Here is a 144,179-nt window from a genome sequence, read left to right as displayed (position 1 = left end):
TCTTGGCCAGCCAATTCCCTTTCATTTTGCAACTACTTGTTAAAGCTTTTCTACTTCATCACCACCAAAATTACTTCCTCAGTGGAACTTACAGAAATAAAAATCCTGAACGTAACCGCCTTTTCATCAAACCACACGAGACTGTTAAAATAATTGCAAAAGCCCAAAGTTTCCAACAAGACAGACAGCAACACATAGACCCTGTGGGTCTGAGCAGTGCAGTTCTCACAACCACTCTAGTTTTACAAGCATTTGGGCAAAGCTGTGTACAACATTCCCACTGTAATGTTCCAACAGACCCACGTCCTCTTTCCACACACACACTACAAAGCCCATGTCTGGCTTGGCATATGCTGATGTGCAGAACCCTCAGCACCACCAGAGAATGCTGAACTGGGCCCAAGATGTATAAAAAACTGTATTACCCTCTAGGTAACATGAATTCCTGGGGATTTAGAGTAGGGCAAAGTAATAAAAACCGAGGACAGTTCTACCAGGATGGACATGCAGCCATTGCCCAAGACTGAAGGTCTGGCCACCCCTGGAGCTGGCAAGCAGCAGGTTAGTTCTTAGAGCACACAGCAGCATGGCCCTGTGACGTGGCCAGACCCACCAGACTCAGATAAGTCCAAACAAACTGATTGCCTGGGACCTGCAGCAGGAAATCAGCACAAGGTTTTGCTCTTGAGCATAAGAGTTTTCCAACCATCTTTCTGCACTACAGTGGCACAATGCAAAGATTGGAAAGGAATTTTCTTAAAAGTCTCTGTGAAGGGCTCTCAAGCTATAATGGATTCTACTAACAGTCCTCTGAGGCTGCTGAATGTCACTTTATACTGCTTCAGAGGTGCAAAGCACCTTATCTGGACCAAAAGCATGGCCTTCAGGTCTCCAGAGATAAAAGGCCAGAGCACTAAACCATTCTGTCTTGCCAGCCACAATAAGGAGTCATTTAATTTAGCCAAACTAATTTAAAATAGAGATTGATAAAGAACAGGACCAGATTACTTAATAACAAAAATGAAACTATTCCTCTGGGTTGGATGACACTCCAACATTCTTGCAAGACAGACAAATGGTAAAATGTTTAATAGAATTTACAACATTTCATTCAGATAAAAGAGGATGCTCAATTTATGGGAGATGTTTGGCTCAGAGCAGCAATAAAAGTCAGGTCAATAAGTGATTTTTTTTCCTGACTTGGAAAAAATATTCTGACTAAACAAAGAATCACCATAAACCACAAACAGGCAGAGAAAGGAATCCCCTGATAGCAAGGGCCCCACTGAAAAAATAGCAAAAGGTGGCTTTCTTTTAGCTAGCTAGAAATTGTCAAAGCAAAGCAAATCATTTATGTGGTGTCTGTAAATAAAATATTGTCTAGGAAAATAAGAACACTCTGTTGGAAATAAGTCACAAAGTCATTCCCTGGGGGGAAAAAAAGAAAAGCTGGTCTTGTTAATTAAAATACTTAACAAGGTCATCTGTGAGCACACAAGCCTTATTTGATTAAATGAAATGCTCCAAACTTAAGAAAATCCTGAAGGAAATAATAGCAAAGAAAGTGATTTTTAGGGCAGTGTTAAGAGCTTGTTGCAGAGTAGCCGTGGAAATCTCTCTGTCTAATGGGGGAAAATGGAGGTGCAGAGGATTTTAGTACAGAACTCAGCACTCTGGAGCATGCTCATCTTTTCTACTTCTCAAACACACTCTAACAAGGCACTGAAAACGCCTGAGTGAACTGTAGTTAACACTTCAGTAAATATGGAAAAAAAACTTCTGCAAACTGCAGTGGCTGCAAACAGAGCCCCAAGTCCCTGAGATTCTGTGGAATGGTTTGCTCTTTATCCTGCAAGCAGCAGAATTATATTTAGGTCCCACACTCTGGGACTGAATGTACCCAGAGTGAGAAATGGTCCTCTGGCTTGGAGAGGTCTAATGATCCAAACTAGAGCTAGAAGGGAAAGAGCTGTGTGAAAGATAGGATTTGCCCTATTTTACAACTGAAAACCATGGCACAGACAGATGAAATGAGCTGCCCACGGTCACATGTACTCTGTGATGAAGTCAGAAATGAAATCTGAGTCTCTTCAGTTCCATGTCAGTGCTTTTACCTTAGACTATCATTTCACTGTTAAAAAACACAAACGAATCAAGCCCTGCCCTATCCCAGCAGTGAGCTAAATCATCCTGTTCACGTGACAGGCAAACTGACAGAAAGGAGAATTATAGGCAAGGAAATCTGTCAGAGGCTCACTTGTTTTGAAAGGCAGGTCACTAATTTAGGTGCTTAACTCAGGAACCCACTCAGAAACTCTTAATCCCAGAACTCACTCTCAGCTCACTCTTAATATTGCAGAGCTTTGCACTGCTGCTCTGCAGCCCCACTGTATATCTTTTAATTACACCATCACTCTCTGCAGACATTCCCCTGGTTCCTAGGGTGGAACTGCTTGAAACTTATGTAGTAAATACCCAGTGCCAAGCAGTAACCCTATTCCATTTGAGCTGGGAGCTGAACAGCCAAGTAAGAACATGACTCAAGGCTCCTCCAAATAAAGAGAAAGAGAACAAGGAGATGGAGGAAAACCACAAAGGGAAACTTTCTGGTTCAACTGTACCAAACACCAACTTATTTATGAAACAGGTTGTTTGCAAAGATTTCATGCCAAGTGCTGGCAGGCAGCTACCATGGATTAGAGTCAGGCTGCAAGTGCAGCTATAATGAAGATGGGGAATGGGCCAAACAAGCATTGAGCTGGCTGGGAAGTTACTGCTTCTCCTTCTGCCTGGAACACATACTAAATTCTCCTGAAATGCACGTGTGTGGAGGCATGAGTCCAAACTCCTGTGTTCTTCCTCCCTGAGGTCATAACCACGCCAGACGCCACATCCTTGGAATTACTGCATTTGTCAAAAACATTCTTACAGACAAAAAAATGTCAGTTAAGTTTTTGGGCTTGGATTTTTTTCAGCACCACGGAGTGAACAATGAGAATAACAAGGCCAAACACAGTGATGTGGACAGGCTGTTGCCTGGCTGTAATCTCAGCATGAGAGAAGCCTCCCTGGCTCTCTGGGAACCACCCTGAGGTTTGTTTGCATCAGCCTTGTAATTTTGTACACATGCCCCAAGCCCTGCAGTTCTCAAGAAATAGCCACTGATAATTGCTGATTTAGGCTCGTAGACTTGGAGTAGCAGGTTCAGTAGGCAAAGAAGATTCACTGTATGCTTCCTGCTTAGGGTATTATTATCTTTAAGAAATAAAAATAAAAGGAGGACATGATTGGATTACAATCAGTCACCATGCATATCATTCTCTATTTGTTTTGCCTCATGCTGTTTTCTAGGACTTTGCAGCATATGAACAGTCCCTCAATGTCATTAGGGTAAGCTGTGGCAGAAACTGAATGCTTAAAGTGTTGCATTTCAACTCGAATTGCAGTTTGGCAGGTGAAATATGGAGATTCCTAAAGAAAACATTTAGCAGAACTGGGGCTCTAAATACCAACTGCCATCCAAGGTAAAGACAATGTAAAGTCTGCCAGTTACAGGTGAGACAAAAGGAGTTTTATGAAAAGTCTGAATTCACACAGGCTGGTCTGAGGATGATGGTTGGGGGCAGGTATATTTTAGTAATGCCATTAAATACATTCCCCAAAGCAACACATCAGAATAAAGTAACAATCTGCACACAGGTACCACCTCTCTTTGTCTAAACATGTCAGAAGTCAAAAAAGAATATTAATTTTGCTGTAATCAGGATCCCAGAGATGACACAGTGAAGCTGTGGCTTGCAGGTGTGTTTTCTGAAGAGAAACAGCAGCAAAGCTTTAAATACAATGACTCCATTTACTCTTAATCCCCTTGCATTCACAAAATGAGCCTAAGTCTGCCAAAAGTGTGAAGATGCCCCATGTAGCCTAAATTTGGACCTGAAGCAAGCAGGATGTTGCTACTCATTACAGCCACCACCCCTGCAAACTTTCCAACTCACTGATTATATTTGTAGCTCTGGGAACAAGAAAGGGACAAACAACAATAGGCAGCTTGGCTGGAGAAAAATTACCAGCGATAAAAGACGACAGGTGATCACTCTAATGGTCCAAGCTGTCCTGGCCACTGCTTCTATCCCATTGTTCAAAGCTCCAGGAAGATTTTTTAAGGAGGAAAGGAAGCTGTAACACCAAGTCCTTGAAAGGTCAAGATGAGCCAATGGAAGGTATTTGGCAAAATAACCAGAAAGAAAGGAAAATAAAAATATCTAGGTGGGGAAAAGTGAGAGCCATTTTCACTCAAACATCCATTTTCCACCTAACACCACTGGAATCTGGTGATGTAAAATCACTGATTTCTTAGAAGTCCACAGCTTGAGTGCCCCATTAAATACAGCAGTGGTTCCGTGCATGGTCAGTGACATTTCTCCACAGTCACCCAGAGCTGAGGTGTCAGGCAGTTCAGGTGCTGCTTTTCCCTCTTACAGGCACCGTGCACGGGTCAAACCTGAGTCAGGTAAGAGACACTTCCCAAAAGCTGAAAAGAAAGAAACACTTCTACACACTTGACACCTAAATAACCTCAGGGTCAAGCAATCCATCTCATCTGGATTCAAGGACACTGGTTTAGAATGAAGCTTTCTACAGTGCTCATATTCTATTTATAAAGAAAGGAGCTTGTGAAGTCAGCTTTGTGTGAGATATAAGTTAAGAGTTGAATACAAAATCGAAACTATTCATTTTTTTACTTTCTTTTTTGTGCAAGGCTATCAAAGCATCTCCTCTTCAACACCAAAAATGTGATTCATTTTGGCATATGTCAGTATAGATTCAGAAATTAATATTTAAGCATAAAAGTTAAACACTACAACCTAAATCACAAATTCAAAGTGAGTTTAAATCATTAGTTCAATTAAAACTATTTCATTTGAATAATCATTCTGATATTGTCCTAATAAGAAGTGGTAGAACTGATCTGACACTTTTTTTCATTTTCAAACTACAGGGAGCATTGATATTTCAGCTTTTTATTTCAGATGGGAATTTTGTTCTGAAACAGAGGTTCCAATAAAAGAGAAGCTCTTACTCCTGAGTAGACTGGCTTCCCTTTTCCTTGGGTGAGGGAAATGGCACAATTACTGTGTTTGTTCTCCTTTCCCAGAGACCATCTCTGACACCAGGGACACCGTATTTCACAGCCACCCTCAGGACTTCACCCTGACACAGTGAGAACCCTGAGCTCACTCAATTAGCACAGCCTTGTGAAAAACTACTCATTAAACATCACAAGATAAATATGGGCAGCTGAATTTTGCAAAGAGTTCTCACCCATCCTCTGGCATGGAACAGGCTAGAAATACCAATAATGTAAGAACAGACACTGAGAATGAGGTTACATTTGTATATAAATGTGCCATTCTTGCCTTTAAGATGCCCACTGCAAATACAGAACTCAAAGCTATGTAGGTCGTTGGTGTTTTTCTGGGAAGTTGACTCACTCTGGTGTCAAAATTTCCAGAAAAGACCTTGACTCTACCTCAGTAAATTGCCACTGTGTGTGAAGACATACATTCCATCAATTCCACAAGAAGGTAATTTCTTTAAAGAACATACTGAAAGACCAATTTAAATTATGAAACATTTCCTGTTAGTTACAACCCATTGAAAACATGTATCAGGTTGAGGTTTTTTCTGGAGATTATTTATTTAGTCAATAATTTGATGGCTGGATTTTCACTACCATCCATTGTGTCGTATATTCCTTTGTGATAAGCTTGCAATAGGTTATTTACAGTCAGAAAAGAACTCTAAGCCCTGAAATTTCAGAAAGCTTGATCCTTTAATCCAGCTGACTTCTCAATGTTGGAAAGTTCTCTTTAGCAGATGGACTCTGATAAAACTCTCATGGATTTGATTTATTCCTTCCTGCAGGGGAAAAGGTCACCCAAGCAAGACCCTCCACTTTGTCCTCAAGACACACAGAGGAGAAAAGGAGGCTCTGTTATAGCAGGGAATGCAATGCTAAACCCCAGAGTAGGAGATTTCCTTATAAAACACATGACCAATCACTCTTCTTACCCTGCCACTGCCACACAAAACCAATAATAAGTTGTTGAGTAGTGCTATCTATTTCACAGTTCCACATGTAAAATGAATCACCATGCAGGCAGGTATTTGGCATAGAGCAGCCTGACATTTGAGGAGCCAGTTTCTAAAGAGAAGCCAGAAAATCAACCTCCAGAGGGAAACATGTTTTTAAAATTGAAAACAAACCTTGGTCAGCATTTGTGCCTATACTACATTAACAGTAAGACTGTGCCTGTGTAGAGAACTGCCTACAAGTGCTGCAGTTTAATCATCTCATAAAAACCACAGGTCAAAACACGCCTGGTTAAGTCAAGTGGGGCAAACCAGCCAATATCCTTCACCCATTTCCTTTGGTCAGTGCCGGATACAAACGAGCAGCAAGAGCTATAACATGCACATGCCACTTCCTTCCTCCCAGGTTTCACTGTCATCCCCCCCGACCACATGAAAAGCCACCACATTGTGTACATACATCATTTCAGACCTATCTTTGGAAATAATAAACTAGAACTCAGTTGATCAGTTTGTTCCTCACAAACACCATAATTAGGCTAAGACATATTTCCTGGCTCTGACAGATGAAGTGCATGGCATGTCTGAAAGCAATAGCTACAAAACAATCATGGCCACGGTCTGCAAAAAGTACCTCAGAGGAAAATGACATTGACAGCTACCAAATAAAATGATACAGGCTTAATTTGTCTCTCAGCTGGAAACATTTAGGGAGAAGTGAGTGGATTTTTAACTAGAGTCTCCATTTTTGGTGAACAGAAAGGGAGAAATGGGAATTTAACACTAATTCATGAAGACAACATACCAAAAGCTACTGGTGCTACTGGTGTGACACGGGAACAAAAACAAACAAACAAAACTAACAGAAAGAAACAATCCCTCCCCCTAGGTAATATACTAAGACTGTGGTAGGTTTGAAATTCCCTTATAGGATTTACAAAATAAAATCCTTTCGAGAAAATTTGCCCACTGCATTCTGCATTTCCAGAATGGAATGTCTCTTTGTTCATATGGGTTTGGAATGCAGAGAGAATTTCTTCAGTATCTTGAGATTATGAAAATGAAAGGGTCAGTGTATAAGTTTTGTGGAATAATTAAGAGAAGCTTGCTAGGTGTGTTTGTTATATTGGAAATATGCACTGCCCAGCTGTCCCTACCTTTCAAGGCAGGGACGTGTCTCAGGGTAAATGCTGATTGCTCTACAGGAAAATGTACATATTAATGTGTGTTGAGACAAGAGCTTAAATGGATTATGGACTTCAGGACAACAGTCTCATATTGACTTCTCTGTAACACAAATCCCTGCTTCTCTCCCTGACAGATTTATCCTCTGGTGTTCACAGGACTGGTCCTGCTTTCTCGTGACTAGAGTTAGTAAGTCAATACACTGATCTGTTTGAAAAAATTAAGTAGCATAAGCAGGAATAATTTGGAAAGAAAAAATTCATCTTCCAAAACAACGACAGTGCTCCAGCAACCATGTGAGATGTGAATGACAAAGGGCAAAACCTTCCAAAGAACACCTGTGCCTGCACGAGCTGTCACTCTGCAGAACACCCACTCATCCTTTTTATTTAAGAAGCTCAGAGAAATTATTGGTTATTGATGTATCAAGACCATTTTCATTATATTCAAAAATCAAGCAAAAATCAGGCCTAAAACACCAATCCTTCCAGACTGCAGGCTGCCATTCTCACTCTCTGGCTTCCAAAGATATTTACTCTCAGCTAAATATTAAATTATTGGTATTTCAATACAAAGCCAAGCCGCAACACATAATGCTACAAGCAGTGAGCTGAAAGCCTTTTCTCTGCTCCTGAAAGATTAGAAAGTGTTGTTGCATGCCATTTCAAGCCATTTCCCAGAAAACAGGTTGTGATGTTGTCCATCAGATCCATTCTCTTCCACAATTTTTTCCTTTCATACAACTGCTAAATCTCCTGGTGTGCTTTTTGGCAGTACTTTTTGTTTTGTTTTGCTTTGCTTTAAAAAACACATTCCATTTGTCATCTGGAGGTTACACTTTGCTGAGAGGGTAGACTTGTACAACTTTCACAGGCATCAGAGCATTGGCCTTAGCTCCCCTGAAAGCCTCAACAAATGAGACAAGCCCCAGGTACTTTCAAGGAGACGTGGTTTTAAACAATTAAAATCTACATTCACAAAAGTATTTAAGTATGTGCTAGAATTATTAAAAGCACCTTGCCTCCTATTTGAAGTTTAGTGTCTTCATGGCCATTTCTTGTTATTCAAGCCCTGCACATCCTTGAGGCAATTCCCCCGAGGAGTGGGAATCACCCTGCTGCCACACACAGCTGTGCTAGAGGGAGGGGAATTATCCAGCCAGGATAATTTTCCTTCTAGGAAAATTGCCCCTCGTCACCTGGAGGAGTGATTTCAGGTGGATACAGTCCCAGAGCAAGGTGCTCAGCAGAGTGAAACACTCACAGCCTCGTGCCTGAGGCCAGCAGCACATGCAGAGTATCACACCAGCTGTGGGGACCATCCCTAGAGATGAAATGGCCCAGCTCCGTCTCTAGGGATGATTCAGGGCTGGGCAACAACTACAGTTGTGAGACACTGACCAGTAATAAATATGTCAGTAAAGAAGCATTTGCAATAACAAAAATGAGACAAGGACACAAGCAGTCTCAACGTGGGAAGGCAGAGAGTTCAGCAATCTGACAGAAAAATATAGACGTTGCTTCCTTCTCTTGGTAGGAAAATAATATTCTTTTTAAGTATGCCTCAGAATTGCTGCTTTAAAATCCTCAAATAACCATAGCTGAAGTGTTCCTCTTCAAAGATCTGACATTGAGCAAGGCAAAATTGTTCTCGCTCAGGTTACGAGAAAAGAAAAAAAATAAAAGAAATATTTTAAAAAGAGAGAGATAAATTACCAAAAGAGAGAGTTAGCTTCTCAGATGAGAAACAAATCTATCCCAAAAACCCATTTATACCAGAGAGTGGGAAAGCTAAGCACAGCATGAAACAGCCCCAGAGGAAAACCCTCCCTCACCTTGCAACCTGCACACAGTACAGATAGAAACACAACCGTGGAATACATTGAGATACTTGTTTTGGCCATTAAGAAAAACCTTATTGACAATTTTTTTAGACAGTCTACAGACATAAGGAGAGCTCACAATGCTGGCTGTCTTCATAATACTCACAAACTTTATTATATATAAACATTTTACCAAAATCAGGGAGAAAAAACCCAGCAGAGCCAGGCAGTAACTCACAAGAGAGAGGCAGTAGTAGTACGTCAGCAGTGCCAGAGTCCCAAGCATAGCCCACCTGACTGGCATCTAAGCAGTGCACTTGGGCAGTGCCAAACAGGCCTGGATTTAGGATTTATGCAGGTCTAGAAGGAATGTGAGGGGAAAGGAAAGTGCAAGGAACTCTCCCAAACCACTCATACCCTGCATAAGATTGAACGCAAATCATCAACCTTCAGCTTTAGGGAAAAGCCACCAAACTTATGCTGCTTCCATCTTTCATGTGCTCACATCACAGAGACACATTTACAAAACCAAGTTTGTAAATTAGCCAGAAGCATCCTTCTCGTCCTCTTAAGGCTGGGCCACAGAAGGGCAGTTTGATCTCAGCACACCACTGATGATTGCAGTGCTTCCAACAGAGGCCAAGTCTGACCAGGTGATCCCATCAGGGGACTGACACTCCTGCTATGCCCATATTCACCTCAAATCACATTAAGTTGACTTCAGGACCAATGATTTGCACTTTCAGAGCCTGGAAAATTATACATACATTCTGAATTCTTAGAAATTCCCCCTTGCAATCTGAAGGCACAATAGACCGTGCTTGTTCACATAAGCAAACCCTTACTTACACAGCTTCCCTGAAGGAATAAAGAGAGTTCTACGACAGAAGAAGACAGGCCCAAGACTTAGATCATGCACAGCACCAGCTGAGACAGCTTTTAATTTCTCAATTGTCACAAGAGTGAAAAGAAACATCCCTTTCACACAGACAAGAAGCAGAAGGTTACAAACTGTTCTGTTATACAGCTCCAATCAACACGCATCAGATGTGTGAAGCAGAGTGGCACTTCTCATAACAATTAGCCCAATGGTGATTGCAAATACTGAGATTGCCAGAAACAGGAACAATAGTGAGTCAGAGCTGCCTCTGCTGTGCATTGGCAGCTGCTCTCCCCGTGCAAACCCACTGAACTTTTAGCTGTGGGTGACAGTCACTCTTTCCTCCTTCATGGCCTTTACCTACCCAGGGCTTGCATTGCTGGCTTGTCACATACATGGACCACCAGGCTCTGCTGTAACATAGGAAGGATACCCAGGTATGTGATGCTACCTGGATCCACCACAGTGCAAGTCTGAATCCCACCAGAGTGCATATAATAATGTAAGAGCTGTTTGTAAGTGGGATGTGACAGCCACAGGACAGACAAAGGAAACACACCATGAATTAAATCCTGCCACTGTTCCCAGGGTTGGCACTGAATACATGATGCAATGGGGATAAGAATAACCCTTCAGGCCTCTTAATTCCTCTCCCAGGCTTCTGCCTGCTAAAGAGGAAAATTCTCTCCTGAAAGGAGATTACACTAGGAGGAAGATCTCCTCTGCTCTCTTCCTTTGGCCCTTGAACACCAGTGGGACAGAAAGGAAGGCTGAGGCACAAATCAAGTAACCTTTGATCTGTTATTTCACTCCATTTTATAGGTTTCTCTTGTTGTACAGTTACATTTCAGTTCTCTAAATTGATGAATAGCCTCATACTAAAGCCTGGATTTGCAGAAGCACTGAGTGACCACAACTTGGGTCAGTTATTTGAAAACAATACTTTTGACAGCCTTGTCAAAATATTGTAGCCCAGTTCCAAATTTCATTAATGAGCTAGGTCTGCAGGATCTTTTGCCTTGCACTCTGCTTCAAACAAAATTCCACTTTTTCTTCCTACCCTCTCCATGAGAAAGGTTCCTTACCGAAAAGAGGTTTGAAAATCAAGACTTCACACCAAGTCCTGAACTTGAATCTGCAAGTGAACCTGGAGATATTTGACCCCAGACACTTTGCAGAATGCTCTAAAAGCAGTTACCTGGAAACAGGTGGTGTTGCCAAGAGTGCTAATTTTCATTCTTTCTATCCTTCAGACTCAACATAAAATTTTTCGTTTCTTTCCCCTCCTTCCACTTTGCCACATTAACAGAGCCCTGGGGGACTGGCTGAGGCCACCAGCATGTACCGAGTGTCAGACCAAGGTCAGCATTTCAAAACCAGATGGGCATTTAGTGCAACCACAGGTTCAAAGCAGCCAGTGTGGCTTGCTAGCTGGTACAACATGTTTTACACCATTTCTCTAAGCATCCAGACACCAGGGAGTGCTCAATGCTGGGAATCCGATTCACTGAGACACTGCTGCTGATTTGAGAGAAAGGAACAATGACAACCTTGTGAGATTTTGTTTCTTTGTCTTCTGTTTATGTGCTTTCCAGAAAGGGAAGAGCCTTGCATTCTCAGACAGCACAAGGCTAATGACTGCTACTGTCTTGCATTATTCAACAGGAAGCACACAATTAGATTCTTATGTTCAATTTGGTGTTCACATTAGCATCAGGTTATCATAAAATATAATTATGTGAAGTTGTAAATATGTGCTCATCTTTTCTTTGCTGAAAACCAAGGGCAACGCTTGCATTTCCAAAGAAAGGTCACAGCTCTCTAAGCAAGCACAGCAAAACTTCTGTTTGGGCAAGTTCCCAGGACATGCTCCTGTGTGGAGGGAAGCTGAAAAATTACCTGTACCACCTGAAACAAAAGGAGTGCAAAAGGCTTCCTTTGGGCATTGAGGAACAGCAGAGCAGCACACAGTGCAAAAGCTCTGTAACCATTCAGGTATTGTCCTGCAAGGGAGTGTGAGGACAAGATGAAGAAGGAACCTTTGCCCTTTACAGACCACACTGGGCCAGAGACAGGCACCCAGTGCCTTGTCACCCAGCTCCTCTCAGTGAGCCTTGTCAGCTCACAGCAGAGTTCAGGCTGTCCACCTGTGAAATGGGTGACACAGTGACACTGCCCCTGTTTGAAAACACGGTGAGTCTGACTGTGGCAGAGGAGAGCGAGGTCTCAGCAGCTCATCACAGGTCTGTGTGTCACGGTTCTGTCCAGCAGCCTCCCTGCTCTCACCTCTCCCTCGGGCTGCATCACCTGTGTGCATCCTCCGGGGTGATACAGCAGCATCTACCTCCCTCTCGTGGCGCACTCAGAGAGCATCCCAGCGGCACGCCTGACTGGACAGCCTGGTCCTCTTGAGCCTCATGCCCTGCCAAAGGCTACCTGATCATACCAGCACGGCTAGAAACTGGGAAAACTCCAAAAGCCTGTGCTTGCAAGAGTACAGTTCTCTCTGGCTCGCAGTCTGTGTGGCGTGGTGCCCCGGAGAAGGGCTGTGGAGGGGCAGATGGAGCTGTGCCAGGCAGTGACAGTGTTTTAACACAGCACAGGCCTCTGCTAATGGCTTCCTGTAGGTCTAATTCATTAAAATAATTTGACATCCAGGGCCTTTATTATGGGGCTCCTATCCCAGAATAAATGAAAGAGAACTTCAGATTGAAAGAGTAGAACTTCAGGAAGCAAGCCTCTCCACAGGGAAATCCCACCAAGGTCCAACAAGAGACCTTAATGATTTTCTCAGAGCACTCAGGCAGTGACCATGGACCCAGCCATCAGTGCAGAGGGAATTGCTCATCATTCCAGGCTTCATATCAGGACACCCTGCAAAGCCTGCAGGAAGCTGCTGATTGCTATGAAACCATTGGGACTTCTGTCAACTTGCAGCAAAGCTTTCTGTTTATCGAGCGCAGAAAGAAGACAGGGAAAGAGAAGACTGGAGATGTGTAATGTCCTCCAATGCCATTGCTAGGAAATAACGAATAATAATAATAATAATAATAATAATAATAAACAATAAAATAGCAATTAAAATAATAATTTTTAAATTACCTCTATTTTTTCCATACCTGGGCAGTTATTTATAAGGAGATCCAGAAATTAAATCAGTCTAAGGATTTCCCAATTAAAGGCTTCAGGAAAGAAAGTTTCAGAAATAAGTTTTCTCTTTCAGCGAGCAAATGACCACTGTTACAGAGAAAACATCATCCCACACCCAGGAGAATCCCATTACACCTGTCCTTGCTTTCTTTCATTTACAGAAACTCTTGTAACATGAAGGCACACATGTTCCCAGAGGCTTGTGGTTTTCATGTAGGTGATGTCTCTCAAAGAAACAAAGAGATCTTCTCCAAAAGACACCCAAAATAAAATAAGAGAGGAACATATATTATATTGTAAATACATTTTCTTTTAGGCACACAACAACAAAAGACCTCCCAGAAGAGATCTGCATTTCATCTACTCTACCAGCCAACTCTTTAAATGCAAGAACACAATTCCATATCTGGGAACAAACCACTTCCATTTTTTATTTGATAACTTCCTTCTGCCTTTAACCAGGATGGAAATTAAGCACAGGAGTAATTACAGTCACACACAATTGCTTTCATAATTACTAACATGTAGGCAGAGGAACCAATCCGTTGTTTATTAAAATCAAAGCAAAGAAGTCTGTGTTCATTTCAGCGAAATCAGAACCAGTTCAGGTGTCATGTTTGGACAGCAAGTCTCAAAACTACAAAAGAAAAAAACCTGTTACTTATTTTTTGTCAGTTCTCAAATTATCTCCAAAATTAGGCTATGGACAACAAATCAGAATGGATACTCTGCTGAGTTTCCACTTTAAATGCTTCTACAGAAGAGGCTGAAATCTTCTCTCTAATACATTCACCACAGATAGAAGAGTCACTGGTGTTTGGGGGTGCATGGAGCTCTGAGACCTAGAAAATCTTAGCTCAGGGATCCAGTAGATCCTAGGGAGGGTCTTGAGGCTTGTTAGCAATTTATTAACTTGCTATCACACACCAGGAATAAAAAGGAAAGAAGTCTGAAATAGAAACAGATTCAGAAAACCTCTGCTCACCCCCATGATGTGGAGATGTGGGTGAACAAGCCCAGCCAGTAAAGGGGTGTAAGCAAGGCACCTCCCTCTCCATACCCATCATTTTCACTGCATGTTCCCACCCGTGTGCCACTCTGCCGGTTCCATGTGTCAGAGCTTGTGAGCACCTGCTCAGGACAGGCTCCCTCTCCCAAGAATGACTGGTAAAGCTCCTGAAGGCCCTCTCCCATCACCAGCCAGGCTACTAAAGCCACACCCAACCAGGGCATTTAAGCGCTTTTCACCTGCATAGCAATAGCAGGGACCCACCGAGATGCATCTCCTGCTTTCCATCATTCTGAGGATAAAAGCTTTGTGGGAATGATGTCTTAGCAAAACCTAGTACAAAATCCTGCCCCTAATGAGGCAATGGGAGTTTTGCCATCAGCCTGCACTGGAGAACTGCCAGGATCTCATTTTCACTGCCTGACTCCAAGCACACTGAAATCAGTGGGAGCCCTCCTGCCTATTCCAGTGTGTACAACCTGGAGTCCCTAACAATTTGCTTTGCATTAAATGCCTGGTAGTGGCATGTTTGAGTTCACCTCTGAACAGCACACAATAAATTGCAGAACTCCTTCTAGCAAATTTCTCCAAGGCTACTTAAAGAATGTTCTCTGATTTTCTTTATTGTTGTAAATTTCAGAAGAGAGCCTAATAAACACTGTATTTAAAATTCATATTTGCTCTTCACTCTGGGAAACACTGACAAACAATAACAGTTCTTCAACATCTTTGCTGAAGAAAAATGAGACCAATTTTTTCTGTTTTCACTCGGGTCATTGAAATACATTAAACTGATTTTATTGGTTGAGTCAAATTCTTGAAAGAGCTTATTAGAGTGTTTTCAAAATTTCTCAGGATTGGAATATTTAATATAGTGCAAATATCCTTTTTTGTGACTTGTACTACTCTTTGCTGCCTTCAGTGTAAGTTTACTAATCATTTTATAACTCAGACACTGGGCATTTGTAGATTCTGCAAGCTTAATGCACCAAAATCCTGATTCAGAAAATCTCTAAGTAAACATTTTCAAGGAAACTCTTATGTTAAACTATAGATTTGAAGAGTTCTCATAGATAAGAACATTCTTTTCTTACTTAGCTCTTTATGAGATGAAATCTTTCTCTAGATATCAAAGAGTCTTCTGAGAAAACTACAGTAAATGCCCATTTTTCACCTCACAGCGTTGGTTTTGGGGTGAAAACTGAACAAAGTTGAGATAATAGTTAGGCAAAAACCTGTTGACACCTATAGTGTTGCCTAGAGAAGCACTAACAGGAAGAAACCCCAGTGGTATTTTAAGCAGTTCTATGATTAAATATGCAAAGCAGACATTCTCATCAATTCAGTAATGAACGGCAAAACGGATGATAAGAGAGCACAGACACCAGCCTATTTTTCTATTACTCCAGCTTTTCTTTTTAAACAGATAGGACAGACCAACTGATTAAAATCCCTTTAATTTCCTCTTCTTTTAATGTCAATTAAACTTCTCTAACATGAAGGGAACATAGGGAAAGGCACAAAGCAACAATGCAATACTAATTACCTAGCAAGGGAACAAGATGATAATGATTAACCATGAAATTTTTTATCTAGAATAAAAGGATTTTGAATGAAGGAGAATTTTCATTGGCCTCTGTGTGTATAGCTTATTGATACAGACTGAAGGAGCCCTGCCCCAGCCGCCCGGGGTGCAGAGATGCTGTTGTGGCACTGTTGCACAAATCTAGCTTTTTACAAAACAGAATTCCTATTTTCTGGTTGGTTGTGCGTTTGATCTGCATAATCACCCCACAGCTATGCAAAGCTCCGTGCTCTGAGCAGCTGACAGAAACATTTAATCCAAGGTCAGTGATTTCCTTTAATTATTTTAATTTTTTTTTTTCCAATCAGCCATACACTCTGCATGGTTCTCTGCCCTCCCTGCTGGAACTGATATATTTCCCCAGCTCACTTAAAACAAAATCTAAATACTCCAGTGCAGCCCTGGCCAAATACTCCTCAGTAAGCAACCCAAACTGTCCAAAGGTGCTCAGAAGGAGATGTGCATAGAAAGGAAGATGATTTTACCCAAACTCTTTTCCCATGGTTATCCTTCCTGCCTTGTCTACCAGCACTGCCCCTTTACAGCCCCTACAGCTGCTGCAGAGGAACGAGGGCCAGGCTGCTCCAGGCTGTGGAGCTTAGGAACAGAAAGAGGAACCCTCTAGGGTTTCCCTCTAAAATGCTCCTGAATGGAGAGAAGCACTGGAGTGGCTGCTGTTCTAGAAGCTCTGCTTCTCAAACTCACAGAGGTCTCCCTTGAGAGCCATTCTCTTCCCAGAGCAGCCGGGAGCCTTCCCACAGCAAATGGAAAACATCTCATGCCACCTTCCCCGTTGCTGTGCTGTTGTACCCACTCTGTCCCTGCCAGGGCTCCTTCAGGGGAGGGGACAGCAGATGGGACCTAAAGGGAGGTAAATGTATTTTCCAGCTCTATTACCTCCCATTTGGGTTCCCATTTGGAGTCCCAAACAGAGCCAGAGATGGGTGCTGTGAGAAGCAGCTTCTCCCTTGTGCCCCACATAGAAATCAGCAGGGCCCCTGTGGAGGGGCACCGTGCTGGGACACACAGAAGGACAGAGTTTTCTCTCTTGGAGTTCATTCAAATCAGGATACACTTATTATTTCCTCAACAGGAAGCCCTTTCCAGTTATCATTACAATAATGAATGTCTCCAGGGATACAAAACTTCCTTTATAATAATTCATCCATGAAAAGGCAAGAAAAACACAGTAGAGAAAGCACTGAGCTCTTTTTTATTTTTGTTTCGGTCTCAGTGACTAGGAATTCATTTCATGTTTTAGGAGTCATTAGGAGCCTAAAGACTGTGGCAGCTTTTAAAAAATTGGCCAATTAAGACTGAGTTGCTGTGACGTTACTGGTGAGTAAAGGTGGCCCTGCATGAGAATGAGCAAGTGCCCTCACAGAGTGAACCATGCAGGAAGCACAACGAGACAAACCAAGGTGCCCCTTGCAGTCCCAGCTCGTGGGGCAGTGCCCTCAGGCTGTCCCAGTACCCCCACACTTCTCCAGCTGGCAGGATCCCAGCCCTGGATGTGTTTCAGCATTCACAGGGCAGCAAATGCAGGTTCAGCTAAGACAGGGAGCTGAGGTGGCCTGACACCATCTTCCTTCTTTCTCCCAAATCCAAAGCCAGAGTAAAAATAGCCACAGATATCATAAAACTCAAAATCTACTTAAATTTTCAGTGCTGCTACAAAGTCAGAGAGTTGACCAGCCAATAAACCTCCTGAGAGAAGCAAGCCAAGAGTCCAGGGAAACCCATGCTTCCAGATTATGGATTTTTGAAATGCCTTCAGAACCATTCCCCCACTCTGTCCTACAATAAACTCTAGATTTCTCAACTTGTGAGAGAAGATCCAGCCCTTTTTCAAAATCTAATTAACTGAGCCCATCTTCAATACATAACAAATACTCTCTCATTGCAACTCTTCTAACCCCACATTGCAGCACAGGCACTTTGAAGTGGGAACCCTGTGAAGAACTAAAGGAGCAGGATGTAAAATAGAATTATTTTATGTGAGGCAGTAGTTTCACATACACTTGAAGTTGGCTTATGCTAGGACAGGCACCAGAAGAGGCAGTCCTGCCCTCCCCTATGATTCCAGTTGTTTGTTCCCAGCTCCACTCCTTCATCCGTGCTGACAAGTATCTGTGTGGCCATGTGGGGAAGTGGATCAAGGCACTTATCTGAATGAAAACAATACAGTTCACCAAAGAGGGCAATTCTGCGATGGGAAAAAGTAGCCAGGGGCACAGGAAGGGTTGAACTGCTGGTCTTGGCAGTAACATCTGCTTATACTGACTCAAAGTGCGTGTGAAACTTCGCTCCTATCATTGAGACAATTAATGGCATCGTTACAGAAATGCTCTTGGGCAAAGCTCCTGCCCCTGACTGCTCCCCCAGAGAATCAGTGCAACACAGTTACTCCCTGACAGCAGCTCTCAAATAGGCAGGTTCCTAAGTGGTGCAAACCCTACAGTGAATTCAGGGCCAGAAAACGATGACAAGAAGGAAGGGACCATATCATAAGGATAATTCTTTAATGGGGCTCAGTAGAAAAGTGAACCAGAGACAGATGAGCCGAAGGCTGAAGGAGGCAGATGAGCTTTGTCCCTCTGTGGATATGTAGGTCTGGGTGCAATGCCTGCAGCTGGATGGGCAGTAAAGCTCCTCCTGTGTCACAAGAGCGTGAATTTTTGTGGTGGTTACAGCCTCTGTGCTCAGCCTGTTTGGGAGCCCATGTGCTCCAGTGAGACTCTTCCACAGCAGTGAACCTGGGGTCTGTGCAAATGAAAGATCCACTTCCAGCCAAGGCCTGGGCAGAGCTAACGAGGCTTTGATACCACAGTTGGATCCACGCACACATGTTCCATCCACGCCCAGAGGTCTGTTATGCACAAAACCAGTTGGACTTCCACCACAGGCAGCCACTACAAGAGCTTGGGCTACGTCCAAATGGCCATCAGGAATCTCTGTGGGTGTGTGCTACAGAAAAAGAGTTTCTTGTCTTAATTGATGTATTAAGGTTCATTTCTCAAACAGGACAGACCAGGCAGGAACCAAAATACCGAGTTTTGCAATGCCAGTAGAGAGGAGAATGCCCACTGCTAAAAACAACCTGTACAGAACTGGACCAAGGAGACAGGGCAAGGAGGGAAACTTGGTTTTTGCTGATTTGTCATCGTTTTCTCTTGTTTAGCAAAACCAACATTAAGTGTTGTACAGGTACCATCCCTTCCCTTCAAATTTCAAATTCACATATTTCCAGAAGTCATGGTTCAGATTTCAGAACATGACTACGTCAAACTGAAACAATTTAGAAAATAACTTTATCTGAACCCATGCACCTTGGATGTGAAGACTAATTTTCAAAGGAATGAAACCACAGGTCAGAGCTTTCTGGGACTTTATGCAGCTCAAACAAACACAAGGCAGTGGTAGAAAAAATATAGAGGGGGGAAGAAAATTCCTTGAGCACAATGTTCAAGTCTTAGGAGCATCAATGGTGTGATTATGCCTATAAATAATATAACTGGATTTCTTTAATGCTACTTCTGACCTGTCTGTAATCAAAGCAAAACACTTGAACTCGTTTGCAGGTTAGTTACTTTAGAAAACTCAGAACATATAATTACAAATATATTTAACAGCAAAATGGGCAGAGTGAACAGCTTAGTTAATTCAGCTTCATTTACCTTTCAATTCATTCTAAAAAAAAAGTTGTTGATTGCTGGTTTTCATTTTAGCTATTAAGACTTTTACTGTAAAGCATATAAAAAATTCTTTGATACATATGTAAATATACCCAGACATTTAGCTAGTATATTCTTATAATATTCAAATTAATAGTAAAGATTATAAGAAAAGAAAGATAACTTAGTGTCTGGTAACCTTATGCTTCATTTTTGACAACATTAAACCAGTGATAATTCATATTGCTTCTAATCTACCTGGCTATTTTGTATATTATCAGAGACCTTACAATAAGCCTAAGGAAAGGGAAGCAAAAACATGACCTGAATACACCCTGCATTCAAAAATGCAGACAAACAACTGGAAACTCACAGGTATTTTTCTGAAGGAACCAACAAAATAAAACCCAGTTGTGCAAAGCACAACGCTGTTTATATTTAAAAAATAAAATTAAATTTTAAAAAAACACCTAGAAAAATCAGCCCTCTTTTGAGGAGACTGGCTACAGCTTGCAGCTTGATACTCAACATTTTATTTTGCCATTATTTCTTAGACTAAGAGATTAAATTGCCTATTTTGAGGATCAAGACAATAAGAATTCTAGTAAAGACAGAGATTTTCTCTGACCCAAATCCCAGACAGTAACAATGACAAATGGACACTTTTGAATGTCTCTGAGCAAGCAGCTTTATTCACGTTCCTCATTTAGAAGTCTCCACATCATCAAAGCCATTCACTGCTCCTGGCATTAATTGACACCTGTCTCAACAGAGAAGATGAAGATTGAAGAGGTCCAGCACTGACCAGTCCTCACTGTCCTTTTGAGCTGACTTTACTGTTTCAGAGCCAAGGCACTGACAGTATCACCAGCACCATTCCTGCTGTTCCACATTCTGTGCTTAAATAAAGAAGAATATAGTTATTCAGCTTGGCCCTCGTCATACAGAGAAGAGAAGGGGGAGGAGGAAATGCAAGAGAGAATGAGCTTTTTTAAATCATGTGACTCCTGAAATCTTGGTAATTAAACTTATTTCCCCAAGTCAAGTCTGTTTTGCCTGTGACAGCAATTGTTGAGTGATCTCTCCCTGTCCTTATCTAGATCCACGAGCTTTTTTTTTTATTTTTCCTCTCCCCTGTTCACCTGAGGAGGGGAGTGACAGAGCAGCTTTGTTGGGCAACTGCTGTCCAGCCAGGGTCAACCCACCACTCCAGGTGAGGAGTTAACTTTGGAATCCAGCGGGATACCTAATGAGCTACTGGCTCCCTGGGAGACCAGAACAGCAATGGGGGGAAAAATAAAAAAAATCAGGAGCCTCAGAGAAACCAGGACAAACCAGGAGAGAAAAGCCAAAAAAAAAAAAATCACACGGAACTCTGAAATCATCTCTCCCACACAAAAAGAACTATTTCCCATGGACACCTTGTAACAACTTTAATACAGTTGGAGATTATTGGCACCACAGTAATAACACTCTACCTACAGCTGCTATCCTTCATTCCCAATGACCTAAAGCAGCTTCATTTATTACAGAATTTTCACAGAAATAAGAATAGATCCAAGCCTGCTGCAATCAATGGAAATACTTCCGAGAGCACAAGAGGGTTGTGAATCAGGCTCATATTTCACAGCAAGCACAGGCCTTTGCTTTATCAGATTCACGAACACCCTTTCTGACTGACTTATAAAACAGATCTCCAGAGCAAACTGGAATTCTCCTAAATTAAAAGACAATGAAAACTCAGCAAATGAAAAGAAGCAGTTCTGTTCCAGAGTGCCCCTGAGGAAGGGAGATCACCAGCCCAGGATACATCCCTGGCTCTGCCCTGTACCCCCAGGGAGTTGTGCAGGACACAGCTCTCACACCCTGGCTGCTGCCCTGGGCTGGCTGGGAGCCACAGGGAGCTTGGCACAGGAGGGACACGACCACGTTCACCTGCAGCCTCATGGAATCTTTTAGGTTGGAAAATACCTCGAAGATCTTTGAGTTCAGCCATTAACCCAGCACCCACTGTCCCAAAGTGCCACCTCCACACATCTTTGGAACACTGCCAGGGATGGTGATTCCACCACTTCCCTGGGCAGCCTGCTTCAATGCCTGACCACCCTAATACTGATCTGGAGTAAAAGGCCTGGTGCCAGGGCTTCCCTGAGCTGTGCAAACACAGCCTCTGAGGTGAGAATTCATGTTAAATGGTTAAAATGTGTATAACAATGGGAAGAATCACTTACCAAATTCTGGAATGAGGGCTGAATGCTTACAGATGTAAAAATATTTCCCTCAGAATTTATACTTACAGGATAACCACAGATTGGTTTCTTTCATATCCCACTGCCACATCAAATGTTCTTCACTACAGAGTAACTTCCTGCTTTGTGTACAATTCAGGAGAAAAAAAAAAAAAAACACAAAAACCCCAACAAAATCAGCAGACTCCTTTTGGTACATTGTAGACACAAACCTGTCCTTGGGAAACAGCAATTCTCATCCTTCTGAAGTTTGTACAACTGTAGTTATTTTCACGGGTTTTCTCTATCATATGGATTTATTTATGGTTTTTTACAACATTAAAACATACCAGCCTTCCAACACAAGAAACACAAGAATGAACAAGAATGAACTCTTGTTTCCAAAGAAAGGAGGTTTCCAAAATCAGCACCCCAGCTGTCATTCTGGATGCTTTTTTGTTTCATAATTACAGGGTAAAAATATTTCTCCTGGACTTAAATGACCTGTTTTCAAGCTCTCCAGTAGGTAGAACCAAAGAACATAGTCTCTTATTAGTATGCAGACCTGTCCAATGCTTTTAAGAGAAAGATCCCTCTCATAAATTGAATTACAGCAAAAAAGTTTACCCAAAACAAACACATGGTATATTTTAGCTATCAACATCCTAGTACTTATCTAAGAAAAACAATCCTTTACAACATCAGTAAAGAGCTCAATGCCTCACTATGCAATGATCTTATTTCCTTCCATTCAATAAAATCAACATAGGATTCTGCGTGCAAGAACAATGCAAGGTGAGGAAGCATTTGAGCTCCAAACTTCTATGTTGGGACAGTGATCCTCCACTTTGCTGGGAGTAATTTTGTGTTCAGCTGTGTTTTCATTCTCAGTACTCAAAAACTGTCATGGCACTTTCTTACACACTCCATACTCATGGATATAAGACATGGGTAGAGTCATTGCCTTCTCCAAAGTGCAGATAAAGCTAAAGAAAAATTACTGTGATCTACAGGGAGTCTTTCCACAGCCTCAGTGCCAAAGCTGGCTAGTAACTATTATCCACAGACTCTTCCACAGGAGTGTATTTTTAACTTTCCCTCATAGGTTGCATTACAAAAGGAGTATTTCTTTGCTTATGTCAGTGATAAGCAAATCCCAGCCTGATGGTACTCACTGAGTGAGAAGAGTCCCAGCTTTTGTGGGGCTGACACAATATTGCTGAACGATTTTGGGCCACTTTGAAGAGGAGCCAGTTGGGGCTGACTTAAATGTATGTAGAAAACAAAACAAAACTTAGCAGTTGAGGACTGATGGCATCTGTAGCCCACCAAGGACTTTTAGATCTCTTTGGTTTATACACATCACCATTTTTGTAAAATAGTCTTCAGAGTTTTAAAGAGCAAATGAGCCTTTTACAGCAGACTGAAAAGTCTTTGTGGATTCTGGAATCTGAATGGATGGTGAAGAGCAAGGAGCTAGATGGAAACAGCGAGGAGGTGGAGAAACTAAGGAATGTAACCCTTTCTGCCCTCTAGAAACACATCCTATCACACACAGCTCTTCCTAGCTCCCTGCTGCTCTGTGCATTGTCTTCCTCCAAGACTGGCAGCCTCAAACCACCTGGGAGCAGACACATGGCTTGTCCAGAGAAGTTCCCATCCCCATTCACAAGGATTCCCCCAACACAGACAAAGGGTCACGTTGAACATTCATCCACATCAGTGAAACTCCACTGATTTCAGGTGATTGGAGAAATTTGCTCATACAGCAACTTCACACCCAAGATCAAGGCAACTATAAACAGACTGCCTGGGTATCCTGATTAATGGTAGGTACCATCTGATCTTAATCAAGAGTGAATCTTTAGGTCCATGTCAGGTTTACCTCCTTCCCTGGGTTTGACATATGCACCATATGGTTCTTTTTCCAGCTGGGAAACCTGCTCTACAAACTGATAGCAGTTCCCCCAGGTGAAATACTGTGTTCACAATTCCATGATGTAACACAGCTAAATTACTTACATGATCAAACACTGAATATGGAGAAAGCTCCCCATTTATTTTCAGGTATGCATGACCTATTTTATCAATTTCACATTACCTTTTTCAGCAGGCATTTGAACCTGTTAACTTGCTCACCAATGTCCATAAACAGAAGAAGAAACTTCCCTGTTCTCTTTCTTTCTAAATACTAAAACACAGGTAAACAAGCTCAGAATTGAATTTAGCCTTTTGCATTGCAAAGTTCTCATTGCTGATTAGATGGAAACAGGTTTATTAATCATCCCTGGCATTTTTCTTGCTGCATACAGGGACTAATCTCTATCCACTGACTTTACAGTACCGAAATCAAATGGCTAAAGTTAGATTTCTACTTAAATCACTCCTCCTCTCACCTACCAAATAAATCACATCTGTGTGAAGACATTATGTTTCTTTAGTAACTGAACTTACTTTAAAGAACAAATTATTTTCAAAGGGATCCAAATTGCTGAAGTAGCTGTCCAGTGATATAAAATGACACTACCATCCCAAACGTGTGTCCAGCCTGACATTTGGTTAGTGCTGCTCAGGGTTTGAAACTTGAAATGTTAACACAATTACTGAACTTAAAAAAGTTTACAAAATACCAAAACTCACGTACCATCCCCCTATTAAAAGAGTGCATTTCTGTATAGATATATATATATGAAAGAATGGACTCTTTAATATATTTCAGCATTGTGAATTCTACACATTGGAAGGAGAAATGGGAACATTGCTCCCACCCCTTCAAGTACAGTGAAAGGTTAAACCTTGGGGTGAATTTGTCAAACAGGCTGGAAGGGGTTAGAACTTGACTAGAACGTTCTTGACTATTATATAGATATTTGGAACACTTAAGGACATCCCATCTCAGGTGACACAGACAAATTATCTGTCCACCCCCCTCTGCTGTCTAGCATGGAAGCAGAGAGACTTCAGCCAGCATTTGCCAGCTGAACCGTGTTATTTTGCATTACTGAGGGGTTTTGTGTTCAAATGATAAACTGTGCTCAGTGACATTTTCTGTCACGATCTTTTGCACTAAACTGAGCTCTGAAGAAACCAGCTCAGCAGTACCATTTGGAAGAGGAAAGCTGTACAGAGAATGAAGACACAAATTGCAGCTGAAAAGCTTTTATCTGTAAGTACCTGTCTGCTGCTGAAAGCTGCAGAAAACTTGACCAAGAGCTGCTAGAACTCTCTCCCCAGCTGCCTCAAAAGAGGAGGAACCAGTGTTATAAACCACAGCATTATGGGGTGTGCAAACGAGGGAGAACTGAGAGAAAAGGAAAAATATTTACTTCTCCCTCTTGTACCAACTTCCTTCACTACCTGTAGCTTCATCTTTCAGTGGTATTCCTTAATTACACAGTAATGAAATACACTCAAAGCCAGTCAGAAATCTGCAGTGCAAACAGAGTGTGTCCAGCACACAGGGAGAAGGGGATTGGCTCAGCTCACACTATTCAAACACAAAAATAGGCATTTCCAAGAGCTCTACCACTGCTAGGCTGCAGCACAGCAAGGTTTTCGAGTTAAATCATTACATAATATGATGGTAATGAGTTTCTCAGCAATCATTATGTCTCTGTCAGATGGTAATAAAATGGAGTATTTGTCTCTGCTCTTGGTGAGCTCAGAGAATATGCAGATATGCCAGTCCTCATTATATCTTGATAGAAACAAAATCCATTAGCCCAGGTGCTATACATTTTAATGAGGGAGACATGTAGAAACAAACCCAGGTCAATTATAATAAAATGGTTAACACATTGCTGAAACTGATAGAAATCTAAATAGGTCCATATCAATGCACTCCTTCAGAGATGCCTGGTGTAGATCTACTCATGGTAGGAATGTACAATGGGCTTTCAGCTCAGTGACCCTACATAATTGGTAGGTAAGGAATGATGTTTCCCTGATAGGTGCTGCTCTTCAAGCGTGTATCAACATATCATGAAAAATTAATCCTTTGGGGAAAAATACTTTTAAACTCTTTTTTTTCTCTCACAGGCAAAAAGGAGACACTTATGAGAAAAAGACAAATCTTATTCTGTTGATCAGTTATAATGGAAACAGCTTGCAGCTTTATACACCCCATTGATCCTTACAGGTAAGGGTTGTAACTGAAATCACAGTTACCATTTTCAGGACTAGAGCAGTGATACCCAGACATTGATATCATCACTCTTTTCAACTCTACTACAAATAATTTAGCAAGTTGCCCTATTGGGCCCATGGTTTCAAACTACCTCACCACGCCAAGCTTACCCAGGGCTTGTCCTTCCCAAGCCAGGTTTGGAAAAGAGTGGAGGGTGGTTAGTTCAGTTAAACACAGGTGTGCTCACCCCAGGCAGGGAGGACACAGGACAAGAAGTTTCTAAACTGGCATCAGCCCATTCATGGCACCTGCCTTGCGGTCAGGAAGCCCAAATTTAAACTTTCAAGAAGACATTCAGGCTGCCCTCAGCAGACAGCACTGTCATTAGCATGAGGTTTGCCTGGCCATGCTGTCACAGCTCTGGCTTAGCCCTGCAATCTGCAGAGCTGGGAGGGTGAATTTCTGCAGGGTAAGCAATGGTGTGCCTGAGGTTTGCCTCCTGAGCAGCAATCAGAATGTGTTTTGTCCTGAAAAGACCATGTGAAGGGGTGAAATGATGCTTGATTTTTCTTTGTTTGTGAGTTACATCCTGAAAGGAAACACGAGCTCTGCTGAGAGACTGTTCCAAATGAACTCCAGATGAAATCTCCAACTGGCCCAAATTCCCACTGACTTCACTGGATGCTTTGAACAGGCACAAAGAAAGAGAGTCTGATAGCTCTAAGCTGGAAAACATATTCACATATGGCTACCCCATTTGTTCCTAACTCACTGAAAGCAACAGAATTGCTTGCATGTTATACATGTGTGCGAGCAATTTTCCAGATCACAGCCATAAAGCACTAGATAAAAATAGTTGTAGAGCCTCATAACTTTCAGTTGTCTGTAGTACATGATTCACATTTCTTTCCTCCAGTTATCCATTTATGTACTTCCTTTACCTGCTTTAATCCTTCTTTGCTTCTTTTTACCTAAAGAAAAGTTGCTTTAAATTTGTATTTTCAGTTCTTTTGCCTATTATGCTTAAGAGTCACAATGCTAAAAAAAAAAATTTGCTCTTTCCATTTAGACTACAAATCTATGCCTGATACCAAGTGACACCAGATTTATTTCTGTCATTTGTAGAGCATCAAAATATACCCCCTTTCCTAGCACATAGTGTGCCTCCAGGTTTCTCCAGGCACACTATGTACTATTCCCCTAAAGGATAATGATGGGAGAAAGAATTGCAATCAAGTTTACATGTTTCTTTGGAAATGGGTTTTTTAAAATTCAAATTCACATTAAATAATAATAGCTGTTAAAGTAATAAAAATTCTCTTTTGCACAAGGGAATTTGCTAAACAGGGGTTAAAAAGTCATTTTTCGAAGTGCCTACAAATAGTTTCAGGGAAGCATGTTTGTTTTCTGACATACAAGGATTCTTGTTTTCTCACACTGCAATCTTACAGCTGCTTTTTTGAAAGTCTGTCTTTATCTCAGAAGATCTGTGTGCTCACAGCTCAGTGTGGGACCAACTTGAAGAAACCCAAAGCTTCTCCACGCTGGCTGTGCAGTCAAACAGAGCAGTGGGCCATGGGAGTCCTGTCCAGAACAGGGCACATCTCTCAACCCTTTCCATCATTCCAAGAGCTCTGCTTGCAATCAAAGCCCAGGTGTCCCCCAGACTGTGGGGAGGTCTAATCCCAATCACAGAAACCAACTCGTTGACCAGGAACTTGTCATGTAACATCTCTGACCCAAATTCTTCTTGCTTTCAGGTGCTACAGAGGGACAACATGGCTCAAGTCATTAAATCTCAGTTGTGTTGGACATGAACATGTTGCCTTTTGGGTGCCCATCTACCAACCATCGTATGTCAACAGAAAATTGTGAGAATCACAACATGCATTAAACAAATTCCTCTCTGTCCTCTGAAATACCAACCTTCGTTGCTCAGTTGCAGTTACAGCAGTAACAATATTCTTTCTGTGTCTCTGTCTTTAAACCTCCTAAAATTGCCAGGAAAAGACAAAAGGAGGTTTTTTGCATCTGTTGAACAGGTAGCCAGATTTTTGGCATAATATAAACAAGAGAAGTATTATAGTGAAGGACTTCATGTTCTCTGCAGCAGAGAGAGCTGTAGGTGAGAAAAAAGTTTGCTTCTTATATATCCTGTCAAATTAACAGCAGATAAACTGTGGATGGGCTACTACCTATTAATATTGGTTTGCAATTTAAAATGAGATCTGGGGCTTTGAATGGCACTGACTGAGCCTAGATCATGTCATTACATAATACCTGGCAGCCTTTGTGAAACGGGGTCTGTAGGGACAACCCTCGTGCAGAACTGATAAATTTCTAGCATGATATACTCAATATCATGCTAGATATACTCAATGCTTTATTTACAGATATACTCAATGCTTTATTTTCTCCAGTCAACCCATATATAAATTACAAGGGCTTTTTGTCTTTTTCACTATTATTATTTATTTTAAAAGAGCTTATTTTGAAGTTATCAAGAATCCATACACACTTATTCACCAGTGTAATTGCCTGGAAACTTTTCAGCCTTTCTGGTGTGACATTTCTCACCTTGAAAGGGACATTTGCATTGAGAGCTGAAAACAATTTTAAAACTCAAGGCTGAGAACACCTAGGATTGCTATTACTCATCTTTACCAAGCACTGACAGTTTTAAACCTCCTGAGCACTGAGATAGCTCTGCAATTTCCTGGGGGAGTCAACTATTGTGCGACACCATTGTTTTCCTGTGATAGCACCTTCAAATCATTAGTCCACAGAATTCCATACATATCTGTAAACAGGTATGATTTATAGCTTGTAGGATGGAAAATCAGACTTAAAATATTACATTAAAAAAAGCTGCACTAAAAAGCCCCTCTGGATTTCTGAGGAAAATGCCTCATCGTTTTACTGTTTACATTGGGACAGCTCAGATGAATAAAAACCCCATTGCAGTGGGCAGCATGTAAATAAAGAAAATGACAGTTCTTTCACAAGAAGTTTAAGCTCTACAGTTAAAAATATCTGAGACATCACAAGGGATTGATAATTCAAAAAAATCAAAATATAATTAATTGTGGTCTTAAAACTGGATCCACAACATTTTCTTTTTTCTCTCTAAAGAAAAATAAATAGGAATAATAGGCTCTTGGACATTTCAGGTAAAAGGATATTACAAACAAATTACAATTTAAATAAGCATCCAATAGCCACCAAGGCTGGATCCGAATTTTGTAAAAGTGAAACAGGTTTAGGATGCAAAACTGAGAGAGAGAGAAACCAGACTTTGATACTGGACAATGAAATTTGTTTTAAGGGGCCCAGCGGACCTTCTAATAAAATGGACTAGAACAAATCAAGAATGAATTTGAGATTTCTGGACTGTACCATTGTAATCAATAAGAGGTAACTAAAACCCAAAAGTTCTCAAGGAGCCACACTGCAAACACAAAACGGAGATGCCAAGAGGTGTTCCTGAAGGACAAACTAAACTCAACCCTCCCTAAATCCTGCCAATATTTACTTAGGAGATGTTCAAAGGCCTGCCCCGTTTAGATCTCAATGAATTTAACTAGATTATTATAATCCATAATACTTAAACTCCCCGTCACTTTTAGGCCATCAGCTCTATCCCTGGAGCTGTCACAGCTCCATCCCTGCACGGCCTCCAGCGGGAGGCAGCTCTGGCAGAGAGCCCTGGGCAGTGTTTCCATTGTAATTAACAGCCAGGACTAAGCAGCTCAGAATGAAACATCACAACTTTCCTCATTTCTTTCATTTTTATACGAACCCCACCAATACCTCCATGTAGTGTGGGAACACAACTAAGTGAATGCTGCTTTGTTTACTTAGTGCTGCACTCAGGATGTGCAAGGATTCAGCATTTTCTGGATGAACCTCTCCAAATCCTGTCTTTGTTAAATGCATCTCTGTCCAAAAATCTCTCTTTTTTAACCTCATGCAAATTCATACTCTCAAAATAATTCACTACCTGTAATCGCAGTGATCTGCTCCCCCATCACTGTAGAAGGGTCACAATTATTTTAATTGGGTAGCCCCAAAGCATAAGGCTCCTTTAAACACCAGCTGCAGATCAGCTGAAAGTGTAGGTCAACACTAGCACAGTAAGAAAGACCAACCATTCTGTTTGTTTGCCATTTAAAAAATAAGTATAAGGCTTGGTATTAATTTGACATGAAATGGAATGCTTGTGAAATTGAGAACATCCCAACAGCAACCCATCAAAAAAGTTGCAATCAACTGTGTCTGGTTGAACTGGAAAAAAAAATTAAAAATTGATTTTTACTCTTTTTAAACTTTGAAAATAAAATTTTCAATATAAAATGCATTGAATTTTTCAAAAATCAAAATTAATTTGAAAATAGTTTTAAAAAGAACAACTATTATATTGTTTTCTGAAAGAAAAATTTCTGAAAACAAAACTCTTCTGGGAGAATACTTATCATACCCGAGAGAAGGGTGACAAGAAACTGAGCCTTGGTGTGTTCTGCCCTTACCCTTACAGTGCCCTTACCCACAGATCAGTTTGTCTAAGTAACAGGGAGACAGTGCATTTATAGGGCTTAATCTGTCAAACCTCCATCAGTCTTTTTCCTATTTAGCCTACATGACGCAGCAGAATAAAAAATATTCCCCTCTGCTGCAGTAATCAAAGTGATTGTGTTTCAGATCAAAAACATTTATTTACTGCGTGGATTAAAGGATTAAATTGCATGGGAATACTCTGCCCAACATTTTGTGCTCGTGCTGGAGTCCAGCTGCCCTTAATCTCCATATCATTGACACAGGGTATTGATAAAATGGTTTTCCCATTATGGCTTGTTTGTTTGTGATGTATATAGAATTAAAGTAACAAAAATAAGATTTCTGGGTCATTTTCCCCAATGAGGTGAGCTCCTGAGCCAGCTTTACTGGCATCCCTTGCCCCTTCTGTGCCCACCCCACAGAGCTCTGGCTGTGCAGAGCACCCACAGGGCCACATGGCACGGCCACCTTCACCCTGAGAGCACTGTGGGCAAATTCCCCTTTTGTTTGGCCATCCACGGTGAGCTCTGCCCTTTGCCAGGCTGCACGAGGCTGGCAGATCATCCAGCCACAGCATCCCATCGCTTCTGAGTCTGGAGGTGGCACAGGGACCTCGCCCTTGGGGTGGAACAGAGGGCTCCAATTCACAGACACCAAGATGGTTCAGCCCAGGGAAAAATGAGGAAACAGCCAAAATCACTGCTGAAAGTGCAAAAAGCCAATGGCAAACACACTATGCCGTAACAAAATCTAAAACAGCTCCTTACCTAGGCCAGAGTCTCTAGTCCAAGGTACACTGCTTGTAATCTCTACAAAAGACACACCCCTGGCCCCACTAAAGCTCTGTTGTGCTTTCTGTACCTCCACTCCAAAGCAGGCTAAATATTTGAAATGTACCCAAAAAAAGGAAAATATTTGAGCTATCCATTCATAGGCAGGAAGAATTAATTTTATTTCAATTATTGGCAGACTAGAAAAGAAACTGTGTTGTTTGATGACAAGAATCTACCACATGACTCTTGCTCTTCTTTCATAAACAGGAACAGTTCACAACTAAAAAAATCCATGACTGACCTTGGTGTCAGCAGCCAGTTCCAAAAGATGAAGCACTTTTCCCCTCAGGCCTATTGTTGCAGGCTCTCTGCAAATTCAGGCAGGCATCACTGCATTGGGTTATATCTATGACACAGGGAGAGGTGCCCTAAGAAAATATAGATAAAATCCCTTCCCTTTTTTCCCCTCTAAAAAGAGGAGGTACCATCCACATATCCCAATAAGTTTCCAGTTCTCTGCAGCTTTGCTTCAAGAATTGTTGACTTGGTAAGCAAATATGGAGAGCTAATTTAGTGTTATTGCCTAATGATCACAAAAGAGGAAAATAAATTAAGAAGTGTCACTCTTTTACTGATCTTTTTCTATTTTACAGGGCACATGTTGGTGTGTTGCTACTGTTGTTTAAGATTATGAAGCCTTTAAGGTTTATTTTGTATCTTCAGGCTTGTGCTGTTTTGTGATTAAATGCATAGAAGCAAGTGGAATAATAATTACGTAATTTATGTTCATACACTTCCTCCCACTGGCAGGTTGCTTCTTGACTGAAATTGTATTATTTGATGCATGAACAGCTACCTATTAAAGATGGCAGGGACAGATACTGCAAATCCCTAAGAGCAATCATGAAAAAATATTTCAGCTACACCAGTGATGTCAGGTCCATTTGCACATTTTTATCACTGATTCATGTTCTGTAATCTACTGCTTCAGCTGAGAGCATTTATCCCTGCTACTTCTGAATAACATTAAAAGCATACAGAGAGGTGAATCACACAGCTCTAAGTGTGCAGTTCTTAACCATTGATTCAGGCAAAATAGGAATATAATTGTTAACCAAATTTGCAAATACAGAGAGGAAAAATTTGCAGCAAAGTTATTGTTTTCTTCTGCTCCAGGAAAAGTACAGTACCTCAAAAGTGCCAAACACAGATAAATTAAATGGGGAGAATTCTGCTCAAGATAAAAGGGGTAACAATTTTTTTTCTGTGTGTATCCAGCTCCTGAGTGATGAAACTAATCACAGCTGGAGAGCAACACATTTACACAGCAGGGACACTCAAAGACATGGTCCTGCACTGGGCCTCTCGTTGTGCCAAGCTCTGTTCAAGCTTTTCCTTCAAGGAAATGCAAAAGAGTAGCAGGGAAATCAGGCAGAGACAAGAGTGAAGCAACTTGACCAACATGACAGAGTCATTGAGAAACAGAAAACAGATCTTGGCATTTTCCAGCCTGTGCCATGGCTGGCAGATGGCAGAGTTTCTCTCACTTCCTCAGATGCAGGAACTGTAAACTAATTTTCAATCCATTCAGCTGCATTCCTTCAAGAATGAACTGCAGCCAGTGGACAATCCCAATTCTGCATCTGTATCTAGGTCTGTGTAAATAACAGTGAGGTTTTTAGGTTGTGGTCTGACAAAGATATTCTGTTCTTTAGAAAGTTCAAGACTGTTCTTTGACTGAACAACATTTGAAAGTAAGAGAAACACTGAGAAGCTAAAGGCAGTATTTTTCATTGCAAAGGAAATACATCCGTGTTTTGTCTTGTTGTAATCTGGAATGAAGGATTATGCCATTAATTCTGTGTATGTTGCTCTTAACAAAACCCCTGGAATCTGTGGTTCTCTTCTTTTACAAAGACAGGACTAAAAACTGGTGAAAATCCTCCTCTCAAGCATAGCTTATCATGCTGCAATAAATACCAAGAGCTACACAAGCACAGCCTAACCCAGTATCCAGTCTTATTCAGAAACAGCCTGAAAAGTTACAAAATGTTTTCTTAAAAAAAAAAACTATCAAGAAGTAAAGGTTTAGACACTAAATTGAGTTACATTGACATTAAATCAGCCCCCCCTAAAGAATAACTTTTGTGTCAATCTATGAACTTATCTCACAAAAAAAAAAAAACATGTGTGGGGTTAAAAACACAGTGACCAAAGCTGAGTTCTCCTTCTAGGTGGATTTGCAGCAGAGTCCTACAAAGGAAGCTGAGCACCCTTGGATATAACCATTACAGCAAAGTACCTTCAGAACTTCATTCAGGTCACAGAAAAGAACTGATGAATCCCATAGTACACATAATTCCTAAAAATTACACGTAAATGAAAGCTAAAGTGAGCTAAGTATCTTTCCCTGCATGACTGACAGCCTGTTTGAGAGCTGAACACAGAATTCATGTCTGTACTGAGCCATCCCACAGCTCTACAGCATCACATCTGTCACAAAAGGAGTAAAACAAGCATTTTGGCACTTTCAGTAGTTACCTCATTCACAACACACCAGCTCAGTGAAACAGCCAAAGCAGAGACAAGCAAGCCATAATTTCACCTCAAACTAGTGCTTATTTTCTTACAAGACTGTGAAAGGCTCAGGAAGTTTGAGTCTTTCTTTTCCCCAAATCACCAGGTCAAAACCAGGTAGTAGGTGGTCAGAGGAAGGGTCCCCACTGTTCCAGTTCCTCAGTGTCTCTGTTTAATAAATCTTCATTTTTAGACCCATTTCCAGAATACAAAAGAGTCCCAACATTTTCACCAATGGTTTATAGGCCACAGCAAAAAATCACTATTTTCTCTCCAGAAGTTCCCAAAGGCTAAAGAAAGGACAACACATCTCACACAGGGTGCATCCAGCTCCACATCTGGAAACCAGCTACAACCTGCAGGGCAAATTCATCTGCCCCACCTCAGTTTTCACTGTCATTGTGCCATCTCCTGTGTGTCAGTGCATGTCCATTTTGTCTCTGCTAGCTGTTGCCAGGCATATAGAGTGAAAGGAGAAGAGGGCAAAGGGGCTATGGGAGATCACAGAATTTTGGACACTGTCCCAGAAAAGTTTCTCTAAATTCTTTTAGTCCCAACAAAATTGAGTTTGGACCACCCAGACTGCAGTAACTAAACAAGAAAGGCAAGAAAATTGTTTTAAGTGGGAGACACTTCCTTTCACTCACAGACTACAAAGCCACTATGCTTTACAACACACACACACACACATCCTAAGTATCAAAAATATCGAATCCTTTTCCCCCACACATTTACTTCATGCCAGAGAGCTTGCACCACACACAGAGTTAGACAAGAAACCCTGAAGTCTCAATCCCCACTCCTGCACAGAACCTCACAAAGATGGGGAGTAGTTCCTTCACATGCTCAAGCTAAAAAGTAAATGATAGCATAGTTTACTGCCCGAGATGCTAAAAAACAGACTTTACAATAATGCATGCAGTTAGTTTACAGAATTTTAATTTGACATCTTTCTCTACTTGATAATTGCTATTTTTTTTTATATTACAGAAACGAACAGGAGCAGCTGTTCCAGAAAGAAACAACATTTCAGTGACACCACCACACCTCAGTTAAAAGTTCAGTGCCACTTCGTATTGCTTCAAGGGATGGGAAAGCAATACTGCCCCACCCTAAAGTGGTATGTGAATTGCTACTGATGAGAACCCTTGCTGAATAAGCAAAATAAGTTCTTTAATGCCAATTTTCTCACAAGCAGCAGCAAAGAGCAGAGAGAGACAGCAATTAATGTGTTAGTATCAAGAGAAACAAAGAGCCTTCCAAAGTCTGTCCTTTCCCAGCTATCAGGCTGAGAAAGCTTCTTTAATGTAGCTGGTGCTGTAACAGCTCACAGGGACTGCACTGAGGGTAAGCAATGGATGATTGATTAAAGTACAATCCTGACAGCATCTTAGAGCTTGGATAAATGTCCTTTCCCCCCAAAAATAAAATCAGGCTGCAGACAGCAGGTAAAGCCTGGTACTAGGGTGTGGAGCACATGAATTTAACAAGCCAAAGCTAATAGCACCTCCAAATATACCAAATATCTACAGCATGTACAGCACAAGAATCAGGCGGACTGGAAACGGGCTTTTACCAGTGCTTTGTTAGGACAGCTGATTTTGGGGCAGTTAAGAGTTTTCTTCCAAGAAATCCAACCAGTCTGGATTAAATGGCAAGATAACTGTTCATACAAAGCTCTAATGAGGTTTGCATTGCTGAACACAACGAGAAATGAATGGCTTCTGCCCAGACCACACTGCCAAAACAGGGGGTACAGAAGTGCCCACACCAGCTAGTGCTTCTCCCTTGGAAGCTCAAACCCAGCCAACTTTGCCACCTCATTTCTTACAAGCAGCATGATATAATCCTCCAGGGCTAGACAAGGTCAGGATGGGTTTTATAGCTCACTCAAGAAGGATTTTCCAAGAGTATATTAACCACATGTAGTGCTCCAGTGGAGCCAGAGGGAAAAGCATCACCAAAGGACAAAAACACCCCAAACACGACCAACAAACAAAAATGCATTTTGTAACACCAAAACATCCCTTAACAAGTTTTCGTGACAATGTCCTGAGTCCTGGCTGTGCCAGACCTAGCCATCAGAGAAAGCTGAAAACATCTGCCAGGCTGCTCATGGTCCTGAGCAGAACAGTCTGGGCTGGAGGATTCCACTCGATTTGTTGGCAATTAACAGAAAACTCAGTCCTTGAGGTGAAACAAACAGAGAAATAAACAGAGAAACAAACCTTAGGGCAGCCTCTTTGTTCCCGTTTCACCAGGCTCAGCTTCGCCTCTGCCACTTCTCCTGATTCCTTGCCTCAAATTCACTGGTTTTGCAGTGGACTCCACGCAGTCGCTCCCCTTGGAGAAGGGGCAGCACATAATGGTGCCCATCAGCCATCCTTTCCCTCTTTCCCTTCTCCTCCACAGGTCTGCTCTCCTCCAGGCTCGCAGGGATCACCCCGTGGGTTCCCTCACAGCTGCTGCTCCCCCTCAGGCACAGGTGGGATGGGTTCCAGGTGCTCCTGGGGCAGCTGATTGTCGCCAGCTGGAACCATTGAGCCCACAGGTCCTGCAGCCCACACCTGCAGTTTACACCTGCTACAATCTATGTGGTGTTTTCTGGGGGGGAATTGACAGAAAGAAAAAGATTTCTCAGAGTAAAGCATTGGATTATAACAGAGGAGGGAGGAATTTGAAGACAGACAGGGAGCACAACGTGGCTGATACAGGACCAGCACTGCCTCGGCTCTGTGCTTGGAGCTCTCAAGGAAAGGCAATGCTCGTTTAGAGAAAAGGCCACAGTCAAGAGATTAAATTCTAAGTTAGCAATTTCGCAGACTTCCCCTTTTTTTGTCTGCATCTCAGCACCTTGAGCCCTGGTTTAGGAGGTCCCAGGTGAGGTGACACTGCCCTTTGGCTCACAGCTCATGCACACGGGGACACTGACAGAGGCAAGGGATGATGATGATACACCACCCACAAGACACCAGGTGTTTCACATGTGCTCTCTTGAACCTCTTAAATGTGAAATGCACCCACATGGAGCTGATTAAAAGCTCCTGTGAGTGTGAAATCTCTCTGAATAGGTTCCTACACCACAAAGGAACGTTTCATACATCGTATTTGAAACAGATCGGAGCCTTAAAAGCAACTTTATTAGACTGCCATTATGAAACAGAGCTTTCATTGTCTGCCACTGAAGTGCTTTGAGTCATCATCTTCCAGTAATAACTAATCCCTTGCTTGCTCTCTCTGTATCTGACAGTTCATGGACAGCCCAACTGCAGGAGAGGAAAGCAGCACACCACTTTCAGAGGGTGGACTCAAACACTCAACTACTGCTAAATGCTTTGGTTTCAGACTACAATTCACTTAAGCAAACCAATTCTGATAATCTACTTTGAGAGCAGACTGTAATAATAAAAAGTTAAATTGCAGCAGCATCGTCTAATAAAGACAGAGTCAAACATGATTACAAAAGTCAGGAAACAAAAAATACAGCGTAATTTGAGAAACCTGACTACTTATTCTCCATATAATATCCACAGCTTACATTTTTACCTACAATTTTCATGCCAAATTTACTTCTTAATTATTAGCATTTCTGGTGCCTTGAGTGACCTCCCAGAGAGCCCATTTCACACCAACACATGTACGTGTGCCAATGCCTACCAACATGTACATCTCTATTTTATACAGAATTATGGATGGCACAATTTTGGTGTCAAGGACTTGAGACTAGTTACTCTCACAAAGATCTGGTGAAATCTGTCCAGAACTCTACAGGGGTTAAAAAACAAACACAACAGGAGGAGTTTTCAGAATGGCATGATCCTCATGCACACAATTTCAGAGAGAATTTTAAACTTGGCCTCTCTTAATTCTCAAGTGTTTGATTTTACAGAGTAATGACATGGGCTTTTTTTGTGTAGTATCTAATCTGAGGGAAGAGACCTTGAAGGGAATACTTAAGAGTGAATTGACAATTAATGTAGCTCACTTTCAAGTATTTGCTCAGCAAGATGCATTCTGAGCGTGGATCTCAACTGATGAGACAGAGGGAACCTTTATCTATAGTCATAAAAAATTAAAGGCAGCTAAGATGGATGTCACATGTTCGTGAAGATAATCAGGAACTTCATACCCTGTACTTTGTCAAACCACTTTCCTGCTAATGGACAGCTGCTGCTGATACAAGAGACGTCAGATTTCCCCCAGGCTCTGAAGAATGCTCATGTATAACTAAAAGCTTTGAGATTTATCTCCTGGAGCTGGTGCTAAAACTCTGCGTTAAGACTGTGCAAGACTTCTCACAAATTGAGGTACATCCACAGCATATGCTCATGAAAGAAGAGAACCAGGTATTAACATTTGCACATTAACACCATCAGGGAGCTCACTAAAATATCTCTCTGCTCCCTCAAAACCCAAATCTTATTTTAGGACTGTATTTGAGATGATGCCACAAGCAAGAGAGATGTCACAAATCTAAAGACAACAAAGTTTGTCTCTTAACTTACATTCACGCTTTCCCATTAAGATTTCTATCATGGACAGAAAAGTGGCTGAATTATCTGAAGACTTCCTGTCAGAGAATGCTGTCATCTCTCAGACGTGCAAACGATTAAGAAATGCTCCTGCAACTCCTCTGTGCAGTGTGTGCTGTATTTCACAGCTGCAAACGTTACAATCTTCAAGAAAGGGAAGGCAACAATTCCCTTCAAGTCATGAAAGCACTGAGCTCAGTTGTGAATGACTGCAGACAGAGCGTGTTGTGACACATGCAGGAAGCGCTGTTTTATAAGAAGATTATTCTTGCCAACATGGTTTTGATAAGGAACAAGTCTTTGCCAAAAAAAAAAAAAAAAAGATATGTTTGTTTTCTAAATCCTTATGTAGTCCTTAGCACTCACTTATTTGAGCTTCCCCTTGTGCACAGGATACAAAAGGAGCACCAAGCATGGGAATGAAGGGCCATGCTTCATCCATCATACAACAAAGCAGAATCATACTTGTAGCATAATATTATAAATACTAGAAATAAATACCACAGAGAGTTTTACAAAATATTTATTTTGAAAAAAATCACTCTGTACAAATTTAACATTCTCAACACAGAAGTTTTATAAAAATGCTAACACAACAGAAAGACGAGTGAAACATTAAACTGCTCTTTTTCTTAAATTACAAAGGGACAGATTCATTCCAAAGAAGCTACTGTAATTCTAAACAGTAAAGAGACCTTGATAAGATTTTGTTTTTTCCCTATTACAGACAAATACAGGTATCAAAGGATGACTTTTCTCATCCTTTTATAAACTTCCCCCCCAAACACTGTTCACAACTAAACCAAATACTCTAAATGGTTTACACTTTCACTGTACATAGCTTGTGCTCCAGGAAAAGTCAGCACAATTTGACCATCATTTTCTCAGTGCCTAACAAAATCTCACCTGTATAACATTTGGTACAAAATTGTCTGTACAAACCAACATTGCTCATGAAAATTAGAAGCAAACTTAAAGGTTAAGAGCATTAATCTGTGCCTTCAATTTGGCATTGTGAAGAGAGAGTGATTAAGTAAAATTTCACTGAGTAAAACTCAGTAACTGGGATTACTGTATTTCTTTTTTTTAGTAATTACCATTGTATAAAAAGTTTATATACTGCAGGTTATTATTAGGAACAGCAGACCCTAAATCTAACAATGCTAGTTTCATAGTCTTCATCATAAAACTAGATTTTTCTGTATATTATTTTTCTCTCTTCATTTTAATCTATTTGCGAAAGCTGCTGTTGCATATCAACTGCTTAAACAGGAGGAGATGTCTCCTCATTAAACTAAAACCAGTAAAAACGCCATACTACTGTAAACACAACTAGAATGAAAACTGACAAAATGCAGTGTGGCAGGTAAGCCATCGTCTGGAAAGCTTTTTTCACATTTTCTTAACACAAAATATGGCTCACACCACAAACAACAGGACGAAATAAAAACAACCAGGAAAAAAAAAAAAAAACAAAAAACAAACCTAAACTATTGAATCTTTCAAGTCACAGCCAGGGGTGCCAGGCAGGGTCCATCCTGCAGAGGTTGTCCAGGCTGTTTGCAGCTGCCACCAGGGTGTTGACTTTGCTCTCCCCTCCCTCAAACTGGGCGAGGTTGTGGAGGCGCGTCATGATGGCAGTCACAGCTTTCTGAACCAGTGAAACCAGCTGCTGGCTGTCCATGTTTTCGGGCTGCCCAGCTGCTGACAGTGGAGAGGAGGTGTCCTCTTGGGTTTTTTTGTGCCATGCAATGATTTCATCCCGTAGCACAGTTTTTAGGATGCCATCAACCTATATAAAGAAGAAAAATTGGATTATTGCGCTTAATCCAAAGAACAATCAGGTTCTATCAGATTACAGGATTGTAACTAGATTTTAGCCAACAGCATTTTGACAGTATTGGTGCCACGTTGCAATTTTAAACTTTTCAAGGCAAGTGTGGCTTCCACCTATCTTTATTATTTCCTCCCAAGGTGTTTCTTTTCATAAGAAGTGTCCACTACAAAAACACAACACAATGACTCCTACAGAAATTAATAACATATATTAAGATATTGATACACAAATACAGTTGTGTATATTCTATTTTAATTACTCCACTAATTCTTGTTTTTTCCCACACACACAGAAGTCTTGGGCAAAGATTTGGAGGACTTTGAAATGCTGGAGGGGTTTTTTTGCAGTCATTACACTCTCAGGGAATATTATTTTCTGCTAAACAGGGAAAAAACACTGACTACAACATCCATACATATGTACCTAATATATATACATATATGTTATATAGGCCAGTTCTATCCTTGGATGTAAAAGAAATACCTGCAACAAATACTTCCCTATTTTTTCTCATCACTGAGCTGAATTATTGGTATTAATCTGTCAACTCCAACAGTCTCAAGCTTCTAAAGCAAGCTTTCACATGTCCAGTCTGAGTCAAATTAAACATTTACACATAACAAATAAAACATTTCCAAAAAATTTCCAACATTTCAGCCAGCCTTTTTGATGACCTCAGGGTAAAATTTTAAAACAGATACACATCATTCAGTTCCTACCTTCAGCAAAAAAGTGCTGTTTAGTTCATAACTTGTCAAATACAAGCCTGCAAATAATGGTGCAGAAGGTATACAAACCTTGAAGTTTGGCTGTGCAAAGCAGCGAGCTACTGCAATCATGGATGCAGTGAGGGGCCCAGACACCCCGATGGTGGTGAGAAATTCCGAGATGTTGGGGGTGAGCCGGAACGGAACCGGACGATTGGCATCCAAATCTCCGGTGGCATCGTTAATGTCAAAGCGAAAGTAGGCGACATTGAGCTTGCCAGTATCCTGGGTTTAAGAGAAAGATGCACAAAAGCAATTAAAGGAACTGATTTTCCTTCCTGGGACCAAAAGCAGTTGGATTTTTGTTTCTGTTAATGCTGAGTTCCAACAGTACCACAATAGCTTTTCACTCATTCACCCAAAAAGCTTTTGAGCACAGAAGTTATAAATAAAGGCATGTACAAAGTCAGGTAAGTATTTGTCTCAAAATGTTGTGTCCAAACCCATCACTAAATACAGGTGATGCCAAACTTAAGGAATAGATCCTTCTAGATCATGATCTGTACAGAGTCACGGCCAACAGACCTCTGGGACAACATTCAGTGTCCAAGGCTCACTGTGGTAAGCAGCTGAGCACTTAATAGAGGGATCAAAAAATCCTAATTGCTATACAGACTATAGCTCTCTGTGCGTTAAAATGACATTGAGACTTTAATAAATACTACCTTTGCTCTTTTAAGGTGGCAAACCTCATTTTATATGTTAGGTTAAAACAGAAAAATCGTGATTAATAGGAGTTGTAGTTTGATGCCAATGCTCAAAAGAGAATGGTATTTGAAAAGGGGTATAGCCCTGTAAGAAAATGAAGCCCTAAACGTTGCTGTTCTTAGATCTGTTTGATTTAATACAGAGGTATTTTGAAAGCAATATATCTAAAAGAAGACTAAAAAGAGAGACTTATCAGTCATTTACATTAAGAGTTCCAATATCTACGAAGGACTTCACAAAGTTCTAAGCTCTCCCCACAGAAGGCAGAGTTGATGTCCACGGGGACTGCAGTTTAAAGTACTCCCTACAGGAAGTGCAACCACACAGACATAAAAAGCCTACTGAAATGCACTGTTAATTATATATGTTGAACTTTAACTCATTTCAAAAGCACAGTCCAAATACCCATCTGACCCAAGACGACAGAACGAACAACCTGAAGCGTACCTGGGCAATCTGCAGCATCTCGGGGTTGAGCCTGTTCAAATGGAAGATGAATTCTGCGAAGCCAATTAGGGCTAACTGGATGGTGAACATCTTCCGGAAGGTCCAGTAATCCGTGGCGTTGGGGAAGGTGTGCAGAGCCCACTCCTTGAGCATGCTGCGAGGCACCATGTTACTCTGCACCTCCTTCAGGATGTCTCTGAGAACCTACACAGGAAAAAGGTTCGTTGGAAGAGGGTGTTTTTAATGCACTTCTTAGCAACAGACAGATAGACCTAAAGCAACTACCAATCTGCTTTTAATTGTTGTATCTCATTTTAGGAAAAGCATTAAAAAAAAAAGAAAAATCTATCAAAATATTTAATTGCTATAGCATGTACTAGCCTAATGAGTTAGAAAAAGAAATAAAGTTAGGATCCGATTATGTTACCCCAGAAAGCATGTTAGTCATGTTGACTTTAATTAAATGGTTGTTAAAGCTTCAAAAGCAAGAATTCTGCAAATAGAAACAAATGTTACATAGCACTTCCATTTTATTTCATAACAAAGAAAGTGAGACAATTGTTTAAATTATGTCTGTAATACATATTTATTGTGTATTTTCTAAAAGCTGTATTTGGAATGGGACTGGCATTTTATGTACAAATTTGCACTAACCTTAAGATAAAAAACATTAAAAAATCTTATATATCACAATTGGTTGTTTGGTGGAGCTTACAGAAAGAGGGGGCTTTGTTCTTTCTGAGTACTTCATTTATTAGGTGAGATTGCCCAACTGTTTGGCTTAGATGAAATGGATCCACTGGCAATTTTAAGAGAAACATTAGAAGAACATGGGAAGCCTGCCTCACATATCATGCTGTAATGGCTTATGTAAATTAGGAATCCTGCTTCCCATGCTGTCAATTAATTATTTTTAAAGCACTGTACAAGAGAGCAAATAAAAAAAAAAAAATCAATCAGCACCCTGCCTGTTCTCAGTCCCATTTACCCAAAACAACTTCCAGCAATATAAATACAGCTTTTTTTTAATAAAACTTTTCCAAGACAACCTAAACCACCAAAGAGACATAGAGCTCTCATTATGCAAAATCAAAATAAAACTGCAAAAAATCCAACCACCACCCGTGCACCAGGTACGTGTCTGACATGCAATGAGAGGTGAAGCGCCGAGGGGAACTGACATGGGGAATTTCAGCCCGGGATGGAATCCGGGGTGCTGAGGTACCTGGTGGCTGGCCTGCGTGCCCCGCGCCTGCACCGTGGCCAGCCGGTCGTAGTAGCGCGAGATGGGGTTGTCGTGCTCGATGCCCTTCTTGGCGCAGCGCTGTTTGTAGATCTCCACCAGCGACAGGGACGAGGGGTTGTCCTCCACCAGCCGCATCTGCGGGGACACGGCCACCACCCGGGGCACTGCGGAGGGCACGGGGGGCAGAGAGCAAAGGGAAACTGAGCGCTTCATGCAGAGCCCGAATGCTGACACAGCAGCCCTTAGAACACGACTGTCATACATGAAATCCCTAATTGTGTTTGGTCTTTGCATATTAAGTGCGCTAATTAATTAATTCTGAGTTAAATATTTTTAAATTGAATGTTAAAATTAACCCATGGGCCCAGGTACAAAAATCAAGTTCCATTATCAGTGTTTTCAATTGTTCAAGGTAGTTTATTAAAAGAGTTGCACTATTCCCAGTTAAAAATTCCCAGGTTATGTCCCCTTCTCAAACTTTAAACCACCTGTACACTATAAGAGTTATCTTTCCTATGTTTATTGTCTAATTTTACAAGTGTTTTAAGATGTGTTGGATGTATTTTAATATTTTTTAAGTGTTTTTACTTTGCACCCTAACTCAAAGCCCCAGTTTCTAACAGCCACCAGCTATTTTTAGCTCCTCAACCATTGCCCTGTAGGCAAGCTCCGCGGCAACCTGAATTTTAATGAGGGCATGTTACCACCCTTATCTCAACTGATACCACCCCTCTGACAACGAGGCGCCATTGGTGGGCTGAGATGATCTGTCAAAGGGAAAGCACCGATCACTTTAAACTGAAGGGGCGGGCTGTGGGCAGGTTGTGGGCGGGCTGGGGCGGAGCAAAGGCACTATAAAACAACACGACGCGGTTCAGAGAGCGAGTCCCCTGCAGACTAGCTGTGGGTGGGCATCAGTGCTGGGCATTAAAAGCCTTACTCCTATTAAGGAGCCTTTAATAACTTTTTTCCAACTTTTGGACCAGCCAAAAGTCAGCCCAGCACTGCAAGTCCTTTTTCTCTACCTGAGGTCCAGTGCTGTCTCAGCCAGAAGATCTCAGATCCCTGCACTCCTGGGGCATACCATCTACTGAGCCATAGGATCCCAAATTTTTAAATTTTTCTAATTTTTGTAATTTTTCAATTCTTCTGTTTTCAATAAATTATTTTAATTTTTAATTTAACTAAGAGTTGTCTCTTTCCTCACAATGGCCCCGATCATCAGCTGAAGTGCATCGAGAGAAAGTTTTCATTGCTGTGCTCATAACTAATTTGCAAGCTCGGTTAAAAAGGAATTACAGCAGGGTTTTTTTAATCTTAACAGAAACATCAATTGTATTTTCAAAAAAAAATGGAGCACTCATCATTCTTCCTATTTTTTTTACCTTTAGGCAACAGGGTAATACTTCGTTTTGAGGCAAAGCAGTTCATAATACCTGATTACAGGACTTTGGCATTACGTCAATAAAAATGATTCTGAAGAACAAAGATTAGCTCATCAGGGTATTTAAAGTGATTCAAAAAAACTGAAGGAAAAAATATGGTAGTTGAGGAATAGATGTTTAAATAAAATAGTGAAGACAGAGAAAAATATTCAATAATCAGAAAAATGAAGCCACTGGGCTTTTTCTTGATGAGCAGTAAAACATCAAAAACCTGACCTGCACTTTTATGCTGCTCAGTTAATTTATCATTCTACCAAGTCTTCTGTTCATCCCCACCTAGACAAATACACACAAGGTTTCTTCAATAGCTGGCTTTTCCAATGACACTGTTGTCACTTTATTTACCATTTGTTTTAACAAATCCTTTGGCTTGTACATTTTGGTCTTTTTGAAGTCAGAACTCAAATATGCATTTGTAGGCTCTACGTGCAACTTGTATCATACACCTACCTAAGCTCCTGACAGTAACTTCATGTCAAGAGATACTATAAGCCCAAGAAGGAGTGATAAAATCATACTTCTTTGAAGATCTCAGCACTTTTTAAAAAGACAACAGCAATGCAGCAGCTTTGTCTTAGTGTCTTGAATTAAAGTTTCCCTTCTCTGTTAATATATTTCCTGTTCACCCAACAGGGATTATTAGAACTGACCAATGCAATGTGCAGAACTCACTTATATGAGGTCAGTACATGATTCATTGACCTTCTGAAATGCAAAGTATTTATATATTAATATGAAGTAGTTATACAGCCGTAAGCTGGAACTTGCCAACAGCCTCAGTATCTGGAACACAAGAACTTGAAAGCATTTACAGTGGTATCTGAAACACAAAACCAAGCAAGTTGCCAGACTGATATTCTTTGTTTCTTTTTTCATTTCATGAAAGAAACATAATAATTTATACTTGACACATGAAAAAGGCAAGATACACAAGGAAAAAGAATTAACACTGTTCTCAGCCTTCTTTCACTGCTTCTGTTTTGAAAAAAAATTTTTTTATTATGTATTTTGGCAACTTATACACATAAATCCTATTGGAACTCTGTCTTTTCCCATCATTAAGACCAGACTAACATTACATTTGTTAATTCTGCAATGTTTAAGCATTGCCAGGCAGCAAAGCTAGAAGTAACCTTTTATAGGATCATAGAAGTATGTTCAACAGAAGTTCTCCATGTGATATCCAGATTATTTTATTTGACAAAAAGTAACCAGTCAGTAACTATTCCTGAAAGGATAATTCCTATCACTATGGATAACATTCAAAAATTACAAAGATACATTATTGTATCAGAGAATTCAGAAACTATATCTGAAATTCAGAAGAAAAAAATTCTTCTGTGTTACGTGGAAGACGTAAAAGAAATTCAATATTCATATATCGCAAGTTGGGGAGAAAAGGTTTGGTTCTGTCCCTCTTCAGTTGTCTTTAAATGTTTATTCTGAAGTACATGCACCCATTTCCACACCAACAGGCCCAGTGGGCATCTCTGCCTTAAATATTCACAAGTGCACTTGTATCATAAGCAATGCACATAAGCACTTCTACAAACACCCCAGATCCCATGCAATCAGCTGCACTTCTCCAGAGGGGTGCTACAGCTCCAGACAAGACTAATCACCCACACAGATGTGAATTTACCTTCTGAATATTCAAAAACCTCCAGCGATTGTAACCTTGGAGTGCAACTTACATTTAAAAACAACACAGATCTCTCTCTTTGCGGTACCTGTGAAAAACAAATGCCTTTTGGTGGTCTCCTTCCTCTTCTCCAGGCAGGGGTTGAGGAGGCGGAGGAGCTGCAGGACCCTCTCCTCGCGGCGCGACTCGGTCAGGCAGGCGTCGTTCATCACCAGGTACGGGTAGATCTTGCCGTTGTGCCCGCGGATGTACAGCCTGCGAGCCGCCGTGTTGTGCTTCTGCACGATCTCCACCCTCGGCATGAACCTGCCAGGATCATTTGATATTCATGACATGGATGAGGGTATTGAGTCTTTCATTAGTAAATTTGCAGATGAGACTAAGCTGGGAGCTTGTGCTGATCTAGTGGAAGGAAGGAGGGCTCTGCAGAGAGACTTGGATCAATTGGATGGATGGGCAGAGTCCAACAGGATGAAGTTTAATAAGTCCAAGTGCCGAGTTCTGCATTTTGGCCACAAAAATTCCCAACAACGTTACAGGCTGGGGACAGTGTGGCTGGACAGTGTCCGGGTGGAAAGGGACCTGGGGGTGCTGGTCGACAGCCGACTGAACATGAGCCAGCAGTGTGCCTTGGTGGCCAAGAAGGCCAATGGCACCTGGCCTACATTAGGAACTGTGTGGCCAGCAGGAGCAGGGAGGTCATTCTTCCCCTGTACTTGGCACTGGTAAGGTCACATCTTGAGTGCTGTGTCCAGTTCTGGGCCCCTCAGTTCAGGAAGGACATTGAGATGCTTGAGTGTGTCCAGAGGAGGGCAACAAGGTTGGTGAGGGGCTTGGAACACAAGCCCTGTGAGGAACCATTGAGGGAGCTGGGGTTGTTTAGCCTGGAGAAAAGGAGACTCAGAGGTGACCTTATCACTCTCTACAACTCCCTGAAGGGTGGTTGCAGCCCGGTGGGGGTTGGTCTCTTCCACCAGGCAGCAACTGACAGAACAAGAGGACACTGTCTCAAGCAGCGCCAAGGAAGGTATAGGTTGGATATTAGGAAAAAGTTTTTCACAGAAAGAATAATAAAGTACTGGAATGGTCTGCCCAGGGAGGTGGTAGAGTCACCATCTCTGGATGTGTTTAAAAACAGACTGGATGTGGCACTTGGTGGCATAGTCTAGTTGAGATGTTAGGACATGGGTTGGACTCGAAGATCTTGGAGGTCTCTTCCAACCTCATTATTCTGTGATTCTGTGATGAGACCTTTGTAACTGTTTTGAACAATAGGATCTCTATTGATTACAATGAAAGCACTAATCTCAGTTTATACCAACATACAAGAAAACCAAATATACTCTGGACAGTACAGTTGTTTAGTGATCTAATGTAAAATTATTGAAGGAGAATAAATTATAAATTTTAAAAAAGTCTTATATCAAAGTTTGACTCTATATATGTAACATACATATATAAAATACCCATCTGCTATAAAATATCCATCTACTTTTGCGGAGTGCATGGATGGAGAGGGCTTTAATTTTCTTCTCTGTTTTCACAATTACAGCTACCAAAAGGTATTTTTAGGTTACCTTGCTATCTTGATGTAGTAATGTGTTGGCTTTGGCATAAGGAATTCTCCAGGTATTTCTACTTCTGCAGTTTGAGCTGAAAAGTTACTTAGAAAGCGGCACTTTTCCTCTATGAGGAAGAACTTTGGAAGCTGTTTAGTTTTGGCCTCCAGAATTTTGATCCATTTCTTTAGTTTGGAGATAAGGTTGTGGAGTTTCATTGATCCTGGCACACTGAAGTCAAAATCTAAAAATAAGCCAAACAAAAACAAATCACCCAAGTCAATAGTGCAAACCAAACACAGACATCCCCACTAAGCTGAACTGCCTTTAAAAGACAGGCTCTGTTGAATATTTCTATTTTCTGTAATAGAAATCACTGCAATACTGAGCATTTTCTGGGCCACAACACCACCATCTTCCCAACATCGCTCTCACTACAGTTTCAGAACAAAGCAAATAAATAATAAATAAATAAACAATTAAGTGTCTTTGAATTTCCCAAAAGAGGGAAAATGAATAAACCACATGCATGAAATGATGGCTCAGCACTTCAGTGCCACAACAATGAAAGACTAAATACACTTGGGTAAGAAGACAAAGTGTTCTCTGTAAACCTCATTAAGTATGGCATCCCAAATTGTGCCAGTTAACCAAAAGACTTGAATTTTTAAACTCATCTCTACTTCCTGGAAGATGCCATTTTAAGTTCAACATGTCTCAAGTGAAAAAGCAACAGCAAAAAAACCCCAGAGAATATCAATTCAGTATTTCTGAAACTTACAGCTAGAGCAGAACAGAATCTTCAGTATTATTCAATACAACAAAAAACTAAGTCTTAAAAATGAGTTTAAACTTTCTTGCAGAACCTTTGTTTCAATATCTTATGTACACTCAGTATTTTCCTAAGCTGACAAAAATACCGAAAACCAAACAAACATGAGTGCTGCTCAGAAAACCTGACCACATAAATATGCTACAAGCATCTGCCTGCTAGTGTGCCAAGAGTGAATTAAGTATGTGCACATAGCAATTGCTGCATATAAAAGTTTTTTTCAAAACTCTGCTTGTCTCAAGGACTTACTCCTACAAACAAGCTTAGAACATTCATTTAGCCAGCAGAGTTCCTGCCATTCTATACATACACTCTTCTAAGTTCTTGTCTTTAGTCCAGGATGCTAATGGCAAAGAAAACAGTGCAGCCTAGGATTGCTTTCATTTTGCTGTTCTGTTACTTAAATAAATATCAGAGAACATGTAACCCAACATATTTCACTGTGTATCCACAACAAACTGATATGCTGAAAGCTTTCAGTGAAAGACCTAAGTTTACTAGCCTAAAACAGAGCAAAAAACCAGCACACACAAAATCCCTTCCACTTCTATAAGAGAAAAAGTCTATAATGAAAAATACAGTTTCATATTTATGGATGTAATATTCCCTTTTCTTTTTCTGCCTGCTGTGGGCAGTGCATCTATTGCAATATCACTGTAAAACATTCTTATTATAATCCCAAGCCTACCCTCTAGTGAGCAGTGGGAGTAAATCATTTCATCAAAGTGACAAAATTATTGCATCATTTATCTCCCAAATCTCTGAAGTGCAGGAAAGTACCCTCAAACTGCAACTAGTTTTTGTGCCAATGTGAATCAGCCAAGAGGTAAAAACACACATCAATATATTTTCCTAACAAAAAAAAGTCATTCAGTTCACCACAAGAGCAGCTCTAGTTTGTTGAATGCCTATTTAAGGATTCTTGTTGTTCTTTTGTTTCCCAGTGGCAGATGGGAAAAACAGAGAGTTCAATTAGTCTTTCTGCTCATGTCACAGAGAGCCCATCTGAGAAGAAAAATCACTTCAGCTGGAAGAAAGGGAAATTCAAGACCAAACATTATTTGTGTACAAAGTCTCTCTGCTTTGCAGACATCTTAATCTATATAAACAGTGGTTTTGTTTCAAAAATCCCACATTTCTTCAGTACTTAGCATTGGAGAACACCTCTCTCAAGCCAACACACACTGGTCTGAAGCACCTCACTACTTGCACCATCTGTTCCTAAACAGAATGGGAAGTTTTCCCCCTCGTCCTTAATGGAGATTTTTACTGAAGGCCATGGCACAGACTGCAGTGGAAGCAGTTTGCTCTGTCTCTGCTCAATGCTGCTGAAGTTTCTTGCCACTCTCAAGAGAAGGAGAAATGAGGCACAATCTTCTTCCCAGTGAGACCAACCTAAAAAAATCCTGATGGCTCTCAACACTCTTTGATTGAGGGCTGTACCATGACTTCTCAGGAAGCAACACCAAAAAACACACTGGAGGTACCAAAACTGGAGTACCAAACCCTCTGTTCCCCCCAGTCCCCTCGACCTACAGAACACTAACATGGCATTAACAAAGACCTCCAAATTAAGACTCCAGAACTATAGAAAAACACCATGGAAGAAAATAGTTGTAATCAATGAAAAGCATTAATGCTTTTTGAGCAAGCAACAGTTCATTTGAAGATTTTTGAGATATTCTGACCATAGGAAAAGCCTGATCCCATTAAAGGTTCACACCTCAAGGATGTCCAGCTAAAAAGCCAAGCTCATGTAAGGTATCCCTGAGGACTGAGTTGTAAGTTCAGCTGCACAAAGCAGGCCAATTCTTTATGCCCATGACACTGAAGAAGATCCAAGCATTCTCCAAAATTGAAGTGCTGTCCTGCTTTTGAAGTTATTATTCAAACATTTATATACTCTACTTCCCAAAACTTCTTTCTAATCGCACAAGAACTTCTGGAAAAAAACAACAAAGATGAAAAATCTCAGTGACAGGAGAGCAGAAATATGGAGCAGGACTTCTGGTTTATCTCTCAGCTCCAGAACACCAAGACTGAACAGACCAGACACCAAGGTCAAATATTATCCATCTCTTCATCAGGATTTCCTGCATAACATCCTGTTACCTAAAAATTACAAGGGAAGCAAAGAAAGAGCTAGCAAAGTATGCTATGTTCATTCTTGAGCAAAAAGGGGGAAAAAAAATCCTTAAAAAAGCTGAAAATGAGCAGAGCCGTTTCCCCTGCCCTCTCCCCCCAGTTCAGAGCCACATTTGGGTTTCAAGAGCTTCCTCCTGACTACAGAGCTACCATGTATAGTGAAGAATTCATTGTGCTGGGTGACAAAGTCTCAAGGAAATTACTGTGCCCTTCAAGGGTGTATTTTGGTCCATTCATATTCAGCTTGAGTGGAGAGATGGTTGCAGAAAGAAGCTGATCCAAACTGTAAACTATCATCTGCCCACAAAAGGACAATTGAGGCAGCTTTTCTGCTGCTTACACTGCTGAGAGAGCTCTCAAAGGGAGCATTTTTCAGCATTTTCTATTCTTTGATGTCAAAAGGTTTAGCAGAAAAGGAGAGAAAGAACAAAGAACAGATAGTCAAAGAATTGTGCATTTGAAGTTCCAGAAAAAAAATTCAAAGGAAAATTTGTTTTTATAATATAACATTAGGATGGGGTAAAGATGACCTATCACAGCTCCAACAGTCCACACTGCTGCAGAATTTAGAATTTAGAACATAAGATGGTGTGAGAGTCCCCAGTGGCTCCAAACAGAAATCAAAATACAACCCTGATGTTGATGGAAATGATTATGCAACCAAACCCTGTTGAAAGTGTCAATAAAACATAGCTGTCAACATTAATCTGGGAATAATTGACAAAAAGTTTACTCCAATGCAGCTCCTTAGCTTGGATACTTTTGAAATGAAAGGCAACCATTGTAATTATCTGTCCATCATCCAAATGCAACTAGTACTGAGAATGGGAAAAACAAACATGAACATTGTAGAGTGACAGAAGGACACATTAGGCACACTCTACAATTGGTTTCTCATCATGTTAAAATAGTCTTTGCAATCTTCAGTACAGTAATTACAATCCTATTCAGTTATTTACATACATTTTATTGTTATTGCAAAATCAATAAAAAACTTATTTTCATTTTAGGCATAATGAATTAAACTACAGAAATTATTAAGTATGCTGATTGGTTTAATTTCCTCTGTTTTCCCACTTTTAACTTGTAAATTTAAACACTGGATATAATAGATTAAAATAAAATCTAATCCAGCACTAAGCAAAATAATTACTGGTATCCTGCAAACATTCATATTTCATCATATTTGAAAAATAAAACATTAAATCTTCAAAAAAAAGTAATTACTGTTATTTAACTGAAGTTTACTAAGAAACACTTCGCATTCAACGACTTCACATGATTTTTATGACCAGGCCTATGTCATACTTCGGTTTATATGTTGTTCCATATAATTCTTTAATTAAGAGAGAAAATCTGAAAAGCTTAGCAGCCATTTATATATCACAAAGATATATAAAAATAGAATAATAAAAAATAAAAACAGTGTAAAAAACTGGAAATCATCTCCATTTTTTCACTAAAAAATTGGAACTGAAGTGTAATTAAACTTCCTTAAATGTTTCTCTAGAAATGTTTTGAAATATTACTTCAGATATTGCAGACTTGAGTCTGGTGGTGTATTTACTTCTCCTTTACACCTCAGAAACCCCAGATCTCTCTGATGCTCACAGGAAAGGAAGCAGGAAGAGATACTGTGACAGACCAAAAATAACTCAAATCCAACCAAAACTCAGCATATCAACAACGCTTAGAGCAATAAACAAGTGGCTAAACTACTGCTGCCATGTAATGACTATAAACAATTATTAAAAATTAAAACCAAGTCCAGACTTGTATTAAATGTAGAGTACTTCAGCTGGAAGGGATCTACAGCAACCACCCATCACACTGAGCCTGCTGCCTGCCAGGCAGCACCCCCAAGTACCTGCTCTCCCCATTTACACCTGTACCTGGCACTATTGTTCTGTTCTAGGTACAGAATCCTGCACTTGGACTGGTGAAATTTCATCCCATTAATCATTATCCAATGATTTTTTTCCCCCCCTGTATGCTCCTATTAAAGGCACACAAAGTGTTTCTACTTCCATTTCCCTCCCTAGTACACTTCATCCAGTAAAAATTTAATCATATGGTTCAGGACTTTCATTATCTGCTGTCATGCAACTGCTGTGCCTCAGAAAGGACATCATGCAATGCACGGTGTGCACAAGATACGTAGGTCATTTCTACAACTGAGTTACTTTCACAAGATTCCCATCAGTTCCCTTATTTTCACAATATTATCAGCAAAATGCTTGAAAAAACACCCCAAGTCTACTTGTCAAACACTCTCAGTTATTTATGCAACACTCAAAATTGTGGCAACCCAAAACACTGATGCCAATCAGTGTCACCTTCTGTCATATGTGAGCTGCGTGGCCTTAACACATTTCGCCAAACAAATCAAGCTTGTAAACAAGCTTTTCTTAGAATTTTAAATCAAGATCAGATACTTAAATATGTAACCACTGGTTAAGAGAAAATGAATGAAGCAAAAAGCTACTTCCCTTAAGTATCTTTTTTATTAGATCTGATTAAAGTTATTGATTCAATTTACCAGTGATGTAAATTTGGGTAATAGAATTTTTATAATCTAGTTATCCAAAACACTAAAGTAATCTTACTCATCAGAAGTAGGCTGTTTTGAGAGACTTCACATAAAACCATCAGTTCGGAGTTCTGGAGTGAAAATGTCATTAAATTCTGGCATCACAGAGACAGAGATCATTACTGTCCCTCACATACAGCAGGCAGTTCTGTGTAAATTGCAAAAATATTATAGTGAAGTAATCTAATTTATCTTTAAATACATATGTGATCAAACGAGAGTCTTCAATAATAAAAATACAATATATTTATTCTCCAGACTGATGTCTGTTTTCCACCTGAATTACATTTGTTACTCCACAAAAGACTGGAACAAAACTATTCCGGGTTTGCTGAATGACACAAAGGTGCTGTTTTTTAAAGTTTCTCTCAGGAAAGATATTGGAATTAAAAAGCAGAATGCCCTCACAGCTGAACTGGAGGAAAATTTTCTTGAGATTAAAAGCAACATTTAAAAAAAATTTTAAACATTTACCTGTTGTAAATTGCCCTTTTAACTTCTGGAACACGGGGTCTTGAGCTGTTGCCTGTGCTCTCCTAGCTAGAGACTCTGAGGCTGCACTAGAAAACATGGTGGACACATTAGAGACGTTCTCAAGACCCACTCCAAAGGTGCTGACCAACTTCTTGACAAAATTCAGTGTATGAGGAGTGATTTTGGCATCTGAAACGGCTCCGCTTTTCTCAAAGGCAACAGAGTAGCACTTTGCCAAGCCCTGCTGCAGCTGTCTAAGAACCTAAGGATGAAAAATAAAAAAAGCAAAATAGTCAGGAAGATTAGGCCTTCTGATTTGACACCAAATATTTATTCCCACACTGCATTTTATATAGCAAAATTATCCTCTCAGAAACATCTACTCAAAACTCTACTTTTAAAAGGCATCAGAGGGTTAATCAGAATAACAGCACTGAATTCCATCAGCATTGCAAACAAACTGAGTGGGGGAAATGCTGCATCACAAAGGACAACTTGCTCCTTTCAACAGCAGGTAACTTTAAGATTTCATGTTTTGAGATATATGAAAAAAAATGTGATATAAGGAAACCTTCAAATAAACACTCTGCTAGGGAGACAGAACAGAATAGTCCAACACTTTGAGAAGCAAATAACAGCAGAGTGGCAGGTCCATCTGCTCTCTGTTGTAATTCAAATTTCAGGTAACAATCACCACCTGTCACAGACCACCAGCTCACGAAGGAAACTGGTATCATTGAAACTCAGTGTAACAATATATATTTTCACTTAGTATGAGCAACAGCTTAAATGCTAGAGGCATTCATCACATTAACAGTTCTGCAAAGCCTCTGTACTGCTCCCAGAAATAACCAAGATCCTTAAACTCCAGTCAGAACAGTTACTTCTACAAATACATCAGTTTACTAATCAAAACAAACAGTTATGCTTTCATGTTTAAAATTAATTCTGGATAAATATTTTGCAGTTAAATTTCCCTTATATGATGCATACATATGAAGGTGTATTGAAGCCAAATACCTCTTCATGCCAATTCTCTCTGAACCAGACCATCTGATCCACAATGCCTTCCAGGGAGGACAGAAGTGTTGGATGCAATTCCCGCTGCATGTGCATAATTCTGCTGCATCTCCACATTGGGGCAGTGGCTCTGATGGGCCCAGGGTCTGAGGCAGAGTGGGACTGATTTCCAACTGAACTTGGCTGCTGTTGCCCTGAATCTGGAAAGTGAACATTATAAAGGAAGGAAGAATTACCTTTCACAAACTTGATACGCGCCCATGTGAAATAAAATAAATCATTCCAAGAATTGGCTTGAGATTTACATTAAGTATTAATTATGTATTACTTACTGAGTTTCAGAAAATTTTTTTTTAGAAAGAAAATTGGGGTGTTGTAGAGAAAACTCTGCACCAAATGCTGTTTAGTGGTACAGAGTTCCAACATTAAAGCAAAATAAACACTCCTCAAAACTACATAGGAGGTGTAGCTTTTACATTACCAACCTATGCTCTTGAAGTAACAGACATTGTTTCATAGAGGATCAAATAATCTGAATTATGGGTGGTTTTTTCCCTTCCATTTTGGGGAGACCTTTCACACATAACTAAAGAATAAATATGTTCATGCCAACAACAGACAAATTGTCACATTCTGTATCTTTTAGCACAAAACATCTCTAGCATGACAGCTGTATCAGACAGTGATCAGCAGAGTTTTGCTTTATCAGATGACCCCCACTAACTCACACAACCAACCCACCCACCCAGCAGTGGTTTTTGGCAGAACCTACAGGGAAATATTTTACTGTTGCTGGATAAGAATAAATTATTAAGGCATGTGGGCATCTCCTTCTGCAAAGGAGCACCCAAAGAAAAATAAAACATTATTTAATTAGTGCCCTTTCAAATTTTATACAGAAATTAAGTGAACTAATTCCCAAGTGGAAAGGGAAATTAAATAAACAATGCACTTTATAATAAAGAACACAGAGCTGAAATGAGAGTTCTTCAAGTAGCTCTCCCAGGATTTGCTGGAAATTATATGGGACAAAAGAACAACTAACTTCCGTGGAATCATTTGACACAACTATTCCAGATGTGATTTGTTCTTGGGAAGCCAGTTGTTGTGCAAGTTGCTGAATGCTTTCCCAAACATTTCTCAAAGCCAACATTGATTTTATCTGGTGTAAACTTAGATGCTCATTTTACTTGAAAATTAACCATAAGAAGTTATTATGGAGATATTATTTTTACCAGTGTGGCTCTTTGAAAACAAACTGAATGTTGCACAGTTCATGCTTCCATTGAAAATTAGACAAGAGAATCTTAAAAAACTGTGACACTCTCCTGTATTTATAAACCAAGAATTTTCTCCTTCTCCAAAAATTTATCAAGATAAACATCCAGTAAAGAACATGTGATTCTCAATAATTGACACGAGAATGAAAGAGATTAAACTCTTCTTGGTGAGTATTTAATACAAGAAAATCTGAGACAGCTCAAGCCATCTGCAGATTTAACTTGACAGAAACAAATCAATGCAAGCAAAGCTTATCAAGAATTTTCTTCCTTAGCCTCGCTAAGTGGGTTTTCTAAAGAATCTGTTTTCTCTGTAAAATCCAGAGGAACACAACATAACAATTAAGTTACAAAGAGCCCAAGCAATTCTATCAGGACCAAACTCACCGCTCTTGTAGCGCTCTCGCTGTTCTATCTTCAAGGTCAAATAGAGGGTCCTGATAGGGAAATAAACAGCTTGGGGATAGACTCTTCCCACCTATTTGGAGATACACATTTCTCAGTTAAGGAATACTGACTATAGATCACATCAACATGGACAGATTCTCTTGTAAATGAGTCTAATTCAGGAATAATCAGCTCTTTGTGTTAAATAAAAGCTCATGGAAATTAAAGATTCTTTGTGTAAGAAAAACCCGAAGAGGATGAATTGGTAGCTCCCTGCACACACTGCTAAGACATTACCTAATTAGAGCTTCCAGATCATATTGCCTAATAAACCTGAAAGTAGCATAATGTCAGAGCCCCAGCTGGGCCAGCTCAAAGATCTTACTCATGTGCATAATGGAAGAAAAACAGACATAATGACAGTGGTTAGTCTTTAAATTAGGCCACAATTCCCAGCAAGCCCCACAATACTTGATAAGAAAGCCCATTAGAGAGTAACTTTACTCCACCTAATTGTGGCACTTAATGTAAGGGGATACCAACTGCACCCAAAAATAAAAACAGGATTTTATGGCTTCCATTAAAAAAAAAACCCTAAAGAGATGTTAACATTCAGCAACCCATTTAAATCTGTAAATCTCAGTATCTATTAAAGGAAAGAAACCATGTGTCTACTACCTGCAATAGAGCACATCTTAAGACATCATTTGAGGCTTCTCCAGCCACAATTTTACTAAATCATAGATCCTTTCTCCATCCAAATGGATATGGTAAGTGGTAGAAATATTGCAATGGAACTGAACTGTTCAGTAATATGGTATTTATGGCACATCACTAACCTGACACACAAATGCTTCAGGCTGTAACTCAAAAGTTAATTGAAGAGAATTGCAGAGTTTTAAAATAGTAACACAGAAAATACGATGTTTTTTAATTTCATGTTTTTTCTATGTACCTGATGTTTAAAGGCAAGACAGACAGGAGTATCTGTGATATTTGTAAGTCGAAGCTCCAACTAGATTACAACTGCTGAGCAAGCACTCACTTCAAAAGACTTTATACAGATCTCAACAAATATAAAAGTGGCTACAATGTGTTGAAATGAGTTTATTTCTGTCAGAAGGCAGTCGAGCACACTGGTGTTGCCAGACAATACCAAGCTTTAGCTACTAAAGTTAACCATTCTTTATCCCTACTCCTATGTTACAAGTATTTTTAACTATGTATTTTGTGTGTTCTATAGCATTCACAAAAATATATTAAATAGAATTCCAGAAGGACAGCTATAGTGCCTCGTGCAAATAGGGATACAATTTCAGTGGATTAAATCTCAGCAAGTAAAATTCACTTTGAAATTTAAAATACCCTCCTTAAAGACAGAAGTTACCACTGTTTAACACATCAACAGTTGCAAACAATACCATTTTTAAAGCCTGGCGTTTTTGTAATTTGCTTTAAAAGATATTTGTGTCTCATCTTGCCAACAAAGATTACAGACAATAAAGAATTAGAGATTATCTTCTGTACCTGACTGATGAGGTTGAGGAGGAGTTTGCCCTCTGAGCCAACCAGGCACGTCAGCAGCTGTGGGATCCAGGCAAGCCACTGGATGGGTGGGACACCAATACAATACTTGTCCACTGCATCTGCCAAGGTGTTCTTATCATCATCAAAACTCAGCAGCCAAAGAACCTGGAAGAGAATTCCAAAAGAATCTCTCAGTGCTTAAATTTAAGACCCATCAATCATTACGATGCACAAAAGCAGAGATACTTTATTAATATGACTGTGGAGTCCTTATAAGTTTTAAAGCTGCCTCAGAGACCAGAACTTACATTCACTATGCCTGGCCAATGTTATTTTTTCCCTTAGAAATTATTAAGAATTTAAAATTTAAATGTAAGTGTACTCCTTGCTGTGAAACAAGACAGAAAAGAGCAAATGAAGATGACTGCATTCCAGAAATTCTTTGGGTTTTTGGCTAGGGGTGTAGATATAAATTTAGGCATTTTTATAGAACCTAAAATGTGCAACTGAGATAAATGAACATTGATGCAAGAATTTATTATTTCTTTGGGTATTCTAAATTATTTTAACTGTCCACCCCTAATGATACTTCTTTCTAGTTTAATTTATATGTAAATATATTAAGCATTGACTCAAATCATTAACTGGTATGCAACCAGACAGGGAGACCAATAAATTCAGAGTGCTACTGAGGCCACTTTTAATCTCAAAAAATATTTTCTGTGTTTGTTTCATGGTCAGAACAGATTGACTTCCTTGGTCTGCTATATTAATTTCCTTCATGAAAGAGATTAAATATCCTCAAACTGAGAAATGCATACTACAAATAGCTTTTTTAGCCAAAAGTTTGCTGAATTTCAGAGTAAAACAGAAAAGGATTATCTTGAATAAAATGCAATACTGAGGTAAAAATCAATATTATTTACCCATAGTAATGATAAACAGACCTCAAACTATGTTACTTTTTAAAGGAGCAAAGGATGCCCTTTTGCAATTATTTCACCCCATTATGTAGCAGAAATGCTGGATGTGATTTGTCCTCTTCCTCCTACAGAAAGGTTCCACATCTAAAGGAAACCCCAGACATCCCAATGAAGTAAAACATCCCAAGATGAGTTATGTGCAACCAGCCCAACCACACACAGCCTTTCCACCTAAATTAGAGCTTTCCATCAGTAACCCTCTCTCTAATTGCACAGATTCTTTTTCAGCCATCTAGACCTCACCTTTGCTAAGTATTTCCTTGATTTGCTCTCGTTCTGATGGCGACAGGCGTGCAGGTAGCAAGTGATGGCAGACACCCCCAGGTGCAGCTGCCGCTCCTTCACAAAGATATTCTCCAGGTAATCCCCCCACATGGCCCAGGCTTTCACCAGCACGTCGTGCATTTGCACAGCTGCAGAAAAAGCTTTGTTTGCTTCTTCAGACCTGCATGGTGACAAGTAAGAATATGAGTTTTATATAATTTAGTAACTACCTGTAGTGTAAGTCAGATTTCTGATAGGGCAAGCAATTACTTTCTTAATACTTAGTGATAGTTTTGCATTAGGTTCTCTAGTAAGGTCCCTTTTAACTGTTTTGTCGTTGCTTTCCTTAAAGTTCAGCACCTACAAAAGTAAATGCTTCATAATGGAAACAGTTTTGTAAGTGTTAAAAACCTCTCTTTTAAAAAAAGAAAAAAAAACTTCCAGTGCACCCCAGTGGGAACCCAAGCAGTGAAACTGGGAGAAAGATGATAACACCAGGGGAGTGGAAGCAAAATCATTTAAACATGCTGCTCTGCTGAGCAAAAACAAGGAGTAAAGCAACACTGGGAAGATGTTACACACGTTATCTTTCAGAGGACTGCATCTTGCTTAACTCCTTTTCCAGTGAAGTCATAAAAAATTTTACAATCAACAGTTTCTGGAAACAGTCAGTTCCTCATCCCCACAGCTGTAAAAGTTTATTTTTTCAACAGGAAAAGTGAAGGAATTTGAAGGTTAATCACACAGTTCTGGCTAACCAAAAGATTATTTGTTTGTTACTCCTGAGGTTTTCTCCACGTTTCCTCAAGTGTTACAAGTCCAAAATTTAGCCTGATTCATCCCAATATATATCCAGTCCTTGAATCTGTATTACTTCTTAGGTATACAAGTAAAGGATGAGAAAACTCACATAAGCATTACCAAAATGAAGAAACTTTTAAAGTAGTTCAAGACTCCCTATTAACAGAAAGAGCTTCACTTCTCCCTTGCAGAATAAGCATTGAAATAAACCATATGAAGGTAACATAGTGCTTGTTTGACTCATTTTTTGAGGTTACATGTAATGTATTTTTAACATAACAATATTAGCTTGGAGGATTATAATACTAAATTAAAATGACCAGCTACTGAGGCATAACTCTAAAAAGGAAAACAGCTTTGTCTGTCATGTATTAGTTTCTGTGCTGCATTGGTGTCCTTGCCTTCAGAAGCTTCCTGCACCCTGGATGAAGGTTTGAAGTCAACCAGCCCAGCAGCAGCCTGATGGATGACTTTGTATCACTACTTCCTCTTTATAAAAAAGGGACTTCTCTGTCCGTTTTCCTTCCTCCCACTCTACAATCCATCACTCTTGACACCCAAGATGATTTTTTTTTAAATGGTTTCTATAACCTTGCCCAGCCAATGGGCAGCACAGGAGGATGCAGGAGCAGAGGTGACCTCTAACTTCAGTTTCGCTGACACACAGGTAATCAATCAGCAGTCCCATTTTCAGGTTCAACACTGCCATTGGGCCTAACTGAAACCTTCCTAAATCCCTGACCTCAACTGCAGTGCTAAAAAATGCTTGTGTGGTTTTTGGTAAGATTAAGAAACTCAGTACACGTCAGAGCCATGTTTTAAACAGAAACCTTTATCCATTTTATCCTGAAGGAACAAATAGAGACAATTCTCTGCAAGAACTTTAAAAAATTTTAAAATATGGGGGAAGCACATTTTCTTCTCCTTACACCTCAACTACAATTAAGCCTGTGACCATATAAAAGCCCACTGTACTTTCCATCAAGGTAATTGCATTCTGCCTATTTAAAATTCTCTCTTGTATCCACAGAAGATATTCATCATTTCCTGACTTGAATTGCTATGTGAGGTTGCAGTGTACAGCTTAAAACCTGATGGATTTCCTTCCATAAGTGGCCACAATGCAGTGGTAAAGGAATTATTCCACCCATATGTAACACGTAGTAAAACTGCCATTAAATCCCATGCCCACTAAAAGCTGTTGAAATCTGAAGGGGTCCTTTTGGCATCACCAAACAAAATTTGACTGATGAGACATTTATTTATTGAATTAAAGAGAGATCTTCCTCAAAATCATAAAATACCTGTCAGGACAAAGGAAAACCATTACAGAAATAGTTGTGTGAGAGCAAGGCTTGCACCTGGGTGTTTAATTGCTGCAGTGCAAGATGACTCCAACACACCACATCAGTGTTTTCAGTTCAATTGTCTGAAATAAATGTTCCATTTCCACACTGCATCACACACCAGATTTGCCTAAGCTACACCACCACAGATTTCCCTGTGCCTTCACCAGCTGCAGCTATTAAAAAGACAGCCAAAGACAATGAAACAGAAATGAGAGGAACAGAGGTTAATTTTGTTTAAGTAGCTGTAAGCTTATGGACTGAACCTTTTCTCCTTGGTTTTGTATGTGATAATTATAAAGAACATAATTCAAGTAACCTCCTTTTGCCAACTACACAAGGACATCAGTTAGACATCAGTTTGTCCAAGTACTCACAGAAAAAGGGAAGGAAAAAAAATTATCGTGAACTGCAAAGCTTTGAACAAACTTATTCTCCCTACCTTATCTCATTCCTTGAAATATAAAACTTGGGAAAAAAATCAACTCATGCAAGGTTTGCTGTAACTACTTCTTTCCTAAAACACTTCCAATATATGACCAATCATTACATCTTCAAACTGCAAAGGAACTTTCATAGATACTTTTACTTTGTTACAGAATTGTGAGAAATTTTAGACTGGTATAAAGATACGGAACAGCTTTTCTGCTCAAATACTGTGTTGAATACTTCAGCTGCATTTTTCTCAGATGTGTGCTGGTGCCTCTTGCAGCCAGCATACTCACTTGTTAATCTGTGCCAAGAACATTCCCTTCAATGCATAAAACTCTGCAGTCATCTCCTTGGTGAAGTACTTCAGGTTGGTTGATTCAATAACTTCAAGACCCTGTTAAATAAGCCTTAGTGAGAAAAGTCTTTTAAAAGGGAAGGATTTATTAAATAAAAGTGCCATAAAACAACAGCTAAAATATTCTCTTGAAATTTAAATAGCGCAACTTTCTAGTATTTCATTTTCATTTTAAAAAATACAGACTGACAACAATTTTAAGTTTCCACTGGCTTGTGCAAACCAAATACTACAGACAGCATTTAGCAGGTTATTTTTCCACCTTGTTTATGTTGTAATATTATTTATATTGTTATATATTACAAGGTTTGTTTGCTGATCAACCACATGCCAGTGAGTTTTGCCTAAAATCACATTTTTACCCTATCAACACATACGATTTACTTCACCACTCATGAGTCAGACACTCAGAACTGACTTAGAGCTTCAGTTAGTCTTGCAGCACTGTTGTTTCTTCCCATCACCAATAATGCCATTTTCAAAGTCCCTTCCATATATCGATCTTGGAGGATTTCAAAAAACCTACTCCCACTTTACTTCTGGGTCAGCTAATTTTTAATATGTTCACAGTATCCAGTTCAAAGAGGACATTAACTGCTTTGGACTAAGAGCACAACTTAAAACAACACTCCCTGCCAAAGAAACTGAGCCTCTGTTCTGGATAGAGGCAGCTTGTTTAGATCAGTGTATCTGGTGGCCCCTGCAATCTCACGAGTTCCAACAACAGCTTCAGGGATAAAGCTGCCCTACCTGCATACACTCATTTTTGCCCATGACTCCAGCCAGCTGAAGGTAACACTTGACTTGCTGCCGAATCTTCTGGAAGCAGTCCACGATGGGCACGGTGGGGATGGTGTGGATGCGGCTCAGGATGTCCAGGGCCACGTTGACCAGCCCTTGCTTGCGAGCGATCTTTCCGTACTGGATAATGGCCGAAGCAGAGGCGTGAACTCCCAGCATGGCATTGTTGGAACTGGGATCATGCTGGGAACTGTTCTCATATGCAGTCACAATGGCTGGAAAGGGAATGTGAAGTGCTTGTCACGGTAAATGGCATTATACAGAGAGCAGCATCTTACACAGCAACACACATGATATGGATGACTTAAGATGATGAAATGCTTTAATGAAAATTGAATAAAGTCTAAAACTTGTCAAAATCAAGCCACTTATTTCAAACAATGTGTTGTTGGAAAATTCTGTGATGAGAGCATGCTGGATCAGGCAAACTTACCCTGGTAATGATGTTGTCTCCACATGAAAATGCTGCTCCAGTGGGATAAATCATCTGACACGATAGGTAACCTGTTCCTCCAAGTCTTTACAACAGTCTTCATATCGTGTAAGCTGTTGTTCCTCCCCAGATTAGTTGGTTGCAATCCTGCATTTATTTGGGCTGCTTCTTGAAGTTCAATTATTTGCTGTGCTGCCTAGAAGACATTAAACAATATAAATAAGGAACAAACAGAAGATGGCAGCAGTCTCGAACCCACTAAAGGCAAAAGACAGTTTGTTAAAACTTCAACCACCTGAAGAAAAGGCCCACAAACTTTAATGGAATTTAATTACCTGTAGTACAATAAAGCCAGTGTAGTATTCTCTAAGCTACCACTTGGCAGATAACAGTTGTATTCATTGTTAATCAACCAAATGAGATAACTATTTGAGAAAAAAAAGGCAGTCCAAATTTATAGAGTGAAATCTCTTGAAACAAAATAAATTAAAGTAATATTTTCCTACAGTCATCTCAGTATCAGCTCTCACAATAGCTTAACCTTCATCCTACACCCATTCATCACATAAATTTAATTTTCTCATGGGTATTTAATCACATACTATCTGATATTAAAAAAAAAGTAATTACTGCAGTGCAAATTGAAGGCTGCATTTGTACCTCTGTCAGTCACTGACTAATTCATCATTTCTTCATGAGGGATATATACATATTAGATTGTTTTAAAAGCTTGTTTTAATTGATATCTGAAAGTACTTAAATACTTTATTTAGCAATATTAATCTTCTCATGCTGCAGATGCTGCCATTCTTGGGCGGGGGGGAAACTTGAAATATGGGTGAAAACTTATCAGGAAGGAATTAAATTCATTGAGAAGCCATCTAAGGGTATTGTGTGAGCTCACACACTGTACCTATTTACTTGATAATTTCTTCTGAATATGGAGAAAACTTCCATATTCATTCACTTCATCTGATGCATCAATTTATACTATAAAAATTCAAAGGTATGAGCTGCTGTGTGAGCTCTACCAACAGGAACAATCATTTTATAGAGGTCCCTTCTCATACCGTGTAGATTAGTTATGAATCACACACACAGAGTGAAACTACTGATCTTAACAGAATCACAGAGGCCTCTGTATCAAAGAGAACTCAAAGCAAAGTCCTCTGCACTTCCACAGGCAGGGCTCAGTCACAGATCTCTGAGCAATGGCCCATCAAGAAATGATCCCTGTTATGACATCTCAGTTCAGGTGGCACTGAGATATTCCACAGTTTCTCCCCTGGAGATGAAAGGTTCCCTCCACAGGAACAAGAGCTAATCTTTGTCAGGTATATATTTATAAGACACCTAAACAGGGACAAAGTCAGCCTAAATGCCAGATGAATGGAATGTTTTGCCTAGATCCCACACTGCCAAGCCCAGCATGATCCTGCTCCAGCCCCACTTCCACACTGGCTCCAGCTGTACCACACAGATCAAAGGATACAAGATTCATTTTCAGGAAGCTTCTAAAAGCAACTCAAAGCCAAATCCTATTTTTTAAGATGGATTTAGGCACCTACTTCCATTTAATTATACTTGGAAATAACATCTACTCTCAAAAATTCTTCTCTTACAGTTGCAAAATGAATTATTTACGTAATTAAATCCAAGAGAAAACCAACAGGGTGTTGATATTTGATACTTGATTTTGATGTTTGATTTCAAAAGGAAACAGCAGTCCAGTTTTGTTATGGTAAAATGTGTGTGAAAGTTGCAGAGGACACAACCATTCATTTTTCACCATGTAATACATGCTACTTCGTTTCATGCAATAGTTAAACTTCATATTCCACATAACCAGAATTGTGCCAAGTGCTTCCCAGAAATATTTCAGGAGGTCTGAAAAAAAAAGTGGTTTCAATCTCTTACAAGCTCTTCCTGACAAGCACCAGGTACTTCAAAGAAATAGAAACACACACTCTGCAACTTTGAACAAAAAACTATCAGTACTATACACTGAAATATTTTACACTTGCAGCTACTAAAATTCTGAAACCTGCTACTGGAGAACAACTGGAAATAAGAGCTCTTTGGTTGTTACCTGGAGCAGGGGGGTGTGGACGTGGGACACGACGTGGGGCAGCCGCCGCCACTCGCGGATGGCCAGGCTGCTCGCCATCTCCACCAGGCGCTCGATGAAGTTCAGCTGCTGCTCCTCGGGGTGGCAGATGGCCAGGTACCCCCTGTACATGTTCACCTTCCAGGCCATCTCCTTTGGACAACTCAACTCCACCTGGTCATGGAATAGGAAAAACATCCAGTGAAGATCGTTCCTATGCAAACAGTTCATTTTTTTAAAGCGTTCTTAAACAAACAGCTTTAATGCTTTAAAGAGAATCTCATCTTCTAAATAGATCAGATTGAAGTATTAACGTTTATGTCACTAGAGGAGCTTCAGCTCTCCTGAAGTTACTGGTAAGGGCAGGCTAGGACATAAACTGCCAGATCAGCACAAGAGTAGAAGTGCCCAAGCTGCTGCTGGGGTATTTTTACACTGACAAGTGTAATGCAGCTCAAAGAGCTGAGCCAGCCCGAAGCAGCCCTGCCACAGGAGCAGGAAGCTCACAACAAACAACTCACCCTGTACAAAGCCAAAAGATGCTTCTCAGCAGGTAACAGACAGTGTCTGAAATGCTTCAGGGACTCCAGAACATGTAATGGCAACTTCTCACCCAAAAGGATCCTGTCCCTACCTGTCCCACGTTATGCAGCATTATACTTCCTGTCTACTCTAGGGCATTGCTAAATCTATGAAAATGAGCTGCTAATATTTTTGCAAGTAATCAATAACCAACCTTCTCATTTATGATAAGGTCATTTCTGAGCACAGGTGCAAAGTCAGGTCGTAGTGTTAAAATCATTTATAAAATAATTTTAAACCATTTCCTCAGAATTCTGGAACAGTAGAAATACGGCAACTAAACCCAGCAAAGCACTTGAATTGTGCAGCACCTGAATTCTGAGAGCAGTTTAGAGCAAACTTGCACTGAGCCAGTGCTCAGCAGCTGACACTGCACACCTTTAATCTACAACTTTTTCACTTCTTTTTCCTCCACTTTACATCAAGCCCTTTATGGTTTGATGTGCAACACAGAAATCCCTCTGCATTATCCTTGTTGATCGACTGTATGGTGACCATTACAACTGTTATTCCTGTTATCCTCAACTGACTTTTACACCTGAGCCAGCAAAGAGAACGTGCCAGGTAGCATCCTTACACTTACACAGTGAAAATAACCTCCTTCTTTATTATGTTATCTACTGGATCATTAAACACAATGGCAGTGTGAGCAAATGGAAATGAGTCTTGGGTCCTATCAAAGGCTACTTGCTGTTTTAATAGTTCAACTTTAATGGGCAGCAGATTATTAAAAATCTTTCACGAAGATTTATGAAAACTGATAGATATTTGCTATCCTTTCTGGCCTCTCTTGTGAATCAACCAAAAAACAGCCACATTCAAGAATATCAATAAAATTGGAGTAGTGAGTACAGCAGCATAGAATCAATTATTCTTTCAGATCCTAATATTTATGCAAACATGTCCTGACACTCTTACAAGAACCTGAGTAGAGTCACAAAGGCTCCATTTATGGCTTCAGCAGCATCTTCTCCTTAGTCATTTAGTAAATGTCTCATTACTGAAACTACCTCATTTAATACATTTAATATCAGCACTTACTCAGGGTTGTCACTTCCACTCAGCTTGCAATTGTACAAAACCAGAACCTGTCAGACATGATCTATTTCACTCTGCTCAAGCCCAAGGCTTATAATATACTGTACAATATAGTTCTTATTTTAGGCTTTAAAAGTTTCTCAAATAATTGTATTTCTATACTTAGCCTCTGAAGTTGCATACTTAAATAGGACACAAAATACTAAGCCTTATAGGAACAAAAGAAATTAATGGAAATGTAAACAGCACACGTAAGAGTTTTTGTTGCATATGCAGTCTGCTACTCAGAGATTTGGCTTCACATTGTATTTTAAATATGCACTTCACCCCTTTATTGCAAATTCTGGCATCTTTAGCAGAGTAATTCCAGTAACATCACACTGTATACAACACTGCAGGGAAAATGTGCAAGCTCCTTTCCACCTGTGATTTAATGCAGTATTCTCACCTTTTAGATATCAGTTTGACATCTGGTTAATGTTTCTATATTAACTCATCACAGATGAGCAACTCTACCTACCATGAAAAGAGGATGTATTTCCTTAAAATTAAAAAAAAAAACCAGAAAAAACAAACCAAAGAAAAACCAAACCAAAACACAAAAAAACCCCCATGTTTTCCATCTTCTATAGATTAGAGACACCATATACAAGGCTAAAAAACCATAAATTCCAGACAATCTACTGGCAACTCCAACAGAAGTCTGCCATTTGCCCCAAGAAGTCCATAGAGCCTGGCAGTTTATAGCAGCCTCAAGAACAATAACCACCAGCTTATTCTCATGGGATGGTTCTTAAAACAGTAAGGATGAAGATACCCAAGACAGGATGAGGAGAAACTAAACATGAGCACAAAAAGCCCTCACTCACCTGCACCAGAGCCTCCTTCATAGCAATCCAGTTTGAGACCCTCCATGCACACTTCAACACTAGGTAAGGATTTATGTGACCTTTGGACTGGCCATATTCTGTCAAAGGCTCCCACTGGTTCAACTCTTTTGAGCAACTAAGAAAATCAAAAGCAGTGTCAATTTGGTTAGGAAAAAAAAAAAAAGCCAAAATAAATAAAATTCAATAAAAGTGACAATAAATGTTGTGTATCAGAATATTATCTGCATATTTGTTTGTCTGCAAGCAGCTTTGCAGGCATTGAAGAAGTTTTATCCAGATGGGAAGACTATTTTCTTTTTTTAATTTATTTATTACCAGTTATAATACAGAAATCTGTGAACAGGGAAGAGCTGCATTTTGTGTCTCCCAGAACAACCATTTTAAATAGGAAAAACAAATTTTAGCTCTAGTCTTTTTCTACCAATAGCAAATTACATTTTTACAGCAATTCAGGCATATCACTGCTGAGGTTCTGTTAAGGGAATACAAAATAGCTGCTTTTATTCCCTTAAGTTTTCCCTGTATGTGAGCTGAGTCCTGAGGTAAGTTTATTCTCATAACTAATGCTTTAAACCAACAGCAGGGTATTTTGCTTCTATTTGCAGGGTGAAATACTTGTTCTACATCAGCTGTCAAGTCTCACCGAATCCAGTGGTCTTCCCAGAGCTGATACTCAGGAAAGATGGAAGGGGAGGCATTGCTCCGTTCGTGCTCTTTTTTAGCCTTCTCCATTGCTTTCTCATAAGTTTCTTGTGCCTAAAGAAAATTCAACATTCCATGTTTCCATCTGCTATATACACAATAACTCAATACTCTTTTCTTTTTAAAAACAAGTGATAAGAAAACCTTCATAATTAAAAAAAAAAAAAAAAAAAAAAAAAGGCAAGCCCTGAATATTAAAAAACTCATTCCTGAATATAGTCATTATTTGGCAGCCTGACAAATGTCATGAAAATCTGATGGGTGTGCACAAAAATTTCACCTTACCTCAGTATTACAAGGCCTCAAACTACTGCTGTAGACAGTAGGGAAGCCATGGCACTTTCCATTTTAGAAGACTGAAGCTAATATTCAGAGTTTTTTCTTGCTGACCAAAATATTCATGCTGACAGTAGAACTACTCAGACCATTTCTAAAATCAAGACTGTACCTGTTCAAAAAAGCCATGCTGTTCATAAGCAATGGCTGTTGCTGTCTCTGGGAATTTGCAGCGTTTCTGCCACAGCCCAGCCCACATATCCTCTTCTTGTAACAAGGAGTAGAGCTCAGCAAGGGAATCCAGGATTTCCTACAATGTTAAGAACACATATTTCTCCACAGTCAAGCTGTCCATATAAAGCACAGTAGGTAGGAAACCCCATGTTCTACACTGAGGCAAGCTGACAGAGACATGGAAATAGAGAAGTGCTTATAATTAAAACTCTCTTTAAAATTCTACAAGGCAAGCAATTAGTAACAACCAAGTACTGAGAACAATAACAATCCATGACAAAAAAAATCCTAAGGCTTGTAACACTGACTCTTGCCTGTCTTCCCTAACACACCAGACTGAATCACAGAAAACAAAATTTTTTCAACAAGGCAATTATACAACAGGACAAGAGGAAACAGCTTCAAGTTGCACCAGGGGAGGTTTAGATTTGATATTATGAAAAATGTCTTCACTGAAAAGCTCGTAAAGCACTGGAACAGGCTGCCCAGGGCAATGCTAGCACCACTGCCATTGGAGGTATTTAAAATACATGTGAATGTGACACTTGAGGTCATGGTTTAGTGCAGGACTTGTCAGTATTAGATTTCTCTCTTAGTATTTCATAAGGTATTTCAATAAATATAACAGTACCTGTTGAGGAGGAGTTATGCTTTCCTGCTCATAGAATTCTGTTGTCTGTTTAGGCTTAATCTGAAGACTCAGTCCTTTTTCAAAGGCTTGATGTTCCAGCATCAGTGTAGAACGAAACCAGAGGTTGTGAGTTTTACCCAAGTATTTCAGGACACAAGGTCTGATGGGAATGGGAGGAACACACTGTGACATTGCTTCCACAAAGCAGTTCAGGGCACTTGGCTGGCAATCTCGCTGCACCTGATGGCTACCACTGCACAAGAAAGGGCTTATTTCACCTGCTAGAGCCTAGAAGAAAAAACGTAATAGTTATCTGTCTATTCAGATTCTTCAATTAGAGAAATCAGATTTAAAATCTCTTTAGTACAGTGAACAACCATTCAATAAGTACATTTCTGTCTGTAAAATGAAAGGCCCTATTTCTTTCAAAAGAGGAATCGATACAGGTATACAGCATTCACCAGCCTAAGAATGGCAAATATCTCAAAGCAAGAGAACAAAGTCACCACACAAATACATTTTCCTGGAACAGCAGTCATTTACAAAGAGGAATCTGTGAGTGGGAGAGAGAGAGGTTCTCACATGTTGCTGTCTGTCAGACAAGATTTTCCAAAGTCGTGAAAAAAGCTGTATCCAAGTCTTCTCTGCCAAAGGTGTGGAAATATGACATAACTGAACAAAGGCACTCAGCAACGCTCCCGTCTGGAAACAAAGAGATGCATGGAAATAGGAAAATACAATTAATTCTGTGGCAAAAAGTTCAGTTATACAGTTGTTTAAGTAGTAATGCAAATGCCTTCTCAACAAAAATGTTTTCTTTAACAATATAGACTAGCAACAAGAAGTTAATCCTATTTTCATGCTGATCAAGACTCTGATTCACCACTGTAACCACCAAAAACAAAAGAAGGAAAAAGCAAAGACATTGATTATCTTGGTAATAGGAACAATCAGGTTAATTGGAGAGACCTGGTACTACTGTGAGAGTTGTTCAAACATAGCTCTCAGCTAAAATGATTTTCTTAGAAATTATTTAATCGTAAGATGCTGATACACATTTTTGACCCTATACCCTGTGTTTTTCATCACTAGTTTCTGAACTGAATTGTTAAAATACACTTACAGGTGAAGAGGGATGATATTTAATTTTGTAGAAAAGGGACACAGTAATAACTAGTGATGAAGTGAAGGCTTAAGAATTTTTTACCATAGGCAAAAACCTATTTTTTACCATAAGAAATTACGGATTGTAAGAGATGTCTACATAATAAAATTCAGCTAAAAAAATCAGAAGTGTGAGATAGAAGAAGAAAAAAAAAAAACCACCTCAGATCAATTTGAAGGCTTTAGGATTAAGGTGCTTTGTCACCAACAGCCTGCACCCACCTTTACTTCCCGAAGGGAGTCAAGGAATTTGTCGTGCCGGTTGGTCAGCATGTGCAGCTGGTTGCCAATGTCCTTCTCTGAAAGTTCCTTGGTTTTGGGAGTGCTGGTCTGATCTCCTGGAGCCAATTCAATGTCTATTTCAACATCCTACACAGAAGTAAACAGCTTAGTAAGTATATATAAAGTTTATATATAAGTATATATAAACATAGGTATCTTCTATGTACTTTTGCTTTTTTTCCACAATACGGAACACCCTCCTGATCAATTTCTTTCAGGTCTCCCTGTTTCTGCTACTTCTTCACGTTCAGACATATAATTGCTTAGAGTGCTGAAGTAAAGGCTAAATGAATGAATGAGACTTCTGAGAGACCCATGCATGCTTAAAACACAAGCAACACAATCTGCACACATCATCTTCATTATGCCTTCTCCAAAGTTATTCAGTGAGAAACTAGGAAGAGCTGAATTCCACCAAAGAGATTGCTTTTTCCACAGCATTTTCTGTCAGTTACCTCCTCTTTGGATTCGCTGTTCTCCCTCTCTCGAGGCTCTTGCTTGACGTGTGTCACCATGGCAAAGGCCGCCCTGTCGTGACTGTCAGCAAGGTTGATGACGTTGGTGATGGAGGGCAGCATGGCCCCCTGGCAGCTGGTGCCAATCGTGGTGTTCCTCTCACACACTGCCAACAGCAGCTACCACATGGAGAAGTAACAAGAGCTTTTGAACATACATTTTACTGCAGTACTTCAAAGAAATCGTCGCTATGGTTTAATACTTACAAACAAGGTAGAAGTTGCAATAGTAAGTTTAAGGCCTATTTATCACCTTTATTAATAGAATCTCCTACACCTAAAGTCTGTATTTTGTACTTTTCAACACATGTATTAAGTGCCCTAAATCTGCTAATAAATATAGACTGTTACCCTAAAAACGATGTTCACAGTCACCTTAAATTCATGCTTTAATATGCAAATTGTTAAAATAAAAGGTTTTGTCCCATTTTATTTTAAATAAACCGAGCAAAGATGCAATTTCATTTCAATGCAATCCTAACAGCTGTCATACTGCTAGAGGAGACATTCCAGCTTAACAGTTTTCCTCAAATCTTCTCCTATAACAATTCTTGGGGTTTTTTAATATTCATTATCAGTTGTAAGAGACTGTTTTCCTTAAAAAGTATTAACCTGGTCATTAAGCTTTTGGCAGAGAAAACAGATTTTAAACATTTATATTAAAGCCACTTTCCAAGCATCAGCATTTCACTGTTTAGACACTGTGTATATTTTTAAGCACCACAGGAGCTGAGGCAGCGGACTTGGTATTTTCAGCTTTGATAAGGACAGTACACACATCACTAATGCTTTTACAGCCAGCCAAAAAAAAAAATGAGGAATAAAACACGTTTCTGATACAAGTAGTTTCCCTACCTCAATGCACTGCTTTATCCAGAAGTGATTCCCCATGGCTTCCCAGTTTTGGGAACAGGTCACATAAAGCAAGCGCTCATAAACGCGACGTTTCATGGAATTGTCAAAGACCTCAAAGAATTTGGCTCGGATGAGTGGCTGGGCACAGCGCAAACCAGAGAGAAATGCTGGCTCCAGTTTAGCTGTAAGTTCACTTCCAGAAAGATTCTCGTCCCTAAAATTAATAAAGATGAAATAACAGAGCTATTAGAAAGAGAAGACTCCTAGGTTTTGTATGACATACTAAAACCCCAAAGAGGTGACATTCAGTAAAAGCCCACATGTGGCAAACAGCCAGGTGCAGTTCTTGAGAGAAACAGCAAAGAAAATATTGCTGCTTGATGTAAAACTGCCCCAGAACTATCAGAAATACTCTTCCAGGATAAAATCTTGTCGTAGTTGTGAAACACTGAGCCACATCTGTATGGTGTTTGAAATGACAAATGTTATTGACTGATAAAAGCTTCTGAGCACCAGTGCACATGAAGGCTTTGCACAGTGAAGCAGCAGAGTAGAGCAGCAAACTGACTGCAAAATACTGTAAAGCAGCAGCACACCATTAAATACCTGGCATTCTAATTATTTCCTTGTGATTCAAAATCTTCAAGTCTACCTAGCAAAGTAACTCTCCTGAAAGTCTAATTTACAATAAAGTTTCAAAAAAAAAAAAATCTTTCTATCCTGTGGATGTGAAAAGACAATGTGAATTCAGCTGTGACCACAGTGTTAGGAATGCAGTCAGCTACAAGGATGCGTTGGTATCTTGGGAAAGGAAGAAGTTGGGGTGCTGGAGATATTTTGTCAGTGCCAAAAGTAAAAATCCTGTCTAAGGAACTTCTGTTTTCAAATTGCCTTCCATAAATATGTACTGTGGTCTCAGTGAAGTGAATTGATTTTGCATTTTAGCAAAGAAAAATATATAAAAATATCCCTTAATTCAGACCTAAAAAGATTGATGACATGTTACGAAGTTCATATATGGTACAAATTATGAACCAATAAGCTGCAGTAAATGATTAATTGCTATAATTACCTATAGACATAGTTAACAAGGTCTAAGAACTGAGCATTTAATTCAAGGTCTTCTGGAAAACGCTTTTCAATGTAAGTCATCATTTTCACCAGTAGAATGGACTTCTCCCGGAGAGTAGGTGTCTGTGGTAAAAGAAGACATGATTAATTTTGTCAATTCTTCTTAAAACATGCAGAGAACTAGCACATTCAGACTACAACTCAGCCATCCTTTACATGACTCTTTCACTTCTAAAGTACTGAAAAATAGCTGGGGAGGTCACAGTTCTTAAAAAACAAAAAATAACTCAAGCATTTATCCTTCTAATATATGCTGGAGAATTTTTAAATTGTGCCTAAAAATAGGCTTAAACTGTTCAGTGATTACAAAATTCTTGTGTATATTATAAAAAGTGTAGGTCCTTTTTACAGCACGAGACTAAGTGCTCAATTCTTAATAGAAATATGGCAGATTGACGAGGCCACAAAATGCTACAGTGTAACACAATTTATATCAGCATTAGTCCTCTTTCCCCTGAAGAATCTTTCTACCAAGGTTAATGTGAAGCATATTTTAAAACTTTACTTTAAAGGAAGTTCTTCACAAAACAGCATTTGAGATCAAACACCAAACGTAAGCCCATAAAATGCCAAGCATCTGTAGCTGCAGCTATTTTCACAGGGGATGAAGACAGTCTAAACTTCACCAAGGGCATCGAAACATCTATAACACATCATTACAAACTTCATTGTCAAAACTGATGAATAATAGTGGCTCATAGCTATTTAGTATTTGAGAGCAACGATGACTTTATCTACTCAATTTACCTGATTAGCTGCCATCGGGGAATTGTTTTTCACCCACTCCTCCACTATTTTTACCACAGCGCGAAGAATTTTGGCATCAGTGGATTTTTCAATGAGCGATGTTAGAATAGCTTGTATGAAATTTTTCCTCATTTCCATGCTCATCACAGCCAGGCGAGTTTTCACAAGATCCAGACTTAGCATTACCAGTTCACTTGTACCTGCTATGGATGCAAAAAAAGGATTAGAGTTGTGTATACACCTCTGAAACACCTAGGAAAAAAATCTTCCAAGATGCTGTAATTTTAAAAATAACAACAACATCACCTATTGCCTGGAAATACATCCCCAGAAGTAAAGAGTTCGTAATTACTACTTTACATTCCTAAAGAACTAAGACAAAATCCAAGGCCAGGTTGGATGGGGCTTTAGCAACTGTCTAGTGGAAGGTGTCCCTGCCCATGGCAGGGGGTTGGAATCAGATCTTTAAGGTTCCTTCTAACCCAAACCATTCTATGACCCTGTGACTCCTTTCAAAACCCAATCCATTCAAAATCCTAAAGGCAAGTCTGTTTTTCCTTTCTGCAAATCTTTAGTAAAAGGTATTACAGACCCCTAATTCTGAAAAACTACAATTAACTTTGTAAAAGAAATTGTCTATGATGCAGCTAATTCTCTAATTCTGTTCAGCTAATTTCCTGACTTGCTTATCTGTCAAGTTTAATAATTTTCCAATTGTTTCTCAGTGTTAATAAAATTTACAAGGTTCTCATTTACCTAATTAAAGTATGGGCTGGGAATCTAACAGCAGCAATTCTTTCAAAGTGTTTTCTTCAGTAGCTTATTCATTAGTAAATTACAAGGCCCTTTACTAGCACTGAATTTTCTTCTACGAGAACGTCTGATTTTTTCAATGACTCATGACCTAATTCATTTGACAACAGACAGAATTATACAAACTCAAAAAGATGCTATTTTAAGATAAAAACTAAAGCATCAGCTCCAACAAGTTAATTCACAGTTGTTCTATCATTATAAAATAGGAAGGAGCAAAAAAAAGTGAAAGCACAGAGCAATCAAAAAAATTCAGCCTGTCTCCCATCAACACTATAAAGCCCTGAAGAATGTCACTATTTCTGTGTATGCTGCAGCTCAACAGCTACTTCACTAACCATCCACTGAGAAGGTTGGGCTAATACTGAAATTCATATACTAAGCAGGTAATTGGAACTCCTAAGTGCATTTTTAGCTCTCACTACTTCAGTAATTCCACTCACTAAGGCTCAAGTGTTTTTCAACAAGTAACAATGCACACCAACTCTGCAAAGACACCTGAATCCCTTTAGGATGAAGATATTTTAATGCTTTATAACACTTCCAATCATTAACAGACTGTACAATGTAATACCTGTGTTTGCTTCTGCTGTTCCTGCTGTGGCCTGTGGGTTCAGGTGCTCCCTGACCATCTTCTGCAGGGATCTCATGAAAACTGAGATCAGCCTGTCAATGTAGCTGGGGTTGTTGCTACACGCAGATTTCAGAATCATCAGAGTCCCTAGAGATAAAAACAAGACTTCAGGAAGTAAAACTTCCCTTGGGCATGACCTGAGTAAGGTATGGATGCCATGAAAGAAGGATGGGACTACCCAAGTCACAAACATTAGAAATCTGGAGAGATTTGCAGAAAAATTTCAGTCTCAACTTTCGTCCTTCGACTAAGTCTAAAAGGTTACTTTTGCACTAATCAAAATATTTCAGAGTTTTATATATAAAAGTGTGTGATGAAGAGCAAGGGGAAAAAGGGAGGACAAGAAGGGAGGAATTGAGAGCAAATATTTCCCCAAGACTGTGAAAAAAATGTAACTACACCCGATGTTGCACGTCTTTTAGTAGCAAAGTAGACAAACTCTTAGATGACTAGGCCTGGGTTTAGTCATTAAAAATAAAATAAATTTAAAAATTATAATTTTGCTTTTCTAATCTAGAAAATTTATAAAGTTTCATAAATCAGTTTCTGTAGATTGAAGACGTTAACTAAGTTGACTACTTCACTCTTTAAAAGAAAAAGCACACACATCCTGTAAAATTATACCCACTGAAAAAATACCTCCTGCAACTTTCTAATTCAACATATCTACAGAGCACATCACAGAGCTCTGATCATTGAATGGCTCCTGCCAAAGTTTTGATTTCTTTTTATGCTCAAATGGGCACAAAATTTGGCCCACAAAGTCCAGCCTCTGAGCCACAGAATTACTACAAAATGCACCTCCTGACAACTTGATTGTGTTGCTGTTTTTAAGGGAGCTCTGGACAAAATGTAAGAAACATCTTTCATGGTTAGTTTGATGTAAAGCACGTCCTGACATCTGACAAATAGGCAATTCCCAAGGTGAAATTACAACCATCTACACAGCTCACAGAACAGAATAGTGAAGGACATTTGCCATTTAAATCAGCAGGTTTTCCAATATTGTACAATTTCAGGTCTGTATTACCAACACAACCACTTCTGGGCCAAACTCTATTATTCCAATACATCTTTGTCATTCTTTTGTGTAGCTGAGTTCTCTAGCAGTTCAGTAAGTACAAAAAAACAAGAAAAGAAAAACATTTCAGCTCTTCAGAATGGTCTATGCTAAAAATTCAGATTTTGTCACCCAAGAAAAAATAGTATTTTTGTAATTTCTTGATTACTGAGAATTGAAGATCTAGAAATACATAAATCTTAATACACCATCTAAATCAGCTAATAAATAAGGCTTAAAAAAAATTAAAAAGAAAGGCAGGAACACATAAGACTGTTTACACAGATTCCTTAAACTATTCTGTTGTATCTCAGAGGACCTGCAGGATTTGGTTTTTCCCATGTAAGAAGCTTCCAGTAACTTTTACTTTATTTTTTTAGCTATTTTCAATACTGTAGCTTTTTCCTATGCACTTTGAATACAAAAGGCTCCCACCTAGCAGATCTGCAGCTCCCCACCTCCAGTAGTTGCTCCCAAGTCACCTCAGGGAGAAGACAGAATGCAATGAGCCCCCTCCATTCCCTTTCTTCACAGATTTGACATCCCAAGCTCATCTCACAAGTTAGCTTGAAACGCTTCCCACAGCTTCCTCTGCATTAGATCAGATTGCCATTTCCTTATGGAAAAGGGAAGCTCCTGACAAAGACAAGTCTCATCCAGGGGCATTCCCACAGAGCTGCCAGGGATGTGGGACACGTACCGAAGAGCTGGGAAGGGTTGGCATTGGTGGCTTTTTCGTAATTAGTCAGGCCTTCATAGATAACCTTCCCAACTGCAGCATAAAGGCACTCCAGCTCTTCATACTTGGAAGCTACACTTGAGGTACCTGCAGAGTTTAGAGGTGTGTTTACTTTTGGTAACATTATCCACAGAACAGGCAAAGAACAGTTACACTGTGAGCTACAGTCACTAAAACAGCACTGGAGTCTTATCTTGTCAACAAACAGACAGCTTCCTCACTTATATAAACCTCTTTATTATACCAGTATGCCTTTTATAATAGTGTACCACTTCTTCTGAGTAACTCAATTTGATGAGCAGTCTTGCATTATTGACCTACTTTTTACCAAGAAAAGATTATCTAAATTAGCTTCTATTAAGACACAGCATATTACCTATTGCCTTTCTCTTTTACACTTTATCTCCCTTCCTTGTTTCAGCAAAACAGCAAAGCTTAACAACTAAAAAATTGCACTTCTGAAGCTGAAAAATTTAACTGCAAAAATACATTAAATTCATAGCATGCATTTCTTGAACTAAAGTTATGACAGCCACAGGTTATTAAGTTTTTATGTCAACGGATAATGATGTATTCCACATGATTACTTACTTCAGCTTTTCCTTTTTTAATCAGAGGTTCAAAGTGCAAGCCAAAATGGACCATTAAACGCAGGAATCATAAAACAGAATATTAGCACATTCCAAAGAGTGCCTTCATCCCACCCTCAACCACTTAAGTTATGCAGCAATAAAGGATAAAGGGAGGAAGAAAACAGCGCTCACTTGGCTCTGTGGGGAAAATGCCCATCAAGCGAGACAGCAAACTGTGGACAGCCCTCAACACCTTGGTGTTCCCACAGGTCATGCAGGCTGCTACCCCTCGCTGTAGTGGCTTGAAGCTGCTCAGGATAGCAGGGGGCTGCAGCACAGTCAACAGGAAACTTAAGACCTCTAAGCCAGTGCAAATGTTGGCAAAGTTGGCCTGATTGGGCTGTTCCTAAAGAGAAAACATACAAAAAGGCAGTGAGCAGGGGAAAACAAGAATTACACAGATTACTAAATTCAGATCAAATCTGTTAAAACCTGTCAGATTGAGGTTTCTACAGCAGTGATGTTCTAGGTCAATATCTGAAGTAAGTCATGCATCATAAAACTCTAAAAATCCAGGCAACTATAGAGTCTTTAACCATAACAGTGTTAGTTAAGCAGGTACAGGTATGTTCCTTCTGGTGTTTTTTGTGATCCTAGGGTATGAAATCTGTCTGCAACCCTGCTAGTTAGAAATGCTTTCAACAGAGGATGATGTTTTATTTCTTTGTCAACACCTTTCAGAGACAGGCCATCAGTGAAGTTAAGCTAAACCAGTGTATTTTATGATGTTATAGTTTAAAGGACAGAAGAGAGGATATAGATAATATACAAAGTGTTGTATCATCTGTTACAGGGAGCTTGCCTTTCAGTGGACTTCATACTCCCATAATGTAGTCAAAAAACTAGGCATCAATGGAATCAAATCTGTAAAACTTCCTACTAAGAAAAAAAAACCCCAAAAATAAAAAAACCACACCAACCAGTAAGTACTGCAGCTCTACAAATTATAACCACTGATGCAATTCACACACTTAACGAGCTATTTATTTCACTACAAAGAAGAAAAGATTAGTCCTGTAAAAATCTATACTCAGATATCACTAGTATTCAATCATCTCACATGCCAGGGAAACCTAAAGAGCTACAGGACTAAATGTTACCTACCACAGTCATGAGCAGCTTATCAAACCACTGCAACTTCAGTTCTGACTTGGGCCACATGTCTGGCCTCAAAGCTGTTTTCAGGAGGTTGACGCAGCGGCGAGACAGCAACTCCCCAGGGGACCCAGCAGTGTTGGAGTTGTCATTTACCTAGCAATTAATCAAAGTTAACAAAATGACACCCTTTTGGAACCAACTCATTAATTTATTATGCATTCCATGCAAGCATATAATTTCTTATTTCTGAAATGGATGAGTTAAGTAGTTTTATCAGTACAGTATTTAATGTAAAAAAAGCTGAAAACTAATAGTAAACACCAGAACTGCTGTCTAAATTGCTTGCTAATTAACCCAAATCACCCAAATTACACCATCAAAGGTGTATTTTAAAAAAATTTTCACCCCATCCTTTATTACTACAACTCTGAACATACTCAAGATGGTTAATCTTTACTGCTTGCAAGGTATCCATAAACATGTGCAGCTCTTTACTCAATTCATCTTTATACTTAAGAGCACATCTACTTTGTGCAATGGACTGTGGTATATAAAATCCCATGCTACTTACCAGCTGAGTCTCCTGCAGGAGCAGAAGCCATAAAATTTGTCAGCCTTGAGGTACACCCAGATAATTTTCCCCATTCTAGTAGAGTGAATTCCCTCAAAATTTGGTAAAAAGCTTTAGTTCTGCATGCTGCAGGAAACTAATTCCATATACTGGATTTTGAAAATACATCTACAATCATTACCGCTAGATACAGTCATTCCCTATAAAACTCTCTAAATATTTTGGGATACAGCATTCTGGTCATTTAACCTAGGCAATAGAACGAGCATACTTTGCAGCATCACCCAAATATGTAAATTAATCATGAAAACAAAGTATAGAAACATTAGAATAATCCAAGCCTAAAAGGACCCGTGGGAAAAGAGGGGTTTATGGGTTTGGCTGCTAATGCCACACTGCTATTGGCATATCAGAACAACCTCACTACCTGGCAAGCGATTCTGATCAGGAAATTCACGACAGTATCTGTGTGCTGCTTGTCAATGGGCTTGGCAAGAAGGGCATCAGCTCCTGGCAAGGACTGGCTCCGTCCAAACACCTGCATGCACACAAAACACAAAAGCCATCAGCAAGATTGAAGGAGGAAAACAACAAGAACAGATTTTAAATATTTTCTAAAGCTAAAACCTTTAATTTAGGGAGTTTTGAGTTATGTGGAAAAAACAATTACACTACACTGCTTAGAGTCTCTGAATAAACCCAGATTTTTTTCTTACAGCACTTATTGCTCCTGTAGCTGTCCTGAAGCGTTTTACTTCTTGGCCAGAATCCACAGACAATCCTCTTTTAACAGCAGATGAGGCAGAACTTGCTCCTTCTCCACTTGCACTTGAGTCCATATCTGAATCTGGCTGAAATATCAGCAATGTGCATGTTAAAAAAAACTACATTCAACCGTGGAACAGTTCAATCTTTACCCATTTATTTTGATTTCCTACCTGCTGATCTTTAATTCTTTGCAATTCCCATTTAATAACAACTTCAGCAAGATCCACAGCTAGTTTTCTTTGCTCTATTGTAACACTGGGAGTGAAGCCCAGTCTCTGCATGGCACTAACCATATGCTGAACCAAGTGATGTCTCACAGGATAATAAACCTGAAAAAATGGTTTCACAGAAATGTTAGTCATTAACCAATAAAATTCTACAAAAAACCTACAAAGTGGAAATAAAGCAAAACTGTAAAACAGTCATCAATCCCAAAGTTTGCTAAACCTGTACCACTTCAAATTTTGCAATATGGAAAAGCAACTGGTGCATTGAAAATAGTATTTTGGCTACAACTTTCAGTAGTGACTACTCATTTTATGCACCCAAATGAACATGTTCTTTTTAAGAGTCTTGATTTTTCTTGAGGACCAATCATGCCAATTTTTTTCCAAGCTTTTTAAAGAGATTCAATGTACATTTTAACACACTCAGATATTCTTTCAAGAATTGTTGAGGCATCAGTTCCTGAAAATGTGTATATTAGCTGTCCCTTTGGATTGCATTTTAATAGGTGTTTTCAAAAATGTTCCTGTGTTGACATTCTGCACTATTCCCCTATATTGCACTATTTGTTTAATGTTTCCCAACATACATTAGCTGGAGACAATAGTTACCTAGTTAATACCACAGAATATATAAAGTCAAACATACAAGGATTACTGGAGGATGGCAAAGAATATGGTTCTGCACTTTTTTTAAAGAACTCTTCGAGAATCTTCACAGACCTGTTAAAGAACACTGCTGATGCATGTGTCATGAATTCATCTTGCAGACTCTGACATTTGAAGTGCTAACTTTAATCATGAGAGAGCTTAATAAATCATTTTCTATTAAATAGTTGTATTCAGTTATAGATAAGTATCTTTACAGACAAATGATGCATTTTGAAGCTAAACCATATAAATCAGATTATGCCATTTTTCTAATCAAACTTCTGTTTACTCCCTTGATACAGGAGATACAGTGAGTACCAGAATAACAGTAAAAGTACCTTGAAATGTTGTACTATCAAGTGCAAAATATGTACTAGTTGGGGCACTGTATGACCCTCTTCCACAATGATTTTTCGTGTCCAGTGAGTGAGCATCTGGTGTCCATCCTCCATCCGAGCAGGCACAGCTGGAGTCAGGATAGCCATGGCCTGCCTGACAATAGCGCGGGCCTCCATTGCATGGGCTTTGAGAAGGCTGTGAAAAACCTGAACAGCAAAGTTTCTCATCAACATTAATACTGTAAGTATTTACAAACACAAAGCACTTCTAAAGGAAGGAAAACTACAATGTATGTTTTCTAAAAAACAGTTTCTCTCTCAAGGCCCATAATTTGTTAAAAATATCATGATACGTCATCAGCAGAAGCACAGAGCATACATTTCTGCTTCCTTTACATTCCCTTTTCTTCCTCCCTCTCCACTGTCCAATCTGAAGTTTTCCCTTGGTCCCCATATTGTGCCTCAACTGAAGTGTCTGTCTCTTAAATGAAGAAACACTCCAAATTTTGTTAATTCAACCAAAAGGTCTACTTGTACTACTTGCCCTTCCTGCTTTCATTTGTCTTCACGCTTCTTTCTATACTCTCCTATTCCCAAGTAAATTTGTATTAAACATTTGACCTGCTGCTTCTGCATTTGTTTGGGGTGTTTGAACTACACTCAGTACTCAAAACCACCGTGCAGGTTCTACTCTGAATCTTAAAATAAAAGAAAGCACACTATGGAACTTAACACAAGCCCATGGTCAATACCTGCAGAACAATCTTCTTGTGAATGGCAAACTTGGCAATGATGTGAGCCAAGAGCAAGTGGCCACTGTACTTGCAGGCTGGGTCCACGCAGGCCTTGGACAGGAGGCAAGGCCAAGCAAAGGTCATCAGGCGCCGCAGTTTGCTGTTCCTGTTCTTGTTGTTGTCGTGGATGTGATGGGGGGCATGCTCCACCAGCAGCGTGGCAAACTGCAGGAGATAGATCCTCAGAGAATCCAGCATATCAGCCTGCTTTTCTGGATCAAGTACCTAGTTCCAGGCATGATCAAAGAACAGGGAATGAAGTTGAAAACAAAAGAAAGACAACCTTTATTATTATAAAGGCAAAGTCACAAATTTTTGCTTTTTGAGCAGTTTTTAAGAAGACTAAAAACCTGTAATTACTTTCTTGACTCAGATTAGTACCCACAAAACCACCTCCTGAACTGTGAACTTCTAAATAATAAGCACATCTGGGAACTCTCAAAGTGCTAACCTATAAAAATAAATAAATCAAAATCCCCAACCCTCAACTTCAACAACATGCATTTTATAACTGCTGACTGGTTCCACGAAACAGCAGTGAATTAGAAAGACATTGATGTTGGCTCATGGAAAGCTGTCCTTATAAAAAAGACTGGGATTACAGCCAAGTAAGGCCCATTTCCAAAGACACATTCCATTTCTGAAAACAGCATAAACTGAAAATTGTAGTCCAGTCCTACTGATCACTGATGGATCCCACATTCAACATTATGAAGCAATTTGATGTAACAGACCATAATATTCAGAAGAGAACAACTAATTCAAATCAGAATGAAAAGTCAAATGAGAGGAAGAACTTTTTGTTTTAATTTTCAAATACTTCAATGTAAACAAAGATTGTTACCTTTGTTATAAAAACACTAGTGATACTTTCTGGATTATCTCCTTCTGGGTTTGGGGGGCCTAAGAGCTGTTCACCTTCTCCTTTTTCAAAACTGTACAAGAAAGCAGGATTCAGGATATGCTGCAGCACCTACAGAGTAAAAACAAAAGAAGTTTTACTGCACTGTCCCATTCTTCTAATAGCAGCCAACATTCAAGTACTGTCACATGCAAACCTGCCTGCTGGACACACTGTGTTACAAAAGGAAATTATAAATAAAACCCCAAGAAGAAGACACACACAGATTTTTTTTCCCCTCTTCCTTCCTTCCAAGGGCAAAGATTCTTAGAAAGTGTAAACTAAAGCAGTCAGCATTGAAAGCAAGATGAATTGCTGTCTCTGTTTATTATTGCTCTTCTTCAGGTATGATATTTTCACCTAAATGACTCTGCCAATTATCAAACTCGTTGACATTTAAGTAAGGAGTTTTGTTGCCCTAGTTCCCAAGAAGAAAATTAAACCTAAATACCAGGCTTCTTTGATTTAATTGCTTTAGTTACCTTGGCTTTGAGCTCATCTCCAAAGTTTGGGTCATTCAAGTCTACAAACCGGAAGAACAAAGCCCGTTTTTGGGGAATACTGTAGTTTTTGGGGATCTCTTCTTCCATGTATTCCTTTAAGAAAGTCATATTGCAGAGAAATCGACCCGTAAAAGCCCGAAGCAACTGGAAGAGTAACTCTATATCACCATAATTCCTTCTGTGAAAACACATAAAATACAAAGCTTCTGTGAAAAAATACACAAATTACCATGCTGATGAAACTAATCTTTTAAAGGAGCAGAGAAGCAAGAGCAGCCAGTACCACAGGCATGGTTTTAGAGCTAATGGCAGTATTATGAAATATATTACACTTTCTCTTCAATAACTGCAAACCATTTTTAGTAGCCCCATATACCTTTACAGTATTTTTAAAACTAAAATTTTAAAAAAATGCATGCAGGGTCTAGGAGACAAAGATTTTTACGTACCTGCAGTAATTCAACAGGCAATAGGCCAACAGCTTGGGCTCTTTCCAGTTTGTTGCAGCCATGTTCTCCTTCCTATGTCTCTCCTGAAAAGCTTCACTCACCCATACACGTTTCAGCTGATTCACCAAGGAGTGTTGATTTGCTAACCAACATTCATCATTCTTAACAATAATACTTATGATCTGTCCAAAGCAAAACAAGACAAGTGCACAGTCAACACACAAGAGATCTGTCAGGAGAAACAATGATATACAAGCACTTGTTTAAGGTCAATTAAGGGTTCTAAAATATTCAACAGCAAAACAAAAGACTAAAATACAAAATAGTTTGAATTAAAATAAAATAAATTTCTGTTTCTGTTGTCATGCTTTCCTCTTGTATCCTACTTGACAAAGAAAGCATAGTTAATTTGAGTCTCTTTTCCCTTCTCAGAGCAACTCTGACTACAAACACTCCACATTTTTACAAGTGCTTTTCTATGAGCTTTTGTATGTAATAGACACACACACACACACGTTGAAAGCCTGGATGTAAGAGGCTTGTAGCTGAAGGGGTTTTAACTACCCAGTGCAGAGACAAACAAGGATAAATGGATACCTTGATAGCCTGGAACTGCAGATCGAGACGCATTGTGGTGGTGCTGGGGGAGCCGGGTCTCACGGCTGCCTGGGTGCCCACAGGCAGCAGCAGGGTGATAAATCGGTTGGGATTAGCTGCCAGTACATCCCGCAGAGGTTTGGCATCTTTATGTTTCAAGAAACTCTGCAAAAGGGGAAGAAATAATTTTAATAACCTTTAAAAGGTGAAATACCAGGTGGTTATATCATCCTGTAGCTTTTATGTTCCACACTGAAGTTGCAGAGGTTATATTTCATGTATATAAAAATAACATCTACACTTCAGTAATAGCCTTACATGATCTGGAAAGGTATAAAATCAACACTTCAGGACAAACAAATACAAAACCAAGAACAGGAGCCCTGCAGCCAAGAGTAATACCATAACTAAGGACTACAAGATCATACAGGACAAAAAAGATGCAAAAAGATGAAACCCTTTTGTTCATCAGATTTGCCAAGTTGAGGGTTTTTCCTGCTCTTTTCCCCACACAGCTTACCATAAACATTCTGCTCCACTGTGGATCATTTAAAGTGGCTTCCATCATGAACAGCTCCACTGTCTGGGATGGATGACGTGTCAAAAACTTTATCAGTGGTTCCCTGAATGGACTGCCAGCCTGAAAAATTCATAAACCTTAAATTAAAAATGCAGACTATAGAGTATTTTCTACTAATTTACTACCACTCAGAAAAATACATTTGACTTGGCATTTATGCAGATACAAAATGTTCAGAACTTGCATGATGAGAATTTATTGACACTTTCAAAACTTCCCTTCTAAGGGTATAAGACAAATGTTACCTCCTAAAGGCTTGAAGAGCATATTACATCAAATGTTCTCACACCATATTTAAAATATTATAATTATTATATACTGATGTTTAGGAAGACTATAAAGCAAAAAGTTCAGCAGTGTCAACTTCCACTTTTACCTCAATTAACATTGCTCGTTCTGTTTTCATAACAACCTCCAGGAGAGGTTTAACCAGAGTCTGTGGGGCAGCTGGGATCAGATGGAATAAATTTATAATTGCTGAACAAATCTTCATTTCCTACAGGTAAAAAGAAACACAGTTAAACAAATATTACTGGCTATAATGTATAAAAACAGTATCACACATCTTACTTCTTCTATCCTCTCCATATTAGCACAGTCAGCAGCCAAATGCAAAGGGTTAACACATATACAGCATCAACTTACCATAATGCATGAAAAAACTGCACTTGTGGAAGTCTGCCCTTCCCCCTCTGGTAATATCATGGTTTAAATTTTATTTTCTTTGCCAGTAGAGTGGTGTTTTACAGGTAAGAGCTAAACACTGTAATGATACTGCTGATGGGGGAGTTAGGAGTGCTCACTGCTCTACACCAAGTGGCTCATGCATCAAACAGCCAGACCTTCCCCCCTAAAACATTTCTCATATACACCCCACACCCCCAGACTACGCATGAAGAGAAAGAGAGACAGCTTTCTCACAGCACTGTTCAGTCTATCTTGCAAATAGCTGGTTACTAAAAGTCAGCTCTGTTCTCCCACTAGATATTAAATTCTCCAGGAGTCCAAAATAATTTAACACTTCTTTTTCATTGTGTGATTTAAATAGAGACTGTATTTCAGTTAGCTAGAGTGTGGATTTCATTCAGTAAGAAAAGGGAAAGGAAAAAACAAAACAATACATTCACCCTCACCATCTCTCTAAAACCAAGTTCCAGTGCTTTTGTCAAGTACATTGCATTTTCTCAACTGAATTTAAACATAAAGCATTAGGTTCCACTCTTTTAACCTGATCTGTCCAGACAGACCCCACAAGACTCCTCTCATGGACTGAAGTGCAGGGCTGAGAATACATAAAACCTTTTGAAACCATTTATGCCTCCACAGAAACTGAAAATCCTGCTCCTCCTAGTACAAACATGCTCAACATCCTTAACAGCAACGTGATCAAAACAGCCCTGCCACAGTCAAAGAGAAGACAATTCACAGCACTGCACTCAAAGGCACAATGCACTCTGCCCAAAACACAGTGATAAAACTAACAAACCACAAGTTAAAAGAAAAAATAAAACTAAACAAAACAACAACAACAAAAAAGGAAACTCTGACAACAAAAAAAGTTCCTGGTGCCTCCACCGAGTTTCCCACCTCTACCCCTTCCGTGGCCCGCTGAACCAAAACAGAAGTCACAGCATGAAAGGAAAAAGCCCACAAAAATATCAAATAAATGTACCAATCAGTACATGCTATTCTTCAGGCTGCAGTCTAACTTCAGCACAGTTACTTTCTCATCTCAAAAAAAATGGAGACAATGAGCACCTCACATGCTCTGAACTGCCCTCCAAGGAACCAGGATGAAAAGCATCCTTTTTTCTACTTTTACATTGATCAGACATAGCTGCTCAAATATTTATATTGAATAGAAAGATAATAGAGATTAGTAAGTCAAGGGAAACAATATTTTAGCACCTTTGAAGACAAATTTGGCCAGCATCAATTACAAAACCACTTTCAGTATTTAAGCTACCAAGCTATGAAGTCCTCTAGAGCTATAAAGTCCTCTTAGGCCATAAGACAGAATTTTGACCATGGAAATTTCCACCCTCTCATAAGAGGGACAGCTGGAGGCAACCATCTAGTCAAAACCTATTCTTTCAATTACCAGACATGACCCGAAATCCCATGCCTTTCCTTGGAGAGGCAGGGAAGAGAGGAAGAAGGACTTAAATCAAAGATTTTACTCTCTGAACTAACAAATTAGATTTTAATCACTAATTAATATATTATGTTTTCATTTGTTCACTTCTCTAAACATCCAGGTCACAGCCCAAGATCACAGCAGGACTATCAGAAATTATTTAGGTGAACAAGGCTTAGTTATTCTGGCATCAGTGTGGATCTCTACAATAGTCATCAATTATCATGCAGCATTTCTAACTAAGTTTTCAGTCTGTCTGTAGCTGCCACTTACGTATGAAAACTCACCCCACATAATTTTTAACTGTTGATTAAGAGGCCCTGCTGACCAGCCACTATCTGCACTATGCTGGAGAACTGCCTGACACCATCAAGTGGTACCTTCACCCAGTGCTGCTGGAAAAGGATGAAAGGGTGGTAACAGCACCAACAGAGGTAGGGAACATCAGGCTTTCCTGGTCAATCCTCTCCTCCACTGAGTGTTTACCACCTGCTCTATTTAACCACACAGTCTGCATGATCCAACCTACTCCCCAGCACTGCTTTTAACAAGTGTCCCAGATGCTGGAATCTCACTAGAATTGTGAGGAAATGAGAGAAAGCAAAATGCCAGCTACAATAACTGACCACCAGCTTCACCACGCCAGTTTTTCTTCATTTAGAAGATCCAATCACTCAACAGCACAATGTACATACAGACATGTGAACACAGCTTGCCACAGCAACTGTACAAAGACCAAGCCATCTGTGTCCTCCTGCAGTTTCCTAGGGTTTTTATTTTTAAGGAAACTTTGGAGCAACAACTAGGGAGCAGAAAAGTAATATTCAATCAGCTTTGCATTGACACAATTCTACTTGAAATGTTTCCAGACTTCTCTCTTCCCTTAAGATGTGACAGTAGATTTTTTCCCAAGTGTCTGGTGTGCACCCCTCACTCAACATCTCTCTAAACACATAATTACACAGAAAACATCAACAAAAAACATTAAAAGCAGAGGAATTACCACCTAAACGTGACTTAGGGACAACTAAAACGTGTTCTAGAGGTGCCACGTTCTGATTTAAAAGACTATTGCTATAAAAAGATCTGCAAGATATCTGTAATCATCACATTTGAGGATAAGTGAATCCCAAAAGAATAATATGAAGGCTTTAGAACTACTCTGACATGAATAAAATGTGGTTAACTGAAGAATGCACAGTGTTTTCATTAAAACATAAACAAATCTTATTCTACTTCATTAGAGAATATCTAGGTCTAATATAAAGCAATGACCAAATTCAGATTAAAAGCTCTTTTTGCAATGACAGGAGAGAGAAATGAAAAGCCATTAAGCCATTTCCATGTTTTGAGGGAAATAAAAAGCCAATGTAATTTCATTCTGATTTGAAAAACAAAGATATTAATAAAATTCCCCCATTTTTTCTTAGGTGCAATCATAAATCTCAACACTTAATAAAAGCATTTAGTAAAACACTAATAGAATTATGGGACTTCTGGTAATGTACAGGAAACTGCACTGAAGCAGGAATTCCCCTTAGTATTGCACACAGAGCACACAGTGTTGACATTACAATGCACAGTTTTCCATTTATAAGACAACTAATCAGCTTCCCATGCTTCAACATTGAGGCCATTAGTTTCACTGGGAGAGTGATTTTAATGTGATCTCAACTAGTAAATATTGAACTTGGTTTTAATAAATTAAGTTTTAAATTAACTGGGATTATGTTATCATTATGTATAATTTTCGAAAGGCTACGTTACAAACATCAAACATATTAATGAAAAAAGGGGGATTATGCCACTGAGCTCATCAGCCATTCCAGTGAAGAAGAGATTTCCAAGCAGAAAATCCTGAGGGGGAAAGGAAATAAAAATGCTTGAGCTGTTCCCACACTAACCTAGAACACTCTTCAAAGTAACCATTGTCAGCAGGTAAGAAGCTCCTCTTACTAAGACCTCTAAAAAATATTCAATATTCAGTACTCAAGTCAACAAGTTTGTTAGCTTGTAACAAAGCATCAGTGTGTAATCAGTTATGGCAGCACTTACAACTGATAATACTACTTATTTCTTCTCTTCTCACATAAATGCATTATAAATTAACTTACATTTCCATCACTCCGTTGTCCACCTTTGTGTGTAATAACTACAACTTCCATCCATTTACGTAGGTGTTGCTATAAAGAGAGGATAATTAGTATTATTCTTCTAATTAGACTGTTCCATTTTAGCATATGCTACAAGAGAAAATGTAGAGGTTGAAATAATTCTTTGAAGGAAACAAAGGGAAAAATTATCAGTTATTTTCATTCCCTCTGGTTGAAAAGTTTACTGTTGCTAGAAGTCCTCTAGATATTCAAGAAAGCATGGATTATAATTACATATATATACACAAAAAACCTAAGTCTGATAGTCTTACACTTCTTTGATGACTTGCTTCATGCATATGCATTTAAATATTCAAATATCCATGCCAAGAGGATAAAGAAATCACATATTCAGTTTAAACACTGCAAACAAGCAGGGCAATACCTTCCAAAATTTTATAAATCAAGAAAGCACCAAAACAGATTTAATGCATTGGGAAGTAAAATTGTTAAAGGTACTGGTGGTGCCTTGCTAAAGATAAATTTGTCCAAGCAAACCTTAGCATAATTAGCTATGTCTTCACTAAAAAAAAATCTCTTTAACTTTTTGGTTTAGAAGCCCTTCAGAAATTTACTCAAAATGTTTACAAAAATCAGGGGTTTTTATTAATTGTGAAACAAAAATCTTTTACTTCCAACATATACATTGAGTCACTTCTGAACTTCTTTGATTTTTCACCAATAAAAGCAGTAGCCAGAAGAAAATTTCTTCTGGAAGAGCTAAAATAAAAACTAGGATGGGCTTACCATCATCTGATCACAGAATTTATCGTTGAAAGAGTTTGGGAAAAGTCTAGTGACTGATGTCAGACGATTCACAACATTGAGGGTCAGACTCCGATAGTCTCCGAGCATCATCAGCAACGGCCTCATGTGGGTATGAATTTGATCAACTTCTATGGTAGCTCCTTCCAAGAACTGCAAGAGAGTGCACGACTAGGATACAGGTGGAGAGGGAAGTGACTTTTGTGCAAGTATCTTTCTTAAAATAGACTCAGCTGACTTGATTTTTCTTCTTTTATTTTGTTCTTTCGGAATGCAACAGTTCAAACAACAGCTATTGCTGGAAATATATATAGAGACAAGACGGATTTGGGAAGCACTGAGGTATTTCTGACACACAGTAGCATATTCCATAAAATAATCAAGTAGGAGATCTTAATTACAGACAGATTGAAAAACTGCTACAGCTATAAATTAAATACTCAGCTGTGGACAAGCTACTTAGACCCTGCTACATTAAGAACTGCCTGTGAGTCTGGCTGAAGGCAATAGAGCAAATTTCTGGTTTACAATCTGCAAGCATCCTGAGCAACAGAAAAGGTCAAAAGAGTCTGGCTGCAAGCAGCCAGAGAGTATTTCCTGTCATAACCAAACATCCTGTGGGCATGAGTTTATCACAGGAAAAAAAACAACCAGACAAATCTGATGTATGGGTCAGAACACCCCTTATTTTCTCCCTGGTCCTTCTCAACCCAATTGTGTTGTTAACGAGCCACAAATAATAAGTACATTCCCTCTCATGACCAGAGTGACATGAAAAGACACCTGACCTCTGGCCAGTCAATGGCACAAACAAAAGCCAGGCACCAGTGTCACTGCAGTGACATTCCCTGTTCCCTGTCAGCCCATCTACACAGCATTACAAAGAGGCTGTAAGTCATTTCATTCGCTTTTTTCTTTTTCATTTAGAAGAACGGAATTAAAATCTCACTGAATCAGAATTGGGCACAGCTACTGAACAACCAATCATGATGAAAGAATATTCTTTCCCTGTCCTTCCAGCTTTTTTACATGATAATGTAGCATCCACAGGACAGACAAGGCAGTGTCAGGCAAGGACACTAATTCTGACCTCACACAGAACAGCCATGGCCCTGTTCCTTAAGGTAACCATCACCCTGGGATGCAGAGTCTAACTCTGCTGCATTGCTTTACTTTTCCAAAAACAACTATGGGGTCTCCACCACTTCTTTTAGGAACAAAGATGAAACATGGGAAGAGCTTTTATAATAAAGCCAGGCCTGCACATCTGCAAAAGTGCTAGGAAGGACTGATGCTATTTAGAAAAGAAGAAACATTTACAGAGACCAGACTAACAGAAAGAGGGAAAGACTGGACAGAAAGACTGAAAGATTTATCATGGTTCTTATCCAACAGCTTACAATACTTAATTGCAACCCGGATAATTCTTTATTGCCAAGTTCAAATCCCAAACAAACACATCTGACACAAACTTTTATCAGCATCACTAACAAAAACTGAACAGAGCAACAATATTTCCTGTCGAGAACTTTCCCAAGAAGTTTTGTACCAAGGAAGTAAAGCAGAGAGAAGAATGGCCTCAAAAGGAATGTTGTTTTAATACAGTCACCTTTCTCATGCATGCTTCTCCTGCCTCCTGCAGCTCGTTATTTGTTGAATTCAGTGCCTTGAAAAGTGCAGCAATGATTTTCTCTCTTGACTGAGGCAAGTAATTGCAGGCAGCTAGAGCATCTGCAAATATCAAAGTAAATTTGTTCTCTTTGTTAACTCAATTTCAAAGGAGAGGAGAAAATAAACCCTAATTCTACACTGCTTCTCTCATAGTTTCTTTTTATGTCATCTCAAATTGCAGACAGCTAAAGTACTGTATGCATTGCCAAAAGCAACAGGCACCATGAAAGAGGAAAAGAATGAGAATTCTATTAACATTCTATAGTTTTCCTAATGCTTTATAACATAATTAATCTTAAAATATTTTGGGTTCCTTTCAGAAAACTAAATTCTAGTGATTAAGAAAGCAGCAATACCTTCCCATTATTCTCTCCATTAAACTGTAACCTCTGGAGAGCAGTCATCAGTCTGCCAGTGCTCAGGTTTTCTGCTGATCTCAGGAAGCAGACTGCCCATTGCTCACAAGGACATTTGACTGCATCAAATCTTGTTTAGGAGGTTTTACTTACTTAAGGCTGCAATTCGAAGAGGTACAAGTGATGGAAGACTTTTGTAGCAAGGTAGTTTCATTAGGGCAGTATCTTCAGCCTCACACAAATTCAGTAACTAGGAAAAAAACCAATCATTTTAATATTGCTACTCACATTTGAAACACCACTATCTCACTCCCACCTTTACAGCCATTTTTTCATGGCTTTGTTTTCATCTTAACTCAAAACCAGAGGATTTTCTGCATTGATAATTATATATACAGTTGGAGGGGGACAGCCTTGCCACCTGCATTTGCTTCTGAACTTATGTTTGGACAAGTCAGCTGGAAAATCAAGGGACAAGACAGTTTCTCTAAGTTAAATCTACACACAGGTTTTATATTCCATTTTACTCAAACTATTAGGGACTCAAAAACCTTAACCAACACTGCCTATGTTTGGTGGTACAACAATTTATGTAATTGATATACTGTGTAAAAAATAAGACCTAAATATGAAAGTCAGGGCTACGAGACCAGTACTGTAACACCAAAGCTCATTTAATATATTTCACACAGATTAGAATATTCTGTTTAGCTCAGAGCTATTATGCTGTAGGCAAACCAGACTTCACCTGATGTTTCAAAAGGTAAATTCTTACATTTCAGTGAAAGTTTAAAATGCACAAAGAAAAACATATTTTTTTAACAATGAAAGTACTACCACCATCATACAGAAGTATCTACATTCAAAGATGAGAACACAAAAAGAAAGTACCTCTGTGTAGAAAACCTTGTGTTCCACAACATTGAGATCCATTGTAAACAATCGGGGCTGCAGGGTTGTGCAAAATGTATTTCCCTCCATCAGGCCAATCTGGGCGTTTGCAGGTTGGTGCCGAAGTAAATGCTTTTTAGGAGGAACCATGTCCTGGAGAACCTACATGATGTAATTTAGATTACTGAATTAGCAGTCTGTTGAAATGACCCCAAAGACCCAGCCACTGGGAGGAAAGACAGCATTAGTCACGGCTCCAGGTTTGTATCCATTTGATATTGCGGCTCCAGACATGTCTTGAGAAATAATTAAGCGAGAGGAAAAGTAATTCTCGGAATTACTTTGATTCACATCAGTTTGCAAAACAGTGTAGTAGCTGTAATTAATACATATTCTCTGTGAGCAGATCTATGATATTTAATAACTTCACACATTATGAACAACAAAGAAATTCATAGACTGAAGCATTTCGAACAGTGAAGAAACAAGACTATTTTAAGCTTCTAAAACATCAGAAAAACTAAAAAGTTTGTGTAACTTTTTTCCATTACACTAACTTCTCACTTTCCTCATTAAACAGCTTTAGCAAAGTAAGATATCAATTAGGGAGCTTCTCAGTATAATCTGGTATGTTGTCATGGCCCTTAAGGCTTATGTACATTCAATTATCTTTCAGAGAACAAAACAATATCAGCTTTAAGGAGTGTCTAGCCAAAAGTTATTTCAACCAGCTTTGAACATTATAGTCTCTTGCTGGATAGGGAAAGGCATAGCAATAATGCCACAGATTTAGAGGATAATAAAACTGAGTATCAAAATGCAGAACCTATATGGCCTAGCCTGTGTCTGATTGGTGGCAGGATGAGCAGCCCATAATTTAAGGAACTAAATCAACCTGAAGACACTATAAATACTGGCTAAGAGTCAGGCAGAGCCTGCATGAATCTCTACAGTGCTCCAGCCATTGTGTATTTCAGAACAACAAAACATAGCAAATGACAAACACATGCTATCAAAGCACTAAGAACTTAATTCACTAGTGTGGAAAAATGTACTCAGAAAAGCATTTCTGCAAATCCAACCTGGAAAACAACTTTAGGCTCAGGTTCAGTAAGTATTTCTGCTTACCTCTTTATGTGGCTCCATGATGACTGTGACACTTTTGCCAGTGACCTGTGCAAGCACCTGCAAGGAATGCATGGCTTGTTTTCTCACAGTGGAGTTTGGAGAGGTTACTTCTCGAACAAGGTCATGTGTGACATGATGGAAAGACTTTTCCTGTGCTGCAAGGATTTCTTCTGTTTTTTCTTCATCTTTTAAAGGAGTTGCACATCTAATCAAAAGCTGTTCTAATGTGGTCTTTGCCATAGCGACTGCTCCATTGGAAACCTGGGGCATCAGAGATTATTTTTATCAGCTAAGTACAGAACAAAGATCACAAATCTACGCGTTACTCATCAACAAACTTAGAATTGGATTTTGATAAATCCTGTGATTTTGATTTATCCTGTGATTTTCATTTCCAGCTAAGCTTAGTGATTCTATGGTGACAGTGAATCTGTGGGTTTTTGTGATCTACATGTGGCCTGTCCATTTCTGCTCTGAAAGCAGCAAGTGTGATCCACAAAACTTCAGCAAAGTTATGTGGAAAAATCTGACCTCACTCCTAACTTCAGAACCTCGTTTGAGTGCAAATGACTAGACTTCACTACTAACTCTTACAGGTAAAATAAATTCTGAAGTTCAGCAAAATCAAGATTACTAAGAGTTCAATCTGTGTGAATTTAAGGCCAGAATTTTTCCCCATACTATTTGATAAAATTCATTCATTACATACCTCTCCAGTTAGGTCCATCATAACAAAGAGAAGTGCCTTCAGGAAAGTCTGCTGGTTCTGGAGGACCCAAATCAGTGGCAGCCGTTCCATAAGAAATTTAATGGACACGACACCTCCTAGTTTAGCATACCAAGCTTGTTCATAACAGCAAGCACATAAACGTTCCACAATGTACGAAAACAAGGGAAGCTGACAAGCCTGAAAACAAAGAAATGGATCAGTTTCCTTTTCTCAGCTTAGTTGTAGCCTCCAAAACTTCAGAAGCAAAATTACATTGGCTGAAACTTGATCATTTAAGTACATTTTTTAAAAACTTACCCTTTCCTTTGAACCCAAGATAATGCTTGCAACATCGAATATCACTGCTAGGGCCACCTCTCCTATTTTGCAGAGCTCCTTCTCCTCATATGCCATGCAGATTGCTATGGCATCAATAAGCACCAAGGGATCCATGCCTTTTGACCCATTTTCTTCACTGTGAAACATGGCTGTGCTAGGCTGGCTCCCAACCTGATAGCACTGCAGCAAGAAAGGACCTGTAATTTGTAACAGGGAAGAAAAGAGGGAGAAGGGGAAATAAAGACAAAACAATGGATATTTCAATATGAATAGTCTTTTAATTAGATTTTACTACTCCTTGGACTAGCTGATGGCAAAACCAGTAAACCCTGTGCCTATTTGCATATAAATGGATTGTAAGGCATCCTTCACACCTAGAAGAAAAAAAGATTACATCTACTTGAATATTTTCTTCTATGCACTAGATTATGCCTGCAAGATTTAATTAAAATGAAGAGTCATAAAAATTCAAGTTACATTAATGTGACAATGAAGAGTGATATGCTTATAGTATGTCTTTTCCCAAATTACTTGTCATACAGCCCAAACAAAAAGTTTTCTTCATGGATTTAAGACACTGCAGTGCTCCAACATTCACTTAGTTCCTCTAAAGGTCCTTCAAAACCGCAAGTGGAAACAACCCAATTAAAGACCACCTGCAAGTAGTACTGTGAGTATTAAGTTACAAAAATCCTCTGGAACTATGTAAGCTGTTCCATGCTGCAGTTCTTTCACTGGCTGTAGCATTTAAAGAGTATTATTAGGTGATTGTTTTTTAAAATTTGTTTAACAATTGCCACCATTTTACAGAACTAAAACGTAATTCAGCCACCAAACAAAAAGCCAGTATAGCTACCAAGAAGCAACTGCAGTATTTTTTACTTTTTTAAACCAATTGCCATAAGTAAAAACACAAAGCTCTCCACGCCCCTCCCAGAAGCCCCAGGAGCTCTGTCCCCTGTCCTCACCGCACTGCTGAGCCACGGCCACCATGGTGTAGTGGCGGATCAGACTGGCCACGAAGGGCAGGGCGCTGGGCCGCAGGTCCTTGATGACAGCCGACATGAAGGCCCCGGTCAGGGCCTGCTCGAAGGTCTTCCGAGCCGGAGTGTCCTGGGCCTTGTAGCGGTGAGAGATGATCACGCTGGGGATGGACTTCTCAGTGAAGCTGAAAGACAACGTTGTGCTCAACTGAACCCAAAGTGCAGTGCCCGCAGCTCAATCACAGCCCGTGTCAGGTACTTGATTGGAAATTTGCTCTCGGTATCTAACTCCTTCTCCACCTCCTGTTTTGCCTCATTTTGATAGAGCTAGACCAGTTCACTCAGCCCGTATTAATTTTGTCAGCCACTGGTCTCCAGCATGATGGATAGCTCAATTTCATCAGGAACATTTAAAGCCAGTGGTTCAGAAGAAGCCACGTCCATACAATAATAGGTATACAGGCATCACACTGCAACTCAATAACAGAATGTCATTTTCAATATTTTGACATTTTTCCCTTTTTTAAAATGACATTTGATTTTAATCTTGAACGATTGAAACTATTTATCAAATCACTGCCCAACAAAACTTATTCATTGCAAAGCTATATTTATGTCAAGTCTAACAAGTCGAAACTGTGAAAGCTACTATGCTCTTTAGCTACACTTACTGTACTGCAAGAGTCAAAGTCAGCCCACACTTTTTGGGCAAAGACATCAAAGTTGTCTAAAAGCAATAAACTCAGTAAGTATCAATGACCAAAATTGCAAAAGAAGTAAGAAAATCTTCAATAAAAAGCTCTCATACCAAGACAAACAGAGGTTATGTGTGTGACTATGCTATAGCTTAGTCACTAAATGAAACTGAGTTTTCTCTTTCACTTTAGTAAAAGCTTAGATGTACATACAAAACGTGACAATCCAAATTAATCTTTAAAATACACTTAAGCACCAGAATATTCCAATTATTTAAATATATGAAACCACAATTAATCATATTGATCATACATAACAGATTACACACTGGCCTGTAATTAGGGGAAGAAAATTAAACTATGAAACATTAACACATCGCTTGCATTAAAAAACTTGCTAACAAGATTCCTTTTCACCAGCAGGCAAAAACCCCATGAATTGCACAGACTAATCACTGTCTCTAACCTAGGTTGTTCCAAAGACACCACAAGTTTTACATACACATTTACGTTTAAAGAATTGTCATACTTGGGATGTGCAAGAAGCTGGTATAATGCATGTTTGTTATCATCCAGGCTCATCATGGCTACCAGGAAGCACTTGATGACTTCCCACGCCTGCCTCCGGTAATAGGGCTCCGTGTTGGCGCTCTTCAGACAGTCCAGGGCGGTCTCGATTGCCTAGAATGGAAAAGAGAGAATCCAGACACTTCTTGTTCTTGGCATTTACCATAAGGTCATTAATCAAGGGAATGGTGTCATTAATATATATTAAAAGTAACTTTTAAAGCATGCACAGTTTGGAGTGCCCAAGCTAAGAAATGCAGAGAGAGCACAGTTTGAAACCACCATGGTGTTTTCTGTGCTTCTGTACGTGCTGAGTTTCATGGCAGATACATTTTACCTCCATGGTCAGAAAGCACTTCAAGTTATGAATGAGGTAAATCTTCAGTGTGTCTCTCTCCTTCCCAAAAAAAAAAATTTTCCTTGCCTTCCTTTCAGCAATAATTGCTGTGCCTAATCCCTTTATTCCTTATGTATACAATGCATTTATACCCATATATAAATGGTACCTTGCCATGCATGATGAAATGTACATGTAAGCAACTTCTGAACACTGTTCACTTAATGGAAATAGTACTCTTCCTTGTCAAGAAGATTTAATACATTCGAGAATAATTCAAATCAATCCTTTAAGATATGACGACAATTAAAAAGAGGAGCAGGTCTCTTTGGGAAATTTCTATTTTGTGTACATATATTTTTACAGAGAGAGATAAAAATACATAAAAGCACAACTGTCTAATTTCTATCCTTCTCCCACAAAAGAAAGGAAGAAATTAAAGATAAATAAGATAGGCATTAAGTAAAAAAAAAAAAAAAAAAAAAAAAGTAAAAATTGCTCAGGACTGCCTTGAAATAAGGAATTTCAGTACCTTATCAATTGCAAATAAAAATCTAACCATTCATGCCTAATAAGTTTATGCAGAAAAAGGCCCTGCTACAAAGTGGGCATTTTCCTTCCTTGGTATTTCCAATTACTTAACTAGTTGTCATCCTAAGTTTTTAATCACAGGATCTCAATGAAAAGAAAAATTAGTTTTACACAGACCACAGAAGTCCACCAGGGCACTAAAAGAAAACAAGGATTTCTTGTTTTCAATTTATTCCACTTTTTTTTTCTTTGTAATTTGACATTTCCTTTTCATAGATACAAAGTGTTCAGCAGATAACACACTCTTTCTTGGTCAATACCAAGCAGCTGAAGATTGCTTATTATCAATGTTAGATCCTTAAATCCTTAGGAAAACTTAGTTTGAATTAAACTAGCAGGACAGGTAAATGTCAGCAACTACAGTATTTACATGTATTCAATTCATCAGCTTCAGTACAGTGGAGAAATCAGTAAATCTGCATTTTAAGAATCACTTTTCCAAGCTATTTTTAAGCCTGATGGCTCTACAGAGCCAGAGAGCCAGCTGCCTGTGAAGAAAATTGCTTACTACATTCAGATCATATCTACTTATGAAAGTCTAATTGAAAAGGTAAGTATTAAAACTCTACAGACCAAATTATCTCCGAATCCAGCTTCACTCTCAGAGGAGATTAGATTGCTGTAATTAGCGAGAACTAAGCATTTGTGATACACCGTGGCTGCCAGATGAAAGCCAGTACAATACAAAGTGGTTTTGTAGCACTAAGAAGTGCTACTAGAGACCACAAACAAAACCACATCACTGGAGTCGTGAGAATAATCAGCACTGAAGAATTTCTACAGTAAATTTTTGGTACATTTCAAAAAGAAATAGGGACTTTTAGATGGGATTCCTGCACCTAACCTAAGCAATATACCAGAAGTTCCAATCTTATCCATTCTGTGAAAGCATTTATTTGGGCCAATTTAGCTCCCTATCCTATCACTTTGTAAGAGCAAACAGCATGCCTAAATCCACTTTTTGGGGGTGACATACAGCACAGTTTATAGGGGAAGTAAAGAAAGAACTGGCAGACAGATGTTTATAAAGCTGATTTCTCAGCACTGAAAGTAACTTAAGCCCTTACCTTTTCCATTGGGAGTTGAATGGATGCTTTACAGTCTGAAAATTCAATTGTAATACTGGGTCCTTGGATTTCTGTGACTACATATTGTAGTTTCTGTGATTCCTTCAGCATTTTCCTGTTACTTCCACCAAATTTCCCAAGCACACGATAAGCCACGTGGGAGATGCTGTCAGCAGGATTGCGCAGGGTTCGCCACAAAGCCTGGGGGTTAAGAGGTACAGGGGCAGACCAGTCTTACTTCAACATTTTACAAGTTGTAATGTAAAAAAAAAAGTCAAGGCAAACAATTATCCTTGTATTTGGATAACTGACCCTGCATAAGTTCCTTATCAAGGTTGAATACAAGCAGTCTCAGTTCACAACAGCCCAAGTGCTTTGTAACAAGGTTGTCCTAAATGCAGTTTTAGATTAGATTGCTGTCATCTTTGCTACACTGGAATGTAATTTCATGCTTATGATGAATATTAAACAACACTGTCAATTTAAAAAGCAGGCCAGTTAAGGCCGAACTGAATTAATCTCAGAGCTAGTTTTGAAATACAAAAAGCAAATGAAGTAAATAGAATATAACCATTGAACAAAGTATATAGAAGGAACAATTCATTCACTTCTAAATCTTCTGAGTTTTCAGCTGAACAGCACAACACCAACTATCCTTCTACACTCATATCAGATTGGTATGGGTCTCACGACAGATTTTTCAAGTTTTTGTAACCAAAGCGTCACACAAATTTCTAATAATATTCAGCAAATCAATGACCCCTTGTGGTCTAACAGGAAACGACACGTTTACCTGCATGAGCTCAGCTCGAACTGGCTGAATGTGGTCGTACAGAAAGTCTGGCTGCAAGTTATCCACACACAGTTCCAGAGTTCTTAAGCCCTGGCTAACCAGGGTCTGGGATCCATTGAGAGCTGACACCAGCGGGTCCATCAGCATTGGCAGATAAGGCAGCAGCGAGCTCAGACGAACGGGCACTGTGAGGCAGAGCTCTACAAACAAGTCTTTCATGTGCTGTTTATGAAGGCCACTTTGTAACATATTTAGTCCTGAAAATTATGGATAAGTTATGCACTCACAGGAAAAAGACAGTCCACAGTTTATTGTTAAAAATTGCTATTTCCTGAATTCAGAAGAACCTGATGTTTTTAAATTCTGTAGAGCTTACAGCTCCATAAATAATCAATTTACAAAATATAATACCATTCATTATTCTAACTTACATCTAAGGATTTCATGCAGTGGATGGTTTTTTGTCTACACACATATAGAAGAAAAAGCCTCTATGCATATTTTAAAGTTTAATGTTAGACTCAATAAGGCAGCATTTGAATATAGTGGATGAAAAAGAAAAAGAGATAATTTGACTCAAAACAGCCTTGTAACAATAAAAAATAATCTCATACAGAACAATTGTTTTTAAAGTATTTTGACTCCTGAAAAGAAACATTCAGTGAGTTCAAGTACATTAATTGCCCCATACAGACTAAGCACATTCCCCAAGTGATTTTTCTCCCATAAAGATTTCACATATTCCATGAATCTACTGACATGAGTTTTACAAAATGATTTATCGATAACAGACACATTTGCTAACAATAAAAACTGTCCCTACAGCTAGATGGGAACCAGTCTACAGTCCTGGAATAGTTCTGATTAGCTTGTCCTTAGGTTTAAGTAGTTCTCCACATTTCCTTGCTCACCCTCAGTATTTCTGGAACACAGTTCTTGCAAGCATAAATGCTCAATTAATCAAACTGATTGTTATTTCCATTTCTTTTTGCAGTCTGGCACTACTTGAATTTCTATTTATCATGCCTTTGCAGGTGCACACACATGCCCTCAACTGCAGAGCAGCCAGAGCTTCACTGCCATGTTCTCCCCACAAAATCAGTGATGGCCTGGCAACGTTGCTTTGCCTATTCACTTATCCCTCAAATGCTTTGTGCCAACAAAGTTACCCACAGCAAAAAAAACCCAAACAAGTAAAAGAAACAAACAAGAAAACCCCAATAGCCCCACAATGAAAAGAAAAACAAGCAGCAGAAATTGTGAAGCAGCCAAAACTATGGAGCCTGAAGCAGCTGATAGAAAATGAAAATAAGCACATTCAAGATATTTAAATCAATCGTTAAACTCAAAATCAGAAGCTACTTCTCAGGGGTAGGGCTTTGCTTTTGAGGGGTTTATAATTACACAACATAACTTTATTACTACTATTCACATAAAAAAATCAGAAGCTAGGGTGGGGAAAGAAGGTATTGTTCTACCTTGCAGTAAGTTTGGTAACAGCGGCAAGAATTCTTGGTATAACAGATCATGACTGCCTCCTCCAATAGATCTGAACAGTGCTCTGAGCAGCAGGAAATAGTTATAGGGCTCTTTGGCAGTCTGTGCAAGTTCCATAGAGCTGTTCACAATCTTGTGCAAATGTGGCTATAAAGAAAATAAAGCTTAAAGATTAATAAAATACCAATTTTATCATCATCATTGCACTGTACAAGAATTTAGCATGAGATTCTGCAAATCTGACACAAGAAAAATATTTCCTCTCACTTATCTGGGGACATGAAGCAGAAATCAGAGGTGTCAGAATGACAGAGAGGACACTTAACAATACTAATTCACCCCAATCTAATTTCACTACTAGTTCCTAATTTTTGTGAATGTTAAAATTTCATTTTGAAAGCAAACTCTTTCAAGTAAAAAAAGGTTATGGAACTGGTGGCCTTTCTAGAGCAGAGGACATGAATACCTCGCAAGTATCAATAAAAATAGTTGATAAATGCAAGTATTCTCATGCACCAGAGACAAACAGTAACATGTCTAGATATTATTAACATCTTTCTACATTGCTATGCAAATGCTGCAAACAGCCTTCATCATTCAATTAAATTCTCTGCCCAAGGCCCCTATCATCCATCCTACAGAAACAAAAGAAAGTAACAGAAGCATGAAACTGTGAAGGTAGTAAATTACACTCTTTAAACTTCATCTCCAGCTTATACAATCCAAATGACCTTGATTCTGATGACAAACTGCAAGAATTAAAGCAAGATTATATGAATATTGCTTCACATTACTGTTAGTTTTCAAAGACTGTGGAAAATTGGTAATCCCTACTCTGTTCTGCACAGTTACCTGTATCAGAAATTTTATTTGCTATAAGGTACGAGGAAGGAAAATTAAGAGAAATTATGAGAGAACAATCAGTGTTCCATTAAAATCTTAATGTATTTTCTAGATACAGGCAGCTGCTGCTTTTATGAGGAAAGTGCACCCTTGCTACAAGCTCAGCATTTCTAAATTCACTGAATAATGAGATGATCTCATCAACATAAATAGATCCTTGGAATACACAATATGTTGTCAGTAGAAAAAATAGCATTCCTTAAGCCCAGCCTTTTCAAGAGCACAGAAAAATCTAACTCAAGAGGTACATGTCACTGAATATTACATGAGTAAACAAGATTCACCAACAACAAAAAAGTCATTTCAATCCAAGCAAAACTCTTAACATGGAAACAAAAGGGGAAAATATGTGAGAAGATATGCATCTTCTGACCATGAAGTTACATGGGCTTATGGCAATCACAGACCACAGCCGTTTATACTCAGAATTAGCACATCACTTCATAGTTTCAAATATGAAGCAAATATTCACAGAAACCATCTCTTATAAACAAGACAATGTACTTGGCACTAGGAAAAAATGTATCACAAATAGTGCTTCAAACATTAAATGACTCTCAAATGTTAGACAGTGTAAAACTCTTAAGAGTGCTGTTTTTAAACCAGACTTATTTTTAACACAAATGACCTTTACCTTCAGCATTTGTTCATTTTCAGCTGCAAATAGTGAAACTGAGCCAAAGACTAACTTGAACAGCTTGAGATACAGATTGGACAGTTCCACATTAGAGCCCATTTCTGGCAGCCGATCCAGAAGATACTCCACCAAAATGGTTGCAAAGAGAGCAGAGGTAGTAGGGTTTGCCAAGAAAGAATTGGCAACAATCTATAAAAGGAAACCACAAAGAAGTTATTACTGCTGTAATAAAAAGAACAAAAGAATAAATGCACTATCCATTTAAAAAAAAAAAAAGATTTCTTTTCCCACTTCCACTGCTACCCAAGTGATTCTGTTTGTCCTCAGTGGAATACAACCATGTATTTAACTTACTGTTCAAGTTTTAAGTTTAAACAGATATTCTAGGACTTGCATTCTGTAAATTAGTAGAACATTAGCACAACCACCTGAAGAAAACAACAACTCCATAATGTCCAATACTTTTCAAGAATGAAGTCCATTCATATGTTCTAAACTGAAGTGTTCGTGTTTGTATTGCATCACTTAGTCTGGTAAGGTTTTTTCAAAATCCATCTTTAAATTATTTTCATAGACTATACAGACTGCTTCAAATCTCACATGCTAACTTCAATATTATGATTTAATATTCCACATCAGCCATATGTTCCTCAAGGCATTAAGCTCTTTCCTACATGCTGTTCATTATCAATTAAAGTAAACAATAACATACCTGAAGAGCATAGTTTTTAGAGATCCTCTCCACCATGTAAGGAACAGTAGTTTGAAAGATTTCTTTAAAAGTTAAAGGGTTCATCATTGTGAACACACCAGCAAAATGCTCCAGAACTTCCTTTTCCTCTTTCATCCTGACTGTCTGACAGTTTGCTACTCGAACATATGTCTGTCCATTTCCTGCTATTTGCACCTGCAGCAATTGAGAAAACAGATACACTGGTTACAGAATTCGAGTAGCTTCTTCCCCCTTATTCTTAAAATACCTTTTGAAAGTAACTGAGATTTTATGGGTTTGACATGCAAGCCCCACACAACTAGAAGTTGGGCACAAGAGCCAACCATGACAAAAATACTAAAACTGAGTGTTTTCAGAACAGATTTTAAAACTATGAAGTTAGAAGTGGAAAAAGACAACAGTAGGAGATACCAGTGTATTTGTAAATTACTTAATACCCAATCAAACACTCATCACATACACTCATCAGTACTTTGTGTAACTACAGAAGATAAACACAGACATGAATGCTTCAAGTATTAGCTAAACTATCGCCTTCAAGGATAGATTTCCTTCACTATATGAAAGAATTATTTCTAGTCTGACTTGCCTGCATGAACAGACAAAAATGGCTCTTAAGAAAATAATCTGCTGCTTCCAAGTAGTAAGCACTTTGAAATTCACTTTTGAAATGCATTCTTCATATTGAGCATTTCTCAATAGTTGTGGTCCCAGTTAAAGACTTAGTGAAAATACACTGCATGTGTAATCTGTGGTGTAGCTGACAAATAAATCTTTATAAAAAGATCTAACAGTAACTGTATAAATAGAAGTGCTATGTGGGCAGGTTACATACCTGATAAATATCTAACGCTTGCATTGCATATTTCACCAGCTTTATATAGATTTGAGTCTCCTTAGGTTGCAACTGCTTATTAGGAATGAATTGTGCTTCTGAAAGAAGAACAAGATAGTTAAGCATTAAAAATACTATTTGCTTTCATTCTAGAGCATTTTTTTCTGTAGAACTATGAGAGATAAATGTAATTAAATATGCAGTTTTACCACCAGGAGCTTTGCATGAGGTGATCCCCCACGTGATCGTCTTGACCCCACAGACCAAAGTTTTCACTAAGCTCCGGCAATCCGTGACCTGAAATGTCTGCTTGTCTTCTTTTTCTTTTTCCCCTTGTTTTTCAAACACAGGTACTGGTGTAGGGGCCACAGGAGTGGCTGGGGCAGGAGATGGGACAGGAACAGGGGCTGCATTTGCTGCTGTGGGCACTCCGGGTAACGCGGCTTCAGCTGCCCCGAGCTCGGACTGGGGCTTGCACTTCTTAAAAATGACAGAGAGCTGGTAGCGTGCTATGGTGTGGAATTTCAGAACAAACACCTAAGGCAAAGCAGGAGAAGCAAATCAAAGAGCAGGGAGGGGGAAAGAAAAGGAAAATAAGTTTCTTCTTCAAAAATCATGCTAAATTTAATAGTACTAATACTTCAGTTCAGAATACTGAGATCAATAGAATTTACAGCTATTTCTGAAGTCATTCAAATGACAAACACTTTTAGTGTATCAATAAATTAGTTTGCCTTCTTTGAGCAACGGGTGCATCCTCAATTTTCAAAAATACAAAAAAAACCCCTCCGTATAAAGATCTTTAAAAAGGATCATTAGGTCTTCAAAGAGCAGATATTTCTAATTGTACAGATTGCATTGTGTTATGCCAAGGACCTGTGTGAAGATCCTCTTTCAGGGCTTAAAAAAAACCCACACCAAAAAGCACACCCATAACCAGAAGGCATTAAAAAATCCAATTCTTGCATACTATTATACAAGGAAAAAGGCTTATAACTAAAATTTAGAATAAAATTATTTTTAAAAAAACAAGCTACCCAAAACAGGCATTCAGTTTCCTGCTTTGAAACTAGCCACTGAATGAGGCTGAGTTGACAAAGCATCTCCACTACACTTGAGATATGATCCCAGCTGCAGAGCATTTTAAAGAGCCCTGAAGCATTAAAGTGAAATACAGGACACAGACTACATATGCTCGTTTCTGAAGAGAGGAGAAAGTAAAATGCGATTGACAACATACTGCAAAACAGGATATCCAAGCAATTACCAAATGCTTTAAACAAATCAATACCTCCAGCATCCTCATAAGGATGTCTCTACCATTTCCATTTTCCTGTTCACTTTTAGAGCGGATACAGTCTACCAAATTTAGCAGAAGCTTGCAAGACATGGTCTGGATACTGCTTGGCAAGGATTCATCATCAATGTTCTTGGCAAACAGCTGGACAGCCAGGGAGAGGTCATTGAGTGGCAGGTGCTGCCGGACGTGATGCACCAGGTCTGCCAGGGTGCTGTATGCAAGGGGTCTACAGCCAAAACAAGCAATGATGAAAACACATGGAGCACAACTAAAAATGTTGTTAATTGGATTTAACATATAATTACTGCCTGGAAATACTTCCAAATTTCTCAAAGTAAGTTTTCTATTTTCATATGCAAACCCAGAGTTCACAAGGCTTTTTTGGTTACACAAGAGAATTTTAACGTGTACAACCTAACCAACGATGCACCAATCTATCCCACAACTCTGGTGTTGCCTCTTTGACCTTTCTTCCCCCCACTGCAGAACACCCCACCACATATTTTTATCTACATGCAGTTAACATCCATGTTAGCCACCTTTTGAGCAGTGTTGGTAATCTGTTTCATAATTAGTCATAAATGATCCATGATTTCAAAAGCAGTTATGAAAATTGGTAAATTTCAAAAATCATTTCTTTTCAAATACCAGGTAAAGAATCTAGCAGAGCAAATACTTCTAAATCTAATACATGCTGTCAATAAGGCACACTTGATACTTAAACAAAAGGAAGCAATTCTCCTAGTTCAGATACTAATTTGATCAGCAAGCTCACCTAAAATCTAGGTTATTGAAAACATAGAAAGTTAAGTATTCTCTCCATTTACTTTTTCAATTGCAAACAAGTAAGTTTTAAGGTATTCATTGACAAAAAGTTTCTATCTCATTCAGATTTTACACTGGACATAAGATATAGGGTGTTTCATAAAATATTGGGCAGATACTGAGTTGGTTTCTCTGTGATCACCGTTTTGGTTGCCCTCTACAATTCAAAAAACTGAAATAATCTTCATTCACCCATTTTTCTTATTTTGCCCTACACTCACATTACCATGCTGTGCCATCAAAGTGTTAAACAAAAGTCACCATTCCAGCAGCAGAATCTCTGCCAATAAAACAATCTAGTAAAATTAGTTATTTGAAGCAAAGGTTTAGGACCCTATACAGAAGCTGTAAATATTAATAATTTTCCAACTAAGCAGCACTGGCAGGCACTCAGATCATTACTCCAAACTTTCTCGTACCTCAGTGTCTCCCGGGCAGTGTATCCAGAGCCAATCAGTATAGATTCATCAAACAGCTTGTCCATGCACGGAATAAATTCTGTAATTTAAAACAACAGAAAAATGAAAAAGCCATACTCAATGATTGGCAAAGGAAATAATCAAAATAAAACAGTTAAGCATTAAACCACTTAATTTAGGTATTTAAACCTAAAGTTAGAAAGTGATTCTATCCCAAAATTAATTTCTGAAGCTTATAAAAGGCAGTGCCATTTACAAGGAAGCTTTCAAACAATCTCTTGTGACTGTCTACTCCACTGACACTTGCCCCTTGAGTAACACTGCAGTACCCAGTCAGAGCCAGTTATATTTGCAAAGAAAAAAAAAAATGCTCACATTATTTTCAACTTCTAAAAACTAACTTTCTCTATATAATTAATGAGTTACTGGAAATGTGAAGTTGAGCAACCCTGCACACAACAATTCTGTTTGGCCTGGCCTCTTGTGATAGTCCAATATAAATAAGTAATATGCCTCTTAAATTGACAGAAATAGCTGAGCTCTTTCCAGTTTTCAGGTACATTCATAAAAAGTGCTACATACGGCTCCTCAGGTCTGTTGTCAGGATGTGCTTAGCAGCAATCAGGAGCTCCTTCCTGAGGTGTGCTGTTTCAGCTGGACAATTGGAGAGCAGCTGCAACATTCCTTTTACCATTTGCTGAGAATATTTAGCCACTAATTCCTACAACAAAGAAAGAATAACATGAGTACAACTATTATGACATTCTATTCTTAAGGTTTGGGTTACATCTGCAAAATAGCACTCCATTAAAATTCACTTGTTTATCTTCCAAAATCTACTCCTAAAACTAAAATACAATAGTGATTCCATAAATGCCCAGGGAGGGGGAATGGCACATTTCCACTTTGTATTCACATGAGAATACTTCTGAAAGGATAACCAAGTACAGCCCCACCTTCAGATATTCTACACAAGCGCTCCCATCTCCAATCCCTGATGCACTGCAGTCATGCAGATCACTTGCCTGCCATAAAGCAGCTAGGAACTTGATGCATTAAGTAACAAAGTAATAAAAATGCATCCTACCTGGTAAATTCTGATGATGTAAGCCAAAAAAGACAATGTTTTAATCTGAGCTGCGATAAAATCAGCATACAATTCCTTGTTATAAAGTTTATGTTGTCTGAAATTAAATTGAACAGTAGTTATGATTCTGTTCCTCTTAATACCTTCACTCAGAAAATTCAGTGAAGCTTCAAATCACATCTTGTAGTGAGGTTCTTGCTTCTTAAAGGAATATAATCCCTATGGAAGAGCCCATTTTCAACAAGCCCTCTGCCATTCCAATTCCCAGCAGCACCTTTCTACGGAAAGGCAACCCAATACAAAGCATCAAACATTTGGCTCAGTTCCCCTAACTGGGGCCATTTTTTCTCCAAGCAGTATTCCCTCCCACAGACTTGTCTGTCTCTCTCAAGCTTCAACCACTTAATTAGATCATCCAGGCAAGACAGGGAAAGGCAGAGATCTTGCTCCCACTGCCCTGCTCAGAACCACTTGCTGCTCTTCAGAAACATCCCTCTCTGAGGCAGAAAAAGCATGTGCCACACCACAAGGCTTCATGTAAGCTATACCTTGGAAGAGCAAAAATATATAATTGATGGCATGGCAAAGATTAAACAACAGCATGTGTCCAAGCTCCCAAGGTCCCCACCACGGTCTGTGGCAATATGGGGTTTTGTCAGAAACTGTTTTAAAAAAACTCATTATCAAATAATAAACTGGGACCTACTGCACAACTATGGACTTTATCAATGGCATATAATGCCAATTACTTCACATACAGAACCTTGACAATTTTTAGTCAAATAATCTTTGCTACTTTTGAGATGCAGTAAGACTAGAATGACAAATCACAAGATAGAAGACAAAAATATTTTGAGTAATGTTGAATGACAGATTTAAGTAATTTATCCCTAATATAATCAAAATACTGTTAAATGCTCTTACCTTGCTTGAGTAGACACTTGTATTATAATAGTGTTCATAATCAAGGGCACAAATTCAGCTACTACATTATGAATGTTCAGTTTGTAGAGCTTAAAAAAAAAATAAAGTATTATTAGAGAAATTCACAAGTCACACTTGCAGTCAACTTACTGGAGAGCTAATCAGAAAAAAATTAAGACATCTCACCAGCTTATTTTTAGATGATATTTTACTTTCAAAAGTATATCACATTCATTTTTACTAATATGTTAACGAACAGAAGCGACACAAGCCATTCAGTAATGAAGTATTTACATGCAGAATACTGAAGTGTACTAACCTGATACATGAGAACAACAATAATAGGTAGCTCAGCCAAGACCTTTAGTGACAAAGATCCTCTGGGAATTATTGAATGCTGAAAGAAAGAATACATGCTTTATAAACAGTTTAATTATCAATTCAAAAGAGTATGTAAAACACAGTTTTACAGAAACTGCTCATTTTAGTAGTACTATACTTACTAATAATATTTTTAAAACACCAAAGCATTGGGTATTATATTAAATAAAAATCCTGTAATTACAGCTGCATAGAAAATGTCTGGAAGTTTCAATTGGCTTCTACAGAAAAGTTTTGATAACAAAAGCAAGCAAAAAGAAAGTCTGTTATTTTTGCCTGGCCTTATGATCTGCAGTCCTGTGCTCCAGGCAGTTCCCCAGTTCAGAGCACTCAGAACACCCACCGTTCTCGTTTCGCTGTCTTCTCGCTCAGGGTTCACCTTCACCACAATGGTTGTAATCATGCCAACCATTTCAGGAGTGGGAACGGTGTTCTCTGGAATCACCTGAGGGTTCTCAAAATACCGATTCTACAAGGAAAGAGCAGAGGAAAAATATCATAATGCCATTCATAGTCGAAAGGCCATCCCTCTCCTTAGAGCTCCTCCATATAATTTTCCCCCAGAGCAGTTCACTCCTCTCTGCATGTGATGTTTGCACTGCAGCATCTGCCTGGACCAGACACACACCCTGCAACCTTTCCCACTGGAACAAGAAGCAGAAAAGCTCCCCTAGCCAAGGCGGTTCTCCGGCTAAAGAAAACATCCCAAGAGTTACTCTGTATCAGGGATGGAGGATCAGACAAGAGCTGCCTTCATGACCTCACCCTTCCCTCAGAAACGAGACACATTTGGCTACAAGGAGACAACTGCAGCCAATCTCACCCTGCTTCAGTACTTAAACTCACCTCGATTTTCTCATACCAGTAATAGTGTGCCACAAACAGAAGGTTTTCCAAACCAAAAGCTAAATGTCTCCATTTTTAGACATAGTTTTGATAGATTCACTAAAACTGTATTTCCTTTGTGTCACTAGATACAAAATAATTATGTTAATATCTTTTAGAGAAAGAAATAAAAACTAGTTTTCGGACTATAGCAAGGGCAATTTAACAAGTAAAAAGCTTACCACTACTTTTGGAAGTTCCTTGTAAATCTGTTTCACAAAGTCCAAAAAATGATGAATCTAGGGAGGAAGAAGTCAGTTACCATAAACAAATTTTCAAAGAAAAAATTTTACATCACAATTTTAGAATCTCTGTATTAAGAGTACAAATACATAAAATCTCTAATCACCAACATTTTTCATGATAACTGAAAATAATCTGAAAGTGTTCTTCTACCTCCTTCTGCTCTGTCAGTATTAATTCAAATTTCTCTTGGAAAGAATCTAACCTACCTATCATCTCTACATAGTTCCAATACAGTATTATTGGGTATAATTACTATGAATCAACTAAGTCTTTCCAAGCAAAAATCAAGGCAAAAATGCAACAGAATAACAATGCAAACTTCCAAATCCCCCTTGATGAGTCACAGGAGAGAAGAGGGGAGAGGGGAAAGGGGAAAGTCAATCATAGTAAATTCCTTTTTCAGGATTTTCTATTACAAACTAAAAAGGCATCAATTCTCTTCCTTTGTGTGGGAATTTTATTCCTTAAACTGATCATATTGTTCATAAACATTTAAACCAAGTATAACTAAGCTTAAACAGTTTGGTTTTTTCCCCAGGAGTGCTAGCATTATGCAATCCTCTTTTAAAAAAATTAAATATATGGTTACCACAACAGGTCAGGCAACATAAAAGGACAGCAGCAAAACAAATCAATCAACCCACTTGAACAAAACAGCAATTCTGAAGAGCATGGCAGTAAGTTTTATACCATCTAACAAGAGTTATGACCTACTTCTTGAGTGATTGCTGGTCGGAACTGTTTGTGCAATTCAATAATTATTCTTAAGCAAATCAGTACATTTTCTTCATTCTCTGTCTGGGAAAAAAAAAAAAAGAGACTTTTTAGTGAGCCCACTGCTGAATTCTTCAACTACTCAGTGGGTACTTCAAAACCCTGTAAAATGATACTCTTCTCAACAATCTACAGTGCCCCATCAATGGATTTGCATGAGCAAGATGTCTTTCCTTGGGTACCTTGCAGTCCTAGAGTACGTCTGAAATAAAAGCCACCCCTATGGGAATAAAACCCAGACATTTCAACCACTCTGTACTGTCAGATCTGTTCCCATTGCCCCTCAAACAGAGACCCCCACGTGAGCTTCAAAGGGCAGTGTTGTGAATTCCCAGACAGAAAACAAACTCCAAGAATAAGCTATCTGCCAGAAAACGTTGCTCAGCATGAGATCAGTACCCTGCATTTGTAAAATCCAAGTTTCTAAAGGGCAGAACAGAACCTGCAGAAAACCTGTAGGTGGTAAGAGAGGACATGGGTTAAGCTTAAACAGAACGCCCAGCATCAGCAGCACAGCTATGGAAAAATCCTACCCCCAGCAAATTTTGGAGATGAAGTAGAGGAAAATATTTCTGAAAATTTGACAGAGTTTTAAGAGGAAGGAAAAAATACCTCTAGGAATCTAAACATCACAGACAGGATATTTTTGGTATGAAGACGAAGATGTTCATTTGTTGGTATTCTGTGAATTATTTCAAGCACCAGCTTCCGGAGTTGCTGTAAAAAAAAAAAAAAGAAAGGAAAAATAAAGATATGGCAGAACTTTTTGGAAAATCCACAAAACCCAACAAGTGGTTGCAGCATCTCTTTCAGCTTAATAATTCTGCATGTTAAAATAGAAAAAAAAATTTTATTTCATGTAGACATAGGCTTGTATACAAAGACATAATCCTTCCTACTACTCACCTAAGTGAATAAGGCAAATTTATCAAATTTACCATTGAAAAATCAGACTTTTTTTAAGGAATGCAATTTTAAGTATTTAATGACAAAGAATCAACTTTTGCCTTTCATTCCTAACCTTCAGTAAAGTCAGTAGTTTGTAACAATGTGAAGTATCTCAGCAAGAAAGCCAATTCCGTTGCACCTAGTTTTCCTCCTTTTTCTCCAAAGCCCAGATTTGCAAAGTTTATGAGTAACTTACTTAGGACTTTTTCAATTCCACTCCAAATGACAGATCTATTTTTAACAAGTCTTACATCAGTTCATTAGATTAATCAAGGACTTCACTGCAAAAAGGCAGGAGATGCTCCACACAGTTTACCTGTGCTGGCTTCTCCTGCAGAAACTGAACTTCCCCATCCTGTAGAAAGGTGAGAAACCGAGGGATGATGTGTTCCAGGAATGTTGAATATTGAGGGGATGATGTCACATTCTAATTAAGAACAAAAAATGGGGAGATATAAAACAGACATCACACAGATTATATTCAGTTACATTCAAAGCCACTATTAAACATTTTCAGTGAATTTTGAATAGATTCAGTGACTAAGTATCTGCTGACACACTACAGAACCAAATGAGTTCCAAGAGAACATTAGCAAAACAAATACTGAGCAAGTTCTTCCCTACTGAAGACAAGAGCAATGAGAATCAACCAAGCCTTCAGATTCTAAACAGATCACCAGACTAAGCTGTTAAAACTACTCTTTTAGTCAGATAAATTGTTTTAGAGATGGCAGGTCAGCTTGAACAGATAAAAAACTCCACAAGAATGTTTTTTTAGTCTTCTATAACTTCAAAACAGGTACATAACAACTAAGCATTCAACTGAAGTATAATTTCTGCTAACACAAGGTTGGGGTAACTCGTGTTTCACATTTTCTCTGCTGCTCATCTAACATGATGGTCCATCACCATGCAAAAGATGTCACTGGAGACATCTCCACCCCTGATGTCAGATTCTGCATCTGACAACTTCTCTCTCACTTCCACACCATGGAATACTCAGAGGAATCAGGAGGGCCTCTGCTTTACAAGGGCACAATACACATTTGAACTAAATAAAAGAAACCTTTAAATACAGACATTTCATAGCATTCAAAAAAATAGAAGAAAAAAACTCTTACTTCACTTTTATTTAAATGCTTAATGAATAAATATTAGGCAATGAAAGCTCTTTAAGTCCAAACGTAATTCTTCAACAACCTGGCTAATTCCTAAATAGGAACCTAAAATCAATGACTTATAACCATATAAATCATAAGTCACGGGACACTACTATTAATCTTTTAACTGCTTAACATCAGAAGTTCTATTAATATACATTAAGCACATGAAAGGCTGCCACTGCAGAAAGTTAGGGAGGGTTTTGTTGTTTGGGGTTGTTTTCTTTTTATTTACCTCAAAATTCTCACTGACTTCTTGCATCATTTTCAACTTGGTTTCATCAGCTGAAAATGGAAATTCAAGCAAAGAAAATGTGAGTGTAAAACTAGGTCATGAAGGAAAACACCAGGTTCATTGATCAAAGAAGCAATCAGATCTTATCAGTTTAGCTATCACTGCCCAGTTATAAGACACACAGTTCTCTCACACAACAACCACACAACTGCACACACACAAAGCTCACTCACTTTGGCTCATGCAAGTGTTTCTCATCATTTTGCTTCTTCAAAAATCAAAACCCAAACAAATTCCAAAGTGAATTCGACAGACTTCACTGCCTCATTTATCAATTGCCTGAACAAGTCCGAAACACTTGTGAAACAAACTGCTGAAGAGCTGTAATTTTCAGTAAGAAAAAAGTCTCTTACGTGTATTGACATCTGTAAGAGCAGCCACAAACTGAAGGTATTTTTTCATCAAAGTGGTTTGGTCCACCACCGTAGGCCCTTGTGCTGAAACAAATGCCATCTTGGAGGAGGAAAGATCAGCTTTCAGTACATCAAGACCAACACACCTACAAAAGGATACAGAAGTATTTATTAGTTTACGTGGCTTGTTAACAGCAGCTATCCCACCACCTACATCCGTTCTTCTGACATATTGAAGAGGACCCCCTTTTCCAAAAACCGCAGCTGTCACATTTACTTAGGCTTACAAATATAACACCAAGCATGTACAGCACTCGCTGTGACAGGACTGCACTAATAGATAAAAGGGGTTATTGGGCTCTTCACAGCACATTTACGTGTTTTGCCTGGTTTCCTCTCTCCCAGCAGCAGGCTCCAGGCTCAGGGATGCTCCCGACACTGCACACGTGCTATCCTGTCTTCCGCCCCAGCCAGATCTCAAACTTACTGCTACCCCCGGACACATCCCTGCGGGACTCACTCCCAGGGGCGCCAGCAGTTGTCCTGCTACCACAAACTGCCTTTCTCGCCCCTAAAGAAGCCTAAAATCACATCTAGCTTGAGACACCGACGACCTCCCTCCTCCCCTCGGGGGCTTCCCGTCAGTTTTGCTCCCGGCCAGGTCCGGCCGAGCCGGCCCGCAGGGCTGGGGATGCCCGCAGCCAGCCCGGGACCCCGCGCCCCTCACCTTCCCCGCCGCAGCGCTGCTCGCCCGGGACGCTCCCAGCTGCCAGGGCGCCATCACGCCGAGCCCATCTCCGCCCTGCGAACACGGGCACCGTGAGCGGCCGCAGCGGCGCTTTCCCCCGTCCCTCAGCCCTCCCGGTGCCGGGCTCGGCCCCAGGCCTCCGGCGGGGCTCCGGCCGCTCCCTCCTGCCCGCGGCGCGCCGGTCCCGCCTCCCCTCGCCCCGCGTCACCGCGCCCAGGCCCGGGCCCCACCGGGGCGCTGCCGCCGCGCTCCTCACCCCGCGGCTCCGCGGGACCGCCCGGCCGTGGCCCCCCGGCTCCCTCCTTTGTTGCTCTCGGAGGCCGCCGGCAGCGCATGGGCGCGACGGAAGCGCCCGAGCTCAGTTCCGGCCGCCTCCTCCCGGTGCCGCCTCCTCCCGGTGCCGCCTCCCGCGCCTCTCGCCGGGCGGAGGCGGGCGCGCAGCTCCGCGGCACCGCCCGCTCCCTTCGCTGGCCCCGCAAGCCTCGGACGGCCCCGCCCTGACCCGCCCCGCCGGGGCGGTCTCGCCCCAGCTGGGCGCTGCCAGCGGCCGCTGCTTGAGGCGAGCCCCGCCCGTCCCCGCGTCCCCGGAGGGTCCGCTAACGCCGGGGCCGCCGGTGGCAGCGGGCGAGGAGTCACCGGGGCAGAGGCGGCCGCGGCCGGTCTCTCCGGCCAGCGCAAGGCCTGCCCCGCCGGTGCCCCGGGGAAGCGGTGGCACGACCGGAAGCGTAAGCGGGCAGAGGGGCTGATCCGCCACAAGAAACAAAACGGCGGCCAGGCGTGAGAAAGGGCTTCGAATGATGAGTTTAAGAAAATAAAAAAAGTAAAAGTAAGCGAATTAAAACCAAAATATACAAAACAAAACAGGAGAAAACAAAATAAAACGACAAAAAAAGAACACCAGAAAACCACAGTCCGGCGCTTTTGCTCTGGCTTTCTCCGGCAGGGCACCCGTTACAGGCCGTTCGGAGCGCTGCGGGACCGGTAACAGCAGCCGAACCTCCCCGGCAGAGGCGTCCCCGCGCCACCTCAGAAATACCGTATATGTGCTTGGCGCCGCCAAAGCGCAGCACAAACCCCTTCCCAAACGCTCCGGCGTGTCCCCACGCCCTCGGCAGATGTGAGGCGTTTGTGGGTTTTATTGACTATTTGTTTAAACCGCCGGCGGCTTTGCAGCCCGGTCCCGCTGCCAGCGCGATCCCGCAGGAACTGCCCCCGGGAGAGGCGGGCTGGGCGCTGCCGCGGGGGAGCGTCCCGGGGGCGCGGACAGAGGAGCCGCAGTGCCGCGGGGGCAGCGCGGCCAGACCCGGTCCCGGTTCGAGAGCCGGCCCCAGCCCCGGTCTCGGCGGCACCGAGCCGCGGCCCCCAGCATGCGGCAGCTGCTCTGCGTGCTGCTGCTGCTGCTGCTGCTGCAGCTCGGCCACGGTCGCTCCCCGGCCGCAGGTAAGGGGCCGCCGGTCTGCGCTGGTATCGCCGCCGGGCAGCGGGCGAGGGGTGCGGGGGGCGAGGGCTCAGACCTCAGACGTGAGCTGCATCACTGTTGTGGGGGGTTCCCTGCCCGAGCTTGATAGATGTGACAAGGGATGGAAGCAGCTCTTGGCACGCTCCCACCACCCCAGACTTTATTCTCAGGCTCTGTGATCTTGGTGCCTGCAGTGAAGGTGGGGCATCCCGGGCAGCCGGGGTTCTGCTTTGCACTTCTAACTCAAAAGCTGCACTTCTGCTTCCTCCGCTGACCTCGCGCCGCGGGTCACAAGGCACCTGGGCAGCCGCTGTCCCTCGCTGTGGGACTCACAGAGCTCCATTCTGCAGAGACAGGTCGGAAAGGTAGGAGAAATCCCTGACTTGGATGGAATGTCTTGCTGTGCCGGTCGCTCCCTGGGTGACCTTGGATTAGCCACTGAACCTCCAGCTGCTGCACCTCTCAGGCCGGTATGGCCCTGATTTGCAAAGCACCATGATAACCTCCAAGGAGAAGTGCTAGATAAGCATGAGTTAGTTGGCTATTTTTTCCTGAATTCTGCTGAAACAAAGTGGAGCATAGCCTGATTCTTCTAGAGACATGAAACCTCCCTGTGCCAGATTTCATCAAAACACAAGCATTTCTCTTTTAACTCAAAAAATTGAACCCAGGGCCATTTCTTGTGCTGTGAAATGGGAACAGTGGAGTTCTTTCGCAGGCAGTAACGTTACAGTTCATTTCTCACAGTCCTTCTGCCTCCAGAATTGCTCAGCACCTGTGATCTGTAAAAAAGAATGCAGGCACAAATGCAGTCCCTTTCATCCCGTCCAAGCTGATGGGGGCAGAAAAGCCAGCAAGGGAGTTAGCTGGCCCCAATGCTCCTTTCACATTCGAGGTCATGGATGAGTGAGAAATACAACTTCTGAAGGTCAAAGATTCAGGTCCCTGTTAGCAGTGTGGTGGCTCCTGAAAGAGAGGATAAGGAAAGGCACCAGCATTAGAAACCCCCAGCTCTGCTGCTCTGCCCAGCACTGCTGATGACAGGAGAGCCAGGGAGAGCTCTGATGAAGGGAAGGGAACATGCTCTGTGTTGAAGGCAAGCAACCAGATCCTGTTCCCAGCTCTGTCCCAATTCACAGCTATTTTGCATTTCCTTTTGTTTTGGGGCTTGGGGGTTGACTTTTTGTTTAACACATGCACAACCTTTAATGTTGTTGCACTGCTATTTTTTTGAAAAAGTTAATGTATTCTTTCCATAAATCTCAACCTCTCTCACACTCTGCCTATTGCAGTAGTTGCAAGATCTGAAGTAGTTGAGTAAACATGGCAGAGAAGATAATGGTGAGTCATTCAGAGCAGCAGAGCTGATTCAGTATCACAGGTCCTGTCCTGCACCTCTCATGCCTTGCTGTTTCATAGCATGGTTTGGGTTGGAAGAGACCTTTAAAGTTCATCTAGTTCAATCCCCTGCTATGAGCAGAGACATCTTCAATTAGATCAGGTAGTTCAGAGCCCTGTCCAACCTGACCTCGAATGTTCATACTGGGCAATCTGTGCCAGTGTTTCACCACCCTTATTGTGAAACATCTCCTCCCTTGACCTGCTGGCCATGCTGATTTTTATGCAGACCAGGATATCATTGTCTTTCTTGGGTGCACATTGTTGGCTCATGTCCAGCTTTTCATCCACCACTGCCCAAGTCCTTCTTTATCCCTTCATCTCCGCAGCCTGTACTGAATAGTGGGCATTGCCCCAATCCATGTGTAGAACCTTGCACTCAGCCTTGTTCAAGCCCATGATGTTCCCATGGGCCCACTTTCTGAGTTTGTCCAGGTGCCTCTGGACAGCAACTGATCTGCCACTGGAGCATGGTACAACTTTAATTTGCCTTGGGATTTTTGGTCCTTCCCTGGAAAAAGAAATGTAAGGTGGACCATAGCACAGAAGATGTATTTACTGAGTTTTTAATGTGTACTTATGAGGAAAGTCAGAGGGACTTGTCAACAGAGCTGGCAAAGGAATCTAGTGAATGAAATCTCACCTGATTTTGAAAGTTCACATTTTCTAGGACACAGATGAGAGCTGAGCTTCTTGCAGTATCTGGAAGTCTAGTGACCATGTTAGATCATTAGTGACAATGAACCTACAGCCAGCACCCAGTTCTGGGTGTAAAACCTCGTCAAAGCTTTTGCGATGTTCTTGTCTGAAGCTGTCTTCTACTATGAACATTTCTAGGACCCAGTCTGACATGTTGCTTACTGCTATTTGTTTGAAGTCATATACACATGCAACAGTTTCTGTTCCAGATTTTTAAAACAGTAAAAAAATATGGTGGTAAAGTCTTTAATGGGATGAGTGTCATTGTGAGTCACATAACTACAGCTGACTAGTTAAAAAGTGTAAATAAATAAATAAATAAAATTTTAAATGCAGTACAATAAGGTTTGTTTTACTTCTTTTCTTCTGATTTCCACAGAGTTGTATGGTCTGGAAATAACCAACAATGGTCCCATCACAACAGGAGCTCAAGCTACTGTTCAGGCCAGTCTAAGAATGGAGAACAAAAATGTCACATCAAATTTGTATCACTTTAACTGGATTTATGCTCCTCTGATTCTGATAGAGAAATCTGAGCAGCGGTTTACTTCCATAATTAATGTGACTGGTGAATTTCCGGGCACTTTCCCCATTTCTGTCTGGGTGACTCACAAAAACTGCTGGTTGTGTCGGCCGGTTGCGAGAAACATCACCGTGCTTCAGATTACAGGTAAAATGGCTTTACAGCCTGTACCTCTCCAGGAACTCAGTATATATGCCCTTGCCAGCAGCAGGGTGAAAGCCAGTGTAAATATGGCTTCTGACAACAGAGTTGCATTTGTAAGCACTCGTGGCTGAAGGTGGGTTTGGGTGGAATGGTGTAATCAGTACCATTAGAGCCACACTCTAGTCTCTCTACATCCAGGAAGAAAGGGTGATCCTGCCCGTGTTTTCCTGCCTCTGTCACTTAGAGAAACTGAGCTGGAAACCAGATGCTTCAGCAGCTGCAGTTCACCCATCAGCATGGGTCAGTGACGTCCAGACTGCTAAAACAATGCTTCTTCTCCAGCATTTCTAGACCTCAAGTTAGGATGACCATCAGCAGTGACAATCTGCTGCTTTCCCCTGTTGCATGACACAGCAAATCTTAGGCCATCAGTACAGCAGAGCGTTACATTTTCTTTTAAAACTCTGTCCGAGTGTACTGAAATTGGACGTGAAGTCACGGCTGCATAAAATGTTGCTGAGTGCAATTTCAGCTTACTGGGAATATTCATAACCATAAATATGCTCTTTTTTTTACAAATTAACCACTGGTGTGCTGCAGTTAACCTAATCTCTAATACAGGGATTGACAGACCCATTCCAACAGTAATTGCAATTATTATTTGTGCATCACCCAGAAAACAGTTAACCAGATTTAATGAATTGTTAACAGGGTAAGAGTCTGTTACTGGTAATCAATAGCCCATTAATTTTATAATGAGCTGATAAATGTCTCATCATAATACATCTTTATTTGTAGGTTAAAGAGGATTTTTTTAAATCAGTCTGCCACTCCTTGTAAACAAAGTCGAACACAGAACCTCTCATAGACATAAAAGTTCTCCCCTTTCTGTATTCACAATATATAGCACATCTGTTGTTCATAGCAGTCGAATACTAATTTCTATAAGACTAGCTAAAACCAAGGGGGAAAAAAGCTACGTAAAAAAACCCCACAAAACACAAAAAACACCGTTCCAAACATGTAGAATGGGTATACTGGCTTGATTCTGAATCTAGATGCTTGATATTAATACCAGTTCTTTTTAAATAGATAGTAAAAGTTTATATTGAGCTCAATCAGTCTGGAATTTTTTCTCCTAGTTCTATTAGATGTTTTATCATTACCCATTGTATAACCCTAAATAAATATTTTAATTTCACTGCCTCATTAACATATGTGACAACACTGAGTAATAGATATAAAATACACTTAACCTCTTGGACTAGGACACAGAAAGACACATCATCAAAGAATGTTTTGATATACACACAGAGCATGTTGTGGAAGAATGCTGTCATTCTTCTTCCCTCTTTTTATTCTGCAGAATTTATCACAGGGAACCTCACCCTTGCCCTGATAGAAGACAGCAGAGTTACCACACATGGTTCTAGATCCTCCACAGACACAGTGACCCGGATTTCTTTCTCTCTTCATGACCCAAGTCATTACTTCCAGTCAGCATCATTTGTCTACAACTGGGATTTTGGAGATGGGTAGGTGTGCTTACTTTGTCTGCTTTAACAAGTATTCAAGATGGCTCTGATTCAGATGTTCATCTAGAGAAAAATCCCAATTAAATCAGTTAGCTAATAGTCTGCCTGCTATAAAAGTTGTTTTCATAATTTACTGACTACTCCTATTCCATTTTGTAAATTCTTTTAGCATTATCTTTAGTTTCTTTAATTTAAAATGCACAGAATTCCTCTGGATTTCATACTAATTGTAGTTCTATAGGTAACACCACAGACATAAATCCTCATTGATATGGACATAAGGTAGAATTTAGAATCACAGCCACTGGAGCATTGTCTGTAAAGAAAATATATTAGACCTTGTCCCTTTTTAAACCAGAAATATGCAAGCACTTGGTAAAAGGCAATTTTGATTCTAAATTTTTTCCTGTTGCACACAGAGTTTACCAGATTACCAAGGAACCCTTTGTCTACTGCAACTGCTCTTCCGTGGGGAATCGCACAGTGCATCTGAAGGTCGTAGCTGAATGGGAGCAAACTGGAAGCATCATACACGAAAGAGAAATTATGCAGAAAACTGGTGACTTTACCACAGCTCTGGAGCTCTTGGGTAATTATGAAACATCTTGCACCTTCAATCCTGTATCTGTAGTAGCTGTATATGTACAGATACAATCTAGCTTTAACATGGTAACACAACTTCAACATTGTTTCACATGCAATGACTGGTCAACATCATTCAGTGGAGTGTTTCCATGGCAAAATCATCTTCATGTTCTTCCAACGTAGAAAAATGGGTGGAAATAAATAAAATCTTAGTATATATATAGTATTATATATACTATATTATATATAATATATATATAAGATACAATATATATAATACATATATTATATATAGTATTATAATAAATAAAAAGTTTCTTTTTAATCTACAGAGAATTTTACTGTCTTTTGTAAAAGTCTCACATACAAGTAAAACAATAAAGTATTTATGGTAACTTATAGTGGATTTGTTTGTTGAATTGACATCAGCTATCCCTAAACAATAAATTAGTTAAATCAAGCATTAGGACAGTCTCATTGATTTGGTCAGCTTCAGGAGTAAACAAGCACAGAATTCAAAAAGCTGATTATACATATTAAAAAGAAATCAGAAAATATCAGAGAACTTACATCATCTCTCTTGGTAGGTTTCCTTGCGGGGTGTCAGACAAGTAGTATTATTTGTGTGACTGATGGAGCTCCAATCTGCAAGTCTGTGGAAAAAAACCTTCACTGGGAAACCAGTGAGACTCAAGTTTACATGTGGAGTGTGACATGCTGCCTTTTCATTTCTTCTCAGATGCTGTTAAAAGTATCAACGTAGTGGGCTCCAGAGAGACTCAGGTAATGGAAAACCTGAATTTATCTCTTCATATCAACGGCACGTAAGTAGAAAGCACAACTTCTTTCCTCCCAAAAATTGTCTGTGGTTTCCCCCAGTGTTTCCTTAATATAGTCAGTTGCACCCCACACAAGTTACGTAAAAAAAAAAAAAAAAAAAAAAAAACCAACCAAATTTTCTTTGAGCAAAATACCATTGAATATTGCATTTTCCTGACTTGAAATACCATGAGCTCTAGAGCCTGAAAGAACCTGCATTTTTACAGAAAACTAGAATTCTCCTATGTAAAGCAAATGTTATTTTTTTTATCTTTGTAAAGAGAATGTTAAAAGACAAGTAGCCAGAGAAATAGTGGGGAAAAACACATCTGAAAACTTCCTTTTGAATTTTTGTCCTTCACCAATTTCCCCACTATTAAATTAAAATATATCCCAAGTCCTGTTGCATAGCAGCAAACTTGGCTGGCATAGGGGATTAATAGGCTTGGGGAGTAATTCTGGGAAAGTTATGATTGCCACAAAATGGATAAGATATAGAAGCTCCATGCAGCAAGGATTATAGGAAAACAGGAGAGTTGTGAGCACCACAATCCCAGCACAAGCTCTCTCAAGTTGCAGCATTAGAACACATTGGAGTTTTGGAGCAAGCAGCACCCAAACACAGAGTCGTTTGCCAGAGGCATAAACAGTCCCAACAGACAAAGCAGCACAGTTTGCATTCAGAAAGTGAAAGGCACATCGGCAGGAATGGGAACTGGAGATGGCATACCAGTGAATGTGAACAGCCAAAAACTATGACAGGCAAACCTGAGATCAATGAAAGCAGGCTTGGTAACCTCCTAGTCACGGGACTGGCACTGATGCAAGAGGAGCTTAAGATAGAGATGCAGTGACAAAGAGATGGGTTATCAAAAACAAAGCTTGAAAATGAGATAAACACATAAACACAATGCTTTCTTTAGCCAACGGTCATTGTAAAGAGATAAGAAACAAAATTGTAATAAAATAGGGTAAGGAAAAGCTCTGGCTGTTATCAGAATCAAAGTCTATAGTGCATAAGGTGAGTTCAAGCAGAATCAGTTGAAAGAGGGATCTGGAAGGGTAAATAAAAGGCTTCAATTAGATGTGGTGAGAGGCCACATGGCCATGAAGGGGGTTGCACTAAATTGCTTGATGGCAAATAAAAAACCTTTTGTTAATGTAAGGGGTGCTGTGATCCTTGAAACTTACTTACATTTTCTGGCTATTAGTCCTTTGTACAGAGCTCATCTTATATTCTTTGCAGTTTCATTTGTGGGTTTTTTAAAATTAGAACAGTCTTGGATGTGCTTCAGCGGTACAGACAGTGATTTCTGTGCGAGAAGGACAAAGGAAAAATAACCTTCCCTTGGAGTGCAGGGAAAAAAGATTCCTTTTATCTTTATTGAAGAAGGACTATGGAAGAAGGACTATTTTCTACACACAGTGGCCTGCTGTTGACCCTTGCAGGTATTCAGCTCTCAGCTGAAAGGCTTGCCTTTATAGAAGCATCACAAAGAACTTTTTCATTTGGCAAATGCTATAAACCAAACAACTGTGCAGTTAACTACTTCTTTATTTGTGTTTAGATTAACGTCATTAGTTTCAAAATTATTCTGCTATTTTAACCAAGTTCTTTGCTGAAATTTTTGCAGCATTTTCACCTTTTTTTAAATTTTGCCTCTTTTCTCTTGTCGTTTCAGCCCACCACTGGCATTATGCTGGCTTATAAAATCCGAATGCATTCCACTTGAAGGTGACAAATGCCATCTGGTGGAGATCAGTGGCTCCTGCTACAACCTCAGCCACACCTTCAGGGACGCGGGACAGTATTGCCTCAGCGTTAGGGTGGAGAACGGCGTGGCGATGCTGCAGACGTACCACGGGATCAAAGTGCGGCCAGCAGGTGAGGAGCAGGGAGTCTGAGCAGCACGGAGTCCCACCTGTCAGGGAACCTGCAGTCTCAAACAGGTTAGGGACAATTGTGGATTAGCCAGCCTGCGGATGAGGTTTCAGGAATGTGTTATAGATCCCTAAAAGGAGAAGAATAAAAAGGGAAATGAAAATTTATAATGTGTCTGCTGTAATTGCTCTGAGCTTCTTGTATTCTGCTGAACCCTTAGTCCCAAGAGTGTCTTGAAGCTACTAAGTACCCTGGGAAGGCTGTATTACTTAAATGACGTATTTTTTGGTTTAAATAGTTGGAGAGGATAATTAGGAAAACACATGCATCTGTAACACTACCTTAATTAAGCAGTTTCAATTCTTTTTGCTTAGTTTAGTTATGGATTTTCAAGGGTACATTTTTCTAGGCCTCCATTTCATTACAAGTCTCTGTCCCTCCTGCCTGTGACCCCAGCTGGCTCCCCCTTGCAGGGTCACACATGCCTCTCTTGGGTCCCTAAACCATCTGAGAGAGTGGTTAAATGGCCAAGAGAAGAGAATGGGGGACAGCCAGGCTGTGACACAGGCTGGTCACACCGTGTCACTGTGAGCCAGCTGTGTACAGACAGGGCAGCTCACTCCAGAAGGCACTGGTGTGCATTCAGGGCTGAATCCTCTGTGCTGGATGCTCTTAGCTGCTGTGGAGGTGAGAGTCCTTCCTGTCCTCTTGGGGTACCACAGAGGTACAAACAGCCTGGGGAGTCAAGGGCTGACATACGTAACTGGGTGGAGGTTTTTAGGCTCTTCAAGAGAAAAGAGGGCATAAAGGGAAAGACCCTTACAACCCCCTCCCACTCCTGAGATTTCAGAAAAACCTGGAGTGATCTGGGCTCAAAAGTTTATTCCCCCTTACACACATCTCCTTTTTCCAAAAAGTACTCCTAAAACTTCTTCATTGTTTCCTTCTCACTGTTGCCTTTTTTGGGGGTATTGTGTCACTCCAGGAATGTGTCCTTGTGCTTTTTCCTAGGAATCCACCCAGCTTTCTTTGTCTTGCTCTGCACTGCTCTGGTTTCAGTGATGCTGGTACTGGTGCTGTACACGACTTTTCGAAGTAACACACAACAAAAAGATCTCGTGGAGGTATTCTGTTACTCTTACTTTGAGTTGGGATAGTAATCAGGTATCTTTCAGCCATGAAAGGTATCTGATATGAAAAGTTCTTTAATCCCCAGACAAACAGAGTGGGAGGGAGCATTTCTCTGGTATGTGTAGTCTGTTCTACCAAAAAATCCAATCAGTGCAGGCAAACGAAGTAACAGGCATGCTTCTGGCTTGTTGCAGAGAACTCTAAATTGCCAGAATAATAATGGGCAGTTTGTTAATATTCCCAAGCAGATCCTTGCATTGAAGTATCCTTCCAGAGGATCTGCCTCAGAGTAGTGACATGAAAGAAAGCAAGGAGATAGTGCAAGAGGATACAGGATAATAAAAAAGGAGGGGTATGTTACCTAAAGCAGCCCTAAATTTTTACCTACCCCTCATATGTGGCCTTCCTCTCTCCAGCTCCCTTCCATCTCTAATATACCTTTCACTTGCTCCAAAAGGTGTTTGCAATAAGCATGAGTTCTCAAATCAAAGGTAGCTTTCATGGTACTTTGGAAAGTACCCAATACCCTTTACACTGTGCCACAATATAAATTATATACCTCTAGAGACACTGTCTATAAGCCATGTGCACAGCAGGTATAAATCAGAAGTCTATTTGAAGTTAGTGACTGACTGAAAATGGTTTGTAGCCCAATGTATCCTTGCTGGACTTGAGCCAGTGGGAACTGAACTAAGAACGATATTTTTGATGTTCTTTTTCCAGGTAGCTGACTTTGACTTTTCTCCACTGTCTCATGAACACCGGTCTAATCATTCCAAGTCAGGCTGTGGCCTAGTATGTTGCAGATCATGTTTTCTTCAACCATCAAAAGAAGCTGCCTGGGAGAGTCATGAACTTCTACATTCACTTTACAGGCCAGTCAAAATGTACACACTGTGAAGAACACAATTGCACTTTGATTGCACTAACTGTCTAACTTTCTCACGTAGGATAAGTTAAAAGTCTGGTGCTGCATGAATGGTTTGGTTTTGCCAATGCAATGAGGTTCACCACTTTAAGTCCAGCACTTGAGTACTTCATTCTCTCAACTTAAAAAGAACAAGATACACAGTAAAAGTAGCTTTGTATTTTTAACTTATACGGGTGTGTACATTTACAGCTGTAAATGCAGCATTTTATTCTCATGAAAGATTATTTTATGTGCAGGTTTGCTAAATTCACTACCTCTTGTAATTTCTCTGTTCCTTCTGCTGTCTATTTCAAAGAAGAAAATGCCTAAGACAAACATACCTCATTTCCTATGTACAACAATATTACTGGAAATGGAAGCCACCCAAAATGCTGTTGAATGTGTGTTTCTTCTACCAAGAAACTGATGTGTCCAGGTTGAAAACAGAGGAGGTGTTTCCAATGAACCAGACTACCTAATTATGCTGTCCTTTTTCCTGTCTTAAAAGACCCCTTTTTAAGCTAATGGACTTCTGTCAGACTGCAGTGGTGGTGACCTACTCACTCACCTGCCAGCAGTACTTTGGTCCTGCAGAAACCTCCACATGACCACCACTTTCTAAAATAGAACACCACTCTAATCTGTGTAAGTAGCTTTTCTTTTTTAAGCTATTCATTCTTCTTTTTTTTCTCATATTGCTCCCCAACTAGTCATCACAGGTCCTCTTCCAAAAAGTGCAACAACCAGTAGCTCAAAGCTACTCAGCAAAACATGTTCAATTCCAATTCCTAATCAATGTTCAAGGCTGTGTAAACTCCATGCCTGTTGCAGACTATCATCTACTGTCAGCTTCTGGCTCAGCCAGGCTTTGCCCGCTGGCATTTCAGAATGCTCTGGAGGCTTTTGAACAGAAGTGCCTTTGTGTCTACTTCTTTTTTTAAATGTGACACACCCTCCCCACCTCTGCTTAAAGTGTGTGGGTATTGTGGGCTTGGGGTTTTTCATAGTTTCTCAAATGATTGGAAGATAATTGTCTGAATGTGAGGGGACTTACCATGAGGTTTTTTGGGTACTCATTTCACATGTTCAACTGTGTTTCCTCAGAGGAGCCCAGAGCTTCAGTTCTTTTGTGAAAGAAATTACATGACCCTTAATTAACTTGATACATTTAAAATAGAATAGGATCATCTAAGCTAACAAATCCTATAAACACAAGTTTTTGTGAAAATGTACCTTCCAAAGCAGAGCTTCTTTCGGCTTTTCTTCCAAAGAGAAACAGTATTTCTAAGAAAGCTTGCCGGTTAGGAGTGGTGTCCCTTCTATTCTTTCTCAGTGCTCTGGTATCAAACTCTTATCTTCAGCCATATTCAGTTACTGCTATGAATGTGCCTCTTTTTAGAAAAGAAGCTACTGTGCCTGAGAGCTTCGGTTTTATTTTTTATTCCTGAGATCCCAGCCCTCTGAACCCCTGCCAAAGACAGTGACTTGTTCTGGGATGCCAGTGTGGTTTGTAAATGGCTACATGGTCCTTGGGCACTGGAAAGAAGAGATTTCTGATATGCAAAATGAAACTCAGAATGACAGAGCCCTAGACAGACTGCACAGGGGTTTCTGTGGTCAGAATTTAGTCTGAGCTTCTTCTATTACATTTGTGAAAGACATGTGGCCCTTGCTGTTGTAATACACTTAAAGACAACGCCTTGACATGCTAATGAATGTGTAAAAAGCCCTTTCTCCTCCATATTGTACTCCTAGCAAAGAAAATATCTGTGAGAGCAGACTCAGTTATAGACACATGAGACTGAGATCCTTTGGGTTTGAAACAGACCATATCAAAGGAGTAAGAATTCTGCTTGGCCCCCTTTTGAATTAATACCCAGGTGATCCCATGAAGCATATCATGGGATGTTAGGCCATGGACTTCGCTGCTTTGGGGTTTTGCCTTTGTGTTCTCCATATGTCCGAGCCAAGATACAACTGATCATGCCAAACCTGGCAAAGCAGGTATCAACCCCCCTTCAAAAAAAGTGGGACATGGAGTTAGAGATACAAAAGACAGGCCTAAGAAAATCCCCAATTTCCTACTGAGAAAAACAGAGCAAATGTCCTTCAGAAGAATATTGGCTTCTACTCTCTGCCTAGAGTGAATGAAGCAGTCAAATGACTCAGGAGGGTAGAAAAGATAAAGTGCTGCAAAGTAGAAAGTCAACACTATCAAATACTGGAAGACACCAAGAGCAGAAAAGAATAGAGGTTAGAAAGAAAGACATCTCTGGCAAAAAATAAGCAGTGGAGAAAGTACACTTAAAAGGGTATGTCAAGAAGCAAATTAATGAAGAAAATTTAAACAGTCTTAGCAAATTGAGGTATAAGTATGAGCAATATTCACGTGAATGTGTTCTTGAATCCAGTATGAAACTGCTTCCTGCACAAAAGACTGATCTGTGGGTTTGATAAATGTGTCTGAAATTGAAGACAAAAGGTAATTGAGCAGTTCAGGATATAGCAATGAGATTAGTGGGACGTAGCAAGGATCAGTAGGAGGATTCATTTTGTTAACCGTAGAAATCAATGACCTGAAAAAAGAAATGTTCAGCAAAACGATCAAACTCACTGATTCAAAACAAGAGACCAGTGAGTGCAAAGCCAAAGAGCCATTAAATGCAAGTGATAAGCAAAAGTGTGGGCAGATAAAAAGTATGCAATGAGAATTATTTACAAGGAAATGCATTTGAAAACAAAAAGTTTCTGGAAATTCGTAGTAGAAAAACACACAGTAAAGCAAAAGAACTTCTGTTACTCTGTAATTTGTCATATAAACAATGGTGTTGGTGTGTGCAGTAATTGTGGGGACAAATCAGCATTTTATCTGAAAAACAGAGCATAAGGCTCTGTGGCTGAATGAGTCAAGGCTGAACTTTGTCTTTCATCTCTGGAAAGCAGATTACACAGCCCAAGCTGTGACCACAGTTTGAAGACATAAGGCCTCTATTGCGTTTGCTGGGTGCTGTAGGAATGGAAGTTGTCTCAGCAAAAGGAAGGTGAAGAGCTCCATATTTAAATACTCAGCTTTATTATTAGATAATCAGCCAACACTTCACCTTGATTTTTGTGCCAGTTTCCATGGAAACTGAAATCACATCTTGCAGCTGTCACAAAATTCTTCAGATCCTGCAGATCTCAGCTTCGACAGCACACCGTGCACTACAAATCTGGATTTTTAAATTGCAGCCACTAAAGTGGGGAACACAGAAGTTCCAGCAACTTCTTTCAGAGCTAGGTATACTCATTGCCAGCATCTGTAATTCCTACAGCAGTGTGCACAAAGACAGCAGATGAAGCCGATCAAAGAATCATAAAATCATAGAATGGCCTGAGTTGGAAGGGACCTTACAGATCATTTCCTTCCACCCCCCTGCCATGGGCAGGGACACCTTTCACTAGACAAGGTTGCTCCAAGTCCCATCCAACCTGGCCTTGAACACTTCCAGGGATGGGGCATCCTGTGCCAGGGTGCCAACACCCTCACAGTAAACAATTTTTTTCTGGTATCTGAATTAAACCTCCTCTCTGTCAGTTTGAAGCCATTTTGCCTTGTCCTGTCACTACATGTTCTTGTAAAAAGTCTCTCTCCACCTTTCTTTTCATCTCCCTTCAGGTAAGGGAATCAGGTCACTCCAAAGCCTTCTCTTTTCCAGTCTGAGCAATCCCAATTCTCTCAGCCTTTCCTCACAGCAGAATTGTTCCAGTCCTCTGATCACCTTGGTGATCTCCTCTGGACTCATCCAACAGCTCCAGGTCCTTCCTGTGCTGAGCCCCCAGAACAGAAAGCAGCTCTGCAGGTAGGGTCTCACCTGAGCAGGGCAGGGGAGGAATCCCCTCCCTCTATCAGGGGGTTTTATAAAATACTGCAGTTGTACTACTGTCACAACTACAGGAGCAGATCATACTAGAGCACTAGGGAAAGACTACCCCAGCCAAATAATTTTCTAATGCATTTACTCACAGCAGTCTTGGGAGGCAGGGAAGTGATATTATCACTGTTCACAGGAGGCAGAAGGGAGCCATGTAGAGATATGGAGCTTGCTCATGCAGAGGCAGCTGCAAATACCTGCATAAAATTCAAGATTAAAAAGATTATGACCATCTACCAAATCCTTGTCCTTCTGTTGGAAATCATATAACTTCCCTAATTTTTTAATTAATGGGTTTAATTAATTATAATTAATTTGTTTTATTTAATCATAACCAGTATATTAATTACAAGCAATGTATTAAATCACTTCTAGCCAGCATTTAGCAAAATTTAGCATGAGCAGGTATTGTGGGAATACAGCTTGGGAAAATTACAGAAACTTAAAAGTTTTGCTAAGTTAACTTTGATATGTTTTAATGAGTACGGCCTGTGAGAGACTGATGTATTGTTGAAATTGGATACAAGAAGTGAAGAATTCATGGACTACAAAGATGTTTGGCAGGAACCAGAAGGTAAAGAAGAAGCTAACTCAGTATATGAGCATTGGAAAGTCCCTGACAAAGGAAAAAAGATACTAAAAAGACTTAAATTACTAATTAGCAGGAACAGCGGGAAATCCATAACCAAGAGAGGACAGAATACTAATTAACGAAAGAATTGTGCAATTTAGAATCAGTGAACATTAATTTCTTTGTTTGCTAAAAATATATACAGGTGAAGAAGTTTTATATCAGCGTCTTGTGTAGAGAGAGGAAAATTTTGTCGGCCACACAGATACACACCTCTTGAGCAAGAACACAGTAACACCTTACTCGCTACCACTAAAAGGCGGTGTTAGAGGTTCCGTCTATCCCGGAGGGTTTAAAAAGGCGGTGTTAGAGGCTCTGTCTATCCCGGAGGGTTTAAAAAGGCGGTGTTTGAGGTTTCTCTCTGCCGGCGCTCTCGGGGGTTTCCTGCGGCCCGCGGAGCCCAGGCCGGGCCCTGTGGGGCACAGGCGGCCGGCAGGGGGCGCCCGCCGCACGGGGATGCCCCTCAGCCGCCCTCAGCGCCATGGCCGCGCCAGCCCCGCGCCGAGGGGACCGGACGGGCTGAGGGGCGGCCGCGTTCCCGAAAAACAGCGCTAGGGCCGAGGGTCTGGGGGGTCCCCATGCAGCCGTGAGACCACACGACGCGGGGTCATCACAGCCCCGAAGGTCGGGGTCATCACTGTGCCGAAATGCTGTCATGTACAGGGCAAATCTTGTGTCCCTCGCTGGGAGGCCATGGATGGATGGATGGATGGATGGATGGACGGACTGAGCATGTTGTGTGCTCCCCAGAGAGAATTTTCTCTACTTTATTCAGTGCACTTGTCATGACAATGCCCCATCCCACTGTACCTTACTGGGACATGCTGCAGGATTAGGAACTGGAGGGCCAAGTCCCCTCCTGTGAGCAGCAGCAGCTTCACTCTTCATGGAGGAGAGTAGCTGTAAATTACAGAACCACTTACTTTGGAAAGAAGATCATCGTGTCCAACCGTTCCCCAGCACTTCCAAGGCCACCAATGAACCACATCCCCAAACGCCACATTCACACATCTCTTAAATCCCTCCACGGATGGTGACTCCACTGCGTCCCTGGGCAGCCTGTTCCAGTGCTTGACAGCCTTTTTGGCAAAGAAATTTTTGCTAATATCCTCTGGTGCAACTTGAGGCCATTTCCTCTTGTCCCATCACTTGTTAATTTGGAGAAGCAGTGATGTTAGTGAAGTTTCAATCTACAATGAGTTATCCTAAATTAAGGAAAACAAGGAAAGCAGCCCACCGTATAAAACACAGCTGAGTGTAAACTTTTCTGGAAATCAGCTGAAGGTGCCCATGACGTCAGTGGAAGGTCTCAGAAACAGGGAAGGAGAAGAAGCAACGAACAGGCACGTTCTGGTTTAATAACTCTGTAAGATTGGTCCTTTGTGGTAATATAAATTAGGACTTTGTCATTTAAAGAATCTTTCCAGGCATAATTAAGATACAAAATGAGAATAGACCACAGCAATAAAAGTTGTCTTATCTGATCAAAAGCACGCACTTAATGGCAAAAAAATTAATATTATGTCATAGTTTTTTAATGTCCTTTCAGTCGCCTGTCCTTAATCTACTCTTCTTTCATTGTATGCAAAGCACTTACAATTATTTTGAATAAAATCAAAAAGGAAAAAAAAATCTAAAAATCCAAATGCACTTGCTAATTAAATAGCAACGCCCTTACTTCCATTCAGGCAATCTCGATAAATTACAGTCTTCCCATACTAATTAACTTCAAGTTTAATGGATTTCTCTCACCACTGCAAGCTATGTAACAAAACACAACATGCTCAACTTTACAAAAACAAGTCAATATTGAAACTGCTTGCTTGATTCTGCTTCAGCAGAGCGCTCAAACACGTGTGAGAACAAACACAGGAGGAACAGCTCCTTGCTGGTGGTGCAGCGAACTCCTGCACCTGCAGAGCTCATGTCTAGTGCAAAAAAGCGCTTTTTAGCCACTTTTCCCCACCCTCAATGAATTCACTTGCATTTGCAAGTTAGAGTGGGTTTTCTGTATTTAGTCAGACCATTAAAGTAAGGTATTTCTGTTACTGAATGATCCGCTTATTGGGAAGTTGATCAAGGTTATCAGAAAGTAAGTTTGAGTTAAAACGTTGTGAGAAAACACAAGAACAGTCACCCAAGACGGTATCAGAAAATGAATGCCAGCCCCTGATCCTGGGGAAGAGAGATGGGTCAGTATAGTCTTCCCAAGCCACCAGGAACACACTTGGAGGGAAACAGCTTGAGTTTTGAATCTGAAATTACTCCAGGAAGCTCTACTTGTGGAACTTTGAGTTCTTTGAGTGATTTTTTCTTCCCTCTAACAGCAGTAGGGTATTAATGCTCTACCCTGTCAAAAAACTACAAGATTCCACTTATGGATAAAATTGTTCATACTCAGTAAATTAGAGTTTCTAATTTATATAGGTCCACCTCCACAATACAGGTCCACCTCCACAGAAGGAGTGAGGCATCCATTTCCCATAGATACCTCAGCTAGGACCTGCATTCCGAAGGATCCCCAAGACCAATCCAGACCACACAGCCTGGATGGGGAAGGGGGGAAATTTCACAGCAAGTGGATTTGCAAACAGCCATTATTTTATTCCAGTACTGTTATCTTTTCTATTCTGTTCTTCCCTTCTTTTTGGCTTGGTAATAATTAGTGGGGAAAACCTGCTTGTAGACAGGAAGATACCGTATAATTAAAGGTAAAGTATTCTATTTAATTCTGTACGAACAACATCAATTTTCCTAATACAGTGTGTGAAATGTGAAAAATCAGGTAAGCAGTGCATACATTTTTTATGAACATGAGGACCCTGAACTATTACTAATGAAGTACAGAAAGAAAAGACAGGACTCTCAGTAGGAAAATACCATCCATTAAATCTCTCCCTGGGGATCAAATGACACTTACAATTGAAAGACATTAACTACCTCCTACATTTCAATTGGTTACCAGCAGGATGCCTATTTGTAGAGATTTGTGCTGCCTGTACTCTGTTAGTGTAAGATGCCACATTAATATTTTCTGACCTTTGCAGTAGATATTGCCCTTTTTTTTCACAGACCAGCAGCCTGATTTTACCTTTTAAAACCGTTGATCCTGTTAAAGAATGAGCACAAGAGCAATTCTGTGAGTATGTAGGGGCCTGCTGTAGCCAATAGACCTGCTGAACATGTTCTGAATGTTTTCTGATACATGTTACCCTTTACAACAAGACTTCCAGGGTTCTTTTTGTAAAAGTGTACCTGCCTTTTACTAAATGCCTATAACCAAAGATCAAAAGGCTTTTGAAATATTTCCCCTAAGAAAAGCGAAAAATAAGAACTTAGAAATTCATTCATTTCAGAATGGATTAATCAAAGGCAGCTCTTTGATCAGTAAAGGAAGTCCTCAGTTCCAAAACAATGAGCACTTTAATAGGGAACGATTACACCTCTCTGGGTGTGTTGTCCTTGAGGCATGTGTTGGGCTCTCATGGCTGTCACCACCAGGACACCAAGGCAAGTCTACTTTTCGTTACTGTACCACCTGAAAACACAACACCTCCTTCCCATGCCTCCTTGTCTGTTGCCTCCATTTAGCTTCACAGTATGTGGCAATGTTTCAATTAGAGCTCCCTGTGGTTTTATTTACACATATATATGTGTGTGTTTGTGTGTATAGATACACACGTACAGGCGTATACATGTATTCCTGCAATATCTACTGCCATTCAAACGAGAAATGTGCAGTGATTTCTTCCTGCAGTGGATTTTATGTGACTCCTATAAAAAAATAAAATAAAAACAAAACTGTAGTCACAAATAGCAGAGATTAAACAGCAATGTAAAGGTCTGAGAGGAGAGATTACAGATCCCACATCCGCAGATGTTTGCAGCTGCTGACAGTCCTGTGATTTAAGGAGCTGTTCTCCCATGTCATTGCAGGACAGGCAAACGTCTGCCACAAATAGTCATCAACAGATTCTACCCTTAGAGCTTATTTTTGATCAAATGGAGCCTGTTCAATACTTGCCAGGCCCATTGCAGAGGTGGTCACTGTTCGGTGACAGGTGAACTGAAACTGTCCTCCAGAGTCCAGAACTTTTCAGGACTTAAGGGACGCTTAACAGCCACACTAAGCCATCAGGAATTCACCCCTTGCATGCTGCTCATTAGGAGTTACTACAAGATGATGAATTGCCAATGACTTTGGGGAGGGTCACAGGGGCAATAGGAAAGCAGTGGATATGTGGTTGTTACTAAAAAAAAAAAAAGAAACAGAATTCTGCAGTGTAAGGACATTACAAAAGGACTTTCTGTCCAGAAGGAGATGTAAGAAGGCATTGCATCCTTCAGGGAAATATCGAAATGAAGCTAAAAGCATTAGAAGTATGAGGCAATTCTACAACTTCGGAATTTTCTGGGTAACATCTGTGCTTCTGTAGAACATTCACACTCCTGAGAGTCAGGGAGGAAGACAACGATAATCAAGGCCTGTGTACAACATAACAGGGAGTTTTCAGAACAGGTGGGTGGGTGCCATCATTCACTGACAGTGACACAGCAACCTAATCACCCTCTGGAAGTGACAAAGCCAGTGCACAGGGAGAGCGGCGTGAATTCACAGCTCATCTGCTCCTCGGCACTCGTTTTTCAGGTAGATGCTCCTCCATGCAAGGTGCTGCTGGCACCTGTCCCTGCACTGGATCAGCCACACTGAGCAGCCCATGGGAGCATTCCCTAGTTCACATCAGCAATCCCCTGGGACAATCTCACACCCACTGCACGGCCAGTTTGTGCCAGCTCTGCTAATGTTGCCTGACCAAAGGTGTCTGTGCTTGGGCAAACCCCTTCTTCCAGCAAAGAGAAAGGGGCAGCAGCCTCTGGCACAGGACCACTGAGGAACACCTGCATCTGTAGCATCTGTCTGTTCGGCTTAACCTGCAGAGGGGTGGGCATCTGTCCAGGGCCTCTCTGCACCTTCTGAGTGAAGTCAGCTGCTTCACACAGAGGAATTCAGGGCGTTAGCCTATGTGCTCTCAGTTCACACCCTGGTTTACTTGCTACTAATTTTTTACATGAGCTCTGAGTCAACTTTTCTGTTTCCTTCCTTCTCTCCCTAGAACAGCAAATCTGCTATCAGTAATTCAGGCAATAGAGTGTCTCCTGGATACAAGGAACATACAGATGTCCCCCTGCAAACCCCAGATGAGTGGCTACTATTCTGCTGTTTATTACAGTAACACATTCCAGCGTTTGAGCCAGCAGAGATAATTGAAAGAAAACCGAGCTGAGCAGGCCTGTCAGACTCAGTCAATAAATGTACAGCAGGTTTGTCATTTTACAGAGCTGCATCTGCTGTTACATCACAGACTCTTTGGGAGAGTTGAAATACCAAATCCTGGGCTAATATATGTAGGTCTGACTCCCCTGTGGTCAGCTCTGGTTTACATCACCTGCGAGTCTAAAAAATATTCAATCCCAAAATGTTAAACTCTCAGAGGATCACACAGGGTAATTCAGGTTGGAGGGCAGCCCAGGAAATCTCCATGTGCAACCTGCTGCTTAAAGCAGTGCCAGCCTGAGGTCAGACCAGGTGGCTCAGAGCTTTGTCCAGTCAGGTCCTAAAAGCTTCCAAAAATGGAAACTTCACAGCCCTTCTGGCAGCCTGCTCCACTGCTTGAGAGTCATTCTAGGGGAAACAGTTTTCCTTACACTCAGTATGAATCTTTCTTGTACAGTTTATGTCTGCTGTCTCTGATCCTTCCACCACTTTCAGCGAAGAGTCTGGCTCTACCTTTTGGAGCCTTTACTGTTACAGGGCTTTTTCTTCCCAGATGAAGAGTTTGTATTGATCCTTATTGAATTTCGTACGGCTCCTGCTGGCCTTTCAAGGTCCCTCTGAATGGCTGGTCTGCCTTCAAGCTACAGACAGACAGCACCTGGAAATTGGTGTCACCTGAAAACTTGACAAAAGGATGCTCCATCCCCTCCTCCAGGTCACCAGTAAAGGTCACAAACAGGACAGGTCCAAGAACAGAAGCTGGAATACTGCACTCGTTATATGTCTATGAGTGTGCCTGGGATCAATGAGCTAAACCCTCTGGTTGAGTTCTTTGTCCATCAAAAATGCAATGTCCCACACTAGACAGAGCACTGTCTAGGAGACTGATGAAAGCCTTGCTGATGTCCAGGTAAATGACAAGGAGGTTCCTCACCCACCCACAAATCCTGTTGGTTCATCACTGAAGGCAGCCCTGTTTCCTCAATCTGTGCTGACTGCTCCTGACCACCTTCTCCTCCTTGTGTCCACAAGTGTGTCCCAGGAAGAACAGTTACAGACTGTGGAAAATACACATATCACTGGAAATTCCCATTCAACACCAGCTGTGGGTTGGCTGGTGCCAGAGAGAGCCCTCTGCTAGCTGAGCAGGACCTACCCGCTAATACAGCCTGGCCATAAGGTGTGATGGAACACTTCCATCAGAGAATCAGACTTGGAAAGAGTTTATAATTAACCCATAAAACTTAGTATACGGTTTTAGGCAATGAATGCATTTAATTAACTGCTTCAAGAAGAGACATACAAAATCTTTTTTTTGAAATCTTCTTTCTACCCTAGAAATTGCTGTTTCTTATACAACATCCCAAATTTTGATGTATACCGTGGCTGGTTCATAGTGCTGTATAATTTTTAAAACAGATGGGGCTTGTTTAGTTCCAAAGCTCTTGAGTATGCTGGTTTTAAATACAAATCTGGAAAATTTCCACCTAATTTGTGCTGCAAATTTAGCCTGATTTCACAGCAGCTGGATATGTTCCTCTAATTCATGTACTCTCTGAACACGGCCTGTACCTGCATATGCACATTGATCTTCAAGACAGATACAGAACCATGGAATGCAAATGTTTTCTCAGTGTACATGTGGGACAACATTACTACCTTCATGAGATTTTACTTGGGATTTTAAGGCAGGCATAGCATTAAGGATTCATATTCACTTCTTTATCTATGCAGCACATGGCACACTTGTGAAACTGTTGTAGAATTTTCTGAGAATTTACTTTCTTATTTTAAACAAGACCATTTTTTACATTCCTTTAACATTGTAACCAAGTGCCTTTGTGCCATCTGTCAAATTACTCACATGGAGCCATAAAAACATTCTAAGATAATCTAATATACTTTTTATATTCTGGTGAGTGCCACAATTTAAAAAATGTCTAATTCAGATTTGACATGGCTACTAATCAGCACTCAATATCAGAGGACAAATAAGATTTTTTTCTCTCCAATGATATACAACACTGCAACATTTTGAAAAATACAACATATGAGTTACCAGCCCAGCACTGAATCTTACAAGTCATGAAGTCTGGGAGCATGACACTGCATTGTTCAGATGTGGGAGAGCCTGCAGAGCCAAAGCCACAACATTTGATGTATTTTTTAGCCTAGAAATGCTGGGGATATATGTGGCTATATATTTTTTTTAATTGCTTCCTTTCTCTTGAAAGGGAAGAAAGATTGTTAAGTTTTATTGTGGCACAGAGGGAATCACATCAGCTCTGAGAGGAAATAACACTGCAGTCAAAGAGCCTTCAAGAGTGCATCAAGGATCCAGGAAAGTGCACTGAAACAACACCTCGCCTTTCCTCTGTGGATTCGTGGAGGATGAGCTCTGGTGCTCTGGAGGAATGAGAGACACCATGAGGGGAGGGAGGAAAACAAAGGTCCTCACATTCCAACACCTTGAATTCAGTTTGCCTGAGAACCCTCAAAACATTGTGAAAGCTGAAGTACTGATAGCTACCGTTGGCATTATCATCCTCTCTCTAATATGTGAATACAGCATTTAATGTCACAGCCTGAAAGACAACTGTCACATAGACAATCTGACAAGAACACAAAACAAAAAAGGGGCTCTGTTTTAGTGGATTAAGAGGAAAATGCACATAATAAATAATTTCTATCTTTTATCACAAAATTGTGTCGATAGTGCCTGGACATTTTCAGAAGCCCAGAGAGCAGGTAAGGCCATGGGCAGTCCTGAAAGCCAACAAAGCAGGAGGGGTCCTGCCAGAAGCAACCCTACTTCTGTTTTGGAAAGTTGTCCTTCTACTTTCCTGCTTATCAAGATGGTTTTTATGAAATAAACAACCCAGAACTGCAGAATTTCACTTATTTTGGATGCACCTTTGCCATTCTGTGTCCTTTTTGGGACTTTTATAACATGTTATTAAAAATATTTGTCAGAGTACCATGCTAGCTGTGCATTCTCAGGTATTTGGAAGCACTGGATATCTGTCAGTGACTCAGGGCAAGCAGCAAAGTTGCTCTTAGAATACAAAGCTCTACAGACACACAGTAAACATATATGTGCATCCAAACATATGATAAGGAGCATGTTCCACCTGTCTCTGACTACTCCATAAGCACTGCAGATGAACTCACCTACTGTCTGTCCTAATATTCAAAAGAACACAGATTTTTCAGCAATACCATAAATAATACAGACCTCTAAGCAAGAATATGAATTTCCAGTTTTCTGTACACTCTGTGCAAGGTCTCCATTAACAGCATCTCAGGTGCCACTCCCTTGTCCCTGGAAAACTCAGCTATGCTCCTACCTCAGAAACTTGTGGGAGGGATAGATCCAGACACTGCAGATGGAAGTGGCAGCTAGGTAAAGCACTTCCAAACCTACCTCGCTGCACAGGAAACTCCTGCATAGACAATCCTTAGTCATCATTGTTTAAACCCAAGTTAAGGATTTTTATACACTTCCCCCTCGCTCCTTCATATGTACTTTCCTTCAAAGCCCCAGACAATATTCACAGATGTGACACATAGTCACACAATTATAGTCACACAATTTCTAAATAGTCTAAATAACATTTCAGACAAAGTCAGATTTTTCAGAACTCACAGTGATGTCAAAGAACTCCAAGGACAGGAGACTGGAGGTCAGTAAGGTAAACCAGGGATGGGAAAGAGGATAAAGCTGGTATTTTGAACAGTGAGCTGAAGGGCTGGTGCAGGAACCACAGCAGCTTGAGAGGCACATGAGTCAACAAGTACTGGTCCCTAACCCCAGTGCCTTTATCTGTCATCTCATGGGAGCCAGGTACTTCAACATGTTGCCTCCCCAAGGGCAAGATTCTGCGATGAGCTGGATCAGCAGCATATTGACTTTTGATTGGAAACATCTCCCATTTGTACCAGGTTTCTGCTAAAACACTTAGTGTCCAATTTGCAAAAATATATGTGCATACTTAAAGACTGTCTTTGACAGGCTGCCAGCTCTTGTGCTGCGGAATGCAATCCAGAAATCCAGAGTTTCTAGGCTCCGTGTGGCTTGCTTGCTCACTCGCTCTCTCTCTCTCTCTCTCACGAAAAAGAGTATTTCTCTTCAGAATCGAAGGTTCCTACTGAAACTGGATCTGTTATGGAAACCTGCCACGTCTCCTAAGGGTGCTGCCTTGTGGAGAGCCACAGCCTAGATCTGTATGTGACCGGGTCACAGCCTGCAGGCACATGTGCACCACATCCAAGGGGTGTAGATGTTGCTGCCCTGGAGGAGGGCCCTGCCTGTTTCTCAGTCCATGTAAAAGCACTGGGCCCTGGGGCTCTGTGTGCCGACGGATGTGCCTGTGCTATTTGAGCTCCTAGAGAAATCCCAGCAGTTCAAACACAGGAGTGTGTTTTGTCTTTGTGTTAGGGTGCTGACACTGGGCTGGGGTATGGTAAGAAGTCTTACCCTAGACAGGATATGAAATAAGCCAGATGAACATTGAGTAAATAGGAACAGGTTGCAAAGCCCTCCCTCATTTCTTATTAAGAGGCCTTGCACACTCCATACTTTAAACAAAGGTGAGATTTTCCATTGTTTGAAACCAGTCATTAAGATGCTCCTCCACCCTAAATCTCTGCCTATTACTAATCATCACAAACTTCTCTTTTCAGGCTTGAAATGGCATGAGTTCTCTGTGCCTTTGCACTCCTGTGCTCCAGGGAGTACCTGAGAAGTGTGTCCTCACAGGGGTTTCAGCCCAGGTTTGAAGACCCTATGACATTCAAATGGATGAGAGAGGCTTCAGAGAAGTGTCTGAACTTCGGGCTACTCCTCTGAACTTCACTCAGATGTCAGCCCCTAAGGAGTCCAGCCATCATTTTTTGAACCTTATTAACTAGAGCTTAAGGGAAATAGCTATAGATTTTATTCAGCAGGGACATTCTGCCATGTGGAGCAATGCTCTCTGCATTCATTTCCTTTTTTTGCAATATTTCAGTATTGCACATTATTTAGGCATCAGACCTGAACACAAATAATTGTACAATAAAAAGCAGTGACTCAACAGGTTATTGCCACAATAACTCCTACACCCCCACTGTGTGCAGACCTAGTTTGGTTGCTTACCCTGGAGATGAAGGTAGTCCCATTCCTAATCACTGAGAGCCATTTATCAGCCCCAAGGCAGAAGTGCATATCACTCAGTCAGTGTTACTGGGACCGTGAGGCACGCTCCAAACTGAAGGAGAGAGGGAAACCTCTGCTTACAACCATTAGCAAATCATTCATACACCTCTCTCTAATGTTGCTTCTCTCATTCTTTGGTTTGCAATGAGATGCAGAGCTTAGGCAGGGAAGGTAGACCAGGTGGAAGCACTTCCATCCCCTCATACTCTTTACTGTTCTGTTTTCTCCTTTGGTGCCCTCTTTCATTTGACATTGTACCCCACAGACAGAGGGATGGGATAATTTCCTAGTCTTCCTTACTAATTTCTGACAGATTCATGAAACCAAACAGGAGAAAAAGAAGAAGGAAACCATGGACCCGTTGATATAAACACACATTACACCCACAAGTTTGCCACAATACAGGTGGGAGAACACAGACCCAGAACTCCACGATGAGAGTATGCTTGTAAAAGGTTGCAGAATTACAGAGCCTCACAACCCCCCCAGATTCACACAACATGATGGAAAGTCCCCTATCTCTGCATTACAGCTTCAGCCACAGACTGGAAAAGACAGCTGTAAGACTAGGAAATAACCTAACAGCTTTTCAGTGGAGTACAGGCACCTCACTGTCCTCTTCTGTTACAGTATCAAAGTCTCTGCAGTTTACCTTTAAAGACAAAGAAAAAAACCAAACAGTGAGGGAAGGTGGCCAAAAGGCACAGCAAGCGTATGTGGTGCAGCAATTCTCCCTCGCTCCCTCTCTTTCCAGACACCTCAGAGGCCCCTCCAAGCCCCATGGAATTACAGAGCCGTGCAGAGGAGCAGGACTGATGGCACCATGTGCACAGGCAGCCCTGGCACTGCTGGAATCACCCTGCACACAGTCGTTCCTGTTCATTTGACTTTTTAGAGCTTGTGACTCTCCTTACAGGAACTCATTACAGCTCGGTGCAACAGCAGCCGCTCTCCCTGTCACATCTCATCGCACGCCAGAGGAGGCTGCCCTTTCATCTCTCTGTTTTTTTAAGCTAAGCTTTAGGACATCAGGGGGAACATCTTTGAAATCCTTACTGATTCCCACTGGAAATGGTGCCAAGCAAAAGAATCATTTCCCACAGACATTTTCTTTCCCCAGGGCCACAGGCAGGCTCAGCACAACCCTGTCTGCGGTGTCATCTAGAAACAAAACAAGCCCAAACCCAGCTTGCCCTCTCTTCCAACAACATTTTCTGGGTCTATCTGGAGCCAGAAAACTCTCCCACCCCAACCCAGCTGAAAGCATGGTGGTGGCAGAGGGCAGCAGCAGACAAGCTCCCAAGACAGCTCTGACAGCTTTTTGAAGCTCATTTAGCATCAGCTTGGGCATTTTAGCCCAAATTCTGTGCCAGAGCCAGGCAGGAGAGATTCATAGTTTGGTGCTTTGCACTGGAGCATCCCTGAAGTGTGGGGACAAATGGTGCCCCCAGACACGAGTGCACCTCTGGGCACTGCTCCTGCCTGGGACACAGCAGACTCCGGGGCTGGAGCAAGGCTTCCCCACGCCCACCACCTTGGTACTTTTTGTTTTGAAGCGGCGTTGGGAAGAAATATTTAGCTGCAGTGAGGAACCTTGTCTCATTATCTGTGTGGCCCTTTTCATGAATTATAAAGAGCTCCTGCTGCTTGCTAAGCATGTTCCAGATGCCACGCCACAGGCAGAGTTTTTGGGGGTTTTTAAGTGAAAGAAATATTTTTCCAGAGGTTTGCTGTAAATTATAGGATGAGCTTTATCCACTGTGGGCCAGGTACTCCTGCCAGCATGGAAACACTTGTACAACACTCCTGCCAAACATGTGTTACAGGATTTGTTTTAGGGAATACATGATCATGCTCTCTATCACATCTACATAGCCTCATAGTGATTTTTTTTGTTTTTACACAATCTTTAATTTCTTCTCAAAAC

General features: G+C 40.2%; 2 protein-coding genes and 1 long non-coding RNA gene across 6 annotated transcripts; 1 reads left to right on the top strand and 2 right to left on the bottom strand.

Annotated features, from left to right (window-relative positions):
- Positions 1 to 38,698: 38,698 nt before the first annotated feature.
- LOC125334157 (transformation/transcription domain associated protein) lies at positions 38,699 to 116,513 on the bottom strand. 2 transcript variants are annotated; one of them, XM_048320716.1, is made up of 72 exons: positions 116,407 to 116,513; positions 116,130 to 116,204; positions 115,403 to 115,548; positions 114,990 to 115,039; positions 113,911 to 114,021; positions 113,259 to 113,363; positions 112,587 to 112,670; positions 111,809 to 111,865; positions 111,085 to 111,210; positions 110,680 to 110,757; positions 110,361 to 110,449; positions 109,437 to 109,533; positions 108,932 to 109,070; positions 108,350 to 108,428; positions 107,097 to 107,331; positions 106,015 to 106,342; positions 105,806 to 105,903; positions 104,950 to 105,144; positions 104,235 to 104,426; positions 102,679 to 102,844; positions 101,201 to 101,457; positions 100,408 to 100,608; positions 98,375 to 98,526; positions 97,136 to 97,335; positions 96,147 to 96,364; positions 95,829 to 96,026; positions 95,120 to 95,380; positions 93,992 to 94,153; positions 93,254 to 93,350; positions 92,683 to 92,804; positions 91,056 to 91,226; positions 90,270 to 90,338; positions 86,395 to 86,514; positions 85,959 to 86,078; positions 85,439 to 85,603; positions 84,842 to 85,023; positions 84,372 to 84,570; positions 83,833 to 83,961; positions 82,947 to 83,213; positions 82,195 to 82,401; positions 81,152 to 81,310; positions 80,930 to 81,064; positions 80,641 to 80,751; positions 79,649 to 79,795; positions 78,677 to 78,890; positions 77,874 to 77,999; positions 76,054 to 76,200; positions 74,667 to 74,869; positions 73,861 to 73,982; positions 72,789 to 73,002; positions 71,874 to 72,053; positions 71,359 to 71,505; positions 70,555 to 70,674; positions 69,973 to 70,260; positions 69,280 to 69,417; positions 68,773 to 68,885; positions 68,109 to 68,244; positions 65,602 to 65,793; positions 63,513 to 63,708; positions 63,029 to 63,294; positions 62,217 to 62,317; positions 59,324 to 59,525; positions 58,098 to 58,262; positions 56,571 to 56,661; positions 54,904 to 55,103; positions 53,884 to 54,145; positions 47,861 to 48,086; positions 46,372 to 46,589; positions 43,176 to 43,360; positions 41,951 to 42,154; positions 40,826 to 41,020; positions 38,699 to 39,983 (listed from the first exon to the last, which is right to left on the bottom strand). In XM_048320716.1, the coding sequence occupies exons 3-72, from the start codon at positions 115,500 to 115,502 to the stop codon at positions 39,699 to 39,701; spliced, it is 11,514 nt and encodes a 3,837-aa protein (XP_048176673.1). In that variant the 5' UTR covers positions 115,503 to 115,548; positions 116,130 to 116,204; positions 116,407 to 116,513; the 3' UTR covers positions 38,699 to 39,698. The 2 variants fall into 2 exon arrangements, with proteins under 2 accessions (XP_048176673.1, XP_048176674.1); XM_048320717.1 differs by lacking the exon at positions 116,130 to 116,204.
- Positions 116,514 to 117,491: 978 nt separating this feature from the next.
- LOC125334442 lies at positions 117,492 to 133,521 on the bottom strand. Of its 3 annotated transcripts, none has more exons than XR_007207136.1 (5): positions 131,994 to 133,521; positions 131,242 to 131,346; positions 123,064 to 125,324; positions 121,762 to 121,971; positions 117,492 to 118,575 (listed from the first exon to the last, which is right to left on the bottom strand). It is a non-coding gene; the product is annotated as an uncharacterized LOC125334442 (long non-coding RNA). The 3 variants fall into 3 exon arrangements; XR_007207137.1 differs by having other exon boundaries at positions 132,591 to 133,521; XR_007207135.1 differs by having other exon boundaries at positions 117,493 to 118,575; positions 132,704 to 133,521.
- TMEM130 (transmembrane protein 130) lies at positions 117,509 to 127,706 on the top strand. Its single transcript, XM_048321277.1, has 8 exons — positions 117,509 to 117,590; positions 120,086 to 120,376; positions 121,740 to 121,908; positions 122,328 to 122,497; positions 123,233 to 123,317; positions 124,995 to 125,197; positions 126,206 to 126,318; positions 127,049 to 127,706. Exons 1-8 carry the CDS (start codon positions 117,518 to 117,520, stop codon positions 127,223 to 127,225), a joined length of 1,281 nt encoding a protein of 426 aa, XP_048177234.1. The 5' UTR covers positions 117,509 to 117,517; the 3' UTR covers positions 127,226 to 127,706.
- Positions 133,522 to 144,179: the final 10,658 nt, after the last annotated feature.

This window comes from Corvus hawaiiensis, chromosome 16 (assembly GCF_020740725.1).
Source record: "Corvus hawaiiensis isolate bCorHaw1 chromosome 16, bCorHaw1.pri.cur, whole genome shotgun sequence".
NCBI lineage: Eukaryota > Metazoa > Chordata > Aves > Passeriformes > Corvidae > Corvus > Corvus hawaiiensis.
The sequence above is the reverse complement of the archived record's forward strand: the minus strand, read 5'-3'. Positions and strand labels throughout refer to the sequence as shown.

Bases quoted from the DNA above. Each gene is read 5' to 3' on its own strand.
- LOC125334157 (XM_048320716.1), bottom strand. From the start codon at position 115,502: ATGGCATTTGTTTCAGCACAAGGGCCTACGGTGGTGGACCAAACCACT. The intron at 78,891-79,648 runs GTAGGTAACATT...TTTTCTCTTTAG, and splicing joins ATAAGCTGCTCATGACTGTG to GAACAGCCCAATCAGGCCAA. The intron at 74,870-76,053 runs GTATTACATTGT...TTGCATCCATAG, and splicing joins AACAGCAGAAGCAAACACAG to CAGGTACAAGTGAACTGGTA.
- TMEM130 (XM_048321277.1), top strand. From the start codon at position 117,518: ATGCGGCAGCTGCTCTGCGTGCTGCTGCTGCTGCTGCTGCTGCAGCTC. The intron at 117,591-120,085 runs GTAAGGGGCCGC...TGATTTCCACAG, and splicing joins CGGTCGCTCCCCGGCCGCAG to AGTTGTATGGTCTGGAAATA. The intron at 120,377-121,739 runs GTAAAATGGCTT...TTTATTCTGCAG, and splicing joins CACCGTGCTTCAGATTACAG to AATTTATCACAGGGAACCTC.